This window comes from Salvelinus namaycush, chromosome 7, assembly GCF_016432855.1.
Source record: "Salvelinus namaycush isolate Seneca chromosome 7, SaNama_1.0, whole genome shotgun sequence".
Lineage (NCBI taxonomy): Eukaryota > Metazoa > Chordata > Actinopteri > Salmoniformes > Salmonidae > Salvelinus > Salvelinus namaycush.
This window is the reverse complement of record NC_052313.1, coordinates 50,762,341-50,896,063: the sequence shown is the minus strand read 5'-3', so window position 1 is coordinate 50,896,063 and position 133,723 is coordinate 50,762,341. Positions and strand designations below refer to the sequence as shown.

General features: G+C 44.9%; 4 protein-coding genes across 4 annotated transcripts; all 4 read right to left on the bottom strand.

Annotated features, from left to right (window-relative positions):
* Positions 1 to 12,625: 12,625 nt before the first annotated feature.
* Positions 12,626 to 35,066, bottom strand: LOC120051384 (sorting nexin-4-like). The gene is made up of 14 exons (XM_038998224.1): positions 34,980 to 35,066; positions 34,156 to 34,280; positions 33,875 to 34,013; positions 33,535 to 33,684; positions 33,353 to 33,400; positions 32,544 to 32,599; positions 32,138 to 32,210; positions 31,919 to 31,980; positions 17,997 to 18,062; positions 17,633 to 17,722; positions 17,278 to 17,377; positions 16,406 to 16,551; positions 16,116 to 16,230; positions 12,626 to 15,749 (listed from the first exon to the last, which is right to left on the bottom strand). The coding sequence occupies exons 1-14, from the start codon at positions 35,064 to 35,066 to the stop codon at positions 15,702 to 15,704; spliced, it is 1,305 nt and encodes a 434-aa protein (XP_038854152.1). The 3' UTR covers positions 12,626 to 15,701.
* A 7,544-nt stretch (positions 35,067 to 42,610) lies between these two features.
* Positions 42,611 to 85,225, bottom strand: LOC120051383 (leucine-rich repeat flightless-interacting protein 2-like). Its single transcript, XM_038998223.1, has 11 exons — positions 84,549 to 85,225; positions 67,627 to 67,740; positions 63,235 to 63,285; positions 52,064 to 52,099; positions 51,824 to 51,949; positions 51,305 to 51,568; positions 50,362 to 50,491; positions 45,106 to 45,270; positions 44,885 to 44,964; positions 44,520 to 44,624; positions 42,611 to 44,333 (listed from the first exon to the last, which is right to left on the bottom strand). The coding sequence occupies exons 1-11, from the start codon at positions 84,642 to 84,644 to the stop codon at positions 44,223 to 44,225; spliced, it is 1,278 nt and encodes a 425-aa protein (XP_038854151.1). The 5' UTR covers positions 84,645 to 85,225; the 3' UTR covers positions 42,611 to 44,222.
* A 3,484-nt stretch (positions 85,226 to 88,709) lies between these two features.
* LOC120050815 (melanophilin-like) lies at positions 88,710 to 105,209 on the bottom strand. The gene is made up of 14 exons (XM_038997346.1): positions 105,112 to 105,209; positions 101,955 to 102,176; positions 98,650 to 98,762; positions 96,556 to 96,604; positions 96,293 to 96,347; positions 96,084 to 96,194; positions 95,862 to 95,982; positions 95,466 to 95,662; positions 93,717 to 93,803; positions 91,354 to 91,572; positions 89,304 to 89,465; positions 88,999 to 89,052; positions 88,843 to 88,891; positions 88,710 to 88,756 (listed from the first exon to the last, which is right to left on the bottom strand). Exons 1-14 carry the CDS (start codon positions 105,207 to 105,209, stop codon positions 88,710 to 88,712), a joined length of 1,584 nt encoding a protein of 527 aa, XP_038853274.1.
* A 5,944-nt stretch (positions 105,210 to 111,153) lies between these two features.
* LOC120050510 (E3 ubiquitin-protein ligase TRIM63-like) lies at positions 111,154 to 112,974 on the bottom strand. Its single transcript, XM_038997100.1, has one exon. The coding sequence runs from the start codon at positions 112,789 to 112,791 to the stop codon at positions 111,730 to 111,732; it is 1,062 nt and encodes a 353-aa protein (XP_038853028.1). The 5' UTR covers positions 112,792 to 112,974; the 3' UTR covers positions 111,154 to 111,729.
* Positions 112,975 to 133,723: the final 20,749 nt, after the last annotated feature.

Below are 133,723 nucleotides of genomic sequence, written 5' to 3'. Positions count from 1 at the left end.
ACTCCTCAACACTGATTACACTATGACTGTCCACACATCACCTCACTCCTCAACACTGGATTACAATATGACTGTCAACATCACCTCACTCCTCAACACTGGATTACACTATGACTGTCCACACATCACCTCACTCCTCAACACTGGATTACACTATGACTGTCAACACATCACCTCACTCCTCAACACTGGATTACACTATGACTGTCCACACGTCACCTCGTTCAGTACATGTAAAACACTGTCACTTCAGAAGACATAATCACAGTCATACTATTTGTGTTGTTTCAAGCTGTTTATTTCTGTTTATTTGTGTACCCTTTTCTGGAGAACAGCATGCTAGATGAACAGACAGGAAGTGAGGAGTGCTACAAGTCATAGTTGTTTTAGCAGAGAGATTGGCTGTGTTATTATCTATGCATAGTCCCTTTAATAACTCTACATGTACATATTACCTCAATTACCTCGACTAACCGGTGCCCCCGCACATTGACTCTGTACCGGTACCCCTGTATATAGCCTCCACATTGACTCTGTACCGGTACCCCCTGTATATAGCCTCCACATTGACTCTGTACCGGTACCCCCTGTATATAGCCCACATTGACTCTGTACCGGTACCCCCTGTATATAGCCTCCACATTGACTCTGTACCGGTACCCCTGTATATAGCCTCCACATTGACTCTGTACCGGTACCCCCTGTATATAGCCTCCACATTGACTCTGTACCGGTACCCCCTGTATATAGCCTCCACATTGACTCTGTACCGGTACCCCCTGTATATAGCCTCGCTATTGTTATTTTTTATTATTTGTTACTTTATTCCATACTTTTTATTATGGTATTTTTCTTAAAACGCATTGTTGGTTAAGGCTTGTAAGTAAGCATTTCACAGTAAGGTCTACAACTGTTGTATTCATACGCATGTGACAAATAAAATTGTATTGATTTTGTTTGAATAAAACACACCCTTCCTGCAAGGATTTCTTTCAAGTAAGGGAGGATGGATGCGTATTTAGAGTATTCAAGCAGGGCCCTAGATCAATGGAAAGTTCCCTGACAAGCTGATCCAGCTACCGTGCTATAGGAGACCCATCCGAGGAGGGCCTTGGACATTGGGCAGCATGCTCTCCTCTCTCCTAAACCCCTTTTCCCCTTCCTGCCCCCTCCTCTGCAGTGAACCCAATGTGCTAGATGAGTCTCAAGGACTGGAAGAGGGTAACCTGTCTAGGTACAGTGTCACGTCACAGCCCCCCTGTGTGTTGCGTCTCTCTGCGTCTCTCTGTGTGCAGTTTGGGGGAGGCTCGGCCAGTCGGACGGCCTCCTCTGACTTCTTCGTTTTCCTCACTCATTATCTCATCCAATCAAAACCGCCGTTGGTCTATCACCCTTCCTCTTCGTATAGGTCTAATGTAACGTAGTCTCTTGTTCCCCCTCGTAGCTCCCACACTGATCCACCCACCCATCTCAAGTCATCCGCTGTTGCCTCTTTAACCCTTTAAGTCCCTGGGCGGTGTGAGGATGCTGGGGAGCCAGTGGTAATGTGTCTCAGCAAGCTCAGTCCATCGGTGCCATCATGGTCTTCATACTGTTTCAGGCTTTTCACTGTTCAAATTGGACGTCCTCTCCAGGATACCAATCTGTGGGGCATGGGGTACTGGAGTGGCAATCAATCAATGAAATGATTGCATTTATCTTATCAAGAAGTCTAACGTTACCAGATAGGTTCATGTTCTAGTTCAGTGCACTGGTAATATGGTACGACCTGTCTACATAAGAACACAGATCACTCCAGACCTCATAACCCCCTTTGTGTTTTGGTGTATTCTTGTGCTGTGATTGGGTGTCCTTGATTGGTGGGTGTGTCGGTGTGGTGTGCAGTGGAGTGATTGGGGAGAGATGGGAAGAATGGAAGGAGCAGTGGACAGACACACGTCCTCTTGACTCTCCTATGTGTCTCAGTGAAAGAGAGAGAGAGTTCATTAGGAGAAGCACTACCTCTGTGTTGTACTGATTGGTTTTGTCTGTCTGTCTCTGCATGTCTATCTGTCTGTCTCTGTCTGTCTCTGTGTCTCTGCATGTCTGCATGTCTGTCTCTTTGTCTGTCTGTTTCGCTGTCTCTGCATGTTTGTCTGTCTGTCTCTGTGTCTCTCTGTCTGTCTCTCTGTCTGTCTGTCTGGTTGGGTTGTGTAGGGTGGCCAGTGTGCAGAGTGAACCAGGACAGCAGAACCTCTTGAACCAACCTCCGCTGGGACGCAATAGAGGACTGAGACAGGTGAGAGTAGTCTTAAAGGTGGAACTTAGACTTTTTAAATAAATAGCTCCTTTTAAGTTTATTGAGAAAATATTTGTTTTTTAAATGCATTGTTCTCAATTATTGAATTGGAATTTCAGTTTACTACCCGAATTGACTGACTTCAATTAACCCTGGTTTATACGTTTTTTCCATTTGGTGTGTGTGGCGGGGTGTGGCTGAAGCAATGAGTGATGTATTTAAAGGGCAGCAGTGCATTTTGAACACACAACCCCTCCCCGTTTCCCGGGTCGTTCAGTACAGCACCGTTTCCCTTTCATTGAATGTTCCACTATATTTTTTTGCATACTGAACGCAGCCCTGGTCTTGTCACATGGTCAGGGAAAACGATGTCCCTAATTGTGGATAATGATGAAGAGGCTATCCTTATTGACATTCACAGTGGAAATTATATGTGGATTGGGTTAATTGATATTTCAATGCAGTTGCGACGCCCCCTGCTGTCTCTTCCGAAGAGTGAGGCGCGAGGACCAGGTCGCTCTGGAGCCCGACTCTCCACCACCCGCAGGAGCATCCAGCCCAAGAACAGACCTCTGGGTAACTGTGTGTGTGTCTGTTGTGTGTGTGTGTGTCTGTTGTGTGAGAGAGATTGTGTAACTATAGCAACCTTGCCCTACACTTCAGATCAAGCACACTGCAGTTCACATTCAGACCTTGTGATATTAACTATTAATACTCAGTATTTGCTCATGAACGTATCTCTGATAATCTGACTCCTCCAACTGTGTTGACTTGAACTGACATGTACCGATCCTCCTCATTCACAACCGTTGTCTCTGTTCCAATGTGTCTTTATCCCCTGTCACCTCCGACCCCAATAACTGACTCTGTTCATTCTGTGTTCTGTTTATGCCTTTGTTTCGATTCGAAATAAAGAAACTTTATTGGACTGCGAAGGTGAGACACCTATACTCCCCCCTCTCCTCTTGCAACGTAACAACGCCCTCTCTCTGAAACCTCTCACCTGATACGTTGCTCTGCATGTCTGTCTTGCATCCCCCCTCGCTCCCGCTCCCGCCCCCTCCACTCCTCCCCCCCTGCCCCTGGTAGTGTGTCCGCTAGTCCCCAAGGTGGCGCTGTGATGGACTGTGTATGTGATGACTGTGATGTCTCCTCAGCAACCCACGGGTGGGACCAGAAAAGGGTGGTCACCTTCACGGAGGGCCAGCAGGCTCAGGGAAAGTCCCCCGACCCAGGTGGCGCCAATGCGCACCCAGAGGGCAGGAAGGCCAGCCCGGCCCCTCCAATCACTCCCCCTGCTGCCCCTGGGGCCTCATCCTCGGCCACCGTCAAAGCTGACCTCCACAGCCCTGCCAAGAAACAGGTACGACTGGGGGAGTAAGGATATTTTATGACATTGTTGATTCTCACAGGCTTCTGTAGTTTGTATCATGTTTACTTGGTAAGAAGGTACGCAGAACGGCCATTTTGCATAGCCTGCATTTTGTACGTTCCTAGGGTGTATATTAGGCTTAAAGTGATAATCCACTCCAGACATGAAACTCATGAAACTCCTCTCAATGTGGTGCTCTATAAGTGGGTAAAATAACTACTTGATTATTTAACTTCTATGTGGTTTGTCTGGGAAATGTTATTTTATCATGTTGTATCGCGTCATCACGGTAAGGTTCTCGTCGCTGAGATAAGGAATATCACATTTCATAAAGTTTTTAAAACAACTAGCTGCACTCCATATCGCCAAATCAGCCAATAGATGGTATGGGGATATGGTATGGGGATACTTGAAACTAAATAGTGTAATAGTGTTCAACTCAGTTTCTTCTTCAACTACCATCATCGGGCAATGCCCGTTTCTCCTCTCCCTCCTCGCCCTGGCCTGTGTCTGTTTCTGTGGTGAATAATGAAGGGTATATGACAAGACAACGCCATTGATCACGTCACACCATTAATTTCTATGTGAAGACTCAATACCGCATTGAAGCCAAATGAAGTTGGTTAGAGGCCCAGTACAGTCAAAAATGTGTTTTATATCTATTTCCACACTGAGGTTGGAATAATACTGTGAAATTGTGAAAATGTTGATAATGCCCTTTTACTGTAAGAGCTGTTTGAAAAGACCAGCTGACATGTCTTCCTGTTTCGGTGGGATGGAGTTTTGGCCTGCCTGTTGACATCAATAAGAAAGAGTTCCAAACCTCTGCCAATAATATCTAGTTTTCAGATGTCCCCTCCCCACTCAGACCGCTCCCAGGCAGTCCTAGCAAAATTCTTGCTATAGAAATGTCTCTTTGCAAAGAAGCTATTTTTGTTACCTTTTGACCATTTTAATTGAAAACATTCACAGCAAGGTTCTTCATTTTTACACAGAAATGATTTGATATTGAGATAAAAACGGCTGCAATGGACCTCCTAAGATGGCTTCTCATGGAGACAACATGCTACACCAGGAAGTGATGTTGCTAGTTAACTCAGTGCTGCCCACTCTCATTGATTAACTCCAGTAGAAGGCCGAACAGGGTACTGCATGCTGCCATTAGCAACTCAATTATTCTCAGAACTTCTTCTGTGTGCGATTTTGAAATAATCGGTTAGAGCACATACATCTGGTATATTAGAAACAATTATTGGTACCATGACTGTCTTCTAAACAATTTTTTATTTACATGAAGATTGACCACGAAGATCGCAATTTTCCCATTCATTATAATGGGGGATCCTGTTTTCTGCTAACAGTGCCTGCAGTACTGCGGTCGGCCTTGAACCTCCGTGGCTTCAATGAGAGGGGGCATTTGTTCTGCCCTGGTGGGAAAGCATGGGAAAGGGCCGTAGCCATAGCAATTTAAGACCCTCCACTCCTCGAGGTAGACAATCTGCAGGTGAAACCATATAAATATAATGAATGGGTTGGACATGGTGAGATTGTAGACTTTTTCAGCTAGCTAGCTACTTCACACGCTGACAATGACTTTGGTATTACTGTGTGTAGCTACGTTTGCTAGCTAGCTACCTAGCATAGACTGTAAAAAGCCCAGCGAGAGATCATTGCGTTATGGGTTTTGTAGTCGGCTTGAGGTGCAAGATTTCCACAACAATTTTCACATGTTGCTACCAACCTTATTAAAACGACAAAATTACACATTTATTCACTTAATGTTTTGCTCCCATATTAGTGTTATTTAACCCTGTAAATCATATTCATTTTTAGTTTTGAGAGGATTATTCATTTAAGTCATCACTCATTACAGAAGAGACAGAGAGTGAAGAATGGGAGAGATGGGAATGAATGTGAGTTCTCTATATTTAACAGAGCATGGACTAAGTAAGTCTTTGAAATATCACTCTTCTCCCACTTGTTTCCTGGTTCTAGTTATCGATGGAGAGCAAGGAGAAACGAGAACAGTGGGGCCTCCGCAGCAGCCTCTCTCCTCGGCCCTCCATCTCCCGCGCCTCCACCCCCACCCCACCCTCCTCCTGCTCTCCTCTCCCTCCTCCACCTCTCCCCATCTCTCGCACCTGTTCTCCCCTCCCCCCTCTGCCGATCCTGGGGATCCAACCCCCCGCTCCCCCCACCCACCTCTTCCATCCTGGTCCGTCCTCCCATCAGACCCCCGAGAGCCCCGAGGACGAGGACACGACTGCCCTGCTGGGGAGGAACGCAGACACCCTACTCCACATTTCAGAGGACAATGGGGGCACAGAGAACCCCCTGCTCGCCCCCCTGCTCTCCCCCCGCCGCTCGCCCGCCCTGCCCCCCCGCCACTCCCACGCCCTGCCCCCCCGCCGCTCCCCCCTCCCCATCTCCCCAGTCGACCTGGACCTGGATGAGTCCCACGTCTGAGAAGCGTCCCTGTAACGTTTCAGTAACGTTTTGTTAACATTTCAGTAACAAAACTCGTAACGTAACGTTATAACTAGGGCCAGGAGTTTTTGCCTGACTGAACTTGCGTGACCGCACTAGGAAAAAGTCCTGGCCCTAGTTACAAGGCTCTAAACTACAGACGTAGGCTATAACTAGGGCCCGGAGTTTTGACCCTTTAGGTTATATCACATGGTCCGGCTGGGGAAACTCCTGGTCCTAGTTATGACCCTGGCAGGGTAGCTTCTCTGTGTCGGTCCCCTTCTATATCTTTGGAGTCTGTGTTTAGACATTGAGCTGCCTGATAACTCTGTGTCCTTCTAGCCAACAGAGGTCAGAGGGCACTTGAAAAATGAGGAACCTGTTGGAATACTCTAAAAATAAAAATGCATCCTCCCTTCCTTGATCTGATCTGACATAAAATGACTGGTGAAATCAGTGCAGTAGAATCCTTGCTCTCACCTATCCAATCACGTTAGATTAGTGATTACCTCAAGAAAAGAAGGGAGAAAAGATGCATCTTTAGAGTATTAGAACAGGGCCAAGGACCAATACCTGTTAGTGTTCTCCTCTTGCCCACTCCCCTGCCCCTCTCTCCCCTTCTCTCTCTGCTCTCTTCTGTCCTGTTAGAGCACCAAGATGAAATCCATACTTCACTATGTCTACAGTACCAGTACCCTGGTACCCTCACCTCGGACATTTCAACCCATCTCATAACAAAGTATTCAAATCAAATGCAGAATCAACATGCCTTCTTCACACGTCAGGGTGGATTAATCCACGGTGTCCAACAGGTGATCAAGTGGGACTGTTACTGTTGCTAGGTAGATCACAAGAGAAGGGAGATGTTTCCAGCCATTGGCTGCTACAAACAGACATCTGTTTACCTATAGGTTGACCGTGTCACCTCTCAAGAACTGTTTACAGTGAAGCTGCTGAAGGGTAAACTGTTGACTAGAGAAATTAAATGTATATTAGCTATGATATTATAATATTATGAAATGTATTATATTTAATCCTGAAGACTATTTTAAAGAAATATTTAATATATATAATTGTCAAAGTATTGCAGAGAGGCATAGTATGTTTGTTATTAGGATAATATATTAGTGGCCTCCCAGGTGGGACTGCGGTCTAGGGCACTGCATAGCAGTGCTTGAGGCATCAATACAGACCCGGGTTCAATCCCAGGCTGTGTCACAACCGGCCGTGGGAGTCCCATAGGTGGGCGCACAATTGGCCCAGCGTTGTCTGGGTTAGGGGAGGGTTTGGCCGGGGAGGCTTTACTTGGCTCATGGAGTTCTAGTGACAACCAGTTTTGGCCCAGTGGATGGATGTTGTTTTATGTGTAACCAAATTCATGTTTCGTTTTGAATAGCCTCCAAAGTAATACGGCCCTTCTGTTGTTCTGAAAGCATCATGCATAAAGAATAGGTAACTGCTTATGGGCACCGAAGTATTATTAGTATGTCCCAGTAATGTCATGGAGTTTACAATGCTGCTTTTTATTGTTGCGTTTTCATTGTCTTGAAGAAAGGTTTCTAGTACTCAAAACATTATGCCAACAAGATCCCTGATTCTGAGTTGTAGCAGTTAGGATACCTCCTTGTTCAACGTATGCCTTAAACTAGAGAACTGGGAGGACCCCTCCAGCTCCTTGATAATGGTCTGTTCCCTGACTGAGGTCCCCTTATGTGCCATGGGGCTTGGTAGAGTCCAAACCTGAGATGGGTGTGCTGCAGCCTACTATCTTCTGGTTAATGTTGGTTTTGCACCAGATCAGTGAAAAGAGGATGTAGTTATGAACTAAACTGTAAAAACATTAGGAACAACTTCCTCATAACAGCTTCCTCATATTGAGTTGCATCTCCTTTTCCCCTCAAAACAACTTCCTCATATTGAGTTGCATCTCCTTTTCCCCTCAAAACAGCTTCAATTCGTCGAGTCATGGACTCTGAAAGTTGTGGAAAGCGTTCCACACAGGGATGCTGGCCCATGTTGACTCCAATCCTTCCCACAGTTGTATCAAGTTGGCTGGATGTCCTTTGGGTGGTGGACCATTCTTGATACACATGGGAAACTGTTGGGCGTGAAAAACCCAGAAACGTTGCAGTTCTTGACACAAACCGGTACGCCTGGCACTTACTACCATATCCCCTTGAAAGGCACTTAAATCATTAGTCTTGCCCATTTACCCTCTGAATGGCACACATACACAAGCCATGTCTCAATTGTCTCAAGGATTAAAAATCATTCTTTAACCTGTCTCCTCCCCTTCATCTACACTGACTGAAGTGGATTTATGAGGGATCATAGCTTTCACCTGGATTCACCTGGTCAGTCTATGTCATGGACAGAGCAGGTGTTCCTAATGGTTTGTACACTCAGTTATATGTGAAAGGAAGAACTGGGCTTTTCCTGAATATCTTCTACCATTTCCTCCTGTTTGACGGCATCAGTGCAGAAGCGTTAGTAGTGATATAAATAGGTGCCATAATGCACATATGACCATTGCACTGTGAGTCGGTCTCATAGCTGTGTCTGCTTCTGTGTGTGATCTAAATGTACTGCTGTGTAGTTCCCACAGAGGAGGCTGGTTATCAGATCTATAGTGCCCATATTGTTAGAGGGGTTATCAGATCTATAGTGCCATATCGTTAGAGGGGTTATCAGATCTATAGTGCCCATATCGTTAGAGGGGTTATCAGATCTATAGTGCCCATATCGTTAGAGGGGTTATCAGATCTATAGTGCCATATCGTTAGAGGGGTTATCAGATCTATAGTGCCCATATTGTTAGAGGGGTTATCAGATCTATAGTGCCATATCGTTAGAGGGGTTATCAGATCTATAGTGCCCATATCGTTAGAGGGGTTATCAGATCTATAGTGCCCATATCGTTAGAGGGGATTCTATTTCAATGATAGTATCACTATAGTTCATTCTAGAACCCACGGGGATAGTACAACAGTCTATTATACTGTATAAGCCAATGATACTGTAGGTGACATATTCGGGTGTCCCTGTGGACGTGTGTTGTCTTGTCAGTGCTAACGGTCAGTGTCTGTCCGTGTGTGTAGTGCCAATGCTCTCTGCTGCTGAGCTGTCCTTGTGCAGATGCTTTCTGGGAGGTTGGCATGGAGACTTATTCATCAAACTTGCCATACATTCCAAAGTCATCTGCATTCTGCAGTTTGTCCCATGTAATGCACTGTTGAAGTGCTCTACTTCAAACTGGAACTGTTTTGGATGAGAGATCTATTTAGGATTGCAAAATGTCTGTAACTTTTCCAAAATAACCAGCTTTTCCAGAAATCTTGGTTGGAGGATTCTGGATTTCTTGTTTATTACCATCATAGTGGGTTTATCTCAACCTACTGTCTCCATATACCATCATAGTGGGTTTACCTCAACCTACTGTCTCCATATACCATCATAGTGGTTTTACCTCAACCTGCTGTCTCCATATACCATCATAGTGGGTATACCTCAACCTGCTGTCTCCATATACCATCATAGTGGGTTTACCTCAACCTGCTGTCTCCATATACCATCATAGTGGGTTTACCTCAACCTGCTGTCTCCATATACCATCATAGTGGTTTTACCTCAACCTGCTGTCTCCATATACCATCATAGTGGGTTTATCTCAACCTGCTGTCTCCATATACCATCATAGTGGGTTTACCTCAACCTGCTGTCTCCATATACCATCATAGTGGGTTTACCTCAACCTACTGTCTCCATATACCATCATAGTGGGTTTACCTCAACCTGCTGTCTCCATATACCCTCATAGTGGGTTTACCTCAACCTACTGTCTCCATATACCATCATAGTGGGTTTACCTCAACCTGCTGTCTCCATATACCCTCATAGTGGGTATACCTCAACCTGCTGTCTCCATATACCATCATAGTGGGTTTACCTCAACCTGCTGTCTCCATATAACATCATAGTGGGTTTACCTCAACCTGCTGTCTCCATATACCCTCATAGTGGGTTTACCTCAACCTACTGTCTACATATACCATCATAGTGGGTTTACCTCAACCTGCTGTCTCCATATACCATCATAGTGGGTTTACCTCAACCTGCTGTCTACATATACCATCATAGTGGGTTTATCTCAACCTGCTGTCTCCATATACCATCATAGTGGGTTTATCTCAACCTGCTGTCTCCATATACCATCATAGTGGGTTTAACTCAACCTGCTGTCCAACTAGTATATCAGGAGTTTGAGGAAAGTTACCAGAATTTGGAGACCCTAGTTCTATTGCATTGTCAATTGCAATTTGTAGTACCGGTAAGCACACTGTATTGCTTTAAACATAATCAGAAAATGATCTTTTTAGATGATTGCCAACTCATAGCTAACAGCGTAATATTCTGTGGCCAATTTGTTAATTGATGATGTTCGTCGCAATGAAATATGTTTCTAGTTTGTTTAGTTCTATTTCTTACATGTTATGGAGGATAGCTGGATCTGTGTTGTTCTGGCTCTGGGGATAACCTTTCCATAAACTAGGAAGTTTACCTCAAAGTCCTATCCACACGCTAGGGGCGGCAGGTAGCCTAGTGGTTAGAGCGTTGGACAAGTAACTGAAAAGTTGTAAGATCGAATCCCTGAGCTGACAAGGTAAAAATCTGTCGTTCTGCCCCTGAACAAGGCAGTTAACCCACTGTTCCTAAGCCATCATTGAAAATAGGAATTTGTTCTTAACTGACTTGCCTAGTTAAATAAAGATAAAATGCTGTATGGTGGAGCTGTGACATATTCAGAAGTGTGTGTGTGTGTCAAATGCAGGGCCCCCAGGGGTGATTAGCAGTGGAGGCTGGTGGAAGGAGCTATAGGAAGACAGGCTCATTGTAATGGCTGGAATGGAACCATGTTTGACTCCGTTCCATTGATTCCATTACAATGAGCCTGTCCTCCTATAGCTCCTCCCACCAGACTCCTCAGGTGGAAAGTGGAAGTGACACATTATGGCCTAGATACATATATTATATTTTGATATTTTATTTCTCCAAATATATATTAACATCAACATTTGTTCACGTGAAGATTAGCCTCATATTCAATCATTGTTCCATCGACATATATTTTTTCCTCTGTGTGACTCTGAAATATATCGTATTATATACTTAAGATATTTATTTCAAATTATTGTCTTGTCCTGTGTTCTCAATCTATTCTAAAATATAGCTATATCAAAGTATTTATGAAACATTTAAAGAATAAATGGATATTGTTGTACACAATGTTATTTATTTTCCGTCCCTAGTTTTTTCCTTCTCTTGTAATATCTTGAACTAACTGTCAACTAAATGTAAGTTTAGAGGGCATTTACTGTAGTTCAGATAAAACTACCACACAACCACCCACAGATGGCAGTAGAAAGGATACTCTGAGACAATTTCCTGTTTGGAGTTGATGAAAGGAAGGGCTCTCTTTGGTTAAAGACTTCAACAGTGCCGGTCAGAGGTCAGAAGCTGGAGAAGGTAAGCTCATATACAGTCAGTGAACTAAGCAGACCAGACCCAGCTGCTAATGCATTGGTGCCTATGGGAGAGCCACCCCTTAAGCAGACTGGAACTGTGACCATTTTTTCCACCATATTTGATAAGCTTCCTGCGTTGAGGTACACAGACCATACCTGTCCACTAACTCAACTCTTACTCACGTCTTCTTCAAACATTCTTCAGACATTTGTAACACCATTTTTTCCCTCGATACCACCACACCGACACTCTTTTTTTCCTTGATGCCCCCATTATTAACCAAATAATGATCATTTTGCGAGAAGAAAAAAAAGTTAGACAGGCTCACTGGGCTAAAAATGGACCAACCCATATGGCCCTAAACAAAGAGGTGAACAGCCCAGGGCCCTAAACAAAGAGGTGAACAGTGGGTCAGCCTCAACCTGCTGTCTACATATACCATCATAGTGGGTTTACCTCAACCTGCTGTCTCCATATACCATCATAGTGGGTCAACCTCAACCTGCTGTCTCCATATAACATCATAGTGGGTTTACCTCAACCTACTGTCTCCATATACCATCATAGTGGGTCAACCTCAACCTACTGTCTCCATATACCATCATAGTGGGTTTACCTCAACCTGCTGTCTCCATATACCATCATAGTGGTTTTACCTCAACCTGCTGTCTCCATATACCATCATAGTGGGTTTATCTCAACCTGCTGTCTCCATATACCATCATAGTGGGTTTATCTCAACCTGCTGTCTCCATATACCATCATAATGGGTTTACCTCAACCTGCTGTCTCCATATACCATCATAGTGGGTTTATCTCAACCTGCTGTCTCCATATACCATCATAGTGGGTTTATCTCAACCTGCTGTCTCCATATACCCTCACAACATCATACTGGTCCAACATAAAATGTGTGGTAGCCTGAGGAACCGTAGCTGTAGGAATATGGTAGAAGACAATATTTTTATTAAAACCATAAAGCGGAATATACAATGCAGTATAACTGTTATCTCAGTTCAACTTGGATAAGAATGTACATGAATGATGATCAAATCTGACCTTAAATCACATTATTACTGCGAGTCACAATGTAGAAATAGATGTTTTCTTTGAGAAACCATGATTAAATTAGTGAGTTAATACTTTGGATTCAACCAACAAACACCAGGTTAGTGTTCACTGTTGTTAATATATTTACATAGATGGACACGTCAAAGTATATAATATTCTTATATACATGTACCTTGACATTTTCTGAAATAATATCTTATTCAATATTCACATACCAGACATTATGATATCATGTGCTTTAAGCAGAGAAAAGGCCAGAAGTCCTTTGACAGTTGATTCAGTTTCTTTTCCAGTTCAGTTCAGAGGTAAACCAAGGTAACAGCAGCATACTGATAACTGACGTCATGCTGCTTGCTTAGCGAGTACCGCTTCCTCCTGATCGGCTCACACGGATGCTCCAACCCAGGACATCTGCTTCGCTAGCACACGTGACCGCCGTCCCGAAGCGTCTTACCAGTCGGCGCCATTGAAGCGTTGACAATTCGGCTACACAAGTGGTGACACTTCAGGCTGAGGAGTAAGTTTCCCACGTCCCCCACGTGCTACACTCTCACCATACAACCTTTATCCCCCACGTGCTACACTCTCACCATACAACCTTTATCCTCCACGTGCTACACTCTCACCATACAACCTTTATCCCCCACGTGCTACACTCTCACCATACAACCTTTATCCCCCACGTGCTACACTCTCACCATACAACCTTTATCCCCCACGTGCTACACTCTCACCATACAACCTTTATCCCCCACGTGCTACACTCTCACCATACAACCTTTATCCCCCACGTGCTACACTCTCACCATACAACCTTTATCCCCCACGTGCTACACTCTCACCATACAACCTTTATCCCCCACGTGCTACACTCTCACCATACAACCTTTATCCCCCATGTGCTACACTCTCACCATACAACCTTTATCCCCCATGTGCTACACTCTCACCATACAACCTTTATCCCCCATGTGCTACACTCTCACCATACAACCTTTATCCCCCATGTGCTACACTCTCACCATACAACCTTTATCCCCCAAGTGCTACACTCTCACCATACAACCTTTATCCCCCACGTGCTACACTCTCACCATACAACCTTTATCCCCCATGTGCTACACTCTCACCATACAACCTTTATCCCCCATGTGCTACACTCTCACCATACAACCTTTATCCCCCATGTGCTACACTCTCACCATACAACCTTTATCCCCCATGTGCTACACTCTCACCATACAACCTTTATCCCCCATGTGCTACACTCTCACCATACAACCTTTATCCCCCAAGTGCTACACTCTCACCATACAACCTTTATCCCCCACGTGCTACACTCTCACCATACAACCTTTATCCCCCATGTGCTACACTCTCACCATACAACCTTTATCCCCCATGTGCTACACTCTCACCATACAACCTTTATCCCCCACGTGCTACACTCTCACAATACAACCTTTATCCCCCACGTGCTACACTCTCACCATACAACCTTTATCCTGCTGATACTACACACGTTCTCTTAATAAACAACCTTTATCCTGCTGATACTACACACGTTCTCTTAATAAACAAACCTTTATCCTGCTGATACTACACACGTTCTCTTAATAAACAACCTTTATCCTGCTGATACTACACACGTTCTCTTAATAAACAACCTTTATCCTGCTGATACTACACACGTTCTCTTAATAAACAACCTTTATCCTGCTGATACTACACACGTTCTCTTAATAAACAAACCTTTATCCTGCTGATACTACACACGTTCTCTTAATAAACAACCTTTATCCTGCTGATACTACACACGTTCTCTTAATAAACAAACCTTTATCCTGCTGATACTACACACGTTCTCTTAATAAACAAACCTTTATCCTGCTGATACTACACACGTTCTCTTAATAAACAACCTTTATCCTGCTGATACTACACACGTTCTCTTAATAAACAACCTTTATCCTGCTGATACTACACACGTTCTCTTAATAAACAACCTTTATCCTGCTGATACTACACACGTTCTCTTAATAAACAACCTTTATCCTGCTGATACTACACACGTTCTCTTAATAAACAACCTTTATCCTGCTGATACTACACACGTTCTCTTAATAAACAACCTTTATCCTGCTGATACTACACACGTTCTCTTAATAAACAACCTTTATCCTGCTGATACTACACACGTTCTCTTAATAAACAACCTTTATCCTGCTGATACTACACACGTTCTCTTAATAAACAACCTTTATCCTGCTGATACTACACACGTTCTCTTACTAAACAACCCTTTATCCTGCTGATACTACACACGTTCTCTTAATAAACAACCTTTATCCTGCTGATACTACACACGTTCTCTTCCTAAACAACCCTTTATCCTGCTGATACTACACACGTTCTCTTAATAAACAAACCTTAATCCTGCTGATACTACACACGTTCTCTTAATAAACAACCCTTTATCCTGCTGATACTACACACGTTCTCTTAATAAACAACCTTAATCCTGCTGATACTACACACGTTCTCGTAATAAACAACCTTTATCCTGCTGATACTACACACGTTCTCTTAATAAACAACCTTTATCCTGCTGATACTACACACGTTCTCTTAATAAACAACCTTTATCCTGCTGATACTACACACGTTCTCTTAATAAACAACCTTTATCCTGCTGATACTACACACGTTCTCTTAATAAATCAACACAAGGGGATATGTTTGTGCCTTATATCTCATTATAAAATATAGTCCTGGACTGCATCTCATGTCTTGAAAGGCTTCCTTACCTCCCCACTTTATCTGGAGCGCAGCCAGTATTGGACTGAGTATTGAGACGCAGCCCTGTAACTTTATGCCAGCTGGGGCTTGTTGCCGTGACAACAGTGGTTCTGTTTCCATGTGAAGGTCAAAAGGTGAAGTTGTTGTGCACTCGTACCATAGACGTCGTCGCTGACCCACGGCCCGACCCCCTTACATCTTGTGGAAACATTCCTTAGCATTGGTCCACACTTGAATGCCCTATACAGAGAGGAGAACATAAAACACAGAAATTGAACTAGGTCCTAACAACATTGGCCTTTGACTTTATAACAAGCGGGTTGTGTTCAGTAGGGCACACCGTTGCAACGCGTTTTGAAACAAAAGTCTCTCATTGGACAAGTCCAGGTAGTCCCTCTCTCTTTCAGTCCGTGTTCTTCAGTTTGGTGCCTAATGAACACAACTCTGAGAGTGGTATTTAAAGCAACACGAAAATTACAGTTTCTTATTGGACAAGTCCAGGTAGTCCCTCTGTCTTTGAGTCAGTTTTTGTCCGTTTGATGCCCAATGAAAATAACCCTCATAGATATAGGAGCATTTCCAGACTTCCACCTGAGTGTGACACACCTTCTTACACATGCTGATCTGCATGACGGCGTAGCCAATCAAAGCCTCCCTCAGATCCCTGTCCTTCTGCTCCTTGAAGCGCTGCATGTCCACCCACGCACCCTTCACGTACTCCCTGCACACACACACACACACACACACACACACACACACACACACACACACACACACACACACACACACACACACACACACTATATTACATACTTTATCAATGAGTTGTTTTCAGCATGTGGTCTATCCATCTATCTATCTAGGTATTTCTGCATGGTTTAACATGAGGGACTCACTCGCACTCCACTGTTTTCTCTGTGACCGTCTCCTCTCCCTGGACGATCTGCTCCTCTAGTAGGCTGAGTTTAGCCTCCCTCTGCTCTGGTGTCTCCTGACCAAACAGCTTGTTGGTCATTCCTTTGAAGGAGAACGTCCGTACCATCTGAGGACGGACAGACAGAGAATGGAGGGGCATTACTAGCCTGGTGGTCTTGTCAATTCAAGAAGTACACTGAAATGCCAGATTCTCTCCTATGCTTTTCAATGAGGAAAATGTGGAATTGGAATTTGATTTACTTTCTGAATTGAAATGGAATTCACCACAGGCCTGCTGTTGGTCCAGTCTGTTGATGCTTCGGCCTCTCTGTGTTTGTTGTCATGACAAACATGCATGGCATGCAATAGAAGAGTTGGCTACAGTAGAGTCTGGGACTACAGTAGAGCCTGGGACTACAGTAGAGCCTGGGACTACAGTAGAGTCTGGGACTACAGTAGAGTCTGGGACTACAGTAGAGTCTGGGACTACAGTAGAGTCTGGGACATGTCCTTATATAGAGGGGTTTGAAGAAGACATGAAGTCAAAGATGGGACCAGGCTAGGGCTTTACATGTCCTTATATAGAAGGGTTTGAAAAATACATGTAGTCAAAGATTCTGAGAGGACTTGACAAACAAGACCTCTTGGGCCTTGCCAATGCTCTTGAGACCTATACTGTACTAATATTGGAAAGACAAGAGCTTGCCTCTTACAAGAGATCACCATCTCAGTTGGAGTCCTCTAGTTTTCCTATAACAGGATACAAACAGTAGATAAACTAGACCTTCGCCTAAACCTACGGCTTTCTTCATTGTCCCTGAGGGTATCGATAAAGTTGTATTGAATTGAATACCCCAGTGGCCAGCTCCTCCCGTTGCTGCTTCTTGGAGATGAGGTCTGAGGAGGCCGTCTCCAGCTCATACTGGGTCAGCTCGTGTTTCCTACACACAGCCCTGTAGGAAACAGACAGCAGCAGCTTTACAGGAGGCCCATACAATGTCACAACATCATACAGCATTACTTCCTGGGACACAAGTTGTAGCAGGCCCGTTTAGAGGAGATATTTTTACACTGTCAGAACCTTCTACTTGGTGCATTACCCTCTTTACCTGACTAAGGGGACAGGGTTCTGGAATCCCTTCACAAAATATGATTCATTGGTTGGTTGATTCATTGATTGATTAGCCATAATGTGCAATAGGACCAACCTTAAGGCTTCGGCATAGAAAAGGTATTCCTTCAGTTGGTCTGCGTAGCGCTCCTCTTCCTCCAAGATATCATCTACTGACGCAGCATAGCTGTGGACAAAATGACAGATTGATTGATTTTATTAGCCAGTTAAACAAATATATACTTATTTTCATTGTAGTTCCTAAATTGCTTGATGTGTGCACTCTGCATTAGAATACCAGGCTGATTTTATTTGCCAGTTAAAAAATATATAATTATTTCCATTGTGTTCCCTATTTTCCATTGTGGTTCCTAAATTGCAGGTTGTGTGCAATCTACATTAGAATAGCAGGCTCAGCACAGGTTAGATAAAACAGCTGTTGGCGGATGGAGAGTACTCACGCATCCATATGGTGTCCAGCACTCTGTAGACCGTCTCCCATCTCCTTCTCTAAGGCACTCCACTCACTGTCACACAAACAGTCAGATCAGTCAGACCGTCTCCCATCTCCTTCTCTAAGGCACTCCACTCACTGTCACACAAACAGTCAGATCAGTCAGACCGTCTCCCATCTCCTTCTCTAAGGCACTCCACTCACTGTCACACAAACAGTCAGATCAGTCAGACCGTCTCCCATCTCCTTCTCTAAGGCACTCCACTCACTGTCACACAAACAGTCAGATCAGTTAGACCGTCTCCCATCTCCTTCTCTAAGGCACTCCACTCACTGACACACAAACAGTCAGATCAGTCAGACCGTCTCCCATCTCCTTCTCTAAGGCACTCCACTCACTGACACACAAACAGTCAGATCAGTCAGACCGTCTCCCATCTCCTTCTCTAATGCACTCCACTCACTGACACACAAACAGTCAGATCAGTCAGACCGTCTCCCATCTCCTTCTCTAAGGCGCTCCACTCACTGTCACACAAACAGTCAGACCGTCTCCCATCTCCTTCTCTAAGGCACTCCACTCACTGACACACAAACAGTCAGATCAGTCAGACCGTCTCCCATCTCCTTCTCTAAGGCACTCCACTCACTGACACACAAACAGTCAGATCAGTTAGACCGTCTCCCATCTCCTTCTCTAAGGCACTCCACTCACTGACACACAAACAGTCAGATCAGTTAGACCGTCTCCCATCTCCTTCTCTAAGGCACTCCACTCACTGACACACAAACAGTCAGATCAGTTAGACCGTCTCCCATCTCCTTCTCTAAGGCACTCCACTCACTGACACACAAACAGTCAGATCAGTTAGACCGTCTCCCATCTCCTTCTCTAAGGCACTCCACTCACTGACACACAAACAGTCAGATCAGTTAGACCGTCTCCCATCTCCTTCTCTAAGGCACTCCACTCACTGACACACAAACAGTCAGATCAGTTAGACCGTCTCCCATCTCCTTCTCTAAGGCACTCCACTCACTGACACACAAACAGTCAGATCAGTTAGACCGTCTCCCATCTCCTTCTCTAAGGCACTCCACTCACTGTCACACAAACAGTTAGATCAGTCAGACCGTCTCCCATCTCCTTCTCTAAGGCACTCCACTCACTGTCACACAAACAGTCAGACCGTCTCCCATCTCCTTCTCTAAGGCACTCCACTCACTGACACACAAACAGTCAGATCAGTTAGACCGTCTCCCATCTCCTTCTCTAAGGCACTCCACTCACTGACACACAAACAGTCAGATCAGTTAGACCGTCTCCCATCTCCTTCTCTAAGGCACTCCACTCACTGACACACAAACAGTCAGATCAGTCAGACCGTCTCCCATCTCCTTCTCTAAGGCACTCCACTCACTGACACACAAACAGTCAGATCAGTCAGACCGTCTCCCATCTCCTTCTCTAATGCACTCCACTCACTGACACACAAACAGTCAGATCAGTCAGACCGTCTCCCATCTCCTTCTCTAAGGCGCTCCACTCACTGTCACACAAACAGTCAGACCGTCTCCCATCTCCTTCTCTAAGGCACTCCACTCACTGACACACAAACAGTCAGATCAGTCAGACCGTCTCCCATCTCCTTCTCTAAGGCACTCCACTCACTGACACACAAACAGTCAGATCAGTTAGACCGTCTCCCATCTCCTTCTCTAAGGCACTCCACTCACTGACACACAAACAGTCAGATCAGTTAGACCGTCTCCCATCTCCTTCTCTAAGGCACTCCACTCACTGACACACAAACAGTCAGATCAGTTAGACCGTCTCCCATCTCCTTCTCTAAGGCACTCCACTCACTGACACACAAACAGTCAGATCAGTTAGACCGTCTCCCATCTCCTTCTCTAAGGCACTCCACTCACTGACACACAAACAGTCAGATCAGTTAGACCGTCTCCCATCTCCTTCTCTAAGGCACTCCACTCACTGACACACAAACAGTCAGATCAGTTAGACCGTCTCCCATCTCCTTCTCTAAGGCACTCCACTCACTGACACACAAACAGTCAGATCAGTTAGACCGTCTCCCATCTCCTTCTCTAAGGCACTCCACTCACTGTCACACAAACAGTTAGATCAGTCAGACCGTCTCCCATCTCCTTCTCTAAGGCACTCCACTCACTGTCACACAAACAGTCAGACCGTCTCCCATCTCCTTCTCTAAGGCACTCCACTCACTGACACACAAACAGTCAGATCAGTTAGACCGTCTCCCATCTCCTTCTCTAAGGCACTCCACTCACTGACACACAAACAGTCAGATCAGTTAGACCGTCTCCCATCTCCTTCTCTAAGGCACTCCACTCACTGTCACACAAACAGTCAGACCGTCTCCCATCTCCTTCTCTAAGGCACTCCACTCACTGACACACAAACAGTCAGATCAGTTAGACCGTCTCCCATCTCCTTCTCTAAGGCACTCCACTCACTGTCACACAAACAGTCAGATCAGTTAGACCGTCTCCCATCTCCTTCTCTAAGGCACTCCACTCACTGACACACAAACAGTCAGATCAGTCAGACCGTCTCCCATCTCCTTCTCTAAGGCACTCCACTCACTGACACACAAACAGTCAGATCAGTCAGACCGTCTCCCATCTCCTTCTCTAATGCACTCCACTCACTGACACACAAACAGTCAGATCAGTCAGACCGTCTCCCATCTCCTTCTCTAAGGCGCTCCACTCACTGTCACACAAACAGTCAGACCGTCTCCCATCTCCTTCTCTAAGGCACTCCACTCACTGACACACAAACAGTCAGATCAGTCAGACCGTCTCCCATCTCCTTCTCTAAGGCACTCCACTCACTGACACACAAACAGTCAGATCAGTTAGACCGTCTCCCATCTCCTTCTCTAAGGCACTCCACTCACTGACACACAAACAGTCAGATCAGTTAGACCGTCTCCCATCTCCTTCTCTAAGGCACTCCACTCACTGACACACAAACAGTCAGATCAGTTAGACCGTCTCCCATCTCCTTCTCTAAGGCACTCCACTCACTGACACACAAACAGTCAGATCAGTTAGACCGTCTCCCATCTCCTTCTCTAAGGCACTCCACTCACTGACACACAAACAGTCAGATCAGTTAGACCGTCTCCCATCTCCTTCTCTAAGGCACTCCACTCACTGACACACAAACAGTCAGATCAGTTAGACCGTCTCCCATCTCCTTCTCTAAGGCACTCCACTCACTGACACACAAACAGTCAGATCAGTTAGACCGTCTCCCATCTCCTTCTCTAAGGCACTCCACTCACTGTCACACAAACAGTTAGATCAGTCAGACCGTCTCCCATCTCCTTCTCTAAGGCACTCCACTCACTGTCACACAAACAGTCAGATCAGTCAGACCGTCTCCCATCTCCTTCTCTAAGGCACTCCACTCACTGACACACAAACAGTCAGACCGTCTCCCATCTCCTTCTCTAAGGCACTCCACTCACTGACACACAAACAGTCAGATCAGTCAGACCGTCTCCCATCTCCTTCTCTAAGGCACTCCACTCACTGACACACAAACAGTCAGATCAGTTAGACCGTCTCCCATCTCCTTCTCTAAGGCACTCCACTCACTGACACACAAACAGTCAGATCAGTTAGACCGTCTCCCATCTCCTTCTCTAAGGCACTCCACTCACTGTCACACAAACAGTCAGATCAGTTAGACCGTCTCCCATCTCCTTCTCTAAGGCACTCCACTCACTGTCACACAAACAGTCAGATCAGTCAGACCGTCTCCCATCTCCTTCTCTAAGGCACTCCACTCACTGTCACACAAACAGTCAGATCAGTTAGACCGTCTCCCATCTCCTTCTCTAAGGCACTCCACTCACTGTCACACAAACAGTCAGATCAGTCAGACCGTCTCCCATCTCCTTCTCTAAGGCACTCCACTCACTGACACACAAACAGTCAGATCAGTTAGACCGTCTCCCATCTCCTTCTCTAATGCACTCCACTCACTGACACACAAACAGTCAGATCAGTTAGACCGTCTCCCATCTCCTTCTCTAAGGCACTCCACTCACTGACACACAAACAGTCAGATCAGTTAGACCGTCTCCCATCTCCTTCTCTAAGGCACTCCACTCACTGACACACAAACAGTCAGATCAGTCAGACCGTCTCCCATCTCCTTCTCTAAGGCACTCCACTCACTGACACACAAACAGTCAGACCGTCTCCCATCTCCTTCTCTAAGGCACTCCACTCACTGACACACAAACAGTTAGACCGTCTCCCATCTCCTTCTCTAAGGCACTCCACTCACTGACACACAAACAGTCAGATCAGTTAGACCGTCTCCCATCTCCTTCTCTAATGCACTCCACTCACTGACACACAAACAGTCAGATCAGTTAGACCGTCTCCCATCTCCTTCTCTAAGGCACTCCACTCACTGACACACAAACAGTCAGATCAGTTAGACCGTCTCCCATCTCCTTCTCTAAGGCACTCCACTCACTGACACACAAACAGTCAGACCGTCTCCCATCTCCTTCTCTAAGGCACTCCACTCACTGTCACACAAACAGTCAGACCGTCTCCCATCTCCTTCTCTAAGGCACTCCACTCACTGTCACACAAACAGTCAGACCGTCTCCCATCTCCTTCTCTAAGGCACTCCACTCACTGACACACAAACAGTCAGACCGTCTCCCATCTCCTTCTCTAAGGCACTCCACTCACTGACACACAAACAGTCAGACCGTCTCCCATCTCCTTCTCTAAGGCACTCCACTCACTGACACACAAACAGACAGACCGTCTCCCATCTCCTTCTCTAAGGCACTCCACTCACTGTCACACAAACAGTCAGACCGTCTCCCATCTCCTTCTCTAAGGCACTCCACTCACTGACACACAAACAGTCAGACCGTCTCCCATCTCCTTCTCTAAGGCACTCCACTCACTGTCACACAAACAGTCAGATCAGTCAGACCGTCTCCCATCTCCTTCTCTAAGGCACTCCACTCACTGTCACACAAACAGTCAGATCAGTCAGACCGTCTCCCATCTCCTTCTCTAAGGCACTCCACTCACTGTCACACAAACAGTCAGACCGTCTCCCATCTCCTTCTCTATGGCACTCCACTCACTGTCACACAAACAGTCAGATCAGTCAGACCGTCTCCCATCTCCTTCTCTAAGGCACTCCACTCACTGTCACACAAACAGTCAGATCAGTTAGACCGTCTCCCATCTCCTTCTCTAAGGCACTCCACTCACTGAAACACAAACAGTCAGATCAGTCAGACCGTCTCCCATCTCCTTCTCTAAGGCACTCCACTCACTGACACACAAACAGTCAGATCAGTTAGACCGTCTCCCATCTCCTTCTCTAAGGCACTCCACTCACTGACACACAAACAGTCAGACCGTCTCCCATCTCCTTCTCTAAGGCACTCCACTCACTGTCACACAAACAGTCAGATCAGTCAGACCGTCTCCCATCTCCTTCTCTAATGCACTCCACTCACTGTCACACAAACAGTCAGATCAGTTAGACCGTCTCCCATCTCCTTCTCTAAGGCACTCCACTCACTGTCACACAAACAGTCAGACCGTCTCCCATCTCCTTCTCTAAGGCACTCCACTCACTGACACACAAACAGTCAGACCGTCTCCCATCTCCTTCTCTAAGGCACTCCACTCACTGTCACACAAACAGTCAGATCAGTCAGACCGTCTCCCATCTCCTTCTCTAATGCACTCCACTCACTGCCACACAAACAGTCAGATCAGTCAGACCGTCTCCCATCTCCTTCTCTAAGGCACTCCACTCACTGCCACACAAACAGTCAGATCAGTCAGACCGTCTCCCATCTCCTTCTCTAAGGCACTCCACTCACTGTCACACAAACAGTCAGATCAGTTAGACCGTCTCCCATCTCCTTCTCTAAGGCACTCCACTCACTGTCACACAAACAGTCAGATCAGTCAGACCGTCTCCCATCTCCTTCTCTAATGCACTCCACTCACTGTCACACAAACAGTCAGACCGTCTCCCATCTCCTTCTCTAAGGCACTCCACTCACTGCCACACAAACAGTCAGATCAGTCAGACCGTCTCCCATCTCCTTCTCTAAGGCACTCCACTCACTGTCACACAAACAGTCAGATCAGTCAGACCGTCTCCCATCTCCTTCTCTAATGCACTCCACTCACTGACACACAAACAGTTAGACCGTCTCCCATCTCCTTCTCTAAGGCACTCCACTCACTGACACACAAACAGTCAGATAGTCTCCCATCTCCTTCTCTAAGGCACTCCACTCACTGTCACACAAACAGTCAGATCAGTTAGACCGTCTCCCATCTCCTTCTCTAATGCACTCCACTCACTGCCACACAAACAGTCAGATCAGTCAGACCGTCTCCCATCTCCTTCTCTAAGGCACTCCACTCACTGTCACACAAACAGTCAGATCAGTCAGACCGTCTCCCATCTCCTTCTCTAAGGCACTCCACTCACTGTCACACAAACAGTCAGATCAGTCAGACCGTCTCCCATCTCCTTCTCTAAGGCACTCCACTCACTGCCACACAAACAGTCAGATCAGTCAGACCGTCTCCCATCTCCTTCTCTAAGGCACTCCACTCACTGACACACAAACAGTCAGATCAGTCAGACCGTCTCCCATCTCCTTCTCTAAGGCACTCCACTCACTGTCACACAAACAGTCAGACCGTCTCCCATCTCCTTCTCTAAGGCACTCCACTCACTGTCACACAAACAGTCAGATCAGTCAGACCGTCTCCCATCTCCTTCTCTAAGGCACTCCACTCACTGTCACACAAACAGTCAGACCGTCTCCCATCTGCTTCTCTAAGGCACTCCACTCACTGTCACACAAACAGTCAGACCGTCTCCCATCTCCTTCTCTAAGGCACTCCACTCACTGTCACACAAACAGTCAGATCAGTCAGACCGTCTCCCATCTCCTTCTCTAAGGCACTCCACTCACTGTCACACAAACAGTCAGATCAGTCAGACCGTCTCCCATCTCCTTCTCTAAGGCACTCCACTCACTGTCACACAAACAGTCAGACCGTCTCCCATCTCCTTCTCTAAGGCACTCCACTCACTGCCACACAAACAGTCAGACCGTCTCCCATCTCCTTCTCTAAGGCACTCCACTCACTGTCACACAAACAGTCAGACCGTCTCCCATCTCCTTCTCTAAGGCACTCCACTCACTGCCACACAAACAGTCAGATCAGTCAGACCGTCTCCCATCTCCTTCTCTAAGGCACTCCACTCACTGACACACAAACAGTCAGATCAGTTAGACCGTCTCCCATCTCCTTCTCTAAGGCACTCCACTCACTGACACACAAACAGTCAGATCAGTTAGACCGTCTCCCATCTCCTTCTCTAAGGCACTCCACTCACTGACACACAAACAGTCAGATCAGTTAGACCGTCTCCCATCTCCTTCTCTAAGGCACTCCACTCACTGCCACACAAACAGTCAGACCGTCTCCCATCTCCTTCTCTAAGGCACTCCACTCACTGCCACACAAACAGTCAGATCAGTTAGACCGTCTCCCATCTCTTTCTCTAAGGCACTCCACTCACTGCCACACAAACAGTCAGATCAGTTAGACCGTCTCCCATCTCCTTCTCTAAGGCACTCCACTCACTGCCACACAAACAGTCAGACCGTCTCCCATCTCCTTCTCTAAGGCACTCCACTCACTGACACACAAACAGTCAGATAGTCTCCCATCTCCTTCTCTAAGGCACTCCACTCACTGACACACAAACAGTCAGACCGTCTCCCATCTCCTTCTCTAAGGCACTCCACTCACTGACACACAAACAGTCAGATCAGTCAGACCGTCTCCCATCTCCTTCTCTAATGCACTCCACTCACTGTCACACAAACAGTCAGATCAGTCAGACCGTCTCCCATCTCCTTCTCTAAGGCACTCCACTCACTGTCACACAAACAGTCAGACCGTCTCCCATCTCCTTCTCTAAGGCACTCCACTCACTGCCACACAAACAGTCAGATCAGTCAGACCGTCTCCCATCTCCTTCTCTAATGCACTCCACTCACTGTCACACAAACAGTCAGATCAGTCAGACCGTCTCCCATCTCCTTCTCTAAGGCACTCCACTCACTGTCACACAAACAGTCAGACCGTCTCCCATCTCCTTCTCTAAGGCACTCCACTCACTGCCACACAAACAGTCAGACCGTCTCCCATCTCCTTCTCTAAGGCACTCCACTCACTGACACACAAACAGACAGACCGTCTCCCATCTCCTTCTCTAAGGCACTCCACTCACTGCCACACAAACAGTCAGATCAGTCAGACCGTCTCCCATCTCCTTCTCTAAGGCACTCCACTCACTGTCACACAAACAGTCAGATCAGTTAGACCGTCTCCCATCTCCTTCTCTAAGGCACTCCACTCACTGCCACACAAACAGTCAGATCAGTTAGACCGTCTCCCATCTCCTTCTCTAAGGCACTCCACTCACTGACACACAAACAGTCAGATCAGTTAGACCGTCTCCCATCTCCTTCTCTAAGGCACTCCACTCACTGACACACAAACAGTCAGATCAGTTAGACCGTCTCCCATCTCCTTCTCTAAGGCACTCCACTCACTGACACACAAACAGTCAGATCAGTTAGACCGTCTCCCATCTCCTTCTCTAAGGCACTCCACTCACTGACACACAAACAGTCAGACCGTCTCCCATCTCCTTCTCTAAGGCACTCCACTCACTGACACACAAACAGTCAGATCAGTCAGACCGTCTCCCATCTCCTTCTCTAAGGCACTCCACTCACTGACACACAAACAGTCAGATCAGTCAGACCGTCTCCCATCTCCTTCTCTAAGGCACTCCACTCACTGCCACACAAACAGTCAGACCGTCTCCCATCTCCTTCTCTAAGGCACTCCACTCACTGTCACACAAACAGTCAGATCAGTTAGACCGTCTCCCATCTCCTTCTCTAAGGCACTCCACTCACTGTCACACAAACAGTCAGACCGTCTCCCATCTCCTTCTCTAAGGCACTCCACTCACTGCCACACAAACAGTCAGATCAGTCAGACCGTCTCCCATCTCCTTCTCTAAGGCACTCCACTCACTGTCACACAAACAGTCAGATCAGTTAGACCGTCTCCCATCTCCTTCTCTAAGGCACTCCACTCACTGTCACACAAACAGTCAGATCAGTCAGACCGTCTCCCATCTCCTTCTCTAAGGCACTCCACTCACTGACACACAAACAGTCAGATCAGTTAGACCGTCTCCCATCTCCTTCTCTAAGGCACTCCACTCACTGCCACACAAACAGTCAGACCGTCTCCCATCTCCTTCTCTAAGGCACTCCACTCACTGCCACACAAACAGTCAGATCAGTTAGACCGTCTCCCATCTCTTTCTCTAAGGCACTCCACTCACTGCCACACAAACAGTCAGATCAGTTAGACCGTCTCCCATCTCCTTCTCTAAGGCACTCCACTCACTGCCACACAAACAGTCAGACCGTCTCCCATCTCCTTCTCTAAGGCACTCCACTCACTGACACACAAACAGTCAGATCAGTTAGACCGTCTCCCATCTCCTTCTCTAAGGCACTCCACTCACTGACACACAAACAGTCAGATCAGTTAGACCGTCTCCCATCTCCTTCTCTAAGGCACTCCACTCACTGACACACAAACAGTCAGATCAGTTAGACCGTCTCCCATCTCCTTCTCTAAGGCACTCCACTCACTGCCACACAAACAGTCAGACCGTCTCCCATCTCCTTCTCTAAGGCACTCCACTCACTGCCACACAAACAGTCAGATCAGTTAGACCGTCTCCCATCTCTTTCTCTAAGGCAGCATATCAGTTAGACCGTCTCCCATCTCCTTCTCTAAGGCACTCCACTCACTGCCACACAAACAGTCAGACCGTCTCCCATCTCCTTCTCTAAGGCACTCCACTCACTGACACACAAACAGTCAGATAGTCTCCCATCTCCTTCTCTAAGGCACTCCACTCACTGACACACAAACAGTCAGACCGTCTCCCATCTCCTTCTCTAAGGCACTCCACTCACTGACACACAAACAGTCAGATCAGTCAGACCGTCTCCCATCTCCTTCTCTAATGCACTCCACTCACTGTCACACAAACAGTCAGATCAGTCAGACCGTCTCCCATCTCCTTCTCTAAGGCACTCCACTCACTGTCACACAAACAGTCAGACCGTCTCCCATCTCCTTCTCTAAGGCACTCCACTCACTGCCACACAAACAGTCAGATCAGTCAGACCGTCTCCCATCTCCTTCTCTAATGCACTCCACTCACTGTCACACAAACAGTCAGATCAGTCAGACCGTCTCCCATCTCCTTCTCTAAGGCACTCCACTCACTGTCACACAAACAGTCAGACCGTCTCCCATCTCCTTCTCTAAGGCACTCCACTCACTGCCACACAAACAGTCAGACCGTCTCCCATCTCCTTCTCTAAGGCACTCCACTCACTGACACACAAACAGACAGACCGTCTCCCATCTCCTTCTCTAAGGCACTCCACTCACTGCCACACAAACAGTCAGATCAGTCAGACCGTCTCCCATCTCCTTCTCTAAGGCACTCCACTCACTGTCACACAAACAGTCAGATCAGTTAGACCGTCTCCCATCTCCTTCTCTAAGGCACTCCACTCACTGCCACACAAACAGTCAGATCAGTTAGACCGTCTCCCATCTCCTTCTCTAAGGCACTCCACTCACTGACACACAAACAGTCAGATCAGTTAGACCGTCTCCCATCTCCTTCTCTAAGGCACTCCACTCACTGACACACAAACAGTCAGATCAGTTAGACCGTCTCCCATCTCCTTCTCTAAGGCACTCCACTCACTGACACACAAACAGTCAGATCAGTTAGACCGTCTCCCATCTCCTTCTCTAAGGCACTCCACTCACTGACACACAAACAGTCAGACCGTCTCCCATCTCCTTCTCTAAGGCACTCCACTCACTGACACACAAACAGTCAGATCAGTCAGACCGTCTCCCATCTCCTTCTCTAAGGCACTCCACTCACTGACACACAAACAGTCAGATCAGTCAGACCGTCTCCCATCTCCTTCTCTAAGGCACTCCACTCACTGCCACACAAACAGTCAGACCGTCTCCCATCTCCTTCTCTAAGGCACTCCACTCACTGTCACACAAACAGTCAGATCAGTTAGACCGTCTCCCATCTCCTTCTCTAAGGCACTCCACTCACTGTCACACAAACAGTCAGACCGTCTCCCATCTCCTTCTCTAAGGCACTCCACTCACTGCCACACAAACAGTCAGATCAGTCAGACCGTCTCCCATCTCCTTCTCTAAGGCACTCCACTCACTGTCACACAAACAGTCAGATCAGTTAGACCGTCTCCCATCTCCTTCTCTAAGGCACTCCACTCACTGTCACACAAACAGTCAGATCAGTCAGACCGTCTCCCATCTCCTTCTCTAAGGCACTCCACTCACTGACACACAAACAGTCAGATCAGTTAGACCGTCTCCCATCTCCTTCTCTAAGGCACTCCACTCACTGCCACACAAACAGTCAGACCGTCTCCCATCTCCTTCTCTAAGGCACTCCACTCACTGCCACACAAACAGTCAGATCAGTTAGACCGTCTCCCATCTCTTTCTCTAAGGCACTCCACTCACTGCCACACAAACAGTCAGATCAGTTAGACCGTCTCCCATCTCCTTCTCTAAGGCACTCCACTCACTGCCACACAAACAGTCAGACCGTCTCCCATCTCCTTCTCTAAGGCACTCCACTCACTGACACACAAACAGTCAGATAGTCTCCCATCTCCTTCTCTAAGGCACTCCACTCACTGACACACAAACAGTCAGACCGTCTCCCATCTCCTTCTCTAAGGCACTCCACTCACTGACACACAAACAGTCAGATCAGTCAGACCGTCTCCCATCTCCTTCTCTAATGCACTCCACTCACTGTCACACAAACAGTCAGATCAGTCAGACCGTCTCCCATCTCCTTCTCTAAGGCACTCCACTCACTGTCACACAAACAGTCAGACCGTCTCCCATCTCCTTCTCTAAGGCACTCCACTCACTGCCACACAAACAGTCAGATCAGTCAGACCGTCTCCCATCTCCTTCTCTAATGCACTCCACTCACTGTCACACAAACAGTCAGATCAGTCAGACCGTCTCCCATCTCCTTCTCTAAGGCACTCCACTCACTGTCACACAAACAGTCAGACCGTCTCCCATCTCCTTCTCTAAGGCACTCCACTCACTGCCACACAAACAGTCAGATCAGTCAGACCGTCTCCCATCTCCTTCTCTAAGGCACTCCACTCACTGTCACACAAACAGTCAGATCAGTTAGACCGTCTCCCATCTCCTTCTCTAAGGCACTCCACTCACTGCCACACAAACAGTCAGATCAGTTAGACCGTCTCCCATCTCCTTCTCTAAGGCACTCCACTCACTGACACACAAACAGTCAGATCAGTTAGACCGTCTCCCATCTCCTTCTCTAAGGCACTCCACTCACTGACACACAAACAGTCAGATCAGTTAGACCGTCTCCCATCTCCTTCTCTAAGGCACTCCACTCACTGACACACAAACAGTTAGACCGTCTCCCATCTCCTTCTCTAAGGCACTCCACTCACTGACACACAAACAGTCAGATCAGTTAGACCGTCTCCCATCTCCTTCTCTAAGGCACTCCACTCACTGACACACAAACAGTCAGACCGTCTCCCATCTCCTTCTCTAAGGCACTCCACTCACTGACACACAAACAGTCAGATCAGTCAGACCGTCTCCCATCTCCTTCTCTAAGGCACTCCACTCACTGACACACAAACAGTCAGATCAGTCAGACCGTCTCCCATCTCCTTCTCTAAGGCACTCCACTCACTGACACACAAACAGTCAGACCGTCTCCCATCTCCTTCTCTAAGGCACTCCACTCACTGTCACACAAACAGTCAGATCAGTTAGACCGTCTCCCATCTCCTTCTCTAAGGCACTCCACTCACTGTCACACAAACAGTCAGACCGTCTCCCATCTCCTTCTCTAAGGCACTCCACTCACTGCCACACAAACAGTCAGATCAGTCAGACCGTCTCCCATCTCCTTCTCTAAGGCACTCCACTCACTGTCACACAAACAGTCAGATCAGTTAGACCGTCTCCCATCTCCTTCTCTAAGGCACTCCACTCACTGTCACACAAACAGTCAGATCAGTCAGACCGTCTCCCATCTCCTTCTCTAAGGCACTCCACTCACTGACACACAAACAGTCAGACCGTCTCCCATCTCCTTCTCTAAGGCACTCCACTCACTGACACACAAACAGACAGACTGTCTCCCATCTCCTTCTCTAAGGCACTCCACTCACTGACACACAAACAGTCAGACCGTCTCCCATCTCCTTCTCTAAGGCACTCCACTCACTGACACACAAACAGTTACACCGTCTCCCATCTCCTTCTCTAAGGCACTCCACTCACTGTCACACAAACAGTCAGATCAGTTAGACCGTCTCCCATCTCCTTCTCTAAGGCATTCCACTCACTGACACACAAACAGACAGACTGTCTCCCATCTCCTTCTCTAAGGCACTCCACTCACTGACACACAAACAGTCAGATCAGTCAGAGAATCCCACAACAATATCATATCAGTCTTTCTTCAATATCCAAATACAACATGTTTTATTGTTAGTGTTAAGTGCCTTGCTCAAGGGCACATCGACAGATTTTTCACCTACTCGGCTCGGTTGCTGGCCCAACACTCTTAACCACTGGCTACCTGCTGACTAGTACTCTTACCTGAACACTCTTCCGTAGTTCCCATGGACTTTGTATACGCCGTAGATCCTGTCTGCTACTCTCTGGAGAATGAAACGTGACTTGTTAAATGTATAACAAGAGGTGAGCGCTAAATAAAAGGAGATGTTGTTCCAACGATATAACTTTAGACTAATGAGAGGAGCAGAGTGACTGTGGATCTAAAGCATCTAATAAATCGTATATTATTATATGACTTACTGCTCTGACTCTGAGCAGCTGGGAGGTGAGAGACTGAAGCTCATCGCTGTAGTGTTTCATCTCTGTGAACCGCCTAGATAGAGGAAGACAAATGGCAACCTTAACATACCTTTACACAACTTCACCTTTACACAACTTCAAATGTACACGACTTCAAATGTACACGACTTCAAATGTACACGACTTTACCCGACTTCCACAAATTTAACTTTATACAACTTAACACCATTTCTTCTTTACACAAATTCAACTTTACTCGACTTCAACTTAACACGGCTTCAAATTAACACGACTAACTTTACACCTCTTTAACTTAACTCAACTTTAAGTAAAATGTATGTAATATATGTATAATGCCACTAGGTGTCTGACAACTCTTGGTTTTAAATGGGAAAGATTGATTTACTTGTCAGGGTTCTTCACCCTGAAAGTTGCGCTCAGAGCTTTAATCCTGGAGTCTGCCTAGAAAAAACACACAATTTAATTAGAATGCAATTATAAACCAAACACAACCAATGTGTACCACTGGATGTACCACTGGATGTACCACTGGATGTACCACCGGATGTACCACTGGATGTACCACTAGGTGTACCACTGGATGTACCACTAGGTGTACCACTGGATGTACCACTAGGTGTACCACTGGATGTACCACTAGGTGTACCACTAGGTGTACCACTGGATGTACCACTAGGTGTACCACTGGATGTACCACTAGGTGTACCACTAGGTGTACCACTGGATGTACCACTGGATGTACCACTGGATGTACCACTAGGTGTACCACTGGATGTACCACTAGGTGTACCACTGGATGTACCACTAGGTGTACCACTGGATGTACCACTGGATGTACCACTAGGTGTACCACTGGATGTACCACTAGGTGTACCACTAGGTGTACCACTGGATGTACCACTAGGTGTACCACTGGATGTACCACTAGGTGTACCACTGGATGTACCACTAGGTGTACCACTGGATGTACCACTGGATGTACCACTGGATGGATCAAAATAGATTCAATACGGTTTTTATTTTTTTAGGATCTCCATTAGCGGTTGCTCATCCAGCAGCTACTCTTCCTGGGGTCCAAACAGAACATGATGTAATACAGAACATCAATAGACGGGAACAGCTCAAGGACACAACCCCTTAAATAAGTGGTAGAAACGATAGACATTCATGAAGTAAAAAATGCCTCTGAGGTACCTTGGCTTGGAACCCTGTCTCATACACCACCTCCTTCCACCTGTGTTCCTGGGAGAGGAGGAGAGGAAATGAAAAGTTAAAAAAGTAGAGTACAAATAAATAAATACAAATGTATGTTGAATCTCTCCAACACATTCCAATACAACGTCAACGTGATGGAGTGAGCTGATAGGCTATCGTACCTCAGTCAGGAAGTGGTATAGGATTTTGTCATTGGACAGAACCGAATGGGAGGCCACGCGAAGTAGGAAGTTCTCCAGACCAATCCTGCGCCTCTCTACAAAGTCTGGGTCCATGTTGTCTGCAGACAGCTTGTGCCAAACAAACTCTGCCTGTAGAAATCAGACAAGGGTTATTACACAAAGATATATAATAACATTTATTGAATATTATATATAAAATAAAATAAATAAAAAGTGTTCTATTCTATTAAATTCTGTGGGTATTAAGGCCCAAACACTGCAGTGTGGTGCTTGGGACTACTAGGTATAGATGTGGCCATCAGGTTTGAATTTAGCTCACCCTCTTCTCTGGCAAAGGCGGCACCACGATAAACGGATAGGTGACTAACAAATAGTTCCGGAGAATCTCAAATTCACTGTATCTCCTCCAGAGAGAGTCTGGGGCTGGGTTATGGCCTTCTGTTATTGCATCTATGGGTCTGAAAGAAGAAACATCAACATCTAGATCAGATCAGAAAAATCCAGGTTCAAGAGCGTCATTGTACCGAGAACATGTTTTAATTTGGGAGCAAGGCTATTTTTTGCATATGCTTCATTTTTCAACAGGTCCCACTCTCTCACCGAGTTTCTATGAGGTATACTGTGAATATCTCTTGCATGTTCACTGTATTTTTCCCAGTTCTTTTCTCTGCCTCGGCCACACTGATCTCCATTCTCCGCAGCAGAGTGGATCCTTCCTCCACCATCTGTACAAACAGAGTGCATGGGAGAAATAGGCAGTGATTAGTGAATAGAGAGTTAGAGCAGTGTTTCCCAAACTTGGTCCTGGGGCCCCACGAGGGTGCACGTTTTGGTTTTTGCCCTAGCTCTAACAGCTGATTCAAATAATCAAATATTGATGATGAATTGGTTGGATGGGGGGCAGGACCAAGTTTGAGAAACCCTGCTCTAGAGGACTGAATATGAATAGAACAGAATATCAATAGATTTAGATTGTTCCTATCCTTTGCCAATTATTGGACCTATTTGGAAATGTTCTAGTAATAAACACATACGTGTCTATAGACGTCCATGTGTCATAATACCGTGACGTCATTCGCTGGATGCTGCGAGTGGACCAATAACGTGCCGAACAGCTTCTGGCCACGTAGCACAGATCAGATCTGGTTTTATTTTGGATAGATAGGTCTTTCAATCTTCAAAACACTCATAGTGTGTGCAGTATTGTTACAAACAAGGTTATATTGTAGCCAACAGCAGCGCGTAGTTACAATGTATCGCGTGGCCTGCCTGATGTCCCGACGGCTACATCTGTATGGTCGAACCAGGATGTTCTATTCTGTATGCATCCATCCAGTCCTTTGCCGTGGACAAAGGACAATAGTTCGTTCGCAAAGAGACAATTTACAAACACAGACAAAACCTAGAAATGATTGCGTTACTACCGTGTTATTCTTGTTATTCTCCAACTCTGTGTTAGTAAATTCATCTCCTCCAATCGGCGCTGACTCTTTATTTCCAGCATCCGCCATCCTCCTTTCCAGCTGTGTTATGCAAACAAGATAAATCGATTCTGGGTCACGTGATTTTATATCTTTCAAAATAAGAGTCCTGTCCTGTAAACTGTAGAAGATCAGAATCACCTTTAATCGCCAAATACATTTCTATATAAAGGAATTTGACTTGGTGAAATGGTGCTGCCACAATAAACAGAATATACAGGCAGAAGATAAACCTGATATACAGACAACATACTGTACGTAGAAGCAGAGCTGATAAACAGGATACAGACAACATACTGTACGTAGAAGCAGAGCTGATAAACAGGATACAGACAACATACTGTATGTAGAAGCAGAGCTGATAAACAGGATACAGACAACATACTGTATGTAGAAGCAGAGCTGATAAACAGGATACAGACAACATACTGTACGTAGAAGCAGAGCTGATAAACAGGATACAGACAACATACTGTATGTAGAAGCAGAGCTGATAAACAGGATACAGACAACATACTGTACGTAGAAGCAGAGCTGATAAACAGGATACAGACAACATACTGTATGTAGAAGCAGAGCTAATAAACAGGATACAGACAACATACTGTACGTAGAAGCAGAGCTGATAAACAGGATACAGACAACATACTGTATGTAGAAGCAGAGCTGATAAACAGGAAACAGACAACATACTGTATGTAGAAGCAGAGCTGATAAACAGGATACAGACAACATACTGTACGTAGAAGCAGAGCTGATAAACAGGATACAGACAACATACTGTACGTAGAAGCAGAGCTTACACAAATCCACATGCGGTATGTACACTATCTACACTGTAAGGTAGGACCTACAAACTTCACTATGAAAACTAGTGCAAACATTGAATCGAACTAAACGCACCCCACTTGCTTTTGGCAATAGCTGCTAATCAGAGAAGGGAGACACGATTGCCCTGTTTCCCGCTATTTGTGCATTTTGTATAGCCCTCCCCGCTGCTCTTATTCAAACACATCTGGCCTCAATTTCCGCAATTTCACTAACTATAAAACGTTCTATTTTCGCATACCTAAAAAGCATACTATTTAGAACGCAAATAGTTACGGGTATTCGGTCAGTGGCGAGCAGAAGCAAAGCGGTGTGCCGTAAATAGCTGTTTCTTTGGGAGTGTTTGTCGCTCAGCGGGTCGAGGTCTCAGGGTCTAACTGAGTGACTGAGTATGATCCATATATTTTTCTCCTGGCTTGGACTCCAGGGACCGGGGCACAGCAGGACACCCCTATGCCCTTCATGGCGCACCTTGACCCGGAGAACAACGTCAACTTGAAGTGGGGGTTCAGTGATGTCCAGGACACTATCACGTTCCAGCTGACCGTGAAAACCACTGGCTGGGTGGGATTCGGGTTGAGCCCAAACGGAGGCATGGCTGGAGCAGATATAGTTATTGGCGGAGTCGGACGAGATAGCAACTACTTCAAGGTATTTAAATCCGTAATCATTGCTATTAGACACAACCTTATCAGTGGTGTTTTTCACATGGGAGTAACGTTAGTTATTTTAGGTCTTAGAAGCAGGCTAGACCTACTGTAACAGTTGTAGTAGTAATTATCCTCTAATTGTCTGGAGTTGTAGGTGTGGTGTTCAACACCTCCCAAACCTTTGGAAGATCAAATTACTCTTTAAAGTTACATATGAATGTTTTAGACGGGATGGAAACTCCACAACATGGAAGTATACTAAAACCTAACGATTGATTAAGCTCTAGAGGTTCTGGTTTGTGGTAATGGCTGGGGGGAAACGTGGAATGGTATCAAACATTTCCATGTGTTTGCAGCCATTTATTATGAGCGTCCTCCCCTCAGCAACCTCATTGATGTGAATGTGTTCAAGTTTTAAAGAAGCGATGGAAACTCCACAACAATGAAGTATAATAAAACATTATTACAACTCTTAATTAAGTTCTATAAAGAGTCCAGGTAACATCAGTGTGTGTTCCTCCTTCAGGATTATCATGCCACAGGGAATGGGTTTCCCCTGGTGGATGAGAAACAGACCTACACCCTCCTGTCCCTGATTGAGGCAGATGGTCAAACCACCATGACCTTCTGGAGGTCCATCCAGTCATGTGACCAGGAAGACTTCCACATCACCGTGAGTCAACTGTTTCAGACTCTTAACAAGTAATATGTGCTGAAAGTGTTCAGGATTGAAGGGGACAATCATGTTCCCTTGTCATAGACTTTCTATTCACAAGGTTTGTTTAAAAATATCTATACAACCTAAAGCCTGTTTTGAGAATTGTTCCACTTTTCCCTAAATGGAGCAAAAGTTGGATGTGAGGGTGGGCCAAAGTATCATTCCCCAAGAGGCCAGAAAGTAGCTCACACCCCTGAGAAATGGGATCTGCACCTATGGCCATTCCTGAGGTTCAATGCCGGTTTCTCTGGAGACTCATTTACATCCACCTACTGATTATTTTCACTTAGATTAAATTACCACAAATCAGGGATTTAGAACAATGGCTTAAACACGGAGGCCAGCAAACTTTAAAACTGTCCTAACCCTATATGGTTCCCAGAGGATTCACAAATCTAAGTGAAAATAGCATTGGTGCGGCTGGCTTCCGGGTTAAGAAGCAGCGCGGCTTGGTGGGTCATGTTTCGGAGGACGTATGACTCGACCTTCGCCTCTCCTGAGCCCGTTGTGATGAGACAAGATCATAACTACCCCCTTGGATATCATGAAAAAGGGTTAAAAAAAAAACCGAAAAAGACAATGGGGTGTAACTTTTAATGTCTCAACATTATGTAGTTAGTGTCTCCTGCATTTGAGGCTTTTTCTTCACGTAGTCAACCTGTCATTTTGTTCACCTGTGCTTGTATGTATTGTGACTGGAGGTATTCTATCCCTCTCATAGGCCAGTCCAGTGGGGGGGGGGGGGGGGGACACGCTCAGGGATTTCACCATGAGGCCAATGGTGACTTTAAAACAGTTGGAGATTAATGTTTTTTATTTGATCCCTGTCCCTGCAGGAGGCCTTCTGGTAGACTGTCATTGTAAATAAGAATTTGTTCTTAACGGACTTGCCTCGTTAAATAAAATGGCTGTGATGGATCAACATTGTAGTTAATCCACAATACTGACAGTGAAAAGGAAGCCTGTACAGGAATATTCCAAAACATGCATCCTGTTTGCAACAAGGTACTAAAGTATTACTGCAAAAAAAATGTGATGCAATTAATTTTGTATTCAGGACGAAGTTATGTTTGGGGTAAATCCAACACATTACTGAGTACCACGCTCCATATTTTCAAGCATAGTGCTGGCTGCATCATGTTATGGGTATGCTTGTAATTGTTAAGGACTGGGGAGTTTTTCAGGATAAAGAAAGTGAATGTAGCTTAGCACAGGCAAAATCCTAGATGACGAGCTTGTCTGCTTTCCACCAGACACTGGGAGGTGAATTCACCTTACAGCAGGACAATAACCTAAAACACAAGGACAAATCTACATTGCAGTTGCTTACTAAGAAGCCAGTGATTGTTCCTGAGTGGCAGTTTTGACTTACATCTATGGCAAGACCTGAATGTTTGTCAAGCAATAATCAACAACCAATTTAACAGAAGTTTGAAAAGGATAATAGGCTAATGTTGCACAATCCAGGTGTGAAACTCTTAGACTTACGCAGGACTCTCAGCTGTAATTGATGCCAAAGGTGACTCTGACATGTGTTGAATACTTATCTAATCAAGAGATGCATTTTATTTGATGTGTATGGTGTAGCTCGTTGACAAATCTATTTGAATCCGTTCTGTGTAAAGTTAAGGGGTGTGAATACTTTCTGAAGGCACTCTAGAGCATCACTTGTGTTCATGGTTGTCACACTCACTGCTTAGTTCAGGGACCTCACATCAGACATATGTATGATCTGCTACAGGGCTCTTTGCAGTGAGAATGTGCACCACTGCAACGTGACCACCTGTTGGTGTAAAGTGTGCTTGATTTGACCCTCTGCAGGAATGGAACGCAGATTGACTTCCTGGCTGTGGATGAGAACTATATCTTTGAGATGCAGGGGTTCATCAACCTGGCAACCATTAAGACCATCAAACCAGTAAGCATCCATGTACTTCCTGTATTTCATGGGATTCTTGATCAGGTCAACTGGTATTGTTAGTCATTAGGTCTTTCTAAAAGCAGTATCTCCTTTCTGCAGGGTGATGAGATTGTGGTGGAGTGCACCTATAACACAGCCACTCGCGAGGGAATCACGCAGTTGGGGCTGGCCACCACTGAGATGTGTCTGGCCTTTATCATCTACTACCCAGCCATCAGTGTTGACCACTGCTGGAGCCAGCCAAACATGCATGCATACACGGCCATGATGGGGAAGACCGACTACCAGTAAGAGCCTTCACACTGTCAGTTTCACCCAGTAAATGCATGCTCTTCAATCGATCACTGCCCGCACCTGCCCGCCCGTCCAGCATCACTACTCTGGACGGCTCCGACTTAGAATATGTGGTTAACTACAAATACCTAGGTGTCTGGCTAGACTGAACTCTCCTTCGACTCACATTAAGCATCTCAATCCAAAATGAAATCTAGAATCGGCTTCCTATTTCGCAACAAAGCATCCTTCACACATGCTGCCAAACAAACCCTTGTAAAACTGACCATCCTACCGATCCTCGACTTCGGCGACGTCATTACAAAATAGCCTCCAACTCTACTCAACAAATTGGATGCAGTCTATTGGTGCCGTCCGTTTTGTCACCAAAGCCCCATACACTACCCACCACTGCGACCTGTATGCTCTCGTTGGCTGGCCCTCGCTTCATACTTGCCGCCAAACCCACTGGCTCCAGGTCATCTACAATTCTCTTCTAGGTAAAGCCCCGCCTTATCTCGGCTCACTGGTCACCATAGCAGCACCCACTTGTAGCACGCGCTCCAGCAGGTATATTTCACTGGTCACCCCCAAAGCCAATATCCGCTTTGGCTGCCTTCCCTTCCAGTTCTCTGCTGCCAATGACTGGAACGAACTGCAAAAATCACTGAAGCTGGAGACACATCTCCCTCACTAGCTTTAAGCATCAGCTGTCAGAGCAGCTCACAGATCACTGCATCTGTACATAGCCCATCTGTAAATAGCCCATCCAACTACCTCATCCCCATACTGTATTTATTTATTTATCTTGCTCCTTTGCACCCCAGTATCTCTACTTGCACATTCATCTTCTGCACATCTACCATTCCAGTGTTTAATTGCTATATTGTAATTACTTCGCCACCATAGCCTATTTATTGCCTTAACTCTATCTTACCTCATTTGCACTCACTGTAAATATACTTTTTGTTTTCTTTTATCTACTGTATTATTGGTAACTCTGCTGTATGTGTCGAACTGCTATGCTTTATCTTGGCCAGGTCGCAGTTGCAAATGAGAACTTGTTCTCAACTAGCCTACCTGGTTAAATAAAGGTGGGAAAAAATAATAATCTGTTTCTAATCTGTCTGGTTGGTTCAGTGGATAGTCCAGACTATGTAAACCATAATGTCTGTGCCCCACAGAGGTATTGTGGAGATGTTGAAGACTAAAGCTTGGGACCAGGCGTCCATTGCTGTGCATGAGGCCACAATGAAGAAGGTCCCTCAGATCGGGTTAATCAGCAACGAACATGTAAGCAGCCACTCAATGACAATGTTACAACATCCAAACCTCCTGTTTATTCTGCTCCTCCAGAATAACTACACCATATGAGGGAAGCATCCTCAACATGATGGCTACCCCTTCCGTGAGTTGCAGGAGTGATCCAACTGGACTGGGTCTGTGACGAGTTACCTGGCAACAATGGCTTCTGGTTCAGAAGGCTGAATATCTTCAAAATGAGTCTCCCATGCAATAGTAGAAAGTGTCAACTTGTGTTTATTCATGATGTATAAAATGTAAGAAATCCATTGACGTCTTCCTATGATTTATGTTAAATGTCTTACCATGTCATTTAGGCTATAATAATCATTGTGGAAGTAGACCACGAAGCCTGTCATGCTATTGCACAGAGTTTTTATATTTATTTATGAGTAGACTGGCTGGCTAGGTACTAGAGTTTGGCTTTATGGACCCAATAACACTGCAATATGTACAGTTGAGTGTTTGTGCTGTAGTGTTCAGGCGTCCCACCTTAAGTTTCTTGACCACAGAAGTCCAACCCTTGCTGCCATAGCTCTTTGTTCAAACTCATTTTTGGTTCTATGGCCTTATGAGTTTTGAGAATTTTCTGTGCAGTCTAATTTTGATTGTACTGCTTAAACACGTTCCATCCTTGAAGAATGCCACAAGTGAATTATACAGTCACTGATTTCCTTTTTAAAATATGTAACAGTAGGCGATTTGGCTTTCCTTTACAGTCATTAACTTGTTCCAGCCCTTACATTTATTTTAAGTGATTGTCTTTAGCTTTCCTGCTGTAGTTATCAATTGTAATATGAACTATAATTTATATTTTTATGATGCACAGAATTTTGATGCAGATTTTTATTGACGGCAAAATCTGAGAACCGGAACTCTTAACGCTAGAATCCTTTATTTTAAAATGGTGTCACCATTTGATTCTTGGAGAATATATCTCGGGCCTATAAATGCCTCGAGTTTAGTTCAACTGTCATACCCCACCAGAATCCAAAATATACGCCTTTTCTACGCCAATGTTTGTGCATTGTATCGCCTCAACGGTGACATATCTGGCCTTTTCCTCAGCTTTTTATCAAAATGAGCACTGTTGCAGAGTATCTTTAATGTGGATATTCACATGTTGCTGCTGAGAAGGTAATTACATTAATCTCCAATTGCAGCTGACGCTTCATACAGCATGTGCTGCCTTTCCAGCTGCTTGTCAGCCATCAAGTATTCATGACGTGTAACTTCAAAATACATAAATCATCCCTGTATGCTACGTTTTGTATCATGCAAAATGCATCATACATGGATGAGTTCTGTATTTTGAAAGTTGCATATTTTAACTGGATGGCTGAGAAGCAAAAACATCTCCATGAACAAACAAAACAAATACCTAAGGTCCCGCCGACTGTCTTCTTAAATGGAAGAAAACGAAACTGAGGGACCTACCTGAATTTACCCAACAGAATTAACCCAACAGTTGAATAATTAACGTAGCCGGTCAGGAGAATGAGGTTAAGGATAGGGTTAGCTAAAATGGTAGTTTTCAACAACTGTGGTCCCCGACACGGCCACTCGTTTGAGCTAAACCATTCTAGGCACAGCTTCAGAAACCATCAGTATTATAACACCGGTACTCAGTTCTGGTGAGCTCCTGCCAAAGTCATGCTCCGCACCACAATGGAGAAAGACATGACACGGCAGTGTAAACACTTTCCCCTGTCATGTTCTGAATGTCCAAAGTGAAGAGAAATTCTGCTTGTTTCTCTTCAGCATCCCATAATGTGGCACGACATCAGGCTTTTCCCTCTGCTGGTTGTCATAAATCATGAATGGGTTAGGCATCTTTTACAAAACTATTCACATGTGAACAAATAACGTTTTAGTAGAGAGTTTGCATTAGTTTAATGTGGTGCATGTCAATGCTACCTCAAACATCCTCTACATTTCTCAAGTAAAGCAAGGACCATACAGCCTCACCTTCCCAAAGACATTTCCAATATTGCACAATGTTTACAATTAGCTTCATTCATGGACAAATAACAATAGTTTTAAAGCATGTAAACAGATGTAAGTTCCCCAAAAAGTAGATGTCCGAGCTCAACTAAAGTATAGAGGGTAGGAGGGGAAACGTAATGCACAAAACACAAGTGAACAACAATGCTTTCTTCCCCCTCAATAAGGCATGAAATGCTTGAGACTGAGGAGCAGGATAATAAGGAAACACTTCCCGTTATGTCGGAATATAACTGATGTTTTTATCTGCATGAGATCTGGTTTGTCAGATTGTCGAACATTTACATCAGGTGTTACTGCGACAGCCGATGTGATACGTTCCACAACTGTTGCAGTAGAAGTACATTATTCAACTGATTGTCGTTCCCCAATGACTCGTTTAAATTGCTCAAGGGAGGACATAGTATTTCAGACGTTAAAAGCTGGTGATATTTTTCCTCAAGTACCAGTATAATTTTCATCACGTGGCACAAACAATGAGATGAATAGGATAATCCTGATTATAAACTGGGTGGTTCGAGCCCTGGAAGCTGATTGGCTGACAGCCGTTGTATACCACGGTTATGACAAAACATGTATTTTTACTACTCTAATTACGTTGGTAACCCGTTAATAATAGCAAGGCACCTCGGGGTTTGTGATATATGGCCAACAAATAGCTCTTAGCCGTGGTATGTTGGCCATATACCACACCTCCTCGGGCCTTATTGCTTAGTTAATATTGTGCCATGTGTATTTCCACCCATCTGATGTACTTGACATATACCTACGGAGACACACACATATACAACATAAAAATAAACATCACCTTACACATTAACATCAGACTTTGGCTTGGGGGACAGGAGGGAGCAGAGTGCATTTTCATTTCAAAATATATTGACAATAAAAAAAGATTATACATGAAACACACTCCTTTTTAGTCTTTCTTCCTCTGTGGATGGATAAACTTGCTGGAGCAGACATGGACCCCAAGTAGCACAGAGAGATAGTGCCACGTGTTACAGAGAACAGAGAGAGATTAATGATTGGGAAGAAATGCTTTAGGGGTAATCATGGCACAGGGCGACATAAGAGCTATGAGAGGATAGGTCCTCTTAAGAGCTATTGGAGGAGGATAGGTCCTCTTAAGAGCTATTGGAGGAGGATAGGTCCTCTTTGCTGTCCGTTTGTGCAGAATATTCCCCCTTCACAAGTTAGTTGAGGAGTCCAGCCTCGGTCACAGTCAGTGAGGAGTGTTCCCAGGGTCAGTAACACGTTCCCTCTGTGTCTCTTGGTGAATCACTGGATATACTGTACAGATGGGCACAACACTGAATGAATCTGGGATTACAATATGTGTGGATATGTTTCATTGAAGCTTTTGCTCCAGCAAGTCCTCGCTTGGTTTGAATTTTCTGGGTGTGTGTTAATAGAATGCCTGATAGATCAAAGTTCAAAGATCATAGGGAGGTCAGAGATGCAAATAGCCATGACAACCAATAAGTACATCACTGCTGGGCCAATAGGGCGCTCCGATTAGCCTTCATCTTCTCCAGGCGCTTGGCCAGGTGGCTGTTACTGGCCTCCAGCTCATCAATCCTGTCCAGGGCAGACCTCAGCTAGAGAGAATGGAGAGAAAAAGTTTAGAGTTTGAGAGGGGAGAAGCAACCTAAAGGCAACAACGTATACCTGGCGTAGACTTGATGCAAAAAAATGTGGGGTTGACATACTAGATATGACCCAATGACTTGTGGGTTCTGTGATTCTTTGGTTGTTTTTGTAAACCTGACATTATAGTAGCCTACCTCTCTCTGTAGCTTGCGTTTCTCCACTTTGAGCTCGTCCTCTACTTTCTCTGCGCTCTCAGAGGCCGACTTGTAACGAGTCACCTGACCCTCCAACCGGATGATCTGGCCAAGAGAGAAATTAGGGGGTGAATAAATAGATTGATGGATGAAATGTGATATGCCTCATACTAGACTGAACACATGACTTACGCGACATATTCCATGGAGCTCCTAGTGGAGCAAATGGTCAATAGTCTCCAACCCAGACTGTACAAGATACTGCTTATTATCTCACGTTTACCATGAGGAACGTGATTGGTCAGGTGTTTCATGGATATAGTCATACAGGTCTTCCTCTGTCTAGGAACTAAAACGGTACTTACATTCTGTTCCAGGGCTGTGACTTCCTGTTCTGATTTCACCAGTTTAAACTTGAGGTCACTGATTTGCCGGTTGGCATCCCCTGTAGAAGAAGAAATAAAGATAGAAGGATGTTGTATAGGTTTCATAATGTATACTACACTCACACACTTGACAAAGTACACTAGGGAGACAGCCAGGTAAAAGGCTAGATCTGTCTTAGTAAACGTGAGATGTGACTCACTCTGTAAGTCGAGGATGTGGGGGTCCATGCCGTTCTCAAGTCCGTCCTCCTCAGGACTCAAACCCTCTGTCCCGTTCCTCTGTTTCCCCTCCAGCTGAGACTTCAGCCTCTTCACCTGATCAGCTAAACTCTCCCTCTCATCAACTATTTTCCTCAGTCTGACTTCTGCAATACAACCAGACAGCTGACTTTGAATCAGCAGCATGAAATTCTAACAGTTGGTTAGTAAAAGGGTAGTTTGAGTAGTCGAGGTCAGTAATAGAGTAGTTTTGTACGTCAACATTTACCACACGGTTCAATTAACAGCCTTGTTTTTTAGTTTCTAATCTGTATTATTTTTTTAATAGATACAACACATTGTACTTAATTCCCCAGATTTTTTTATATATATATATACACAGTACCAGTCAAAAGTTTGGACACACCTACTCATTCAAGGGTTTTTCTTTATTTAGACTTTTTTCTACATTGTAGAATAATAGTGAAGACATCACAACTATGAAATAACACATATGGAATCATGTAGTAACCAAAAAAGTGTTAAACAAATCAAACTATATTTTAGATTCTTCAAAGTAGCCACCCTTTGCCTTGATGAGAGCTTTGCACACTCTTGGCATTCTCTCAACCAGCTTCATGAGGAATGCTTTTCCAACAGCCTTGAAGGAGTTCCCACATATGCTGGGCACTTGTTGCTGCTTTTCCTTCACTGCGGTCCAACTCATCCCAAACCATTTCAATTGGGTTGAGGTCGGGTGATTGTGGAGGCTAGGTCATCGGATGCGCACTCCATCACTCTCCTTGGTAAAATAGCCCTTACACAGCCTGGAGGTGTGATGGGTCATTGTCCTGTTGAAAAACAAATGATAGTCCCACTAAGTGCAAACCAGATGGGATTGCATATCACTGCAGAATGCTGTGGTAGCCATGCTGGTTAAGTGTGCCTTTAATTATAAATAATTCACTGACAGTGTCACCGGCAAAGCACCATCACACCCCCTCTTCCATGCTTCATGGTGGGAACCACATATACGGAGATCATCCATTCACCTACTCTGCTTCTCACAAAGACACTGCGGTTGGAACCAAAAAAAAATAAAAATAAATGTTTTCGCAAATTTGGACTCATCAGACCAAAGGACAGATTTCCACCAGTCTAATGTCCATTGCTCGTGTTTCTTGGCCCAAGCAAGTCTCTTCTTATTATTGGTGTCCTGTAGTAGTGGTTTCTTTGCAGCAATTCAACCATGAAGGCCTGATTCACACAGTCTCCTCTGAACAGTTGATGTTGAGATGTGTCTGTTACTTGAAATCTGTGAAGCATCTATTTGGGCTGCAATTTCTGAGGCTGGTAACTCTAATGAACTTATTCTCGGGGTGGCAGGTAGCCTAGTGGTTAGAGTGTTGGACTTGTAACTGAAAGGTTGCAAGATCAAATCCCTGAGCTGACAAGGTAAAAATCTGTCATTCTGCCCCTGAACAGGGCAGTTAACCCACTGTTCCTAGGCTGTCATTGAAATTAAGAATTTGTTCATAACTGACTTGCCTAGTTAAATAAAGGTAACATTTTAAATAATACGTTTTTTATCTGCAGCAGAGGTAACTCTGGGTCTTCCTTTCCTGTGGCGGTCCTCATGAGAGCCAGTTTCATCATAGTGCTTGATGGTTTTTGTGACTGCACTTGAAGAAATGTAAAACGTTCTTGAAATTTTCCGGATTGACTGATCTTCATGTCTTAAAGTAATGATGGACTGTCGTTTCTCTTTGCTTATTTGAGCTGTTCTTGCCATAATATGGACTTGGTCTTTAACTATTTGGCTATCTTCTGTACACCACCCCAACCTTGTCACAACACAACTGATTGGCTCAAACGCATTAAAAAGGAAAGAAATTCCACAAATGAACTTTTAACATGGCACACCTGTTCATTTAAATGCATTACAGGTGACTACCTCATGACGCTGGTTGAGAGAATGCCAAGAGTGTGCAAAGCTGTCATCAATTCAAAGAGTGGCTACTTTGAAGAATCTCAAATATAAACAATATTTTAATTTGTTTAACACTTTTTTACTACATGATTCCATATGTGTTATTTCATAGTTGTGATGTCTTCACTATTATTCTACAATGTAGACAATAGTAAAAAAGAAAAGAAAAACCCTGGAATGAGTAGGTGTGTCCAAACTTTTGACTGGGACTATATAAAATAGACAGTATATACTTAATTCATTGCAATTATAAAACATTTCACCCAACTGATCACAATCTGCAGTTCATTGAAAACCTGAGAATATGGACACAGTTGCTTACCACTGAAATACTGTACAGTATGTTGGAGGGACTGTGAGTATGGATGAAAAGAGTTTAAAACAGCTGACACATACAAATGAGTGGAGATAACATGTCATGGGATTGATATATTCTCCCACGTATTACCTATTTAATCATGTAATTGTTATCTAGTATGTTGCATGTAAAAACCTGACACATGAACAATACAGAATTGTTGTTGTGTAATATAATCCTGTCCCCTGTGCATAAATGGAAGCTTGGTGAGGTTCATGGAACCCAGAAATCAGTGCAATAGTGCAAAATAAAACAAAACCAATCGTTCTTCAACATGGTTCATTTATTCAAGGCACTAAATAAGTCATTAAATAAAACATGTAATTCCTTTGAGTAAAACAAAGAAACCCACAGAGACTGGCTGCAACCCCAGTCAGTAGTCTATTACACATCAAATAATACTTTGAGAGTAGTGATCATCAACTAGTTTACTTTGCAAGGATCTTTGCCTTTGCCCTTTCTATTGCCCTTTACTTCCTTTCTTACGCCTCTCTCCTGTTTCTGGGCTTCTTCCACTGGGGGGCGCTCTCTCTCCTCCTCCACCGCCTCGGGTAATGGCTGTATCTCTTGGCCAAGTGCCGAGGGTCCAGGTGACGAGCTGATGTGCTCTTCTTCTACAGGTAGATATGTTTCCTCCTTTTTCACAAGTAGAACGGCTTCTTCACAACTGTCTATATATCCAGTGGCCCCATCGTTTAACTCATTGTCTCCCCCTGCTGGTGAACTTGTTGAAGCCTCCTTCCATTCTGTCTGTTGCTCCTCCTGAATGGCTTCCTGCTGGAGATTCTCCTCATAGATGTTCTCCTCAATGATGCACCATTCTTCTCTCTCTACACAACTGGGTGATTCTGACCTGATCCTGTCTGGGCTGGGCTCTACCTCCTCTGTCCTGTCCGAGATAACCTCTCCACTAGAGTCGCTGATCCTCTGAGTTATAGCTACATCCAGTGAGTTTTCCGTCAGTACCTGATCACTCTCGGATAGTTTACATATACATTTACAGGTACATCCTTGTTTCTCCCTTGATTCTGCTACATCCATCTTCTGATCACCTTGAACTCCTGGTAAGGTCATTTCTAAGCTGGTCTCTAGCCTCTCTGGTAAATCAGGGATCACCTGTTTGTCTAGTTTAGTCTTCCCCTCTGTTATGATAGGTGTTACCGTTTTGTCAGAGATAGTGGATGGGGGCTCCTTTGCCTGAAGCTCTTTGTTATTTGGTTCATCTTCCTTCATGCCACATAGAGATTCCTGCCAAATCTGATCTGGCTTGCTCTCCACTGAACTCGACTCCAGCTCTTCAGCCCTCTCAGATAATTTCTGTCCGTCAGAGTCTGTGATCTTTGGCACAGTTTCCACAGAGCTTTCTGTACTGAAATGATCATTCTTATGTTGCTGAAGTTCTAGAGAATTCTGTCCATCTTTCTCAAATTCACTTAACGTGTTTATTATGAGCTGATCTGTCTTGATTCCAACCTCGTCAGGACATTCAGAGATAAACAGTTCAATAGAGACTGTAGATGAGACAGCAGATGTTCCAGTAGATGTTACTTGGCCAGTCTCTGCCTGATGCCCTGGTTTATTCTTCATCTTCATCCCTATTGTTTCTGTTTTGTTTAATGATCCCTGAGAGATGTGATTTGGGCTGGTCTTTGCCTCCCCTAGACATACAGAAATCCTCAGAATCATCTTCATCATCTCAGATTCCGTGATCCTTGAGTTTTCTGGAATGACTTGATCTTTAGTCCCAGGATCATACTCCTGGGTGTTCTCTCCTTGCAGGTCACTTTGAGATTCACTTTGGATTTGACTAAGAGTGGCCTCTGTCTCAACACAGAGAGTTGGGCCAGAGATGTCCTGTTCTTCAAAGTTAGTAGACATAGCTGTGAGAAGCTCTGTGTTTTCCCGTCCATTCTCGAGGTTTGTGTTTTCCTCACATTGTCCGTCAGTGCCACCGCTTACTGGTACAGCTTCCTTGTTACTTTCTCCACTGTTTTCCTCATTCTCTGCCTGTTCCAGAGATTCTGGTTCAAATCCTCTTTGATTCACCCCATCTCCATTGTCACCGCTACCATCTGTATTTTCCTTTTGAACCAAAATGTCTCCCTCAAGTTCAGCAGGTTCCACCAGGGTTTCTGTGTCGCAGTATTGGGGTTTCTCTACTTCATATTCAACCTGAGTCTCTTTGTCACCAAAATGCACCAAAATGGCTTCTTCAGGTGCAGCAACATCCACCTGGGTCTCTTGGTTACAGTACTTGGACTGCTCTGCTTCAATGTCTGTTTGTTGCTGCAGGCTGTCATTCAACTTGTCTTGGTTCAACTTGTCAGAAGAGTCTATCTCCAGTAGTGCCCTCTCCTGGTCATGTGAGTAGTTGTCAGCCTCATGTAGAAGTCTGCTTCCCCCTGGTGTCCTCACCTCGCCATGGTCCAACTGCATCTCTGGTGCTTCGCCTGGAAGATCACAGGGAATAGATTGGAGGGCCAAACACAGGTCATTCTTCAGCGTCTGAGATTGCAAGCACGGAAATTCAATGATTGCTGGAGGGGAATTAATTTGGAGCCATTTGTAGAGAATACAATCAAGGCCTTGATCCCGGCTGAATTAGAATGCAGAATCAGCAACTGACTCAACAGGATTAATTAACATTATGATGATAATCCCACGGAGGACAATACTGCAAAACAATGACATCAGAAAAAAGAAAAAGAAAGCCAACCATCCTCGTTTTGTATCCCATCATGCAACACAAACATAACCCTGACATTTCAAACAGTGATTCATCCAAATGACAGAAGACAAATCAAATACAAAACATGACTGCACAATATCATTCAACATGATTTGAGTAGGATGGTGGTAAATAAGCAGAGATCAGATATGAGCAATTGCACCGGTGGGTTATTTTCTTACCAAGCATGCTCTCCCCACCATGAGATGGCTGAGCCAATCGGGAGGTAGAGTCTGCACTGAGAGGCCCGTCAATCATCTGTCCTGCATCCCCATTGGTGGTTACTTCAGGTGACAGCACTATCCCATTTTTCTGATTTGGGAGAGAACGAGCAAAATAAATCTGAATAATCTTTCAGAAAGTCTTTTGCCCATTAGAACTTCCTATTGTTCTAGTGTTTGCTGACATGTGCATGGAGGCCCTCTTTGAAGTCATGATGAGGAAACCTTCACTCAGCAGTACTTCAAGGTGCTGTACCTTCAGAGTGTCTTTGAGGTGGACCACCTGATCCCTGAGCTTATCCCGCTCATCCCGCGCGCCGGCGTCTGAGAATTCCCTCTGCCTCTCTAAGGCCTGAGCCATACCCAAGCAGCAGCAGCAGGGGGAGGAGGAGGAGGAGGAGGAGGAGGAAAAGTGGGTAAAGAAGGGAGAGAAGCATTGAGGGGAAAAAAGAGATACAGTGGAAATGTCTTGGTTAGTTTGGAGCGTTAAACTTGAGTAGCTGACAGAGGAATGGAAGCGTTTTCTGTAGAACTTCCTGGAGCAATAATGCGGCTAACAGTTTGAGGTTCACCCTCTATTCCGCGAGCGTACCCCAATCTTTTTCTCCTTCCATCCGAGGGTCTCCTGCAGGTCGGAGATCTCCCTAACACAGCTGTCCCGTTTGAGACGGAGCTGGCCCACCTCCTGGCCACGGGACGAAAGCAAGATGGAGGAGAAGAAGGGACAGAGGAGAAGGGAGGGACAATCAGCATGCAGAGAGTATGCAGCAGGAAAAGAGACTACAGCAAGTTTAGCAAGAGGCCTAAGTTAGATCTATGTTAGTGTTATGTTCTGAGAGGAAGTACTGTTTTTGTTACCGTATTGTTGTTAGCAGGAAGTCTTTGTGATGACCTGAGTACTCACGGTTAGCAGTTCTTCACTCTGTTTCAGCGTCTCTCTCATCTCGTTAAACTGGCGCTGCAGAACACTGTGGGCGTGTCTCTCCCTCTCAAACTCCTTGGCCTTGTCGTTGTACTCTCGTTTAGACTCGTACAGCTGCTCCTCCAGCTCAATGAGCGAGTCCTTCAGCGTGTCCACCTGGTACATGAGGTTGGACTTCTCGTTGTGTAGCTGGGCGTTGGACACCATGGCCTTACGGTACTTCTCCTCAGACTCCACCAGGGAGTCCTGTTGAGAGACAAAATGGAGGACAGTGGAGGGGTGAGAGGTCAGGGGAGAAACAAAGCAAAACAGTTAAGCAGTTAGTATCTCAACAACAACTACGCAGACGCTGTTCGTCTTCAACCGTGGAATACTTACTGTAATAATCGTGTTTCTGGAGTCAACAAAATAATTCTAAAAACATGGACTGTAGACCATGGAACATCTCTTTCTCAGATATACTGTATGGTCCTACTCATAGAAGTATCTCTATGGTCCTACCTTTATCTCTCGAATGGAGGCCTCTGTCTCTACTGAGATAGAGGTGTCACAGCTGCCTCTGCGAGAGGAGGGCCCGCCCAGCGATGCTAGAGTGGCTGCTGAGAGGGTAGAGGCAGTCCTGGAACCCTGGGAGGAAACAAGACAGGGCCGTCTTGAAGGCTGTTTCACAACAGCCATATTCCCTACTTCATCTTTAATACATTAAAAGCTAGAGTTTCAGATCAGGTGTGTGACCCGTACCTTTTCCGGGAAGTCCCTGTCTGATCTCTCCTCCACCTGTAGAGGGAAAAACAACTTGGTTACTCTCAGGAGCGGAGATACACATATTTACAATGTCACTAATTTAGTTGATTGACACACCATAAATCGAGGCCATGCCCATACTGTATCCGTCTCTGTATATCCACACACTGCATCACAACAAACATCTTTAGAGTCATTAACCCTCTCTGGAACCCCATCTGATTCTGAACCACGGAACCACTGGACACTACAGAGTTAGTCATATCATATCCACTGGACACTACAGAGTTAGTCATATCATATCCACTGGACACTACAGAGTTAGTCATATCATATCCACTGGACACTACAGAGTTAGTCATATCATATCCACTGGACACTACAGAGTTAATCACATCATGTTCACTGGAGACTACATAATTAAATTAGTCATATCCACTAGACCCTACAGAGTTAGTCCTATCCACTGGACACTACAGAGTTAGTCATATCATATCCACTGGACACTACAGAGTTAATCTTATCATATCCACTGGACACTACAGAGTTAATCACATCATGTTCACTGGAGACTACATAATTAAATTAGTCATATCCACTAGACACTACAGAGTTAGTCCTATCCACTGGACACTACAGAGTTTATCATATCCACTGAGACTACAGAGTTAATCTTATCATATCCACTGGAGACTACAGAGTTAATCACATCATATCCACTGGAGACTACAGAGTTAGTCATATCATATCCACTGGAGACTACAGAGTTAGTCATATCATATCCACTGGACACTACAGAGTTAGTCATATCATATTCACTGGACACTACAGTTAATCATATCCACTGGAGACTACAGAGTTAGTCATATCATATCCACTGGAGACTACAGAGTTAGTCCTATCCACTGGACACGACAGAGTTTATCGTATCCACTGGACACTACAGAGTTAATCATATCATATCCACTGGACACTACAGAGTTAGTCATATCATATCCACTGGAGACTACAGAGTTAGTCATATCATATCCACTGGAGACTACAGAGTTAGTCATATCATATCCACTGGACACTACAGAGTTAATCTTATCATATCCACTGGACACTACAGAGTTAATCACATCATATCCACTGGAGACTACAGAGTTAATCATATCATATCCACTGGAGACTACAGAGTTAGTCATATCCACTGGACACTACAGAGTTAGTCATATCATATCCACTGGACACTACAGAGTTAATCTTATCATATCCACTGAGACTACAGAGTTAATCACATCATATCCACTGGAGACTACAGAGTTAATCACATCATATCCACTGGACACTACAGAGTTAATCTTATCATATCCACTGGACACTACAGAGTTAATCTTATCATATCCACTGGACACTACAGAGTTAGTCATATCATATCCACTGGACACTACAGAGTTAGTCATATCATATCCACTGGACACTACAGAGTTAATCATATCATATCCACTGGAGACTACAGAGTTAATCACATCATATCCACTGGACACTACAGAGTTAGTCATATCATATCCACTGGACACTACAGAGTCAGTCATATCATATTCACTGGACACTACAGTTAATCATATCACTGGACACTACAGAGTTAGTCATATCATATCCACTGGACACTACAGAGTTAATCATATCATATCCACTGGACACTACAGAGTTAGTCATATCATATCCACTGGACACTACAGAGTTAGTCATATCATATCCACTGAGACTACAGAGTTAATCTTATCATATCCACTGGACACTACAGAGTTAATCTTATCATATCCACTGGACACTACAGAGTTAATAATATCATATCCACTGGACACTACAGAGTTAATCTTATATCCACTGGACACTACAGAGTTAGTCATATCATATCCACTGAGACTACAGAGTTAATCTTATCATATCCACTGGACACTACAGAGTTAATCATATAATATCCACTGGACACTACAGAGTTAATCTTATCATATCCACTGGACACTACAGAGTTAATCATATAATATCCACTGGACACTACAGAGTTAATCATATCATATCCACTGGACACTACAGAGTTAATCATATCATATCCACTGGAGACTACAGAGTTAATCTTATCATATCCACTGAGACTACAGAGTTAGTCCTATCCACTGGACACTACAGAGTTAATCTTATCATATCCACTGGACACTACAGAGTTAATAATATCATATCCACTGGACACTACAGAGTTAATCTTATCATATCCACTGAGACTACAGAGTTAGTCCTATCCACTGGACACTACAGAGTTAATCTTATCATATCCACTGGACACTACAGAGTTAATAATATAATATCCACTGGACACTACAGAGTTAATCATATCATATCCACTGGACACTACAGAGTTAATCTTATCATATCCACTGAGACTACAGAGTTAGTCCTATCCACTGGACACTACAGAGTTAATCTTATCATATCCACTGGACACTACAGAGTTAATAATATCATATCCACTGGACACTACAGAGTTAATCTTATCATATCCACTGAGACTACAGAGTTAGTCCTATCCACTGGACACTACAGAGTTAATCATATCATATCCACTGGACACTACAGAGTTAATCATATCATATCCACTGGACACTACAGAGTTAATCATATCATATCCACTGGAGACTACAGAGTTAATCTTATCATATCCACTGAGACTACAGAGTTAGTCCTATCCACTGGACACTACAGAGTTAATCTTATCATATCCACTGGACACTACAGAGTTAATAATATCATATCCACTGGACACTACAGAGTTAATCTTATCATATCCACTGAGACTACAGAGTTAGTCCTATCCACTGGACACTACAGAGTTAATCTTATCATATCCACTGGACACTACAGAGTTAATAATATAATATCCACTGGACACTACAGAGTTAATCATATCATATCCACTGGACACTACAGAGTTAATCTTATCATATCCACTGGACACTACAGAGTTAATAATATCATATCCACTGGACACTACAGAGTTAATCTTATCATATCCACTGAGACTACAGAGTTAGTCCTATCCACTGGACACTACAGAGTTAATCTTATCATATCCACTGGACACTACAGAGTTAATAATATAATATCCACTGGACACTACAGAGTTAATCATATCATATCCACTGGACACTACAGAGTTAATCTTATCATATCCACTGGACACTACAGAGTTAATAATATCATATCCACTGGACACTACAGAGTTAATCTTATCATATCCACTGGACACTACAGAGTTAATAATATAATATCCACTGGACACTACAGAGTTAATCTTATCATATCCACTGGACACTACAGAGTTAATCTTATCATATCCACTGGACACTACAGAGTTAATCTTATCATATCCACTGGACACTTCAGTTAATCATATCACTGGACACTACAGAGTTAGTCATATCATATCCACTGAGACTACAGAGTTAATCATATCATATCCACTGGACACTACAGAGTTAATCATATAATATCCACTGGACACTACAGAGTTAATCTTATCATATCCACTGGACACTTCAGTTAATCATATCACTGGACACTACAGAGTTAGTCATATCATATCCACTGGACACTACAGAGTCAGTCATATCATATTCACTGGACACTACAGTTAATCATATCACTGGACACTACAGAGTTAGTCATATCATATCCACTGGACACTACAGAGTCAGTCATATCATATTCACTGGACACTACAGTTAATCATATCACTGGACACTACAGAGTTAGTCATATCATATCCACTGGACACTACAGAGTTAGTCATATCATATTCACTGGACACTACAGTTAATCATATCACTGGACACTACAGAGTTAGTCATATCATATCCACTGGACACTACAGAGTTAATCATATCATATTCACTGGACACTACAGAGTTAGTCATATCATATTCACTGGACACTACAGAGTCAGTCATATCATATTCACTGGACACTACAGTTAATCATATCATTGGACACTACAGAGTTAGTCATATCATATCCACTGGACACTACAGAGTTAGTCATATCATATCCACTCCAGTCCAGGCTGCATGTTAGTTGTCCACTGTCAGTGTCACCCACACACCAATGCGTCCACACAGAGGCCCACCTCACATTGGCCAGGTCGGGACCATATATTCTTTGCTTGTACCAAAGCTGCAGTCTTTGTAATGTCCACCAAGGGGCATAAGGAACCTGAGCACTGTCAGCTGTCTATGAGCATTACCTTGGTGCAGAGGACACACAGGACAGACCATAGAGTTCAGATCTCTGGACAATACACTCTTCATTGGGATGATAATAAGTGGGCAGTCATTTAACAGAATAGAGAACAGAGAAAGGGATGTAAGGACTAGGCCTAAAGAAGGCTGCGGGTTAGAGGGAGTGACCAGTGAAGAGAGCTCACCACTGGGCTGGCACGGGCAGAGCTGGCCCTGGACGAGGCCCGAGAGTTGGAGCCCAGAAAACCACTGTAGTCTGAAGGCTGGCATAAAAAGAAGATGGATAAAATAGGAAAAGAGAAGGAAATGAAAAAGAGAGAGAGAGACGTTAGTCACAGAGTTTGTCAGTCAGCAAGCAGGGACAGACAGAGCTGAAGCAGGGACAGACAGAGCTGAAGCAGGGACAGACAGAGCTGAAGCAGGGACAGACAGAGCGGAAGCAGGGACAGACAGAGCGGAAGCAGGGACAGACAGAGCGGAAGCAGGGACAGACAGAGCGGAAGCAGGGACAGACAGAGCGGAAGCAGGGACAGACAGAGCTGAAGCAGGGACAGACAGAGCGGAAGCAGGGACAGACAGAGCGGAAGCAGGGACAGACAGAGCGGAAGCAGGGACAGACAGAGCGGAAGCAGGGACAGACAGAGCGGAAGCAGGGACAGACAGAGCTGAAGCAGGGACAGACAGAGCGGAAGCAGGGACAGACAGAGCGGAAGCAGGGACAGACAGAGCGGAAGCAGGGACAGACAGAGCGGAAGCAGGGACAGACAGAGCGGAAGCAGGGACAGACAGAGCGGAAGCAGGGGCAGACAGATCGGAAGCAGGGGCAGACAGAGCTGAAGCAGGGACAGACAGAGCGGAAGCAGGGACAGACAGAGCGGAAGCAGGGACAGACAGAGCGGAAGCAGGGACAGACAGAGCGGAAGCAGGGACAGACAGAGCGGAAGCAGGGACAGACAGAGCGGAAGCAGGGACAGACAGAGCGGAGGCAGGGACAGACAGAGCGGAAGCAGGGACAGACAGAGCGGAAGCAGGGACAGACTGAACGGAAGCAGGGACAGACAGAGCTGAAGCAGGGACAGACAGAGCGGAAGCAGGGACAGACAGAGCGGAAGCAGGGACAGACAGAGCGGAAGCAGGGACAGACAGAGCGGAAGCAGGGACAGACAGAGCGGAAGCAGGGACAGACAGAGCGGAAGCAGGGACAGACAGAGCTGAAGCAGGGACAGACAGAGCTGAAGCAGGGACAGACAGAGCGGAAGCAGGGACAGACAGAGCGGAAGCAGGGACAGACAGAGCGGAAGCAGGGACAGACAGAGCGGAAGCAGGGACAGACAGAGCGGAAGCAGGGACAGACAGAGCGGAAGCAGGGACAGACAGAGCGGAAGCAGGGACAGACAGAGCGGAAGCAGGGACAGACAGAGCGGAAGCAGGGACAGACAGAGCGGAAGCAGGGACAGACAGAGCGGAAGCAGGGACAGACAGAGCGGAAGCAGGGACAGACAGAGCGGAAGGAGGGACAGACAGAGCGGAAGCAGGGACAGACAGAGCGGAAGCAGGGACAGACAGAGCGGAAGCAGGGACAGACAGAGCTGAAGCAGGGACAGACAGAGCGGAAGCAGGGACAGACAGAGCGGAAGCAGGGACAGACAGAGCGGAAGCAGGGACAGACAGAGCGGAAGCAGGGACAGACAGAGCGGAAGCAGGGACAGACAGAGCGGAAGGAGGGACAGACAGAGCGGAAGCAGGGACAGACTGAGCGGAAGCAGGGACAGACTGAGCGGAAGCAGGGACAGACAGAGCTGAAGCAGGGACAGACAGAGCGGAAGCAGGGACAGACAGAGCGGAAGCAGGGACAGACAGAGCGGAAGCAGGGACAGACTGAGCGGAAGCAGGGACAGACAGAGCTGAAGCAGGGACAGACAGAGCGGAAGCAGGGACAGACAGAGCGGAAGCAGGGACAGACAGAGCGGAAGCAGGGACAGACAGAGCGGAAGCAGGGACAGACAGAGCTGAAGCAGGGACAGATAGAGCTGAAGCAGGGACAGACAGAGCTGAAGCAGGGACAGACAGAAGGGAAGCAGGGACAGACTGAGCTGAAGCAGGGACAGACTGAGCGGAAGCAGGGACAGACTGAGCGGAAGCAGGGACAGACAGAGCGGAAGCAGGGACAGACAGAGCTGAAGCAGGGACAGACAGAGCTGAAGCAGGGACAGACAGAGCAGAAGCAGGGACAGACTGAGCGGAAGCAGGGACAGACTGAGCGGAAGCAGGGACAGACTGAGCGGAAGCAGGGACAGACAGAGCGGAAGCAGGGACAGACAGAGCGGAAGCAGGGACAGACAGAGCGGAAGCAGGGACAGACAGAGCGGAAGCAGGGACAGACAGAGCTGAAGCAGGGACAGACAGAGCGGAAGCAGGGACAGACAGAGCGGAAGCAGGGACAGACAGAAGGGAAGCAGGGACAGACTGAGCTGAAGCAGGGACAGACTGAGCGGAAGCAGGGACAGACTGAGCGGAGGCAGGGACAGACAGAGCGGAAGCAGGGACAGACAGAGCTGAAGCAGGGACAGACAGAGCTGAAGCAGGGACAGACAGAAGGGAAGCAGGGACAGACTGAGCTGAAGCAGGGACAGACTGAGCGGAAGCAGGGACAGACTGAGCGGAGGCAGGGACAGACAGAGCGGAAGCAGGGACAGACAGAGCTGAAGCAGGGACAGACAGAGCTGAAGCAGGGACAGACAGAGCTGAAGCAGGGACAGACAGAGCGGAAGCAGGGACAGACAGAGCGGAAGCAGGGACAGACAGAGCGGAAGCAGGGACAGACTGAGCGGAAGCAGGGACAGACTGAGCGGAAGCAGGGACAGACTGAGCGGAAGCAGGGACAGACTGAGCGGAAGCAGGGACAGACTGAGCGGAAGCAGGGACAGACAGAGCGGAAGCAGGGACAGACAGAGCTGAAGCAGGGACAGACAGAGCTGAAGCAGGGACAGACAGAGCGGAAGCAGGGACAGACAGAGCGGAAGCAGGGACAGACAGAGCGGAAGCAGGGACAGACTTAGCGGAAGCAGGGACAGACAGAGCTGAAGCAGGGACAGACAGAAGGGAAGCAGGGACAGACTGAGCGGAAGCAGGGACAGACTGAGCGGAAGCAGGGACAGACAGATCGGAAGCAGGGACAGACTGAGCGGAAGCAGGGACAGACTGAGCGGAAGCAGGGACAGACTGAGCGGAAGCAGGGACAGACAGAGCGGAAGCAGGGACAGACAGAGCTGGAGAGACAAGGGAATACATTGATAGACAAGTCAACCAGGCCCTGTTAGACCAAAGACAACCCTCCCACACATCAAAAACCCAGACACATACAATTCCATGCGTACGCTCCACTCTCCACCATTGTAGACATACTGCAAACCCCACGCAACAAAGTCACAATCAAACTGTGACTTGACACAGTGTTTGCAAACGTCATCGACACACAAGACGCACTGTAAGATAATTCAGGATGGTTATTGGTTGAATACAGCTAACTGAAAACATGGATTCCTTCTTCTGGAAGTCTGAAATCCACAGGTGGGAAAGAAACAAGAAACCCCAATAGAAAGAAGTAGTGGGGTGACGACACTGTCATGCAGACTTCTCCTGGGGTGGCCAACCCTCCTACTGGAGAGAATCAGGTGTGTTCAAGCAGGGCTGGAATAAAAGCCTGCACACCCAGCCTGCCGCTAGTATCGCTTCAAGAGGAGGGTGGGTCGACCCCACAATGCAATTCCACGTTGGCACATGGGGCATGCCAAGCAAGGCCCCCTCATCAGGGTAACACAGTGATACATTACATGCATGCTGTCTATTCAAGCCTCCCTTTTGATTTGAAAACCGTCACAACAACCACAATTCCAGACATACTTGAAAACCCCACACAATCTCACTAGGACTTTGCACTGTGTTTCCAAAAGTCATCAACACACAAGACAGGGTGGGAATTAGTGGAATACAACGAGTTAAAGAAGGATTCCTTGTTTGGTGTGTCTGATAAAAACAGAAGACACCACTGACCCTGATAGAAGTAGAGACTGACAACACTGTCATGCAGACAGACTATGGCCAGGGCTGGCCAACTGTCTTCCCAGAAACCTATTGGATGTGTAGGCTTTTGCTCCAGACCTGCTCCAATACAAATGGTTCTACTAATCAGCTACTCATCTGGGTGTTGATTAGCTGAATCATGTTAGAGCAGGGCTGGATCAAAAGCCTGCATACCCAGTAGCTCGTATCTCTCCAGGAGGAGGGTTGACCACCGCTGGACTATGCAGTCCCATGTTGCCACAGGGGGCATGCCAAGCAACCTCCCTCAGGGTAAGAGAGGGGGCGTCAGCGCTTCTTACACCGCGAGAGATGGAGCCACTAAAGCGCCGTGTGCTACTCTGCACAGCCTCGTCACACACAGAGCCCTGTAGATAGGAGAGAGACACACACACACTGCATCAGACTTCACCTCACAAACACACGCATACATACACGCTCTGGATCAGACTTCAACTCACAATCACAATCACACACACACAAACACACTGCATCAGACTTCACCTCACAAACACATACACACTGGATCAGACTACACCTCACGCACGCACGCACACATACACATCCATCTCAGTAATCATGCAGGAAAAGGACCAGTCTTATAGCATGCCACCTTGAAGACACCACTGTACTTCTGCAACTCAGCTTACTGTCTCACGTTCTCCTTAACACATCAAAGTATTTTGGAAATGTAACTTTTAGGGCCAGGACTGTATGTGGGTCTTGATAACATCTAGCCCCTCTGCCAAACCATTCTCACATGCCTTATAATGACACTAGCAATGACACATCACAGATCTATCTATCTACTGTCTAAACAGGTGGTGAAGGGTCAGAGGTCATAGGAAAGAGGAACCAACCCTGTGACTCTGGGTGCGTGGGCCATCAATAAAGAGCATGGAGGGCTGAAGATGGACAGAGAGGGAAACAATCCAACATTCTACTGTAAGTGATAAACAACAGTGATTCTATCTAGTATGTACAACTGGAAAAAGCTCTACGTTTTGAGAATCTCCTATTCTGTCATTCTAAGAAACCAACAGGAGGGTGAGGTTGAGTGGGTAGGGAAGGAGGGAGAAGTTGAGTGGGTAGGGAAGGAGGGGGTGAGTGGGTAGGGAAGAAGGGAGAGGTTGAGTGGGTAGGAAAGGAGGAAAGGAGAGGGTGAGTGGGTAGGGAAGGAGGGAGAGGGTGAGTGAGTGAGTGAGTGGGTAGGGAAGGAGGAAAGGAGAGGGTGAGAAGGTAGGGAAGAAGGAAAGGAGAGGTTGAGTGGGTAGGGAAGGAGGGAGAGATTGAGTGGGTAGGGAAGTAAGGAGGGGAAAAAGGAAATGGGAAAAGGTGGAGCAGCATTGGGAAATGGAAAGAGGGATGAGACGTGAAGGAGAGAGGAATAAATGAGTGGGGACAGACCCGGCCATTTTGAGTGGAATTTTGATGTCTGAGGGAGGGGAGACTGTTGGAGCTGCAGTACAGATCAGATGAGAAGTTTCTCTACAACGCCACAACACACAGAGAGAGAGAGAGAGAGAGAGAGAGACACAGAGATGAGGGGAGAGTGAAAGAGAGAGAGAGAGAGAGAGAGAGAGAGAGAGAGAGAGAGAGAGAGAGAGAGAGAGAGAGAGAGAGAGAGAGAGAGAGAGAGAGAGAGAGAGAGAGAGAGAGAGAGAGAGAGAGAGAGAGAGAGAGAGAGAGAGAGAGAGAGAGAGAGAGACACAGAGATGAGGGGAGAGTGAAAGAGAGAGAAACAAAATAAGAATAGAGAAATGATTCCTCTGGAAAATGAACCCAACAGAGAGAGATAAAATGTGTCAACTCCTTTGACAAGGGACCAAAACAAAAAGGCATGTTGTTATGTCTAGAGGCATTTCAGACATTCATTAGTGACAGTTATTATGACAAGGGAAGTGCGGTGACAATACAGTCGACAACCAGACCGTCCTGTTAAACCACGTTCACTGTCTGGGGTGTGCTGATAACTAGTTGGGTTATGAGCCATTTCAAGCGCATGCATGCCTTCCCGGCCAAAAGTCTACAGTTTCATTACCATAACAACTGTCTGTGTACCAGTGTTAACTTAGTCCTACTAGCCTAGCTTATAACCATGTAGTCTTGCTTGTTTGATAATGCCTCAACTCTCAGTGTGTGAACCTTGTGTGTCTTCAAAACCCCTTTTTAATAGAACACCTTCACCGTCAGTGATTCCATCATCATCACCTCAGATTTAAATAGAGGTGTTTTTCACACGACAGGTGGTGTTCCCACATCAGGCGGGGTCCCATCGCCATATTGGGACGAGGCATGGAGGAGTTCCTTTAAAAAGGTAGAGAGAAAATCGCCCAGACTTTGCAACGGTTAAACCATGTTTCAAAGGCCACATTCCAACTCTGATACCGGAGACATGTACCGGAATGTTACCTCAGTTGTGTGTAGTATCTCTGAGACATCATGACACATGGAGGAAGAGACTTTTACAACCGTCTCATTGCTGACATTCTTGATGTCAAATATGACCGGTGGGAGTTCAATGAGCTGTGTGTTATGTCAGGGCCCTATTCAGCCTGGATAGCTGAAGCGTTACAGATTGCGTGATGGAAATGTAAAGGTGATTTCCCATTGAGCCGACATATGCAGCGCTTACGGTGAATGCAGTCTTCGCTAACGTGGGAACATTGCCTTTACTGCAGCGATACAGATTGAATGGAGCTCTTAGTCTGTCCTATATACAGTAGGCCTTATACTACGAGATGTTAGAGAAGCAGGAAGTAGATATCATAGAACTAGTCATTTAATAGGATCTCTATGGTATATACTAACCCTAAGGCTTCCTCGGCTCCCCACCGACATCCGTTCCTCATCGTCTGAGATCTGGGAGGGAAAGGGACACATAAACACAAACACACAACAATCAATCAATGCACAAGGTGTATCATTGTGCGTTGTTGGGCTGTAGCAGTGGATTGAAGCTGCCCCTAGACACTGACCTAAAAGTTCCCATTTGAATCCTAACCCAGTTCTGCTTTGGATTTGGAGAGGATGAGCTGATCCTAGAGCTGTGTATAGAGGCAGCCTCTACCTCAGAGCGTTCCGGAATCATTACTTATATACACAATAACATACAGGAAAGAAAGCACACGTTTGTCAGACAGGCCGTATAACGGTAGAGAGAGGTGAAGATGGGGGAGTCAGGCCGTATAACGGTAGAGAGGTGAAGATGGGGGAGTCAGGCCGTATAACGGTAGAGAGAGGTGAAGATGGGGGAGTCAGGCCGTATAACGGTAGAGAGGTGAAGATGGGGGAGTCAGGCCGTATAACGGTAGAGAGGTGAAGATGGGGGAGTCAGGCCGTATAACGGTAGAGAGAGGTGAAGATGGGGGAGTCAGGCCGTATAACGGTAGAGAGGTGAAGATGGGGGAGTCAGGCCGTATAACGGTAGAGAGGTGAAGATGGGGGAGTCAGGCCGTATAACGGTAGAGAGGTGAAGATGGGGGAGTCAGGCCGTATAACGGTAGAGAGGTGAAGATGGGGGAGTTAGTCTGTATAACGGTAGAGAGGAGAAGACAGGGGGGGTCAGGCTGGCCGTATAACGGTAGAGAGGAGAAGACAGGAGGAGTCAGGCCGTATAACGGTAGAGAGGAGAAGACAGGGGAGTCAGGCAGGCCGTATAACGGTAGAGAGGTGAAGACAGGGGGAGTCAGGCCGTATAACGGTAGAGAGGAGAAGACAGGGGAGTCAGGCAGGCCGTATAACGGTAGAGAGAAGACAGGGGAGTCAGGCAGGCCGTATAATGGTAGAGAGGAGAAGACGGGGACTCAGGCCGTATAACGGTAGAGAGGAGAAGACAGGGGGAGTCAGTCCGTATAACGGTAGAGAGGAGAAGACAGGGGGAGTCAGTCCGTATAACGGTAGAGAGGAGAAAACAGGGCAGTCAGGCAGGCCGTATAACGGTAGAGGTGAAGACAGGGGGAGTCAGGCAGGCCGTATAATGGTAGAGAGGAGAAGACGGGGACTCAGGCCGTATAACGGTAGAGAGGAGAAGACAGGGGGAGTCAGTCCGTATAACGGTAGAGAGGAGAAGACAGGGGAGTCAGGCAGGCCGTATAACGGTAGAGAGGAGAAGACGCGGACTCAGGCCGTATAACGGTAGAGAGGAGAAGACAGGGGGAGTCAGGCAGGCCGTATAACGGTAGAGGTGAAGACAGGGGGAGTCAGGCAGGCCATATAACGGTAGAGGTGAAGACAGGGGGAGTCAGGCAGGCCATATAACGGTAGAGAGGAGAAGACGGGGACTCAGGCCATATAACGGTAGAGAGGAGAAGACGGGGACTCAGGCCATATAACGGTAGAGAGGAGAAGACAGGGGGAGTCAGTCCGTATAACGGTAGAGAGGAGAAGACAGGGGAGTCAGGCAGGCCGTATAACGGTAGAGAGGAGAAGACGCGGACTCAGGCCGTATAACGGTAGAGAGGAGAAGACAGGGGGACTCAGGCCGTATAACGGTAGAGAGGAGAAGACAGGGGGAGTCAGGCAGGCCGTATAATGGTAGAGAGAAGACAGGGGGAGTCAGGCTGTATAACGGTAGAGAGGAGAAGACAGGGGGAGTCAGGCCGTATAACGGTAGAGAGGAGAAGACAGGGGGAGTCAGGCTGTATAATGGTAGAGAGAAGACAGGGGAGTCAGGCAGGCCGTATAACGGTAGAGAGGAAAAGACAGGGGGAGTCAGGCTGTATAACGGTAGAGAGGAGAAGACAGGGGAGTCAGGCAGGCCGTATAACGGTAGAGAGGTGAAGACAGGGGGAGTCAGGCCGTATAACGGTAGAGAGGAAAAGACAGGGGGAGTCAGGCCGTATAACGGTAGAGAGGAGAAGACGGGGGGAGTCAGGCCGTATAACGGTAGAGAGGAGAAGACAGGAGGAGTCAGGCCGTATAATGGTAGAGAGAAGACAGGGGAGTCAGGCAGGCCGTATAACGGTAGAGAGGAAAAGACAGGGGGAGTCAGGCTGTATAACGGTAGAGAGGAGAAGACAGGGGAGTCAGGCAGGCCGTATAACGGTAGAGAGGAAAAGACGGGGGGAGTCAGGCCGTATAACGGTAGAGAGGAAAAGACGGGGGGAGTCAGGCCGTATAACGGTAGAGAGGAGAAGACAGGGGGAGTCAGGCTGTATAACGGTAGAGAGGAGAAGACAGGGGGAGTCAGGCTGTATAACGGTAGAGAGGAGAAGACAGGGGGAGTCAGGCTGTATAACGGTAGAGAGGAGAAGACAGGGGGAGTCAGGCTGTATAACGGTAGAGAGAAGACAGGGGAGTCAGGCAGGCTGTATAACGGTAGAGAGGAGAAGACAGGGAGAGGATACAGACCGACGTGTGTCTCCGTGAAGGACGGGAGGAGTACCTCTCACTCTCCTCCTGGAAGGCCCGGAAGGAAAGAGGAAAAGAAAGTACCCGGTTAAAGGTTAGAGGTCAGGAGGAAAGGTCAAGGAAGTGGTTCTGGGTCTGCCACCAGATGTGGATTTTATAGACAAAGACCAAACAAAAACACAATCTGCACGAGGCAAAACTGGATTGGTTTTGGGAACGCTGGGGCTGGGGTTATTTCCATTCCCATTCCTGTCAGTTGACCTGGATGTAGAACATCTCTAATTGACTGAAATTGAAATGGAATCAAACCCATATCTGGACATGACACTGCATGCGTTTATTTACAGTACACTACTTATGCATTCCCTGGCCTCTCTACTCTGATGCAGGCACACAGCCACTGGTTAGACAAGCCCAGAGAGAGGTGGGGGTGGGGTGAGGAGGGTCTACTGTAAACTCCTAGGTCATGTGGCATGGATTTAATCCTCCTGGTGGGTTGTCATGGCGATCCCAGTACCGTGAAAAGGGTTTAACCCCTGTCAGATGGCATGGGAGACCCCCGTAGCGGTACAGGATCTAGTGAAGTGAGGATCAACTCTGTCCCTGTCTGGCCTGGTTCACGACAGACCTTTAAAAGCACACATGCTGCCCCTGTGCTGCCTGAGAGCACCTACACATGCCAAGCTTCTAGGTCCAGCTATATCCAGGACAACTATGATATTATCAACAGGATGGGACATAGAAATAGAGAATACTAAACAACACTGTGCAATATATTGTGTTCAACACTGTGCATGCCTCACATTTGCCTCACATTTACTAAACACTTCCTCGATGCAGGCGATGCAGGCAATGCACTGTACACAGTGAAACACTACTACTACCTAGGGTTTGCAGTAAGCTGTTTCAACAGACAGTGTATATTATATTACCAGTGTGCAGTAAGTTGTTTCAACAGACAGTATATATTATATTACCAGTGTGCAGTAAGCTGTTTCAATAGACAGTATATATTATATTACCAGTGTGCAGTAAGCTGTTTCAACAGACAGTATATATTATATTACCAGTGTGCAGTAAGCTGTTTCAATAGACAGTATATATTATATTACCAGTGTGCAGTAAGCTGTTTCAATAGACAGTATATATTATATTACCAGTGTGTAGTAAGCTGTTTCAATAGACAGTATATATTATATTACCAGTGTGCAGTAAGCTGTTTCAATAGACAGTATATATTATATTATCAGAGTCATCATGCAGTCACAGCAGTCTAGCAGAAACTAGCAGGGATCTTATACTGCAGTACACGTCCTACCATCCACTGCTCAATGTGGCCCCATTTGTTGTCCAGACCATAGTATTTCTGGGGGCGGAGAGGAGAGGGCAGGAAGAGGAAACCAGAGGAAGGAAGGCATTAGAAAGGAAAGACAAGGAAATGGAAAGAGATAAAAAGCGACTTGTTTTTTAACAGTGCTGAAATCAAATAATCGTACATGTTAGACAAAAGATACACACAGCGAGTGATTTGATTTAGGTCAAGCGATTTGAAAGATACATTCATTGATCTTTGATCTGACAACGACAGTTAGCATTCAGATGCCAATAGGAGTGAAACGTGAACAGGAAAGAGAGAAGGAGAAAATTTGAAGAAAGGAGGCCTACCTTCTGGCTTTGATACACCTAAAACAAAATGGAGGCCTACCTTCTGGCTTTGATACATCTAAAACAACATGGTGGACAGAAGGAGCAGGACACCACGGAGAAGAGAAGGCAGGACAATAGAAAGACAGTAGGTTAGGACATGTTGTTAGTATGGAAGACAAACAGGTTTTTGGTAAAGTATATTACCACCGTGCAGAGGTGTGTGTGTGTCACCTCTTTCTGCTGTCTCTCCAGTTCCTTCATGCGTATCTCCCGTGCCTCTGCTCTGGCCGCCCGCTTCGCTGCCAGTCTCGCCTCAGCCTGAAGAAGACACAGACAGAGAAAGACAATATGCATTCAACAGGGTGTATGTATAACAGTCAAATCAAAGCAGACCATACAATATTCCATGGTCTCTAATAAGTATCTCTGCAGTGACTACCATTACTGCTAGCGTTAGCGTAAGCAAGCTGAGCAGAAAGTTCAACATAAAACTCAGTAAGCCCATTAGGTAAAGATGACACATTGAGCTGTGCTACTATCAAATAACTAATAATTTACATGGAAACAGTTAATGAAATAATAGTTGATTATTAAGTTTCAAATGAGAGGGAAGCGTTACCATAGCAGCTAAGAGTGAGGGACTGGGAGCTTGGTGTAGAGGCTATGGTTCCTGTCTTTCTGTTAGTGTTTACTATGCAGCTAGCTGGCTAATATAGCTTGAAACAAGCCTTTGAAGTTAAATTAGATCAGAGTGCTTTTAAGTCTGCCCGTCCTCAATAACCTTTAGCATTTGGTTATCAATGCTGCTGTGATCTCGTCACTCATTTCATTGTTTAAGAGAATACCATGATGACCAATAGCCATGCTTAACACACACACACACACACACACACACCACACACCACACACCACACACCACACACCACACACCACACACCACACACACACACACACACACACACACGATTCTGAGCTGATTGCTGTATAGGTTCCAGGTAATCCACTTATTCTAATACACTGTATGATATTATATTTGTAAAAAAAAATAAATATATATTTAACTAAGCAAGTCAGTTAAGAACAAATTCTTATTTACAATGACGGCCTACCGGGGAACAGTGGGTTAACTGCCATGTTCAGGTGCAGAACGACAGATTTTTACCTCGTCAGCTTGGGGATTCGATCCAGCAACCTTTCGGTTACTGGCCCAACACTCTAACCACTAGGCTACCTGCCGCCCCATATTATTATTATTATTCAGTGGTGGGCCGTTAGGGCCTGCAAGGCCTTCTCTGCTGGCCTAAACATCATCAGAATATAATTTTTTTTTAAATATATTTTCCCACAAATATGTATTAAATTATTCCCCAGAGTAAGAGTTATACTCTTCATTTCATAGCTTTCCTCTTGGTTGCACTGCTTCCAGCCCCAGGTTGAGATTTTGAGGGCTGGTCTTTATGTTAGATCTTTTATCCAATCATATTCAGCCATCATGTGTTGCCAGGGGTCTAAAATCTGCCCTCAGGCCTTCAGAATCAACAGTGCGGGCGCTTGTAGCTTATAGTGAATGGAAATGAAAATTTAGTGTCAACCAATCAGCTTTAGAGTTGGCTATTGTACGCCTTCTGGCTGGCTCCAGTGTTACACAGGAGCCAGCTAGCAGGCGTAGTGCGTGCACGTCTTTTGATTGGATTACCAATATTGAGAGGCAGGTCCTATGGAGATCTAGGAAACTGAATTTGATAAACGAATTAATTCGCGTACTACTAAGCTGTTTTTTCAACCCACAATGGCGGAAGGAGGAGAAGATATCGATTTGGTCGAGGATATAATTATAACGCCATTCTCAAGACGAACTTTTCAAGAAAAGTTAGACATTGTAAGGAGAGGTCGCCCGACGCCACAAAGCCTGTCACAGGCGGGAAAGTGCTTAGTTCGCTCGCCACTTTCAAAGTTTCAACTACGAGCGCTGTCAATGGCTCACAGGCTCCTTGGCTCCGAGAAGCACTGCAAACTGTACTGCTGGGAATGCCTATTATTTGCAAGTGATCGATTTGGTGTTTGGAGCCACACTGGCTTTGCAAACTTGAGTTGTCTAACCAAGGCAGCAACGAGACACCAAAGTACGGCTGGGCACTAACAAGCAATGGTGCTTTTGAAAACTTTTGGGGACACCGGAGTGGATCGACAGCTCAAAGAACAAACGCGCAGGGCAACGGAGCTGCACAATGAAAAGGTGAAGGGAAATATTGAAAAGACTCATTGATTGTGTCATGTTTTTGGGTAAACACTGTTTACCCAAAAATGTCAATTTGTCAATTTCAAGGTGACGCAACGCCTGGTTATACTGCGTTTCTGTCTAAATGTATAGTTTCTAGAGTCATGGCATCATAATGAGGTGGATTAATTTGGGTGGGACTGTGTAGTACCTCACTGAAGGCCCAGGCCCCAGGCCCACGGCACGGCACGCCACTGTTATTATTATTATATTATTATTATCATTATATTGTTCTAAACATAGAACAAAAATTATTTGGTACGTATGATCAGTCTTTTCTAGTTCCGCTTCAGTCTTTTCTAGTTCCGCTTCAGTCTTTTCTAGTTCCGCTTCAGTCTTTTCTAGTTCCGCTTCAGTCTTTTCTAGTTTAGCTTCAGTCTTTTCTAGTTCAGCTTCAGTCTTTTCTAGTTCCGCTTCAGTCTTTTCTAGTTCCGCTTCAGTCTTTTCTAGTTCCGCTTCAGTCTTTTCTAGTTCCGCTTCAGTCTTTTCTAGTTCCGCTTCAGTCTTTTCTAGTTCCGCTTCAGTCTTTTCTAGTTCCGCTTCAGTCTTTTCTAGTTCCGCTTCAGTCTTTTCTAGTTTAGCTTCAGTCTTTTCTAGTTCCGCTTTAGTCTTTTCTAGTTCTGCTTTAGTCTTTTCTAGTTCTGCTTTAGTCTTTTCTAGTTCTGCTTTAGTCTTTTCTAGTTCTGCTTCAGTCTTTTCTAGTTCCGCTTCAGTCTTTTCTAGTTCCGCTTCAGTCTTTTCTAGTTCCGCTTCAGTCTTTTCTAGTTCCGCTTCAGTCTTTTCTAGTTTAGCTTCAGTCTTTTCTAGTTCCGCTTCAGTCTTTTCTAGTTCCGCTTCAGTCTTTTCTAGTTCCGCTTCAGTCTTTTCTAGTTCCGCTTCAGTCTTTTCTAGTTCCGCTTCAGTCTTTTCTAGTTCCGCTTCAGTCTTTTCTAGTTTAGCTTCAGTCTTTTCTAGTTTAGCTTCAGTCTTTTCTAGTTCCGCTTCAGTCTTTTCTAGTTTAGCTTCAGTCTTTTCTAGTTCCGCTTTAGTCTTTTCTAGTTCTGCTTTAGTCTTTTCTAGTTCTGCTTTAGTCTTTTCTAGTTCTGCTTTAGTCTTTTCTAGTTCCGCTTCAGTCTTTTCTAGTTCCGCTTCAGTCTTTTCTAGTTCCGCTTCAGTCTTTTCTAGTTCCGCTTCAGTCTTTTCTAGTTCCGCTTCAGTCTTTTCTAGTTTAGCTTCAGTCTTTTCTAGTTTAGCTTCAGTCTTTTCTAGTTTAGCTTCAGTCTTTTCTAGTTTAGCTTCAGTCTTTTCTAGTTCCGCTTCAGTCTTTTCTAGTTCCGCTTTAGTCTTTTCTAGTTCCGCTTTAGTCTTTTCTAGCTTCGCTTCAGTCTTTTCACACACACACACACACACACACACACACACACACACACACACACACACACACACACACACACACACACACACACACACACACACACAGTTTTAATGTCATCAGCTGATATCTGGTCTGGTGACACAGAGCTTCCAGACCAGCTATCAGAGGTCATGATTGCATCGACAAAAATGAATAAGGTCCCGAGTCGTTCAGTGAAAGCTGAGATCAGGGCCCCAAAATAAAATACTAAACAAATCACTGGCTATCTTACCTTCAACTGAGAAACTGCAGACAGAAAATCCATTCAGGACAGGAACCCACTACTTTAAGATTGTCTCTCTATTCCACAACCAAACCATACGAGAACGGCTTTCACTTTCTAGTTCACCACTGAAGTGGCCTTTAGGAAACATATGCGCCTGTTTACAGCTTCTACCACAATCTTCAATCACAAGAATAAAAGTGATTCTGAAAAACACAGGACCAGCAGCAGCCACAAGAGGGGAGTGTTCCCTATGTAGTTTTATTACTGAGAGAGGCTGTGGATGAGCCAGCATTTCTGTCTGGACACTGGTGAGGACACACCCAACCTCACTCTGACCATAACAACACTGCTTCCCCTAGCAACAGCCCAGCCTACAACCAAGCACATCTGATTCCCTTTAAAACATATTCAAATAATCAGATTCCACATTTTGATGTCCATGTCATCTTTAATGCTTGTTTCGTTGTCTATTTGCAGAAGAGATCAAATCCGTAAGATCGTTGAGGATTCAATGGCACCATTCCAGTTCATCCGCTGTCATACTATTAATCTGAATGTGTAGAAGTACTGTGAAGAGGGCAGTGGCATAGGGCCAGGCAGTGCTGGCAATGTGCATCCACTGGATCCCTTGGTTATGGGGGGCCTGCAAACTCTCACTATCAAGTGTTGCATTGGCCTTCTAGGGATCTGCATAGCAGCAGATCCCTAGAAGTTGCATTGGCCTTCTAGGGATCTGCATAGCAGCAGATCCCTAGAAGGCCAATGCAACACTTGATAGTGAGAGTTTGCAGGCCCTAGAATTTGTACACTATAGACCATTGCATAAGTCATTACATTGTTTAACTGAAAGATGGGCCTACATGTCATTTGCACAGCAACACATCCCAGTCATGGTAATTTGTAACTTTTTTAAATGTATTATATTTGAATGTATTGATGACTAGTACATCTATTTGGTTCACATAACAAACCTCAATGAACAGTTCCAATGTTATTTGTGTTTGTTGTGCAAAGACTGCTGGCAAATATGCAAATACAGTTCAATAATATTGTAGAGGAGATTCAGAGGCATCGCTTATTGGGGGTGTGGCTTTCAATTTGTTATTTTTGGCCACCCGGAAGTGTGAATGTCTTTCCAGTTCATCTGGTCTGTTCCCTTTCATTTACTGTTGTGAATTGTGATGGGAGGCCAAGTGATAATTTTGTTCACACAGGCCTGTGAAGATTTAGTCACGGCACTGGAAGAGGGTGTAACTACAGAGATCATCAGGTACTGAAGGGCCCACTTCTGCCTAACTACAACACAGACAAAGGTAAATGGAATACCAGTCTGCTAGTTGAGGCTGGTGCTTTATGTTAGCCTGGAAAGGCCTTGATCCAGTCGGGCCTGTTTCCCCCATTGTGCTCGTTTCACAGCTTGTTGAGAGGACGGCGATAGTGATCAGCACACAGGAAACCGTTTGAGTAGTAACACTGCAAAACTGTTTGTAAATGAACACAGGCCGTTAAAGGCCCAGTGCCGTCAAAAACATGATTCATTTCCTGTGTTTTATATATATTTCCACACGATGAGGTTGGAATAATACTGTAAAATTGTGAAAATTATGATAATGCCCTTTTAGTGTAACAGTGTAAGAGCCTGAAATCGCAGCCTGTTGTGGTGGCATGGAATTTTGGCCTGCCTCAGGCAGTACATTAGTTAATAGACCAATAAGAAAGAGGGTTCCAACCCCCCCTGCCAATAACAGCTAGTTTTAACTAACAGACCACTCCCAGACAGTCCTATAATTGTTATTGCTTGAGAAATTGCTCTTTGCTAAAAAAGCTATTTTTGTATATTTTTGACCATTTTGATTTAAAACAATGACAGGAAGGTACTTAATTGTTACCCAGAAATGATTTAATATTGAGATAAAAATAGCTGCATTGGACCTTTAACATGAATTGAACAGGATGAAATGTAACTGAATTATATCTTTTTTTAACCTTTATTTAACTAGGCAAGTCAGTTAAGAACAAATTCTTATTTACAATGACGGCCTACCCCAGCCAATTGTGCACCGCCCTATGGGACTCCCAATCACAGCCAGATGTGATGCAACCTGGATTTGAACCACGGACTGCAGTGACACCTTTTACACTGAGATGCAGTGCCTTAGACCGCAGCGCCACTCAGGAGCCCACTTGGGAGCAATCTTAATGTTCTCACCCCAAGAGATGTTCTCACTCCAAGAGATATTCTCACGCCAAGAGATGTTCTCACTCCTAGAGATGTTCTCACGCCAAGAGATGTTCTCACGCCAAGAGATGTTCTCACGCCAAGAGATGTTCTCACGCCTAGAGATGTTCTCACGCCAAGAGATGTTCTCACGCCAAGAGATGTTCTCACGCCAAGAGATGTTCTCACGCCAAGAGATGTTCTCACTCCTAGAGATGTTCTCACTCCTAGAGATGTTCTCACTCCTAGAGATGTTCTCACTCCTAGAGATGTTCTCACTCCTAGAGATGTTCTCACTCCTAGAGAGCTAGTGGTGCAAAGCATTCAACAACATCACGTTAACAATCCAAAACGAAACAGAAAATAGAACCTGGATAAGAATGCCAGCCAAGCCAGTAAACAAACCAAACTCAAGAAACAAAGGAAAATGCAATAACCACTAAAGGTATTTATCTTCACTAAAATGTGAAGCAAAGAGCTATTACTAACTAATTACAACCACATGTGACTGCACTGCTGTGTGCCTATTGCCTCAAGCAGTCAAGAACCTGCAGAGAGAGAACTGAGAGACTGAGGCAAGGATTCAATCTGGCTTGGCTGTTGGAGAGAAGTGAAATAGCTTGGATGCTGCCTTGAGCCTGAGACACATGGGTTATTCATTAGTAACAAGCAGCATTCCACGCTGTGAGTCTCAGACTCATAGTCTCACATTGAGCGTCACTGGTACAGTACGGTGGCCTCATTGGGTCACTATTCACTATTCAGGAGATTAGGATACTGGATTATGTCAGGGTAGATTAGGCAGGTAAGCCTGGTGAGACTCAGTCCGGTTTCATGGGCCTTCACTGTGAAGAAATCATATGGCAGCCTGCCCAGCCCAGCCTGCCTTACAGCTTGCCCGGTCTGCCTGTCAACAAAGACCGATGTGGAGGGTGGAGGTCTGGGGCTGCCTGTCAACAGGGACCGATGAGGAGGGTGGTCTGGGGCTGCCTGTCAACAGAGACCAATGAGGAGGGTGGAGGTCTGGGACTGCCTGTCAACAGAGACCGATGAGGAGGGTGGAGGTCTGGGGCTGCCTGTCAACAGAGACCAATGAGGAGGGTGGAGGTCTGGGGCTGCCTGTCAACAGAGACCGATGAGGAGGGTGGTCTGGGGCTGCCTAGGCAAGTGTAGACCATATCAGAGTCAGCATCGTGGATAATTTCAGACACTCAATCACATCCTAGCCTGCCTTAAAGCTATAATATGTCACTTTTTGGGTGACACAACCAAATTCACAGAGAAATGTGAGTTATAGATCTGTCATTTTCATTGAAAGCAATATACAGGGGGTACCGGTACCGAGTCAATGTGCGGGGGTACAAGTTAGTCGAGGTAATTGAGGTAATTTGTACATGTAGGTAGGGGTAAAGTGACTATGCATCGATAATAAACAGCGAGTAGCAGCAGCATAAAAAAAAGGGGGAGGTGGGAGTCAATGCTAATAGTCGGGGAGCCAATTTTCTTGCCGTTCAGCAGTCTGATGGCTTGGGGGAAGAAGCTGTTAAGAAGCCTTTTGGACCTAGACTTGGTGCTCTAGTACCGCTTGCCATGCGGTAGCAGAGAGAACAGTCTATGACTATAGGTTGGCTGGAGTCTTTGGCAATTGTTAGGACCATCCTTTGACACCGCCTGGTATAGAGGTCCTGGATGGCAGGAAGCTTGGTCTGGGCTGTATACACTACCCTCCGTAGTGTTATTTTAACCACTAGGGTTGTGAAACTAAGTGGATCTATGGAAATATCGCCACTAAATCAAATTCAAGTGTAGGGACATGTGACAATAAAGTGAATGACTAAGTTAACAGAATTTATATAATTTCATTGGGGGAAAAGTAATGGAAGATGAACCTGTGAAAATGGTGTCTATGCTTCAAGCCATAACTGTATATCTCTGATCACAAAAAAAGTAACGTTGGATCACGCATTGTAGGCCTATATCCAGGACAGAAATACCAGAAATATAATCCAGGATTTTTACAACTGGCTGCATCCATCCCCTTCGAGACAAAACACTCCCCCTGGTTTCTTTTTCATTTAACCTTTATTTAACTAGGCAAGTCAGTTAAGAACAAATTCTTATGTACAATGACGGCCTACCCCAGATGACACTGGGCCAATTGTGCGCCGCCCTATGGGACTCCCAATCACAGCCGGATGTGATACAGCCTGAATTCGAACCAGGGACTGTAGTGACGCCTCTTGCACTGAGATGCAGTGCCTTAGACTGCTGCGTCACTCGGGAGTCCAGTTCTTAAAGACTGCTGTGATAAAACTAGCCACTGGTCAGTACTATGAGGCCTGGAAGCTTGTCGGCTTGGACAGCAGCAGCTCCCATCCAGAGCGGACCTCATGGAGGCTTGGACAGCAGCAGCTCCCATCCAGAGCGGACCTCATGGAGGCTTGGACAGCAGCAGCTCCCATCCAGAGCAGACCTCATGGAGGCTTGGACAGCAGCAGCTCCCATCCAGAGCAGACCTCATGGAGGCTTGGACAGCAGCAGCTCCCATCCAGAGCAGACCTCATGGAGGCTTGGACAGCAGCAGCTCCCATCCAGAGCAGACCTCATGGAGGCTTGGACAGCAGCAGCTCCCATCCAGAGCAGACCTCATGGAGGCTTGGACAGCAGCAGCTCCCATCCAGAGCAGACCTCATGGAGGCTTGGACAGCAGCAGCTCCCATCCAGAGCAGAACTCATGGAGGCTTGGACAGCAGCAGCTCCCATCCAGAGCAGAACTCATGGAGGCTTGGACAGCAGCAGCTCCCATCCAGAGCAGACCTCATGGAGGCTTGGACAGCAGCAGCTCCCATCCAGAGCAGACCTCATGGAGGCTTGGACAGCAGCAGCTCCCATCCAGAGCAGACCTCATGGAGGCTTGGACAGCAGCAGCTCCCATCCAGAGCAGACCTCATGGAGGCTTAAAAGCAGAACAGCTTTGTAACTCCAGATGTTTTCCTTCACCAGTGTCAAGACCTTCACAGGCATGATGCATCCCCACGGATCTATTCATAGCCAGGCTCTCTGAATGAGAGGAGAGGGAAGGGCCACCTCAACACTTACTGGAAAATAAAGTCTCTTGGAAGTTATTCAGTGCACTCCTCTCATAGGGGCAAATCCCAACTTCCCGTTAAGACGAAATTCTCTGTTCTGCCATTGACCTCAATGAAAGTTAGGCTTCGCCCCATCGTGAACACATAAGTGCAGGAAAATATGATCATTATAAACGGTTGATCACTTGAACCTAAATAGTTTAGTAAAAGCGTAATGCCCTGTACTGTATAGTACATTCTAGTCTCATGCTGTGCTCATGAGGCCTTGTTGGGGGCAGTGTAGAGTGTCCCATTCAGGTGTGTTGTGACAACACCATAATACCATAGAAGTACATTCTAGTCTCATGATGTGTTGAAGCAGTAGTCCTATTTGAGGGTTGAGCACTTAGCTTGGAGTTTTCTGGGGTGTTTTGAGACTAATGTCCGTCCAGAGAACACATGTATCTGTCTGATACATCCCCGTACAGGCCAGTGCCCTGATATATACATAGCAGCATTTTACAGTGATAATCTTCTTAGCAGGAGCCTCATGCAGAGATGTATGCACTTTGAAGAGCAGCACTTCTGCTGTGTGTGTGTGTGTGTGTGTGTGTGTGTGTGTGTGTGTGTGTGTGTGTGTGTGTGTGTGTGTGTGTGTGTGTGTGTGTGTGTGTGTGTCGCCTGTTCATCACGCTTCACTAATTGCCTGCCACCTCGCCCAACGCTACACAGCGACTTAACAGTTCCAATGCAGTCGTTTTTATTTCAATATCAAATCATTTCTGGGTAACAATTAAGTACACTACCGTGATTGTTTTTCAATTAAAATGGTCAAAAGAAACTAAAATAGCTTCTCAGCAAAGAGCAATTTCTTTAGCAAGAATTTTGCTCGGACTGTCTTAGACTGGTCTGGCTGGAGGAAAACTGAAAACTAGCTGTTATTGGCAGAGAGGTTTGGAACTCTCTTTCTTATTGGTCTATTAACTCATTTACCGGTGATGTCACCAGGCAGGCCAAAACTCCATCCCACCAAAACAGGCTGAAATTTCAGGCGGTCCTCTCAAACTCATTGGGAATCCCTTTTGGATTAAATGGGTCAAATAATATTTGATTTGAGACATGATGATGACATAATGATTTAGCCAGAATACAGTAAAAGCTGGTTATTGTTGCCATGCCACTATGCCAGCAGTGATTAAAGCGCAGGTTCACGTTTTTCTTCATGAATGTTGTTCTGGAGGCAGCTCTGCAGAGTACTAGCTGGCACAGCCACAAAGTCATAGAATCTGATTTTAAACCTAACCCTAACCTTAACCAGACTGCTAACCCTAATGCCTAACCTTAAATTAAGACCAAAAAGCACTTCTTTTTTTCAGGAATTTTTACAATATAGCCAATTTTGACTTTCCAGCTGGTCTATCTAAGGGGAAATCGCTAAATTCTGCCTTCAGGACAAGACTCATGACAATAAATGTCAACCTGCGATTAAAGCAGGATGTGGATGATGCTGAGAGGCTTAAGAGATGCAGGTCACTGGCATAGACACAGTCCAATCCCCTGGTGCAGAGGGGCTGCTGAGTGCTTTTACACACAAACACACACATGCACAGATCGCATGCACACATATACACACACATGCACACATATACACAAACACACACACAAAAGTGGATACACACACACATGAACATGTACACACACCAATACACACATATATGTGAAACCCAAGGGAACAGCTGTCAGCTTGCCCAGTAGGTCAGACTTCACCAGCTAGAACATGAAAGTCAGCCAAAAGCCCATCTCTTCCTCCTCACATGCCCCCAACCCAAGCCCACCATGGGCCCCTGTACTGCCCCCCACCCCCACCCCTCCTTTTAATACTGGAGCTGTCTATCTGTTAATTCCTCCTAATTCCACAGGGACACACCCCCAAACATCGTGTTTAATCATTGACTAAGGATTCTGAATCTGGCCTGTCTGTATTTGTCAAACAACACCCTGGCACTAATGATACGACTAGCAGGTACCTGCTGAATATCACTGTCAAACAACACCCTGGCAGTAATGATATGACTAGCAGGTACCTGCTAATGATGTCTGTCTGTCATCTGCAGCTCTCAACGGTTTGTTATCACATGACTGGGGGCTTCAGGCCTCACTGCACTTGGTTTGGTTTGAGAGACACTTGGCGTCTCATTGAGAACCTGAATATCACTGTCAAACACCCTGGTAGTAATGATATGACTAGCAGGTACCTGCTGAATATCACTGTCAAACAACACCCTGGTACTAATGATATGACTAGCAGGTACCTGCTGAATATCACTGTCAAACAACACCCTGGTACTAATGATACGACTAGCAGGTACCTGCTGAATATTACTGTCAAACACCCTGGCACTAATGATATGACTAGCAGGTACCTGCTGAATATCACTGTCAAACAACACCCTGGTACTAATGATATGACTAGCAGGTACCTGCTGAATATCACTGTCAAACAACACCCTGGCACTAATGATACGACTAGCAGGTACCTGCTGAATATCACTGTCAAACAACACCCTGGTAGTAATGATATGACTAGCAGGTACCTGCTGAATATCACTGTCAAACAACACCCTGGTACTAATGATATGACTAGCAGGTACCTGCTGAATATCACTGTCAAACAACACCCTGGTAGTAATGATATGACTAGCAGGTACCTGCTGAATATCACTGTCAAACAACACCCTGGTACTAATGATATGACTAGCAGGTACCTGCTGAATATCACTGTCAAACAACACCCTGGCACTAATGATATGACTAGCAGGTACCTGCTGAATATCACTGTCAAACAAACACCCTGGTAGTAATGATACGACTAGCAGGTACCTGCTGAATATTACTGTCAAACAACACCCTGGCACTAATGATATGACTAGCAGGTACCTGCTGAATATCACTGTCAAACAACACCCTGGTAGTAATGATATGACTAGCAGGTACCTGCTGAATATCACTGTCAAACAACACCCTGGTACTAATGATATGACTAGCAGGTACCTGCTGAATATCACTGTCAAACAACACCCTGGTACTAATGATATGACTAGCAGGTACCTGCTGAATATCACTGTCAAACAACACCCTGGCACTAATGATACGACTAGCAGGTACCTGCTGAATATCACTGTCAAACAACACCCTGGCACTAATGATATGACTAGCAGGTACCTGCTGAATATCACTGTCAAACACCCTGGCACTAATGATATGACTAGCAGGTACCTGCTGAATATCACTGTCAAACAACACCCTGGCACTAATGATACGACTAGCAGGTACCTGCTGAATATCACTGTCAAACAACACCCTGGCACTAATGATACGACTAGCAGGTACCTGCTGAATATCACTGTCAAACAACACCCTGGCACTAATGATACGACTAGCAGGTACCTGCTGAATATCACTGTCAAACAACACCCTGGCACTAATGATACGACTAGCAGGTACCTGCTGAATATCACTGTCAAACAACACCCTGGTACTAATGATATGACTAGCAGGTACCTGCTGAATATCACTGTCAAACAACACCCTGGTACTAATGATACGACTAGCAGGTACCTGCTGAATATCACTGTCAAACAACACCCTGGTACTAATGATATGACTAGCAGGTACCTGCTGAATATCACTGTCAAACAACACCCTGGTAGTAATGATATGACTAGCAGGTACCTGCTGAATATCACTGTCAAACAACACCCTGGCACTAATGATACGACTAGCAGGTACCTGCTGAATATCACTGTCAAACAACACCCTGGTACTAATGATATGACTAGCAGGTACCTGCTGAATATCACTGTCAAACACCCTGGCACTAATGATATGACTAGCAGGTACCTGCTGAATATCACTGTCAAACAACACCCTGGCACTAATGATATGACTAGCAGGTACCTGCTGAATATCACTGTCAAACAACACCCTGGTACTAATGATATGACTAGCAGGTACCTGCTGAATATCACTGTCAAACAACACCCTGGTACTAATGATATGACTAGCAGGTACCTGCTGAATATCACTGTCAAACAACACCCTGGTACTAATGATACGACTAGCAGGTACCTGCTGAATATCACTGTCAAACAACACCCTGGTACTAATGATATGACTAGCAGGTACCTGCTGAATATCACTGTCAAACAACACCCTGGCACTAATGATACGACTAGCAGGTACCTGCTGAATATCACTGTCAAACAACACCCTGGTACTAATGATACGACTAGCAGGTACCTGCTGAATATCACTGTCAAACAACACCCTGGTACTAATGATACGACTAGCAGGTACCTGCTGAATATCACTGTCAAACAACACCCTGGTACTAATGATACGACTAGCAGGTACCTGCTGAATATCACTGTCAAACAACACCCTGGTACTAATGATACGACTAGCAGGTACCTGCTGAATATCACTGTCAAACAACACCCTGGTACTAATGATATGACTAGCAGGTACCTGCTGAATATCACTGTCAAACAACACCCTGGTACTAATGATACGACTAGCAGGTACCTGCTGAATATCACTGTCAAACAACACCCTGGTACTAATGATATGACTAGCAGGTACCTGCTGAATATCACTGTCAAACAACACCCTGGTACTAATGATATGACTAGCAGGTACCTGCTGAATATCACTGTCAAACAACACCCTGGTACTAATGATATGACTAGCAGGTACCTGCTGAATATCACTGTCAAACAACACCCTGGTACTAATGATATGACTAGCAGGTACCTGCTGAATATCACTGTCAAACAACACCCTGGTACTAATGATACGACTAGCAGGTACCTGCTGAATATCACTGTCAAACAACACCCTGGCACTAATGATACGACTAGCAGGTACCTGCTGAATATCACTGTCAAACAACACCCTGGTACTAATGATACGACTAGCAGGTACCTGCTGAATATCACTGTCAAACAACACCCTGGTACTAATGATACGACTAGCAGGTACCTGCTGAATATCACTGTCAAACAACACCCTGGCAGTAATGATATGACTAGCAGGTACCTGCTAATGATGTCTGTCTGTCATCTGCAGCTCTCAACGGTTTGTTATCACATGACTCGGGGCTTCAGGCCTCACTGCACTTGGTTTGGTTTGAGAGACACTTGGCGTCTCATTGAGAACCATTTCCACTGAGCAACAGATTGGAGTATTATGGCGTCTTGTCAGTGCCATAGATTATAGTGTGTAGAGATGGGAGAGAGACAGGACTGGAGTAAGCAGATTTTATATTGCAGTAGTTGCATTAGAACATTCCTGTGTGTGTGTGTGTGTGTGTGTGTGTGTGTGTGTGTGTGTGTGTGTGTGTGTGTGTGTGTGTGTTCAAAACAACCCCATATTCTGCTTAAGAACAGCTGTATAGCTTTGTCAACACTGTTCTGAGGACGAGGCACACAGTGTGTTATTATATTCCAGTATGTCAACATCCCATTTCAGATCATATTCTCATTAGCATGCGGGTGGGAGTGTCTTCTGAAGGGCCTTCACATCATGTTGCCACTCATATGGTGACCAAGCCCTCCTCTGATGTAGGAACTAAACAAAACACTGCCTTCCTGGTTGCTTAGTTCCCACCACACCCATGACAATTAGGGACGTTTATGTGTTCAAGGATCTGACTAGTGGTTCTGACTGATAGAACCTTTCTGTGTTTCTGTACAGACACATATGATTCATATTGCACATTGACTTATTATCTGTATACTTCTTTATTTAGAAGAATGGCAGGGGAGCAGGAGAGAATAACAAGCCCTTTGATATTTAGTGAGGACGTGTAGAACCTTTCAGGGGGAATATGATGGTCCACATAGTGAGGCTTTTACGTCAGTTTACAGACGTGGCTGGTCAGAAAACCTACAGCACACCATTACACTGGTGAGTTGTTTTAATATCATCAAGGACCGGGGTTACATGTTGATAAAATCAACCAGATGAAAATGGAAGAGCTGGACTCTAGTGACATTTTGGAGGCCATTTGCAATGGGCACCGGGCGCGGCAAGTCAATATTTTGTGGTCACTGGTCAACAGACTTCAGTCTATAGTTGGTCCGAAGCCTGTCCTTACAAATACTAGCCGGAGTCTCACTAGAGCCCTGGACTTTTTTATTTTAACCTTCATTTAACTAGACAAGAACAAATTCCCATTTACAATGACAGCCTACCGGGGAACAATGGGTTAACTGCCTTATTCAGGGGGAGAACAACAGATTTTTACCTTGTCAGCTCAGGGATTTGATCCAGTGACCGCCCAACGTTCTAACTACTAGGCTACCTGGCGCCAGATTTCAATATAGTATGATGACAAACTGTCTGTTGGTCTCCCTATGATTGTATCCCCATCAACTTCTGATTGTGTTTCCTCCACCCCAAAAAACATCATCTCACATCACATTTGGTCTCTGTGGCTCAGTAGGTAGAGCATGGTGCTTGCAATGCCAGGGTTGTGGGTTTGATTCCTGCTGGGATTGCCACATGAAAAGTGTTTAAAAGCATCTGCTAAATTTGGATATTATATGATGTGGTTTACTTTATCTCCTGTCATTGGTCTGCACTGATTTGTTTTCACCTATCATGTGACCTCAAATTGTTGTAAAGAGAGGAGACAAGGGGAGAAAGCCAGTTCAGACTCCCCTCAGTATTGAGATGCACCCCTCATTGCAGTATGACCTACATCTATCTTTTTCTCTCTCTCGCTCGCTCTCTCTCTCTCCTGCTTCTTTAATAAGCGTCATGGATAGATGATAGACAGATAGATGAATAGGTGATGATGGATAGATGATATATGATAGGTGATAGATGATATATGGATAGATGATATATGATAGGTGATAGATGATATATGGATAGATGATATATGATAAGTGATAGATGATATATGGATAGATGATATATGATAGGTGATAGATGATATATGGATATATGATAGGTGATAGATGATATATGGATAGATGATAGGTGATAGATGATATATGATAGGTGATAGATGATAGGTGATATATGATAGGTGACAGATGATATATGGATAGATGATGGGTGATATATGATAGGTGATATATGATAGGTGACAGATGATAGATGACAGGTGATAGGTGAATAGGACATGGATCAATAGCTAGGAAATCTGACATTACAGTTGGTACCCATTTCAACGTGCAAGGAGAAAACAAACGTGTCCTTGCCACAAAGGTCATCCCCAATTGTCTTTATCAAGCAATTTACCCCTCAACAATTCCCCCATTCATTGTGTCGCTTTGATCTACTGTCCATCCACATGCCAGTTTATGTAGGCCAAGCAAACAATGTCCGTGTTTCCTTTTACAAATAATGCGTCTTTGTCTGTTAGTCCAGGGAATGCCTTGCATACAGCATCGGAGAGGCAGTACGATACACGTCCATTACACCCAGTGAATAATAATTACCACGCTGTGTTCGTCAGTTGAGAAGGGTGTGGGCTGCAGCAACTGATGCATTTTGAATAGTCCTGGTGTAGCCTAGGCTAAGTGGTTCCCAACCTTTTTCGGTTACTATTCCACCAACTAAATGTTGCTCTGTCCGGAGTACCCCTGAAGTACCCCCTCATGTGCATTTTACCAGTAAGCTTATAGTCTCACGAGTCTTCTTAAGTACCCCCTGTGGATAGGCCAAGTACCCCCAGGGGTCCTACTGCCCCAGGTTGGGAACGTCTGGTCTAGGCTATACTATGTGTGATAGACATGCTCGTGTCTTTATGTTGGCATAATATATATGTATAACATAGGCTTAAATTGAAGGCACTCCGTGGAATAGTTTTGGCGCAGTATGACGAGCACTGCCTCCCAAAATAAGAAGAAAAAACATATCCCAAAACTTACCTCTCGAGCAATTTGACTGAGGGCATCGTCCTCCGCGGTCAGTCTCTCCCTGTTGGGGATTCTTTTTCTTCCACTGCCAGTAATCTGAGTTCCCATGTTTGTGTATTCTGTGATAAAGTCCTTACTGTAGCATACGTGTCAGCCTCGAAGAAATTCAAAAATGGAACACAGGAGCCGAATGATGACGATGAAGGGCACGCTGGAAAAATATAATCACCATCTCCACGTAATGGAAAAATAGCTCACCAATAACACGCGAAAAGAAGTAAACTATTTTCAATCGGGTAGCTACAATGTAACAACAATCCATCATCAATTCGCTTCCCAGGCACGAGACGTGATGCCATTCTGATACATTGTTTCAATGTAACCGCCTTCAAACGTAACAAACTGCATCACGAATATCCTTGATTCCTGTTGCTGATAAACAACTAATATCACACGCGTCACTTTGATGTGTCAAAACACCCTCATAGCATCAGGCTACCTCTTTGGGTGCCTTGGAAAACGAATTGTCATCTAGCTAATCCTAGGTTTCGGTATGGAACACTAAAACAAGAACACACGCGAGCCTGATAAATAATCGTTCTGTAGGTAGACCTAATAGCGATTGAATAATGTCCTCGTTATTTGCTTTAGTAGGACGCGGGAGTCGACGAGATGTCAAAGCAGATGGAGGAAAGTTTTATTGCAGCGCAATCCCGGATGATGACCACAGCGGGATGAATACACGTTCCGGGGCAGAGCCTCGAGCCTGCTGTAGATAGATAGTGGACACAGTATGGACGGGATGGGTGTACTCAAAACAGTCGAATTTTACTGGTCATACAATTGTCAAAGCAGTTCCTTTGTGGTGTTTTCGTTCAGAATGTATCGTATAGCTTGAGAAAGGTTTGATGCCTTAACAAATATTCTGTAGCCTAATGACCCGAATGGAATAACCCTGGAATGCAAGAAGCAGGCCTGTCAGTTGACATGGTCTTTAGACGTCTCCAATAGTCTCGATGCAAACAGATAGGCTATTATCCTACTACTATTTTAGAAGGTAGGTCAGCACTGAGTTCAACCAAATAAATCTCACTTGCCATGTCGAAATTGTGGCATAGGTCTGTAATGGCAATTCTCTGAATAGCAGCGTGTTTATCTTATTCCTTTGTTTCGGTGCATTTCTGATTCAAGCCTAAATTATAATATCAGACAATTTTAATCTGTAACGTTAACTCTGACCTCATGTCTAGTCAGTAAACTAGATGAACGCCTTCTGTTTATGCCGGAGAGCTCAGTGCCAATCCATAGCTACTGCGGGGAAATCACTCTCTCTAGTGGAGAAAGATAAGATAACAGATTTGCCCTGAATTATTGTTTTTTTAGTGTAATTCATGTTATTGCAGTTGAATTTATGTTATTTGGTGTCATTCAAATCAAATCAAATGTATTTGTCACATGCACCGAATACAACAGTTGTAGACCTTACAGTGAAATGCTTACTTACAAGCCTTTAACCAACAATGCAGGTTTAAAGAAAATACCTATAAAAAAGGTAAGAGATAATAATAACAAATGATTAAAGAGCAGCAGTAAATAACACTAGTGGGGCTATATACAGGGGGTACCGGTACAGAGTCATCAATGTGCGGGGGCACTGGGGTTGAGGTAATTGAGGTAATATGTACATGTAGGTAGAGTTATTAAGGTGACTATGCATAGATAATAACAGAGAGTAGCAGCAGCGTTCCGGGGGGGGGGGGGGGGGGGGGGGTTGCATTGCAAATAGTCTGGGTAGCCATTTGATTAGCTGTTCAGGAGTCTTATGGCTTGGGGGTAGAAGCTGTTTAGAAGCCTCTTGGACCTAGACTTGGTACTCTGGTACCGCTTGCCATGCGGTAGCAGAGAGAACAGTCTATGACTGGGGTGGCTGGAGTCTTTGACAATTTTTAGGGCCTTCCTCTGACATTGCCTGGTATAGAGGTTCTGGATGGCAGGAAGCTTGGTCCCTGTGATGTACTGGGCCGTACGCACTACCCTCTGTAGTGCCTTGCGGTCGGAGGCCGAGCAGTTGCCATACCAGGCAGTGATGCAACCAGTCAGGATGCTCTCAATGGTGCAGCTATAGAACCTTTTGAGGATCTGAGGACCCATGCCAAATCTTTTCAGTCTCCTGAGGGGGCATATGTTTTGTCGTGCCCTCTTTACGACTGTCTTGGTGTGCTTGGACCATGTTAGTTTGTTGGTGATGTGGACGCCAAGGAACTTGAAGCTCTCAACCTGCTCCACTACAGCCCGTCGATGAAAATGGGGGCGTGCTTGGTCCTCCTTTTCCTGTAGTCCACAATCATCTCCTTTGTCTTGATCACGTTGAGGGAGAGGTTGTTGTCCTTGCACCACACGGTCAGGTCTCTGACCTCCTCCATATAGGTTGTCTCATCGTTGTCCGTGATCAGGCCTACCACTGCTGTGTCATCAACAAACTTAATGATGGTGTTGGAGTCGTGCCTGGCCGTGCATTCATGAGTGAACAGGGAGTACAGGAGGGGACTGAGCACGCACCCCTGAGGGGCCCCCGTTTTGAGGATCAGCGTGGCGGATGTGTTGTTTCCTACTCTTACCACCTGGGGGCGGCCCGTCAGGAAGTCCAGGATCCAGTTGCAGAGGGAGGTGTTTAGTCCCAGGATCCTTAGCTTAGTGATGAGCTTTAAGGGCACTATGGTGTTGAACACTGAGCTGTAGTCAATGAATATCATTCTCACATAGGTGTTCCTTTTGTCCAGGTGGGAAAGGGCAGTGTGGAGTGCATTGATATGGTATTACAGTTTAATTTATGTTTTTAGTGTCATTGATATGTTATTACAGTCTAATCGGAATCTTAAAAGTACACGTGTTTGTTTAAAAAGTGCTACAATTTATATTGTTAATTATTGCAATACCCTGTGATCATTATGTCAAGTGCGCTCGTTCACCAGAATAACAATTGACATCTTAAACATGGACTTGGTTGAACATCAATGAAAATCCTTGGCAATGCTTTGCCACAGTATGTTGAAGACAATGTTTTTTCCTCATCGACGGTCGAGAATGCTACGCTAACAGGATCTCAAAACTACCATGATTGGCTAAGCAATAATGTTAAATAATATGAATGTGAAAACGCTGTGTCACTAGGTGGCAGCACGTGTCTGCCTGCAATCACTATACCAATATGGGTTGGGCAGAGCGGGCCTTCTTACCTGTAGTGTATGTTAAGATCCTCTCAGAATAGAAACACTCAAACACTCAACAGTTGATGTGATACAATTTATTAGATGCAGAAGCCCAGTGACAGCATAATACACTGCAGCTTTTCAAATGATACAGTATATATATATATATATTCATCCTACTGCAATATTTATAATTGTCTTGAAAATGGTTTCAAACATCTTTTTTTATATGAATTGAGAGAAAACAAAGATCATTATCCAGACTAGATAACTTGTTATTTCATATAATATTTGTCTGGTCAGTGTCAAGGCATCATTTCACTGTTCTTTTTCAGAAAGATATTTACTAAGATATTATGTAACAGACACTCTGTTATTTAAATTTAACACAGTTGGTGATGTAAGATAGTAAGTTGTGGTGCTTGTTTCTCAGAATCCCATGGAACCCAAAAGGTCATTATTAGACGAGGTCATGATAGTGTACAGTAACTAACACTTTACTAGTGTTCACTAATCAAACTCCATTCTAACACAGAAAGTCACTTTTGGCCTATATGGCACAGATTCATTTTTTAAATCAGGAAACTTAGACTGTTTTGCAGCAGGAAGCCCAATTCTGATATTTTTTCCCACAAATTGCCCTTTTAACCAATCACATCGGATCCTCTCATGAGTTTAGACATCAGATACATTGAGACTGAGAGGATCCTTCAGAATGCGTCTGATTCTCAGGCAGTAAACCAGGGTTGTTCTTGCATTGAACATAGCTATGGTATAGCCTGCTTTTACAGCACATAACTGCTGTGCATTGTGGGTGTGGATATACCATTAACATACTGTAACAATGTGGATATGAGAGTGACCTCAGATACACAGTGGATCAGTGACAGATACGGTTTAAGGTATATTTCAGTAACTAAGATAATACATACAGTATCATCGGGCTTATTCGTCATACAGTCCTTTACATGTGATTGTATTTCCTTTGGGATCCTGAGCCGTTGCTGGGTTCTGATGGTGGAAACAAGAGGAGAAGGTCATGAGAACAGTTGGTTAGGACTGAAAGACGACATATTAGGGGCATCACAGGGCCTTACTTGTGGGGAAGTCTTGGTTAAACCTTTTCCTGTTCTGCGAACCTGATATCTGTCAGATAGAAGAGTTGTTTTAGACAACAGCATGCGACAACAATAAGCATCGAAGCAAGCCCAAGAGGGTCTGAAGAGAATTAGTGAAGTGCACAACATAATCACCTTTTTCTTCCCTGAGGCACTTAGAGCAGCAAGCTTGTTCTCCAAATCAGACACCTAAGAGAGAAGGAATGAAAAGACACAGTACAAATTATACCCCCTCTGAAGAAAACCAAGTTATCTGTAAATAATAGATATGTCAACTAAATGAGCGCCAGTGTTTTATTGTTCTTTCTTCATGCATCCCTGTAGGCTACAATGTTTCTTGGAAAGCTACAGTTGGCGGTGTGCTTTTCAGTCCGTACAGCACATCCCTGTTGAGTAGAAAGCCTGCTCAGTAGAACCCGCAGTAGAGCCTCGTCACCTACCTCACTTTCAGTGCTCTGGACCCGATGTGCAGTCAGGGCCACCACGTCCTCCAGGTCAGAGAGCTCCGAGTCTGTGGCCCCTCCGAAGCGGTTCTTGGCACTCTGCTCCAGATGCCTCAGCTTCTTCTCCAGGTCAAAAGACTTCCCTGAGGTCATGTACACCTGGAACAGAGCACAGGACAACCACCACAAATGCACCCTTACAGATGAGCTGCTAACCAAACACCATTAGCAAGCTAACAGTTTCCAGACTAGACTGCTTGGAATACAAAGCGAATCTCTGCTTTAAGACAACACAAGACGTCTCTCCGCATGCTTTAAACAAAAGGCAGGCTTAGCTCCAGACCTACACTTCACACAGCTATTTTGATTGGATTATGATTGCTTGGGAGGAAAAGAGGAGTGTGATTTTTAAGCTTACATTTTCCTCAAGTTCTCTGTAAGACTCAGCTGCTTTCCTTACGTCAGCCACGTCAATTATCATGGGGCTGTCATTAGACGTTATTGAGGGGAAGTACTCGTTCATTGCGCTTTCAGCGGCATTAATGGTTCTTAGAAACTCTTTGGTGATGTCACAGAGGGCCGCCGCGGTGGATCTCTGAAAGCCATGTAAGGGAACAGAAATTAGCCGGTGGATCTCTGAAAGCCATGTAAGGGAACAGAAATTAGCCGGTGGGAAATGACCTACGTCTCCTACATGTAGAGAAGGTGATTTGGAATCCCACCTTCGCGATCAGGTAGCCCTGCCTGAGACTTGCTAGCCCAAATGTCACCCTGAGACCACAAGGATTTTGTCTTGGTCTAATGGTGAAGACATTTACATTGACATTGCGGTCATTTAGCAGAGACTCTTATCCAGAGGGACTGACAGTTGGTGCAACCACAAATCACAGTCATAGTAAGTCCAACTTTTCCTCAGTAAAGCAGCTATCAGCAAAGTGCGAGTGAGAAAAGACAAGTGTGAGTGTTAGTGCTAGAAAGAGTGTTAAGGATTGTTTTAAGATGTTAACTCTGCGTGCGAGAGGTCCCTGGTTGGATCCAATGATGTAAACCTTAGATGACTGATAGGGGGTGTTGTTTTGAAGCCACCGTACAGCCATTTTGGTACTCCCCCTGCGCTTATTAATGTCTACATTGGCTTTTGACAAGTATATTCTATTACAGACACTTTCATGCATACGTTTAAATGACATTATGTGGGGCCTCCCGAGTGGCGCAGCTGTCTAAGGAACTGCATCACAATGCTGGAGGCGTCACTACAGAACCGGGATCAATCCCAGGCTGTGTCGCAGCCGGCCGTGACCGGGAGACCCATGATTGGCTCAGCGTCGTCCGGGATAGGGGAGGGTTTGGCCGACCGGGATGTCATTGTCCCATTGCATTCTAGTGACTCCTTGTGGCGGGCCGGGCGCATGCATGCTGACTCGTGTCGCCAGGTGTACGGTGTGTCCTCTGACACATTGGTGCGGCTGGCTTCCGGGTTAAGCGAGCAGTGTGTCAAGAAGCAGTGCAGCTTGGCAGGGTCGTGTTTCGGAGGACGCATGGCTCTCGACCTTCACCTCTCCCGAGTCCGTAGGGGAGTTGCAACAATGGGACCAGACTAACTACCAATTAGACACGTAGGGGAGTTGCAATGATGGGACAAGACTAACCACCAATTGGGAAGAAACACACATATATATTATGTGAACTGAACATAAAAATACAAAATATATTCCTTAAAATATTTGTTGTTGTTGTTGTTGTTGTACTAATGATACTGTCCCCACTACAACAAAGAAATACATAAATACATGTTCTTTTGTCCTTGAAACATTTTATTGAAATACTGTAGAATGCCGTTAATTCCTATGGAAGAGTTCTCCTATGTAGTTCTCCTATGGAAGAGTACCAATATGGCGGCAGGTGGCTTCAAAGCCTCTCATTGGCCATTACATAGCATCCGCAATCCAGGGTTTATACACATCATTGGTTGGATCCTATCACCTCCGCTACAGCTTTTTGGTGTGTGTCTGAGATGTAACAGGGTAACAGGACTGCCAAAACTCACCTGCTGAGCCTCAGTGGGCCCCTCATCGCTGGAGGAGCTGAGGGGCTCCAGGGGGAGGACTGGGAGGTTACTCTTCACAGCGGCCCTCTTTAATAAAGGGGTCTTCTTCCCCCCTCCTGCTTCCTCGTCGGAGGAGGGAACACTGATGTTCCCCGCCAGCTCGCTGAGCTTCCTCCTCAGCTTCTCCTCCTCTATCTGTGCAGCGGTCGGGGACGTCGCCTGTGGATAGAAACAGGATTGACTTACTAGTGGAACCTGGAGCCTCAACAGTGCATCTCCAGTGAACTCTGTTCTGGGCCGTTTCCTGACTTTATTCCAGGTGGACAGAAACAGGGTTGGGGTCAGTTCCATCTAGATTCCTGTCAGTTTAAGACTTGAATGTTTAGGAGTTGAATGGCTTATGTCTTATGGAGAAATTCAACAAGGAGGAGTTGTAATGAAAATGAGCCCAACTCGAGGTGGGCAACAACAGGTTAAGGCCAGAGTTAGCTAACAAGTTATCCTTTGATGAACCCCTGTGACTCTCTCTAATATGATTATTCCAAGAAAGATAAAGCTCTGTTAGGAGAGCTGTAGGAAGCTCTGTTAGGAGAGCTGTAGGAAGCTCTGTTAGGAGATCAGTAGGAAGCTCTGTTAGGAGAGCTGTAGGAAGCTCTGTTAGGAGATCAGTAGGAAGCTCTGTTAGGAGATCAGTAGGAAGCTCTGTTAGGAGATCAGTAGGAAGCTCTGTTAGGAGATCAGTAGGAAGCTCTGTTAGGAGAACAGTAGGAAGCTCTGTTAGGAGAGCTGTAGGAAGCTCTGTTAGAAGATCAGTAGGAAGCTCTGTTAGGAGAACAGTATGAAGCTCTGTTAGGAGAACAGTATGAAGCTCTGTTAGAAGATCAGTAGGAAGCTCTGTTAGGAGAGCTGTAGGAAGCTCTGTTAGGAGAGCTGTAGGAAGCTCTGTTAGAAGATCAGTAGGAAGCTCTGTTAGGAGAGCTGTAGGAAGCTCTGTTAGGAGAGCTGTAGGAAGCTCTGTTAGAAGATCAGTAGGAAGCTCTGTTAGGAGAACAGTAGGAAGCTCTGTTAGGAGAGCAGTAGGAAGCTCTGTTAGGAGATCAGTAGGAAGCTCTGTTAGGAGCTCTGTTAGGAGAGCAGTAGGAAGCTCTGTTAGGAGATCAGTAGGAAGCTCTGTTAGGAGCTCTGTTAGGAGAGCTGTAGGAAGCTCTGTTAGGAGAGCAGTAGGAAGCTCTGTTAGGAGCTCTGTTAGGAGAGCAGTAGGAAGCTCTGTTAGGAGAGCAGTAGGAAGCTCTGTTAGGAGATCAGTAGGAAGCTCTGTTAGGAGAGCAGTAGGAAGCTATGTTAGGAGATCAGTAGGAAGCTCTGTTAGGAGCTCTGTTAGGAGAGCAGTATGAAGCTCTGTTAGGACATCTGTAGGAAGTTATGTTAGGACATCTGTAGGAAGTTATGTTAGGAGAGCAGTAGGAAGCTCTGTTAGGAGAGCAGTAGGAAGCTCTGTTAGGAGAGCAGTATGAAGCTCTGTTAGGACATCTGTAGGAAGCTATGTTAGGAGATCAGTAGGAAGCTCTGTTAGGAGAGCAGTAGGAAGCTCTTTTAGGAGAGCAGTAGGAAGCTCTGTTAGGAGAGCAGTAGGAAGCTCTGTTAGGAGATCAGTAGGAAGCTCTGTTAGGAGAGCAGTAGGAAGCTCTGTTAGGAGAGCAGTAGGAAGCTCTGTTAGGAGAGCAGTAGGAAGCTCTGTTAGGAGATCAGTAGGAAGCTCTGTTAGGAGCTCTGTTAGGAGAGCAGTAGGAAGCTCTGTTAGGAGAGCAGTAGGAAGCTCTGTTAGGAGCTCTGTTAGGAGAGCAGTAGGAAGCTCTGTTAGGAGCTCTGTTAGGAGAACAGTAGGAAGCTCTGTTAGGAGAGCAGTAGGAAGCTCTGTTAGGAGAGCAGTAGGAAGCTCTGTTAGGAGAGCAGTAGGAAGCTCTGTTAGGAGAGCAGTAGGAAACTCTGTTAGGAGAGCAGTAGGAAGGTCTGTTAGGAGAGCAGTAGGACGCTCTGTTAGGAGAGCAGTAGGACGCTCTGTTAGGAGAGCAGTAGGAAGCTCTGTTAGGAGAGCAGTAGGAAGCTTTGCTAGGAGCTCTGTTAGGAGAGCAGTAGGAAGCTATGTTAGGAGAGCAGTAGGAAGGTCTGTTAGGAGCTCTGTTAGGAGAGCGGTAAGAATCTCTGTTAGGAGCTATGTTAGGAGAGCGGTAGGAAGGTCTTTTAGGAGCTCTGTTAGGAGAGCGGTAAGAATCTCTGTTAGGAGCTATGTTAGGAGAGCAATACAAAGCTCTTTTAGGAGCTCTGTTAGGAAAGCAGTAGTAAGGTTTTTAACCCTTTCTTACCTCATCGTCGGGGGGTAGAGTCATCTTGGACTCCAGCCGGTTCAGGAGACTCTCTATGGCTGACATGCGCTTGTTTAGCGCATTGACCTGTATCACAATGACAGGAGAGGAGTGAGGTGAGACCAAGTGAGGTGAGAACAATACAAAATGACAGGAGAGGAGTGAGGTGAGACCAAGTGAGGTGAGACCAATAGAAAATGACAGGAGAGGAGTGAGGTGAGACCAAGTGAGGTGAGACCAATACAAAACGACAGGAGAGGAGTGAGGTGAGACCAAGTGAGGTGAGACCAATTCAAAATGACAGGAGAGGAGTGAGGTGAGACCAATACAAAATGACAGGAGAGGAGTGAGGTGACACCAATACAAAATGACAGGAGAGGAGTGAGGTGAGGTGAGACCAAGTGAGGTGAGACCAATACAAAATGACAGGAGAGGAGTGAGGTGAGACCAAGTGAGGTGAGACCAAGTGAGGTGAGACCAATACAAAACGACAGGAGAGGAGTGAGGTGAGACCAAGTGAGGTGAGACCAATTCAAAATGACAGGAGAGGAGTGAGGTGACACCAATACAAAATGACAGGAGAGGAGTGAGGTGAGGTGAGACCAAGTGAGGTGAGACCAATACAAAATGACAGGAGAGGAGTGAGGTGAGACCAAGTGAGGTGAGTCCAAGTGAGGTGAGACCAATACAAAATGACAGGAGATGAATGAGGTGAGACCAAGTGAGGTGAGACGAATACATAATGACAGGAGAGGAGTGAGGTGAGACCAAGTGAGGTGAGACCAATACAAAATGACAGGAGTGGAGTGAGGTGAGACCAATTCAAAATGACAGGAGAGGAGTAAGGTGAGACCAAGTGAGGTGAGACCAATACAAAATGACAGGAGAGGAGTGAGGTGAGACCAAGTGAGGTGAGACCAATACAAAATGACAGGAAAGGAGGGAGGTGAGACCAAGTGAGGTGAGACCAATACAAAATGACAGGAAAGGAGTGAGATGAGACCAGGGGAGGTGAGACCAATACAAAATGACAGGAGAGGAGTGAGGTGAGACCAAGTGAGGTGAGACCAATACAAAATGACAGGAAAGGAGGGAGATGAGACCAAGTGAGGTGAGACCAATACAAAATGACAGGAGAGGAGTGAGGTGAGACCAAGTGAGGTGAGACCAATACAAAATGACAGGAGAGGAGTGAGATGAGACCAAGTGAGGTGAGACCAATACAAAATGACAGGAGAGGAGTGAGATGAGACCAAGTGAGGTGAGACCAATACAAAATGACAGGAGCGGTGTGAGGTGAGACCAATTCAAAATGACAGGAGAGGAGTGAGGTGAGACCAATTCAAAATGACAGGAGAGGAGTGAGGTGAGACCAAGTGAGGTGAGACCAATACAAAATGACAGGAGAGGAGTGAGGTGAGACCAAGTGAGGCGAGACTAATTCAAAATGACAGGAGAGGAGTGAGATGAGACCAAGTGAGGTGAGACCAATACAAAATGACAGGAGAGGAGTGAGATGAGACCAAGTGAGGTGAGACCAATACAAAATGACAGGAGAGGAGTGAGATGAGACCAAGTGAGGTGAGACCAATTCAAAATGACAGGAAAGGAGGGAGGTGAGACCAATACAATACATCTGTCTCATGTCAGGGTAGTTTAATAGTGTAGAGAGACGTCATCTGTCTCATCTCTGTTTCAGCTCTATTTCACTCTCTCTTTCTTACAAACACACAGAAACACACACCCTACCGGTGGCTGTGTTGGGACCTGCAGGTTCTCGTGAGAGCCAACTCGGCTGTAGGAAGGGCGTCGGCGATAGGGGGTCTGGTACATGGTGTTGCGCCCTCCCTCTTCCTCTTCTGACGTGTCCACATAGTGCTGGCGGTTCATAGAGGAGCTGATCTTGGACAGGGAGCGGGCACGCACCATCCCATACTGCCCATCATCTGAGGACCATCGCTTTAGCTCAGGTTATATTAGAAAATGTCAGTTTGGCGTGAGATTACTGTTGTTGTAGTATTGTAATGCCATTACATTGCAAACTAACCAGCTCTGATTGAATGTCTGTGTGTGGGAGTGTGTGTGGGAGTGTGTGTGGGAGTGTGTGAGGGAGTGTGTGTGGGAGTGTGTGTGCTTGTTGCTTACCAGGGCGCATGTTGTACCTATCCAGGCTCTTCCTACGGTTCATGCGATGTTGTTGTTGCTGCATGGAGTCCATGTACTCCGTGTCACCCCGGTGACCACCGCTTCGCTCCTCCTGGATCTGCTGTACAGAGGTGACATAACCGTCACAATCTCAAATAACCCCCTATTCCCACAATGCACCACTTTTGGCTAGTAGAAACCAGGAGAGTTTTGTCCGTCTACCTGGTAGGATTGTCGACGAGAGTGAGTGCGAGAGTGGGGTGGAAAATACTCTTCTATATCCACATCCAAGTCCATGGGATGAACAGAGAGCAGGCGCTTGTTCTTTCGCATCTGACAAAACAACAGGATGGAGACATAAAGAGAAGTAGTGAGTCTGGGATATGATATCCAGGTTCTCGAGAACGACATTGAGAGGAGAAACTGTTTACCATTTTGTATCGCTGAGCTTCTGCTTCTGCATAGTCCTCATCATGACCATTGTACCTATCATCTACAGAGGGAGAGAGGGAGAAGAAGGGGTGACTTTTTTTTCTTCTCAAATTGTGTAACCCCGTGTTACGTTTGCATATCATAGTGCTTATGCTGGTGTTGTCAACTCCGCTATGATATGCAAAAGTACCACGGGGTTAAGCAGTTTTCAGGTATGTTGAGATATTTATATATTTTTCCCCATTGCCTTCATCTATTCTACTTACTGCGGATATCGGGCATGCTTTGTGTGTCACTGTCACGACGGGCGCCTGTGAAGACAGAGAGAAGTGATATTCTGTTACTAATAATTATATAGACAGTACCAGTCACCTACTCATTCAAAGATTTTTCTTTATTTTACTATTTTCTACATTGTAGAATAATAGTGAAGACATCAAAACTATTAAATAACACATATGGAATCATGTAGTAACCACAAATCAAAATATATAATATTTTTTGAGATTCTTCAAAGTAGCCACCCTTTGCCTTGATGACAGCTTTGCACATGCTTGGCATTCTCTCAACCAGCTTCATTCATGAGGTAGTCACCTGGAATGCATTTCAATTAACAGATGTTCCTTGTTAAAAGTTAATTTGTGGAATTCCTTTCCTTCCTAATGCGTTTGAGCCAATCAGTTGTGTTGTGACAAGGTAGGGGTGGTATACAGAAGATAGCCCTATTTGGTAAAATACCAAGTCCATATTATGGAAACACAGCTCAAATAAGCAAAGAGAAATGACAGGACATCATTACTTTAGGACATGAAGGTCAGTCAATCCGGAAAATTTCAAGAACTTTGAAAGTTTCTTCAAGTGCAGTCGCAAAAACCATTAAGCACTATGATGAAACTGGCTCTCATGAGGACCGCCACAGGAAAGGAAGACCCAGAGTTACCTTTGCTGCAGAGTTCATAAGAGTTACCAGCCTCAGAAATTTCAACCCAAATAAATGCTTCACAGATTTCAAGTAACAGACACATCTCAACATCCCCTGTACAGAGGAGACTGTGTGAATCTGGCCTTCATGGTCTAATTGCTGCAAAGAAACCACTACTAAACGATAAGAAGAAGAGACTTGCTTGGGCCATGAAACACGAGCAATGAACATTAGATCAGTGGAATTCTGTCCTTTGTTCTGATGAGTCCAAATGTGAGATTTTTGGTTCCAATCTTAGTGTCTTTGTGAGACGCAGAGTAGGTGTATGGATGATCTCCGCATGTGTAGTTTCCACCGTGAAGAATGGAGGAGGTGTGATGGCGTGGGGGTGCTTTGCTGATGACACTGTCAGGGATTTATTTAGAATTCAAGGCACACTTAACCAGCATGGCTACCACAGCATTCTGCAGCAATACGCCATCCCATCTGGTTTGCCCTTAGTGGGACTATTATTTGTTTTTAAACAGGACAATGACCCAAAACACACCTCCAGGCTGTGTAAGGGCTATTTTACCAAGGAGAGTGATGGAGTGCTGCATGAGATGACCTGGTCTCCACAATCACCTGACCTCAACCGAATTTAAATGGTTTGGGATGAGTTGGACCTCAGAGTGAAGGAAAAGCAGCCAACAAGTGCTCAGCATATGTGGGAACTCCTTCAAGACTGTTGGAAAAGCATTCCAGGTGAAGCTGGTTGAGAGAATGCCAAGAGTGTGCAAAGCTGTCATCAAGGCAAGAATCTAAAATATATTTTGATTTGTTTAACACTTTTTTGGTTACTACATGATTCCAGATTATTTCAAAGTTTTGATGTCTTCACTATTCTACAATGTAGAAAATAGTAAAAAATAAAGAAAAACCCTTGAATGAGTAGGTGTGTCAAAACTTTTGAGGTGTGGTTCAAGAGGACTGTTAGAATACAGAACAGACAACAGCCACTCAGTTCTAGAACACTGTTCCCAGTTCTAGAACGCTACATGTGAGCATTAGTGGAGGCTGGTGGCAGGAGCTATAGGAGGACAGGCTCATTGTAATGGCTGGAATGGAATCAATGGAACGGAGTCAAACAGGTGGTTTCCATATGTTTGATGTGTTTGATACCATTCCGTTTACAATGAGCCCGTCCTCCTATAGCTCCTCCCACCAGCTGCCAGTGGTGACCATTTGTCATCATAGCATGGGCATGTCACCCCGATGTCAAGTACAGGCCCTACCATGTGACTCTTCATTACAGCCAGCCATGTGTCACACTACTGATCATTTGGTGACCAAAATGTGACACTTGGACACGTCTCAACAACAACCACAACTGTAACATGTGCTTACATTTAGAAGTATGCACAATGAATCAATAATCAAACAAAAAGAACCCACCCTCTCCGTTGAGTCGCTTGTAAAGAGACTTCATCACCTTGGCACTGCCGAAGCGCTTGAAACGGGTGCGCACGTTGTCATGGTACCATCCCACTGTTCCGATTTTCAGGACCCTGCAAGGTAAGCACAAGTCACTTCAGTCTCAATATGAACCCCATAGAGCTAGGAGAGTCACTCCAGTCTCAATATGAACCCCATAGAGCTAGGAGAGTCACTCCAGTCTCAATATGAACCCCATAGAGCTAGGAGAGTCACTCCAGTCTCAATATGAACCCCATAGAGCGAGGAGAGTCACTCCAGTCTCAATATGAACCCCATAGAGCTAGGAGAGTCACTTCAGTCTCAATATGAACCCCATAGAGCTACCATCCTTCTAAGAGTTGGCCCTCTTCTCTAACTATATATTATTACCATCCTTCTAAGAGTTGGCCCTCTTCTCTTACTATATATTATTACTATCCTTCTAAGAGTTGGCCCTCTTCTCTTACTATATATTGTTACTATCCTTCTAAGAGTTGGCCCTCTTCTCTAACTATATATTATTACTATCCTTCTAAGAGTTGGCCCTCTTCTCTAACTATATATTATTACTATCCTTCTAAGAGTTGGCCCTCTTCTCTTACTATATATTGTTACTATCCTTCTAAGAGTTGGCCCTACTATAACTATATATTATTACTATCCTTCTAAGAGTTGGCCCTACTATAACTATATATTACTACTATCCTTCTAAGAGTTGGCCCTACTATAACTATATATTATTACTATCCTTCTAAGAGTTGGCCCTCTTCTCTAACTATATATTATTACTATCCTTCTAAGAGTTGGCCCTCTTCTCTAACTATATGTTATTACTGTCCTTCTAAGAGTTGGCCCTCTTCTCTAACTATATATTATTACTATCCTTCTAAGAGTTGGCCCTCTTCTCTAACTATATATTATGTGGAAGGACCACCAGAGGGCAGGCTGGGCTGACGGATAATAGCCCAACAAGGCATGGGAGACAAGGTAACCAGAGGCAATTAAGCACAGCTGATGGTACTAATGAGATATTCTCCTTCCCCTATAAGAGAGAGTATGGAACCAGCAGGGAGTGGAAAAATACTATCTGTTATCTTTACAACCGTTCTCACCTCCTGCGATTACGGGCGGTGCTCGTGAGTTTGGAAGTCACAGGGTTGACCTAATCCAAATAAATGCTGCCTGGGCCTGTCCGAAGCGGAATACCTGGGGTACACCGTGGGGAATGGGAAAATACGCCCACAGGCAGAGAAGACCAGGGCAATTCGGGACTGGCCTCGACCCCGGACCAAGCGGGACGTTCGGGCCTTCTTAAGGATAACAGGATATTATCGCCGTTTTATCCCGGGATATGCAACCATTGCCAACCCCCTCACAAACCTCATCAATAAAAACTTGCCAAACCAGGTAGAGTGGAAAGACGAGACGGAAGAGGCCTTTCAATTGCTAAAAGTTGGCCTGTGTTCTGATCCCGTCCTACAGGCTCCGGACTTCTCACAGGAGTTCATTGTGCAGGTCGACGCCTCGGATACGGGGCTCGGGGCCGTACTAGCTCAGGGTAAAGGCGAAGCAGAGAAGCCGATTCTCTTCATAAGTAGGAAGCTCAGCGATCGGGAACAGAGATATGCTACCGTAGAGAAAGAGGCCTTAGCCATTAAGTGGGCCCTCGATTATCTCTGGTACTACCTACTGGGTCGGAGGTTTGCATTAGTTACGGACCATGCGCCCCTCACGTGGATGGCTGGTAAGAGAAACAATAACAACAGAATAGCCAGATGGTTTTTGTCTTTACAACCGTTCTCTTTCCATGTCATCCACACGGCAGGATCGAGGAACGGGAATGCAGACGCGCTGTCCCGACGAGACCAAGACGGTGCGTCTGGCGCCCGACCCTCCGGTTCGGTCCTGAGGGGGAAGGTATGTGGAAGGACCACCAGAGGGCAGGCTGGGCTCACGGATAGTAGCCCAACAAGGCATGGGAGACAAGGTAACCAGAGGCAATTAAGCACAGCTGACGGTACTAATGAGATATTCTCCTTCCCCTATAAGAGAGAGTATGGAACCAGCAGGGAGTGGAAAATACTATCTCTGGAAGATGGCCACCGAGACAGAGGAGCTATCCATGAAGAACCACTAAGACGGTGACAAGCCCGTGACTGTTGTTGTAGTTTAAAGATAATCGTATTGTGTTCCTGTTTGATCTGGAGAAGAAGATGTATGTTTTTTTCCTTGGGAGATTTTTATTGATCATGTTGGAGTGTTTGTGTTAACCGAATGCCCTCCATAGAGAACTGTGTTCAATCAAGAAAACCTACTCCTGACTCGTTTGTTCCACCTTCCCGCTTTAGAGTGACGCCCAATTACTTGGTCCTCTCACAATTATTACTAGCCTTCTAAGAGTTGGCCCTCTTCTCTAACTATATATTATTACTATCCTTCTAAGAGTTGGCCCTCTTATCTAACTATATATTATTACTAGCCTTCTAAGAGTTGGCCCTACTATAACTATATATTATTACTAGCCTTCTAAGAGTTGGCCCTACTATAACTATATATTATTACTATCCTTCTAAGAGTTGGCCCTCTTCTCTAACTATATATTATTACTAGCCTTCTAAGAGTTGGCCCTACTATAACTAAATATTATTACTATCCTTCTAAGAGTTGGCCCTCTTCTTTGACTATATATTATTACTATCCTTCTAAGAGTTGGCCCTCTTCTCTGACTATATATTATTACTATCCTTCTAAGAGTTGGCCCTCTTCTCTAACTATATATTATTACTGTCCTTCTAAGAGTTGGCCCTCTTCTCTAACTATATATTATTACTATCCTTCTAAGAGTTGGCCCTACTATAGATCTATATTATTACTATCCTTCTAAGAGTTGGCCCTACTATAGATCTATATTATTACTATCCTTCTAAGAGTTGGCCCTCTTCTCTAACTATATATTATTACTATTCTTCGACGAGTTGGCCCTCTTCTCTAACTATATATTATTACTATCCTTCTAAGAGTTGGCCCTACTATAACTATATATTATTACTATCCTTCTAAGAGTTGGCCCTCTTCTCTAACTATATATTATTACTGTCCTTCTAAGAGTTGGCCCTCTTCTCTGACTGTCTGAAGCTTCATAATGATACAGACAATCTGGGTTCAAGACCTGGTCAGTCAAACACGACTGCAAATTTTTCCAAACCCATCTGTTATTACTATGTGTTCAGGAGATTCCTTTAATGCTGTGTGTTCAGGAGACCTTGACACCCACGGGCCCCCACCTTGTCATACGACAGGGGTCGCACACCCAGCCGTGATCCTTCTTGTTGTAGCGGCTGCATGCCTTGCAGGTGTACATCTTACAGTCTATGCACTGACGCTTACTGTTGACCAGGAACTTGAAGGGCTGCAGACAGCGGATACAGTGAGAGTCTACCAGGGTGGTCTGAGTACCCAGCAGCTCAATCTTAGTGTCCTCCTTCTCTATCTTAGTCTTTAGGTCCCTAGAGGAGAGGAGACGAAAGGAGGGGAGGGAAGGGAAAGAAGAGGAGGAGAAGGAGAAAGAGAGTGGAGGGGAGGAGGAGAAGAGCGAAGAAGAGGGGAGAGGAGGGGAGGAGGAGAAGAGAAGAGGGGAGGGGAGGGGAGGCCATAGAGAAGTGTGAAATCATTATACGGTAGATTAGTATAAAGCATGAAATCATTATACAGTAGATTAGTATATATCAAATCAAATGTTATTAGTCACATGCGGCGAATACAACAGGTGTAGACCTTATAATGAAATGCTTACTTCCGAGCCCCTAACCAACAATGCAGTTTTAAAAAAAGATGGATAAAAATTAGTAGATTACTATATAGCATTAAATCATTATACAGTAGATTAGTATATAACATTAAATCAGTACACAGTAGATTAGTATATAACATGAAATCATTATACAGTAGATTAGTATATAACATTAAATCAGTATACAGTAGATTACTATATAACATTAAATCAGTATACAGTAGATTAGTATATAACATTAAATCAGTATACAGTAGATTAGTATATAACATTAAATCAGTACACAGTAGATTAGTATATAACATGAAATCATTATACAGTAGATAGCATATATAACATGAAATCATTATACAGTAGATAGCATATATAACATGAAATCATTATACAGTAGATTAGTATATAACATTAAATCAGTATACAGTAGATTACTATATAACATTAAATCAGTATACAGTAGATTAGTATATAACATTAAATCAGTATACAGTAGATTAGTGTATAGCACTAAATCAGTACACAGTCGATTAGTATATAACATTAAATCAGTATGCAGTAGATTAGTATATAACATTAGATCAGTATACAGTAGATTACTATATAACATTAAATCAGTATACAGTAGATTAGTATATAACATTAGATCAGTATACAGTAGATTACTATATAACATTAAATCAGTATACAGTAGATTAGTATATAACATTAAATCAGTATACAGTAGATTAGTATATAACATTAAACCAGTATACAGTAGATTAGTATATAACATTACATCAGTATACAGTATATTAGTGTATAGCATTAAATCAGTATACAGTAGATTAGTATATAACATTAAATCAGTATACAGTAGATAGCATTAGATAGCATATATAGCATTAAATCATTATACAGTTGATTAGTATATAACATTAAATCATTATACAGTAGATTAGTGTATAACATTAAATGATTATACAGTAGATTAGTATAGAACATTAAATCAGTATACAGTAGATAGCATATATAGCATTAAATCATTATACAGTAGATTAGTAAATAACATTAAATCATTATACAGTCGATTAGTATATAGCATTAAATCAGTATACAGTAGATTAGTATATAACATTAAATCAGTATACAGTAGATTAGTATATAACATTAAATCATTATACAATAGATTAGTATATAACATGAAATCATTATACAATAGATTAGTATATAACATTAAATGATTATACAGTAGATTAGTGTATAGCATTAAATCAGTATACAGTAGATTAGTATATAACATTAAATCAGTATACAGTAGATTAGTATATAACATTAAATCAGTATACAGTAGATTAGTATATAACATTAAATCAGTATACAGTAGATTAGTATATAACATTAAATCAGTATACAGTAGATAGCATTAGATAGCATATATAACATTAAATCAGTATACAGTAGATATCATTAGATAGCATATATAACATTAAATCAGTATACAGTAGATTGGTATATAACATTAAATCAGTATACAGTAGATTAGTATATAACATTAGATCAGTATACAGTAGATTAGTATATAACATTAAATCAGTATACAGTAGATAGCATTAGATAGCTAATATAACATTAAATCAGTATACAGTAGATTGGTATATAACATTAAATCAGTATACAGTAGATTAGTATATAACATTAGATCAGTATACAGTAGATTAGTATATAACATTAAATCAGTATACAGTAGATAGCATTAGATAGCATATATAACATTAAATCAGTATACAGTAGATTGGTATATAACATTAAATCAGTATACAGTAGATTAGTATATAACATTAGATCAGTATACAGTAGATTAGTATATAACATTAAATCAGTATACAGTAGATTAGTATATACCATTAAGAAGATAACATTAAGTCCCTGTTAACTCCATGGATTATAATAAATCAGTTTAAGACTGGCTCTGTGGAATCATGCGTGCAGAATCACACGTATAATGTACCATTCTGTTCTGTTTTGGTCAGTTTTAGCAGGGACTACATTACATCATTTATCAAGAACATTTTACACAATGTCCTTCTGACAGTTTGTGAATAAAATAAAGTGATGTCTGACAGGAAGTCTATTTTCCTTTAAGAGTATGACAAGATGAGGAAGACAGACAGAGGAGGCTTTGTGTCCCAGAGAGAATAGGCCTCCTGGCAACTTGTTTTCCCTGGGACACAGTACAGGCAGAACGGGCCTTGTGACTTAGCCATGATCTCTGTGATGAGCTGACTCACAACAGCAGGCCTGTTTCACACTTACATTCCTGAAGCCTGAACACACACACACACACACACACACACACACACACACACACACTGTGGAAAACATATGGCTAATATATAGATCGCTGGGGACCTCAGTGTGATCGACTCGTATGGAATCTATAGTGTTGGCATTCAGATAAAAGACAGACAATAAGTATCCATTGTTGTAGAGTCCTAAATGCTGCCAGCGTAAGACTTCATGATTATATATGTCACATACAGACAAGGAGTTTGTTATGTCAGATATGCTATTGAAAAACGCATCCAAGCCTTCCACCCTTCAACATTGATTCAATTTAATATTTTCTCAATAAACCTCTGAAATATGATATTGAACCTTATTGAAAGGTGACCGACCCCAGTCTCTCTTCTTCTATCTTCCTGAGGGTGAAGTCTCTCTGTATGACCTCCCAGACGTGCTTGGCCTCGTCGTCTGAAAGCGCGGTCAGGTCCATGGTTATGGAGAATATGAACCAGTACTCTATAGCAACACCGAGATGGTCCCTGTAAAGTAACCAAAACTAGTGAGAATATGGACCCTGTAAAGTAACCAAAACTAGTGAGAATATGGTCCCTGTAAAGTAACCAAAACTAGTGAGAATATGGACCCTGTAAAGTAACCAAAACTAGTGAGAATATGGTCCCTGTAAAGTAACCAAAACTAGTGAGAATCCTGAAGGTTTATCACCCATGTACCCAAGCCAACACACCATAAGGATACATTGACACCACTGCTAAATGTCCACTTACTCCACAGGGTGGACCAGATTGGCCTGGTTGACTAGACTGACCACTCATCTTAACATTGTTTTACTGTGAGTGCAGCCAGCGGTCAGTCTAGTCAACCAGAATATATCACCAGATTGATTTAAAAAGCAGCTTCTGAATAGATTTTCTAATTCATGTTTATACATTTTCTTGTACTTACTTTTCTAAAGAAAAATACATTGCATGTCAATTAAATCACGTATGCTACAAAAACGATAATCTTTGATTTAGCATATGAATATGATGAATTACCTTTACGCCCAGCGCAGAGCAGACAGCTGTGAGGTCAGTTGTTAATTCCCTGGAGTTGAGGCAACACATTTGCGAATGGCCTGAAGAAGTCGGTTGTTCATCACATGCTCTGAGTCTCACACAAGAGAGAGGATGAGCGAGCGTCTCACCCCTCCTCCAACTCCAAGGAGTTTTAACAACTAAGTAACAGGTCAAAACAGGCCTGTATTTTCGCCAAGTTTTAATTCAGTCATAGAATACTGATGTAAGAGCCTCGGATGGCAGTAGCCCCCAAAAGATACCAAAATAACATCATATCAGTAAGTATGTTTTCCCCAACAGGTTAAATACGAGTACAGCTATTAGAAAACAAAATATTTTCCTGAAAAATGAATAACGACACTGAAGAGTTCGTCTCGAGCCTAACAACACCCGTGCCAATATATCCTCCAAACACTTCTCGAGCTTTATCACTTAATTAAATGTCTGCATTATTCTACCTGTTTCAATACAGACCACTAACACCTTGTGTTGCTATCATACTCACTAAACTTCTAGGCATGAGTTTCACTCACTCATAATCCTATTTGTACCTCTCACTGCACATTGGTGACTGCACTCTCACTGCACTCCTGGTGTGAAAAGCTATTCTGAACAGTGATAAGTTACAACCATTAAATAGAGCATCAACAACATGAAGGCCTCTATTGTTGACAGTGTGCTGGAGAAAGGTGCCCTTAGCAGCATAAAGATAGCACTGGCTGTCCACACAGAGGGAAGAGGGAACATTAACCCAGTCAGGAAGACTTCATTTCTGGAAACTTGCTTCCTTTCCCCTGTATTTGATGGCAACTTATTGTGGTGGTCAAAGGACAGGATACAGATGTAAGATCTTATGTACAACTTGTAGTATACAACTTGTAGTTCATTTGAAATTTAAAAAACGCTTCTGATGTTTGTAATTTCCACTTTTCAGACAGAAATTTCCGACTTGATTTTCCCTTACGTAAAATGTATCAACGCCTACAAAGATGGCCAATAATTATAATCCACATAATCATTCACATTTCCTGTTGCTGCAGGATTATTTTCCTGCTGTAGCAAACTGGCTCAAATGAAGATCCTACATCTGTAGGTCAAAGTACTATGGTGGAAACAAGGCAGAGCTACTGTAGGTATCAGCAGTGGTGGCTCAGCTACTATCTGGAAACTTCTGATCTGCAAGGGCAGGGTGTGTCAGATCATTTTATTAACAACAGTGGGGAAATCACTGTCCTCCGCTGTTGAAACAAATCAAATAAGTCAACAGCAATTAAAGGATATTTCCACTCAACAACAAAAAATAGCAAAGTGTCTCCTGCCACATCTTCATGAGGATGCAAAACGCCTCATCATCATGATGTGGCAACTAACAGTTTGCTTCACTGCTCACATGCAAAAGATTTTGGGAATAAAATAACAAAATATCGTTTTTCAATGAATTTTTCCTTCACCGGTAATTGATATAAATGTACTGTATGATATGTTATCAGTAAAGGACTCATGCATGCTGGCTAGGTTTTGTCATTGAGACAGTATGCTGTAGCTGTCGTTTCAAGGGCCAAACACAAGCCTTGAAGGTCTGAAAGGTCCTTACACATTATGTGGTCCTCTTTTAGTCCCCGACTCCCTGCAACCATCCGTCTAACTAAAGCATTGGCCCACTTCCTGGCTTAATCAGGCTTAACAGGGGCAGTCTGATTCAAGGCTCTAAAATTAGCAGCCGGCAAGGCACTGGTAGCCTTCCAGGGGATGTCCAGCTCTTATTTAGTAAAACTCTGCATTGCTATGGTTGCTACACTTAGAAGTGCTGATCTATGATCAGGACCCCTCTGTCCATGTCATATTACTCATTATAATCTAAAAAGCCAAACTGATCCTAGATCAGCACTCATACTTTGGCACTACTCTTACTTAGTAAAACACTGCTGCATTGCTGGCTGCTACACTTAGAAAGAGCTGGCCACTGCAGCACAAAGCTGATCGACCTTGCAGCCCAATCAAGCCCAAATGTGGAGGAAGTCAATGCTCTTTAAGGTTACAGTAGAGAGCAGACCTTTAGAAAGGTCTAAGATTAGAAATGAAGGGCAAAGGTTAGCTGATTGGCCAGTGGTACTGTAGTTACTGTACACATGTAAGAGTGAAGGACAAGGTTTACTTGAGCTTTAGTGAATTGACTAGACATTGATGCCCAGTTTGCCAACCTAAGGTGAGCTGTAACAGATTTGCATTTGTAAAACGGGCTGGACATCTGCCCAACCGGCCAATCAGAGGTCTAACTTATATAGAGGTCAGAATTGTAATGTAATCGATGATATGACAGCAATACAACTTTTCCTCTCCTATGTAAAACATGTTGTACACTGCATTAGATTGAGATTGACAGGGCCACATTGTCTGGTGCCTGTCGTGGCCTGCACTGTACATCCACATCCACCGTCTGTAATATGAGGCACTAGGCCATGCACTCTCATATACCAGACACATGACACCTATAGGCTTCATACAGCTATAAGCATTGCACACGTTGGCAGGCTTCCATAGGTCTATTACTGACCACCTGGATCTGGCAGAATGCCAAGAATACACCACCTATCATCTCAAATATACTTATCATCTCAGATCATGTCAATGCTACTTTGACAGGTTATGGTGTACAATTCCAGCTGATCTAAATTCCATACAGTCAGTTCACATTCACACTCTGCCTGGGCTGAGTAGTCTAAAGAGTAAACGCTTGAAGACAGGTGTGTGAAGTTTTCTTTGCAGAGTCAGGAAACGCAGCCGTCGCCTTCGTCATGTCTAGCTTGTTTTACAGTAGACTACCGTCTAATATGGTAGTACAGTATGGGTTGTTTTACAGTAACCTACCGTCTAGTACAGTATGGGTTGTTTTACAGTAACCTACCGTCTAATATGAGAGTAAAGCATGGGTTGTTTTACAGTAACCTACATATGATACGGTATTACAGTATGGGTTGCTTTACAGTAGCCTACCGCCTAATACGGAAGACAGTATGGGTTGTTTTACAGTAGTCTACTGTATAATACGGTAATACAGTATGGGTTGTTTTACAGTAGCTTACCATCTAATACGGTAAAACAGTATGGGTTGTTTTACAGTAGCCTAACATCTAATATGGCAGTACAGTATGGGTTGTTTTACAGTAGCCTAACATCTAATACAGTAGGACAGTATGGGTTGGTTAACAGTAGCCTACCGTCTTATATGGTAGTACAGTTTTTTTGTTTTTTACAGTAGTCTACCGTCTAATACAGTAGGACATTATGGGTTGTTTAACAGTAGCCTACCGTCTAATATGGCAGTACAGTATGGGTTGTTTTACAGTAGCCTACCGTCTAATATGGCAGTACAGTATGGGTTGTTTTACAGTAGCCTACCGTCTAATATGGCAGTACAGTATGGGTTGTTTTACAGTAGCATGCCATCTAATACGGTAGGACAGTATGGGTTGTTTTACAGTAGCTTACCGTCTAATACGGTAGGACAGTATGGGTTGTTTCACAGTAGCCTGCCATCTAATACGGTAGGACAGTATGGGTTGTTTTACAGTAGCTTACCTTTCCTGTGTCTCATTCTAGTACAGAACTAACTGTATATAGTCTCTGGGGACAGACACTTAACATAAACTGCTAGCCAGCGGCAACACACTAAATATTTGGTTTCCCTACATAACAGGGTGTGCCTCCAGGCTCGGTAGCTGCACGGTAGAGTAGAGTGGTGGTGGCGGTGGGGTTTCTGGGCTCTGGCTACATTGGCTGGTACTGTACAGTAACTACAGTGAGTGGTGGTGGGGTTTCTGTGCTCTCTCAGTGAGTGCAGCCTGACAGCCTGTTGACTGTCTTTATCAGTTCTTCACCAGCACCATGTGGTCAGTGAGAGGCTGAGAGCAGTCAGATGGATGGCTCCAGAGCAGAGGGCAGTCAGGTCGTTCCCATAAAGATACAGGCCTACCAACGTCAGAGAAATGAACTCTAGTTCCACTAGAGATGGTGATACAGGCTTTGGTTCCACACAGTTTCACTGCTGTTGAAGTTTATGTAAGCTACTTACATAAAAGGGTCGTTCCATTTGATTTCAATCACTTTTTGACTGCACCCTTTTTGATTTGAACAAAATTTTCTTTACATATTTGCAATTTTCGGACCTGAATGCCAAAGCATTTAGGAGATAGAGGTGCTCAAAGTTGACCCATGTTGCATACTACACCCTGCCATGAGACATCCATGTCTCATCACTGGAAAATATAAACCGTTGAGTTTAATATCATTTAAAAGCTTACAAACAGGGTTGTCAAACAATTTAATAATTTTCTTTAAAAAAAAAGTTTTATAAAAATTATTTTTCCTTTAACATCAAATATCTAAAAACACGTAAACTCAGATTCTGTTGTAGCTTAGATCCTATTTTACGTCATCTGATGTGTTTGCGTTGTTCCAGTCATCGGTGAGACACAGTATAGAATATAGACATGGATGTCTCATGGTAGGGTGGCGTCTGCATAATGGCTCAACTTCAAGCACCTCTATCTCCTAAATGTTTATCTGCTTCAGAAAGTCACTTTCTGACCACTTCTAACATGGGTAAATATGTATGGGAAGTTACATCCATAACTAAAGGGCTGTGGTCAAAAAGTGATTGGAATCAAATGGAACGACCCGTAAGTCTATCCACAGGCTGGGAATTGTACTGTAGAGACATGTGTCGTTGGTATTGAATGGCGAATGGATTAAACATAGCCTATCATTTGAAGTCATCGTTTTATAGACGATCTGCAGAAGAGGATCCACAGTGATAACAGATTACAGTACATTGCTTCGAAACCACAAACATCTCCTATTGACTCAGTGCATTGTCATCGCACTAGTATGCATAACATGTACCACAGGATTCATATGACCAGCTTAACATCAGAAATAACCCCCGGTCAAAGTAGCCTCGACTCGCAGACCGTTTTTGTAAAGTGCTGCTGCTACCCCCTTTTTTTCCATTCATGTCCGATAATGGTATCAGGCTTGACCTCTGACCAGTAGGCATACCAGACAGAGTCAGACAGCAACTGGAATGATCAAGACAAGTGGAGAAGAGGCTAGGTCAGGGAGGGAAACATGAGACCCCCCCACTCCTCTACCCACCCTGCTACACTGATCTATTCCAGACCTTTAAGGCCCTTCACCACCTCTCCCATTCTAGCCCTGTGAAAATAGACCCTCTTTTTCACTAGCAAGAACACTAAGTAAGGCTATAGTCTAAATTCATGAGGCATGTAAATGTGTAGCGCTAAATAAAGCACTGCTCGTCAGTGAGGTGTGTGGGACATTGACAGGACGAGACAAGTATTTCCGCAACACTTTATTTCTTTAAAGTGTCAATTACATTAGAAATATTACAGTTGTGTTAAAAAACAACACCAAGTGAATGAAGTGCATTTTGCAGCAATTCAAGTTTTCAATAGTTTGACAGACAATGATATATTATACACAACATGAATAATGCTTTGCTATATTTTTTGATTTTTTCAATCTAGTCTAGACTTGAGCAATGTACATTATGTGAAAAGCACTCAAGTGTAAACTTAGTTATTTCCATGAGATATCTATTTCAGGAGATATCAAAAAACAGTACCGTATAAACACGTAGAAATACAAAAGTATAAAAAAAGAAAAAGTCTGAACAAAATGTTGCATTTTGTTAGTGAAAAAAACTACTTTTCAGAATTGCACTTTCCACCTTAGCTCTAAATTGTGTATTCACCACAGTGAATATCCTAATTCTAACTAGTTGATAAATAACTAGTTAGTCTTTCTAAAAAGCAGCTTGTTCATCAAACCAATCCTTATCCTCAACTCCTCAACTGCAATAATACAGTACTTCTAATACAGTCTTAGTTCGAGTTTTTACTATTCCTCCTCTTCTTACTCCTCTTCTTCCTCCTCCTCCTCTTCTTCTTCCTCTGTCACCACATCATCATCATCATCCCCCAGTCCAAAGCCCATTTGGTACAAGATGACCTCCACGTCTTCTGTGCACAGTGTAAGGTGCTCCATGTTCTCGAACCCAGGCTCGGGCCTCTCTAAGTTGGAGCCTTTAGCTGCCTCTTTGGCCTGCGCGATCAGCTCCTTCCCACTAATCAGGAACTCGGCTGCATTGCCCTTCTCCATGGTCTGGGACGCCTTCTCCTTTAGGTTGATACTAGCCTGGAGCTGCTCCGTGTACCTCTCCACCAGGGACCTCAGCAACCCCAGCTTCCTCTCCTCCTCCTGGGTGATCTTTTCCAGGAGCTGGCCCTTACGTTCCTCCAGGATGGCATAGAGCAAGTCGAAGCTCTCCCCCAGACGTCTCTTCTGAAGCTGGCTGTTCTCCTCGATGCTCTTGCATGTGTCCTCCATCTGAGCCATCACGGCCTGGACACAGCTGTTACCCGCCGCAAGGAGATCTACGGCGTTCCGCAGCTCGGCCTTCTGGGTATCGTAGATGCTCTGCAGGGGTGACACTTCACAGTCCTTGTGCTGGCCGAACACTTTGCACATGGAGCAGGTGGGCGTCTGGCAGGTCACACAGTAAATATTGATGCGCTCGTCCTCGTGCTCCGTACACATGGGCTCCTTGGTGTCTTTGTCCTTCAGCGGTGGGTCTGCAACGTTACCTCCTACTTCTCTGCCGCCGCTCTCCGGCTGCTGCTTGTAGATATCAATGATGTTCTCCACCAGCAGGTTCCTCTGCAGGCCGTAGACGCCGTGGCGGTCCAGGACGACCTCGAAGCGGCAGGTGGGGCAGCGGAAGATGCCCCCGGAGTAGTGGTAAGGGTTGCGGGAGTCGTAGAGGTCGCTGGCGCAGCCGCGGCACAGGTTGTGTTGGCAGGGCAGGATGACTACGGGCTTCTGGAACATCTCCAGGCAGATGGGGCAGCTCAGCTGGCTCTCCAAGCTCTCCCTGGGGCTGGGCTGGTGCGTCACCTGGCCGGTCTGGATATCCATGTCTGGATAGATGGGTTTCTCTGTTCTCACAAGGTATAAGTCCTTCAAGTTCTGAGTGGGTGGCCTAGGCGCTTCGTCTTAGGTGGTGTTGCTCTTTCTCTGTGTCTGTCTCGCCTTCTATTGCAGTCTGGTATAGTGACTGCTTTCTCCACTTGGTTTATTTTGATCTAACCACTCTCCGGCCACAGCTGACGATTTATACAGCTGGGCTGGCCGTGACACCCGAGCCTCCACGCGCTCTGAGGCACGGGTCCCACCCTTTGCTTGTTTGCAAGGCTCATTTCTGAGATAATTAACCCCTTCTGGCCCCGGCACATGCCATACTTAGCAACACCCCCCGTCCCGCCCTCCCCTCTCTCTCTTTCTGCGGGAGGGGCTAAATCAAATAGACAACTGGCCAACAGGGTCCCGCCAATAACAACATGTCTCGTCACCCACCACACCACAAGACATGACGATGGTCGTTCACATCTGTTTACATCTTTGATTGACCCCTTTTGGCCTCTGCAGAAATAGATCACACGTAATGCATATCCCTTCTCATAGCCAGACATTAGGTATGTTATAAATTAATCTCTCGTGGACAGACTACGTAAACATAAATCAAGCATCTGACCAAATAATGGAAGATTTTAGTTTCTGGGTTAACGGAGATTAGTGATAACATAAACATGTCCACATTCTGGCATTATACAGAGAAATTGTAAACATGCTGATTTCCTTGAAGATGCTCTAGCAGACTGTAAATCTAATCCATGGCTGACAGAAAGAAATGCAGATTTGACAGAGTAAACAGTGTAGAAATAGAATGAACACAAGTTGTAGAATCCACATAGTTTGTAATAGAGCCGGTAGAATGTGCCATATTGCTCTACTATATGTCTACAGAGAAGAGTGACTGAGCTGGTAGTACACACTATAGAAATCGAATGACATGTCCTATCCTCTGCCAGGTTCCCCTCCCCCCTCTTCCTTTACCCTGTACCCCTGCATAGCCTAAAAGACAGATTGTGTGTGTGTGTTGCACAACTCTGGGAAGTTTGGGGGTTGTAAACATGAAGTTATGTGCCCTCATTGACACCCCAGCAGGACACGGTCGACCCAGCCCGGGCGACCACAGCAGCTTGTGCAACACTGTCCACATCACACACCACAACACAGAACATCCATGGTTACTCATTGTGCCCTCTGAAAACCAGCAACAACAAAATAACAGGTGTTGTACACAGGAGGCGTGTACTCATGCACATGGGCTTGGTTGCAGGGGTGGTATCCTAAATATTTCCACCGTGGAGGGGTGTTGTGTCAGGTTGTGACATGTTGGAGGTGTAGGGGGACTTTAGCCACGTGGGTGTAATCATGTCAACATGCTGGATATGGCTTAGAGAAGGAGATGGGGCCTATCGTCTGTAGTTTAGGACAGACACACAGTATACTGACTGTCATCTCTACCTGCACTGGTTCACAGGTACTGTAGTTTAGGACAGTCACACAGTATATTGACTGTCATCTCTACCTGCACTGGTTCACAGGTACTGTAGTTTAGGACAGTCACACAGTATACTGACTGTCATCTCTACCTGCACTGGTTCACAGGTACTGTAGTTTAGGACAGACACAGTATACTGACTGTCATCTCTACCTGCACTGGTTCACAGGTACTGTAGTTTAGGACAGACACAGTATACTGACTGTCATCTCTACCTGCACTGGTTCACAGGTACTGTAGTTTAGGACAGACACAGTATACTGACTGTCATCTCCACCTGCACTGGTTCACAGGTACTGTAGTTTAGGACAGACACAGAGTATACTGACTGTCATCTCTACCTGCACTGGTTCACAGGTACTGTAGTTTAGGACAGACACACAGTATACTGACTGTCATCTCTACCTGCACTGGTTCACAGGTACTGTAGTTTAGGACAGACACACAGTATACTGACTGTCATCTCTACCTGCACTGGTTCACAGGTACTGTAGTTTAGGACAGACACAGAGTATACTGACTGTTATCTCTACCTGCACTGGTTCACAGGTACTGTAGTTTAGGACAGACACAGTATACTGACTGTCATCTCCACCTGCACTGGTTCACAGGTACTGTAGTTTAGGACAGACACACAGTATACTGACTGTCATCTCTACCTGCACTGGTTCACAGGTACTGTAGTTTAGGACAGACACACAGTATACTGACTGTCATCTCTACCTGCACTGGTTCACAGGTACTGTAGTTTAGGACAGTGACACAGTATACTGACTGTCATCTCCACCTGCACTGGTTCACAGGTACTGTAGTTTAGGACAGTCACACAGTATACTGACTGTCATCTCCACCTGCACTGGTTCACAGGTACTGTAGTTTAGGACAGACACAGTATACTGACTGTCATCTCCACCTGCACTGGTTCACAGGTACTGTAGTTTAGTTCACCTGTAGCCCAGATAGCTCACCTGTGGATGCTGTGTCGGTTATCACATCTTCATTATTATCTTGTGTGTAATGATATCATCACTGAATGGTGCTTTCTAGTACACAACATTTGATTTTGAATCATGAATAGAACATCCATCCTTTCATCTGTTCAGCCCAGAAAACACTCAGAAAATATACATTCACAGTTTGAATATATCAACAGCCATGTAACTGACCTCTCCAGCATCCCTAGAGTACCACAACAAACGCATGAGGTAGTGGTGATGCAAGACTTCTCTGAACCTGCCTGTCCCAGTCCTTCCAGTAATGTTGAGAGACAGAGTCATGTGCTGCCTGGTCCTGCAGTGGGTGGTGCTGTGGGACAGGTGGAAGGGAGTGGACAGGGTAGACAGTGCACTTCAGAGAGAGATATACATGTGTGGTTCCAGGAGACCAGTGGCGGGGTGAAGGGTCACACTCCTCAAAATGTCAGCAGGCTCATCCCAGGCCAAGGTCACTGGCACCAGTGAATGATGGAGGGAGGAGCTACGGGAGGGCGGGCTCATTGTAATGGCTGGAATGAAATACATGGAACAGTATCAAACACATCAAAAGTATGGAAAGCACATGTTTGAATCCATTCCATTGATTCCATTCCAGCCAATACAATGAGTCCGTCCTCCTATAGCTCCTCCCACCAGCCTCCACTGACTAGCACTAATAATAAAACCCTAGTCTGGAATCCAAACGTATATGCATGAAACAGAGCAAACTCCAGGCTAGACCGAGAATGTGGTTATGTAATATGCATGTTGTTGTTGTTTGTGTTTATTGATTTTCTGTTTCTTGTTGATCACTTTATCACTGAATTAGATGTTTTTATCTCGGAACCCAGGACCAACTGTTGAATGCGGTGGCCAACTACTCGATTAGTTGACAGTTGCGTTAACAGTGTGTCATGAGAGACTTATGTACACATTGCTAAAAACATTGTGTCAACTCTTCTATGACATCATCAGTGTGTGCCGGGTTACCAAGGTAAATAGTCAGTCATGAAACGAACCACTAGATGGCGAACCTTACCATTTATCTGATGAGACAAGTTGTATCATTGACCGCCTAACACATCTTCTGGCATGATGCGCGAGTGGGTTTGAGAAAGACTGACAACTTTTTTCCACACAGACACACCCTTAAATGTCAGTTGTTTGGAAACTAAATGAATTTGTTTCCCCCCTATGGCACAATAACATATCCAATGAGACTGAGTAAGCTGAGAGAATGTTTGTGTTCTTGTGACAATCAAAGATAAACAATCAAATGTATGTTTCCTCTGTGGTGCCACTCAGATACATATCAGCTGTCCCATCGCCGTGTCAGAGCCCTGCCAAAAAGAATGATCCATTGTGCTGTTGTGTATGGAAACACAATGATGGGGACTGACGTGGGGAGGATAAGTGGCTGAAGGAGACCTAGGACCTACTGGCGGAGGATCTTAATTTGATCACACTTTTGTTTTGAGAATTTTCCTGTACAGCAGGAAATGCAAACCTATAGTGTATTTTGAGGTTTGAAAAAGCTTCTAAAGTTTGTGATTTCCACTTTAAAATGTCAGACTTGAATCGCCCATAATGAAAAATGTATGAGCCCCTACAAAGAATGTCCATTAATGGTAATTCACATATTAATTCACATTTCCTGTTGAGGCAAGATTATTTTCCTGCTGTAGCAAACTGGATCAAATTAAGATCCTAGGCCACAGCCCAGGCACAGGACTGCCAATATGGGCAGGAGCAGGAACTAGGCAGCAGGAAAGGTCAGCCTTAGCCCGCCATCTTGTATAAACACCATTTCTGTCTCTGAGACTGTGTTTAATTCCCTGGAAATCAAGGTCCACTTTGAGACATTGTGCCATTTTGAGGGTCCTACCCTGTTTTGTTCTGTTCAGCTCTGTTCTCAGTTGTTTTCCCACGGTCAATTAATATACATGTCAGAATGTTTCCATTTTGGTTTTATAATGGGGTATAGGGAGAGAGAAGAGGAGAACATCAACGTTGCCCCTCATCAAGAGAAATAGAAGTGATTGAAACGTGGAAACCTGGGCCCGTATCCACAAAGCGTCTCAGAGTGCTGATCTAGGATCAGTTTTGTCTTTTAGATCATAATTAATAATATTATATGGACAGATCCTAGATCCCCACTCCTACCCTGAGACACTTTGTGTATACGGCCCTGACAGTAGACTGCCCTTTCACCAAACTCCTTCTACCAACTGTGTGTTTTATTTTGATTTATTTCACCTTTATTTAACCAGCTAGTTCTCATTTACAACTGCGACCTGGCGTGTGTGTGTGTGTGTTTGTGTGTGTGTTTGTGTGCGTGTGCGTGTGCGTGTGCGTGTGTGTGTGTGTGTTGCGTGGTAGAGGACAATGCAGGGATGTGATCTTACTGTGGCCATTCCCACAGACCATGGCCATGCATTCCCACAGGCCATGGCCATGCATTCCCACAGACCATGGCCATGCATTCCCACAGACCATGGCCATGCATTCCCACAGACCATGGCCATGCATTCCCACAGACCATGGCCATGCATTCCCACAGACCATGGCCATGCATTCCCACAGACCATGGCCATGGATTCCCACAGACCATGGCCATGCATTCCCACAGACCATGGCCATGCATTCCCACAGACCATGGCCATGCATTCCCACAGACCATGGCCATGCATTCCCACAGACCATGGCCATGGATTCCCACAGACCATGGCCATGCATTCCCACAGACCATGGCCATGCATTCCCACAGACCATGGCCATGCATTCCCACAGACCATGGCCATGCATTCCCACAGACCATGGCCATGCATTCCCACAGACCATGGCCATGCATTCCCACAGACCATGGCCATGGATTCCCACAGACCATGGCCATGCATTCCCACAGACCATGGCCATGCATTCCCACAGACCATGGCCATGCATTCCCACAGACCATGGCCATGCATTCCCACAGACCATGGCCATGGAGAGAAGAGGGCTAAAGTCTTATCTCTCTGTTCTCACACCAGTCAGGCTAAAGGTCAGCTTCCTTCTCTAGCCTGACCTTTCTCTCTTGCCTTTGGACAATGTACATGTTATGTTATTTTAACATGGCTGTGTTGTTCATTTATCAAATTGGTATGACATTCATGATGGAGGGTGGATGGAGGGTGTATTTGGCAGTACTAAAATGTTACGTCATTATGAAGATCATTTAAAAATAATTTTTAGATGCTATCTTGATACCCAACAGACGTAGCAACAGAATGTTATTTGTTGTCCCGTTACTTCTTGACAAACGGTTGTTTTATTTCCCAGAGAAGACACAACATACTGTAGAATCTTGTCACAGCAGTTCCTCTTTCAGATGTCTTCAAACAGAAGGGTTTGTTTTCATGGAATATTACACTACAGCTCCCATTTCAGGCGGCTGAAAGTCAGTTGAATCAGAATCTCCCAAATAAATGTGTATATTCATCAGACAGTTAAAAGACAAATAGTTGACTCCCAACCCAACAGGGGTAAAGGAGGTTCCAATTAGTAGTGATCTCTCTACCAACCTTCATGGCTCAGTAATCCCTTCGGGAGGAATACAGTGGTTCTCGTCCCACAATCCTGATGAGTTTCATGTTTGCAGGGCTCACACTTGAATCATGAAAAGCTTCTGGACTATTGAAGATGACTTTCAGTTCTGTCTGCTTGAAAATGTCCTTTGGGCATTACGTAACGCTCATGACACAATGTTAGGTCACAAGTTCACAACCCTCCAAGGTCTTTGAGGGAGCCCCTATCTAACCTTTTGAGCAACATCCTTTATTTACTAGACTAGCTGTCAATATAAACAGTTTTTTTTACCCAGTGGTGGTTTGTTTCCAGGTTAAACACTTCTAGAGTATTGAGGTTGGCTCTAAAAAATACTGAACATGAAGGAGTACTCCCAGTCCAGCCTGGTCTCATAAACTAGACGTAACATAGTAAACACTCAAAATTGTATGATATGTTACGTTTGATATGGTTACATAAGACAGAAGGTTACTTAAGAAGGCTAAAGGCTAAAACAAAAGTAGGGTGGTTGGTCAGGGTGAATAGGTAGGCATATTACGCGAACATCTAAGAGGTTGCGTGTTCAAATCTCATCTCGGTTGAGATTAGCTAATTAGCAACTTTGCAACAACTTACTACTTTTTAGCTACTTCGAAACTACTTAGCATGTTAGCTAACCCTTCCCCTAACCCTAACCTTAACCCTTAACCTAACTCCTAACCCTAACCTTAACCCCTAACCATAACTGCTAGCCTAGCTAATGTTAGCCACCTAGCCTTCTAATGTGACGTGGTGAGGTTGGACCCAGGTGCAAAGAGTCCAGATGAGTAATCAGTGTTTAAGGATAAACATAATATTTCACAGTACACTTGAAAGGGAAAAAGAGCAAACACTAAGTCTCGAAAACTCACTCAGTAAACGACCGCGGACGGTAAACAATTCAAGCTTCTGCAAAGGACAACAGAAAACACAGGGAATTCATAATGAGTAAATTGGACACACCTGAGTGGCGTTAATGTCTCTAGGACGGTCTCTGCCGCCCCCTGGTGACAGGTCGAACCATGAGACCTAATTAATGTTAGCCACAACACATTGGAATTCATAACATATCATAGTTTTTGAAAATTCGCAACATATCATATGAATTGTAAAAGTAGCAGATCATACAAAATGGATGATGGACAGTCACAAATAAATGGAGTGTCCTGGATTTACATTTACTATGATATGTCTACCCCTGAGTCCAGGTTGCCCAGTCCAGTTATTATTCCCATGCCCCTACTCTGCCTGCCTGCCTGCCTGGCTGGGCGGAAGGCGTGAGAATGTGGTAGCCTAGTAGTGGCATTGTTTACTGTGCCAGCCCCAGCGTGTGAGCCCTCACCCCTGCTTGTGAGGCCCTGGCCCACACTGTGCCCGCCTGGAGCCACTGGCGTGCCCTCATTCTCCGGGAATGGAGTTTCCATCCAGGGGCCTCCCTGGCGCCAGAGTGATGCCAGCCCAGATCTCTCAACTTTGACTGAGGACTCAACCATGGTTTTGCCAGAAACTGAGATTTGTATTGTGTTAATTTATTGTGTGTAAGTTTACAGCATCATTCATCCCCATGCCTGTCCTCTTTCCCCCTTCTTTTCATTTTGATTTACAGACAAATATATATAGACCATAATGGCATGTCCATCGCACTCCAGAAACAGCTTTGATCCATTTAGAGATGAAAGGATGTTTGGCTTAAAAGATAGTGCTCACTGGTACTTCCTCCTCTCACATACTGCTGTGTCGCCTGGCCCTAAACTGCTGTCTCTGTTTGAGTCTGTATACCTCAGACAGCTCTATGGAATAGCTTAAAGTATTTTAAGTCAGAGGGCCTCTTTTTTTTTAAAAGATCAGTTCAGCTTGTGGGATCTCCTCCTATAGGCAGCCTGGGGCCTTGAGAACAAAACACCATCTGAAAAGAAACTGCAGGATTTTCCTCTCCAACCTTTAAAAACAGAAGACTATTGTATTGTTGAAGATTTTCCATATTACATGTTTTGGAAAATAGGTAAAGAAACCGTCCGAGTCACACAGAACATGATGTGTGGAGGCAGTTTGACTATAAATTATTTTGTGCCTTAACATCCATCAGGCAGAGTCACACAAGATCCACCGCTGGGCACACAAGAGATTAGACAATCATGCTGTATCCTTGACTAATGGAATTAATGCTCAAACATGTTGAACTGGTAAATCAAAGGGATATTTGCGTATGTCCGCCATGTTGCTTGTTCTCATGGGGCTCCTCTCTTTTCTCAGCGGTGATGGTGAAAGACGGGTGGGTTTTGGGTAATATACTTAAGCAGATAGTACACAGAGCAAAGAAGATCAGCATTGACTGACTGGATGACTGACTGACTGAGTGGCTGGCTGACAGAAAATCTGGTTGCTGACCATTGAGGAAGTCACATTATTTATTTTGGTGGCCACAGTGTTTGGGTTTACGGAGTAAAAATGTCTTCAGTTGAAACTCTTCTCAGAGATTTATAATGATGGATTGGTACAACGTAGTATTTTACAACGTTTGAACGGATGTTGATGTAATCTAAAAGTGTCTCTTACTGGCAACATTTGGGGAGAGGAATTTCAACCCGAGAGCAAAATAGTTCCTTCTGGTTATTTATATATTGTATGTTTTTTATTTAACCAAATTAATGTTAATTTACATGTTCTAAACATATAGACAAAACCTAATTTAGTAAGATTATCTGTGTGTTTGGATAAGCTAAAATGGGCCAGTGTCTCTCCAACTGACCTAACCATATTTTCCCATGAACTTTCTAAAAGGCATTAGCGAATCTCCCTCAGAGGGACAGCTGTAGGATTTGATATATGTTGAAAAGCCGTGAAATGACCCTGCCTGAATGCTAGTGTATAACCTCCATGCTGCTTACTCCTGTCACATCTCTCCCTGATCAGATCAGAAATATACACTGAGACCACAGCAGTTCTCTGATAGAATCTGGAGCATGGCCAATGTGTTGAAACTCAGGTCAAAACACAGGATACATATTACACGGTCTATGGTCAAAACAGGAACCTCATATTTAGATAATTTTTTGTTATTAGTTATTTCTCCACTTTAGCTGAAGTTAGTAGGCTATATTTATTTGATATATTTGACTATGTTATTTCTGTCCTCTAGCCTCCAGTAGGGAGACAGTGGCATTCTGGCTTATTGTTTTGGATCGATGCCTTGTTGTTGCCAAGGGTGACCTCATACTGGTAGTGAAATATATTAGCCTAAGTATCTTCTTTTCATTTCTAAAACGTATCTCCGTCTCTCTGTAGTTCATTTGTGGAGATCAAAGACGGAGACTAGACGTCTGCGCCCTTCCTCTCTCTCTCTCGCTCTTTCTCTCTCTCTCTCCTCGCTCTTTCTCTCTCTCTTTCTCTCTCTCTCTCTTTCTCTCTCTCTTTTTCTCTCTCTCTTTCTCTCTCTCTTTGTCTCTCTCTCTTTCTCTCTCTCTCTCTCGCTCTCTTTCTCTCTCATCATCTTCATGTTTCCTTAACCTCTCCTTTGTCACTTACTTCTGTTGGTATTTTGGATGCTTGCTAAAACCTAAGGCATTCAGAGTATGCTTAATGAATCATTGTTTTCTTACTGCAATGCTTCATTGTTCTTTTGTGAATCAGTCACAATGCTGGTCAGAAGAACATATTCAGGGACACAAAGAGTGAATTGTTTTCTCTTTTTACCTGTCTGAAAGTTGATCTGATGTGATTTTCTTTTCCCTTGTCTGCAGGTGAATATCAGAACACACTTGACCCACTTATCAGAAGCTGACTGGTAATGAGCCAAAAGAGTTCAGTGCTAATTGTCAGGGGTTTAAGCCGTCTTACTTTCTGAAGTAAATCCTAGTAAATCTTTGATGAATCCATCATAGGAATTCCCTTAATTGGAACGTTTTGCAGCTTCTACGGGTCACCGCAGGGTCAAAAAGCAGAGTAATTAGAAGAAGAAAAAAATGATTCTGGATGAAGAGAAAGAAAATGCTTCTTGAGTTGATAACACATGAAAGATTGGCTTGTTTGTGTGGCATGTTTAAGCCTTTCCCAAAATGGTTGTGTATCTTATTTTATTCCAGGCTTGTTTTTGTTTACAGCACAAGGTGTGTGGCATGTTTAATAAGTGTTCCCCAATATTGTTACGTATCTTATTTTAAGTTCTAGGAAATGTCTGTGAAATGTGTCAGAACCAGCGAAGCACTGCCCCAACCTGTCCTCTCTGGCTCCAAATGTGATTGAAAGGAAGACCATTTATTTTTACAACACTGATTGACTGTGGTGGGTTTATGTTTGGGTTGATTTTAGCCTCTGTGTGACAATAGGGTTCCAGTGGCTTCATTAAGGAGATCAAACACAGAAGGATGACTGTGTGAAGGTCCTCTCCCTTCGTCTCCCTTCCTCTCCTTCCTCTCCCTTCGTCTCCCTTCCTCTCCTTCCTCTCCCTTCCTCTCCTTCCTCTCCCTTCCTCTCCTTCCTCTCCCTTCCTCTTTCTTCCTCTCCCTTCCTCTCCCTTCCTCTCCCTTCCTCTCCTTCCTCTCCCTTCCTTTCCTTTCCTCTCCCTTCCTCTCACTTCCTCTCATTCCTCTCCCTTCCTCTCCTTTCCTCTCATTTCATCTCCCTTCCTCTCACTTCCTCTCATTCCTCTCCCTTCCTCTCCTTCCTCTCCCTTCCTTTCCTTCCTCTCATTTCCTCTTCCTTCCTCTCCTTCCTCTCCCTTCCTCTCCCTTCCACTCCCTTCCTCTCCTTCCTCTCCTTCCTCTCCCTTCCTTTCCTTCCTCTCGTTTCCTCTTCCTTCCTCTCCTTCCTCTCCCTTCCTCTCCCTTCCACTCCCTTCCTTTCCTTCCTCTCCTTCCTCTCCTTACTCTCCCTTCCTCTACTTTGTGTCTTGCTGTTAAGAGATATTGTAAGCACAGACCAGGGTTTCCTCTACTTACTCTCTGTCTTGCTAATTGAAAAACACAGTGACATGAACTCAGAGGCTTGATGTTGTAAGCGAATTGCTGTTTACAACATGATCTGAGATGAGATGGTTGATAGCTTGATCTCCTTATTGTATTATGGAAAACGTCATTGTTTACCTGGAAGCCACACACACTAGCTGTATTCTGACAAATGTGATATCTGAAGTAACTAAACACAATATGGCTTTAGTAAGGGCATGTACATGTGTTGTCCATGGAAAAAGAAATATGAGTCACTTCAAACAAGCCACATTCTGGTCTCCACCCTTCACTCCACATTAAAGTCTGTTTGCCTGTATTCTTGTAGTTTAACTACCAACAGGACTGGGTGGATGGAACTGGTCTGATCTGATCTGAACTGTCCTCTAGAGGCATGTTGTATGAGGGTCTGCCAGTCCTGGGCTGCACACTGCAGAGAGCTGTGACTGGACTCTGATGCTGAGACCACCAAGGGCCAACAAGCCAGGGGAGCTGATGTTTCTATTTAGTAGTTGGTCCAGAAACCAAACTGCCTCCTCTGGAAATTCCTTCCTGGAACTTGGATTTTTGATTTAGTGGAACTTTTGGATCCAGAGTATAGCAAATAAGATTAGCTGTGAGTGAATGAACTGACCACAATGTATTTTTCCCATATTTATTGTGCATTTTGTGTCTATTTCCCTTCCTTTATAGAAAGTGTTAAGCAATTAGAGGTTCTATACTTGGCTGTTGAAATGTGTGTCTGTCAGCGAACCACTAATCAACTGCACTGTGTGTGACCAAACCATTACATAAAACATGTAAATATCCTCTACTTATATTTGTTAAATATAGTGTTTTTACAATCTAAAACCATGGACTTTTCCTGTCTTTTTGTTCTACTGATATTGTCTGTAAGGTCTGTAAACATCTTTAAACAGTTGGTTTTATATGTTTGAACACTGTAACGGCCCATAAAGAAATAGACGGAGGGAGTTGATTTGGGAAAGCTTAATAGCTTTCAGCACTGGTAGAAACACAACACTGACCATGCCTGGCTTTGAGAGAAGAGCTCCATACATGAGGCAATGAGAGAATATGTCTGGACAAATGAGGAAATGAAATATTGCTTTTGTAGCAACATAATGAACACATTTCATAATTTCTTCAGACAATCAGACACATTGCCAGCATTTGCACATGTCACGTTCCTGACCTATTTATGTTATGTGTGTTAGTTGGTCAGGACGTGAGGTTGGGTGGGCATTCTATGTTTTCTGTTTCTGTGTTGGTTTTGGGTTGCCTGGTATGGCTCTTAATTAGAGGCAGGTGTTTTGCGTTTTCCTCTAATTAAGAGTCATATTTAGGTAGGGTGTTCTCACTGTTTGTTTGTGGTGGTGATTGTCTCCTGTGTCGTCGATGTATGTACCATACGGGACTGTTTGGCTGTTCGTTCGTTTTGATGTAGTCTGTTCCTGTCCGTGAGTTCTACGTTTAGTTAGTTTAATTCATGTTCAGGTTTCGTCTACGTCGTTTTCTTGTTTTGTAATTTTGTAAGTGTTTGTTTTCGTGTTGCCATCGTTTCAAATAAAGAGATGGCTTATTTCCCTAATGCTGCGTATTGGTCCACTGATCCTTCTCTCCTCTCCTCGTCCGAGGATGAGGAGAACGACAGCCCTTACAGAATCACCCACCACGCTAGGACCAAGCGGCAAGGGAAAACTCAACGGAGTAAGGGACAGGAAAAGAAGGAGCAATGGACATGGGACGATATATTGGACGGAAAGGGTTGCTACACATGGGAGGAGATCCTGGCTGGTAGGGATCGCCTCCCATGGGAACAGCTGGAGGCACTGAGGAGAGCAGAGGCTACCGGAGATTATGAGGGAACGCGTCTGGCACGGAAGCCCAAAAAGCCCGTGAGTAACACCCAAAAATTTCTTGGGGGGGGGGCTAAGAGGTAGTGGGCCAAGGGCAGGTAGGAGACCTGCGCCCACTTCCCAGGCTTACCGTGGAGAGCGGGAGTACGGGCAGGCGCCGTGTTACGCAGTAGAGCGCACGGTGTCTCCTGTACGAGTGCATAGCCCAGTGCGGGTTATTCCACCTCCCCGCACTGGCAGGGCTAGATTGGGTATTGAGCCAGGTGTCATGAGGCCGGCTCAACGCGTCTGGTCTCCAGTGCGTCTCCTCGGGCCGGCATACATGGCACCTGCCTTACGCATGGTTTCCCCGGTTCGCCTACATAGGCCGGTGCGGGTTATTCCACCTCCTCGCACTGGTCGGGCGACCGGGAGCATTCAACCAGGTAAGGTTGGGCAGGCTCAATGCTCAAGAGTGCCAGTACGCCTCCACGGTCCGGTATTTCCGGCGCCACCTCCCCGCCCCAGCCTAGTACCTACAGTGTCTACACTACGCACTAGGCTACCAGTGCGTCTCCTGAGCCCTGTTCCTCCTCCACGCACTCTCCCTGTAGTGCGTGTATCTAGCCCGGTGCCTCCAGTTCCGGCACCACGCACTAAGCCTCCTGTGCGTCTCCAGAGCCCTGTACACACTGTATCTTCTCCCCCTACTAATCCTGATGTGCTTGTCCTCAGCCCGGTGTCACCAGTGCCGGTACCACGCACCAGGTATAGAGTGGGCTTTGAGAGTACAGTGTGCCCTGTCCCTGCTCCCCGCACTAGTATGAAGGTGCGTGTCCTTAGCCCGGTGCCTCCAGTTCCGGCACCACGCACCAGGTCTACAGTGCGCCTTATCCGGCCAGAGCCATCCGTCTCACCAGCGCCATCCGTCTCCCCAGCGCCATCTGAGCCATCCGTCTCCCCAGCGCCGTCTGAGCCATCCGTCTGCCATGAGCCTGCAAAGCCGCCCGTCTGCCATGAGCCTGCAAAGCCGCCCGTCTGCCATGAGCCTGCAGAGCCGTCCGCCAGACAGGAGCCGCTAGAGCCGCCAACCAGACAGGATCTGCCAGAGCCGCCAACCAGACAGGATCTGCCAGAGCCGCCAACCAGACAGGATCTGCCAGAGCCGTCAGCCTGCCATGAGCGTCGAGAGCCGTCAGCCTGCCATGAGCGTCGAGAGCCGTCAGCCTGCCATGAGCGTCGAGAGCCGTCAGCCTGCCATGAGCGTCGAGAGCCGTCAGCCTGCCATGAGCGTCGAGAGCCGTCAGCCTGCCATGAGCGTCGAGAGCCGTCAGCCTGCCATGAGCGTCGAGAGCCGTCAGCCTGCCATGAGCGTCGAGAGCCGTCAGCCTGCCATGAGCGTCGAGAGCCGTCAGCCTGCCATGAGCGTCGAGAGCCGTCAGCCTGCCATGAGCGTCGAGAGCCGTCAGCCTGCCATGAGCGTCGAGAGCCGTCAGCCAGCCATGAGCGTCGAGAGCCGTCAGCCTGCCATGAGCGTCCAGATTCGTCAGTCAGCCAGGAGCTGCCCTTCAGCCAGAAATGGCTATATACCCAGAACTGCCCCTCAGTCCAGAGCTGCCTTTCAGTCCGGAGTTGCCCCTCTATTATGATCTCCCTCTCTATCTTGATCTACCTCTTTATTCTTATCTATCCCTCTGTCTTGATTTATTCCTCTGTCCCGGTGCTGTCCCTGTCATGGATGTTACAAAGAGGATTTTGTGGGATATGGGTGGACATTTTTAGGGGTAGATGGAGGTTGGGATTGACTATGGTGGGGTGGGGACCTCGCCCGGAGCCTGAGCCACCACCGTGGTTAGATGCCCACCCAGACCCTCCCCTAGATTTTGTGCTGGTGCGCCCAGAGTTCGCACCTTATGGGGGGGGTTATGTCACGTTCCTGACCTATTTATGTTATGTGTGTTAGTTGGTCAGGACGTGAGGTTGGGTGGGCATTCTATGTTTTCTGTTTCTGTGTTGGTTGTGTTCGGTTGGTTTGGTTGCCTGGTATGGCTCTTAATTAGAGGCAGGTGTTTGGCGTTCCTCTAAGAGTCATATTTAGGTAGGCGTTGTCACAGTGTTCGTTGTGGGTGATTGTCTTCCGTGTCTGTGTAATTGTTTGCACCATACGGGACTGTTACGGTTTGTTCGGTTTGTGTAGTCTAATTGTCCTATTCGTGCGTTCTTCTTGTTTTATGTGAGTTCGTCGTATAGGTCTGTCTACACCGTTTTGTTTTGTTAGTTTATACAAGCTCGTGTCTTTGTTAAATAAATATGTGTTCAAACTTCGCTGCGCCTTGGTTCCCTCAATACTCCTCCTCTTCCGAAGATGAAGAGGAGGAGGATCGCCGTTACAGCACATGTATTTTGATCCTATTCAAGCCACCTCTCAGCTCTCAAAAGGGGATGTGACCAACAAATGTTATATCCGTAACAGTATATCTCCATATATCCATCATATCTATTAGAGCTATGTAATAATAACACATTACATTTAAGTGCTATCATGACTATTTGTCAAGTAAGCTAACCAATACCCCACTGCATCCTCTATGGGCCAATCAACCTCCTCAATACACCCCCTTGTTCAAGCGTTTCCTCTGGCAGTAAATCCCTGACAGACAGACAGCTATAGGAAACACTCACTAACACTCACTAACCTGGTCATTGAAGTGTCTATGGTAGTTAATACCCCTGGTCGAACCTGGTCATTGAAGTGTCTATGGTAGTTAATACCCCTGGTCTAACCTGGTCATTGAAGTGTCTATGGTATTTAATACCCCTGGTCGAACCTGGCCATTGAAGTGTCTATGGTAGTTATTAATGCCCCTGGTCGAACCTGGTCATTGAAGTGTCTATGGTAGTTAATACCCCTGGTCGAACCTGGTCATTGAAGTGTCTATGGTAGTTAATACCCCTGGTCTAACCTGGTCATTGTAGTGTCTATGGTAGTTAATACCCCTGGTCTAACCTGGTCATTGAAGTGTCTATGGTATTTAATACCCCTGGTCTAACCTGGTCATTGAAGTGTCTATGGTAGTTGTTAATACCCCTGGTCGAACCTGGCCATTGAAGTGTCTATGGTAGTTAATACCCCTGGTCGAACCTGGTCATTGAAGTGTCTATGGTAGTTAATACCCCTGGTCTAACCTGGTCATTGTAGTGTCTATGGTAGTTAATACCCCTGGTCTAACCTGGTCATTGACGTGTCTATGGTAGTTAATACCCTTGGTCGAACCTGGCCATTGAAGTGTCTATGGTATTTAATACCCCTGGTCGAACCTGGTCATTGAAGTGTCTATGGTAGTTAATACCCCTGGTCGAACCTGGTCATTGAAGTGTCTATGGTAGTTAATACCCCTGGTCAAACCTGGCCATTGAAGTGTCTATGGTAGTTATTAATGCCCCTGGTCGAACCTGGTCATTGAAGTGTCTATGGTAGTTAATACCCCTGGTCTAACCTGGTCATTGACGTGTCTATGGTAGTTATTAATACCCCTGGTCTACCTGGTCATTGAAGTGTCTATGGTAGTTAATACCCTGGTCTAACCTGGTCATTGACGTGTCTATTGTAGTTAATACCCCTGGTCTAACCTGGTCATTGAAGTGTCTATGGTAGTTAATACCCCTGGTCTAACCTGGTCATTGAAGTGTCTATGGTAGTTAATACCCCTGGTCTAACCTGGTCATTGAAGTGTCTATGGTAGTTATTAACCCCTGGTCTAACTGGTCATTGAAGTGTCTATGGTAGTAATACCCCTGGTCTAACCTGGTCATTGAAGTGTCTATGGTAGTTAATGCCCCTGGTCTAACCTGGTCATTGAAGTGTCTATGGTAGTTAAAACCCCTGGTCTAACCTGGTCATTGAAGTGTCTATGGTAGTTAATGCCCCTGGTCTAACCTGGTCATTGAAGTGTCTATGGTAGTTAATGCCCCTGGTCTAACCTGGTCATTGAAGTGTCTATGGTAGTTATAATACCCCTGGTCTAACCTGGTCATTGAAGTGTCTATGGTAGTTAATACCCTGGTCTAACCTGGTCATTGACGTGTCTATGGTAGTTAATACCCCTGGTCTAACCTGGTCATTGAAGTGTCTATGGTAGTTTTATTACCCCTGGGCTAACCTGGTCATTGAAGTGTCTATCGTAGTTAATGCCCCTGTCTAACCTGGTCATTGAAGTGTCTATGGTAGTTAATGCCCCTGGTCTAACCTGGTCATTGAAGTGTCTATGGTAGTTATTAATACCCCTGGTCTAACCTGGTCATTGAAGTGTCTATGGTAGTTAATACCCCTGGTCTAACCTGGTCATTGAAGTGTCTATGGTAGTTAATGCCCTGGTCTAACCTGGTCATTGAAGTGTCTATGGTAGTTAATGCCCTGGTCTAACCTGGTCATTGAAGTGTCTATGGTAGTTATTAATACCCCTGGTCTAACCTGGTCATTGAAGTGTCTATGGTAGTTAATACCCCTGGTCTAGCCTGGTCATTGACGTGTCTAGGTAGTTATTAATACCCCTGGTCTAACCTGGTCATTGAAGTGTCTATGGTAGTTAATACCCCTGGTCTAACCTGGTCATTGTAGTGTCTATGGTAGTTAATACCCTGGTCTAACCTGGTCATTGAATGTCTATGGTATTTAATACCCCTGGTCTAACTGGTCATTGAAGTGTCATGGTAGTTGTTAATACCCTGGTCGAACCTGGCCATTGAAGTGTCTATGGTAGTTATTAATGCCCCTGGTCGAACCTGTCATTGAAGTGTCTATGGTAGTTAATACCCCTGGTCGAACCTGGTCATTGAAGTGTCTATGGTATTAATACCCCTGTCTAACCTGGTCATTGTAGTGTCTATGGTAGTTAATACCCCTGGTCAACCTGGTCATTGACGTGTCTATGGTAGTTAATACCCTTGGTCGAACCTGGCCATTGAAGTGTCTATGGTATTATAACCCCTGGTCGAACCTGGCCATTGAAGTGTCTATGGTAGTTTATTAATGCCCCTGGTCGAACCTGGCCATTGAAGTGTCTATGGTAGTTATTAATGCCCCTGGTCGAACCTGGTCATTGAAGTGTCTATGGTAGTAATACCCTGGTCGAACCTGGTCATTGAAGTGTCTATGTAGTTAATACCCTGGTCTAACCTGGTCATTGAAGTGTCTATGGTAGTTAATACCCCTGGTCTAACCTGGTCATTGAAGTGTCTCATGGTAGTTATTAATACCCCTGGTCTAACCTGGTCATTGAAGTGTCTATGGTAGTTAATACCCCTGGTCTAACCTGGTCATTGAAGTGTCTATGGTAGTTATTAATACCCTGGTCTAACCTGGTATTGAAGTGTCTATAGTAGTTAATACCCCTGGTCTAACCTGGTCATTGAAGTGTATATGGTAGTTAATGCCCCTGGTCTAACCTGGTCATTGAAGTGTCTATGGTAGTTAATGCCCCTGGTCGAACTGGTCATTGAAGTGTCTATGGTAGTTAATACCCCTGGTCTAACCTGGTCATTGACGTGTCTATGGTAGTTATTAATACCCTGGTCTAACCTGGTCATTGAAGTGTCTATGGTAGTTAATACCCTGGTCTAACCTGGTCATTGACGTGTCTATGTAGTAATACCCTGGTCTAACCTGGTCATTGAAGTGTCATGGTAGTTAATACCCCTGGTCTAACCTGGTCATTGAAGTGTCTATGGTAGTTAATACCCCTGGTCTAACCTGGTCATTGAAGTGTCTATGGTAGTTATTAATACCCTGGTCTAACCTGGTCATTGAAGTGTCTATGGTAGTTAATACCCCTGGTCTAACCTGGTCATTGAAGTGTCTATGGTAGTTAATGCCCCTGGTCTAACCTGGTCATTGAAGTGTCTATGGTAGTTAAAACCCTGGTCTAACCTGGTCATTGAAGTGTCTATGGTAGTTAAAACCCCTGGTCTAACTGGTCATTGAAGTGTCTATGGTAGTTAAGCCCCTGGTCTAACCTGGTCATTGAAGTGTCTATGGTAGTTAATGCCCCTGGTCTAACTGGTCATTGAAGTGTCTATGGTAGTTTAATGCCCCTGGTCTAACTGGTCATTGAAGTGTCTATGGTAGTTATTAATACCCTGGTCTAACCGGTCATTGAAGTGTCTATGGTAGTTAATACCCTGGTCTAACCTGGTCATTGACGTGTCTATGGTAGTTAATACCCTGGTCTAACCTGGTCATTGAAGTGTCTATGGTAGTTATTATTACCCTGGGCTAACTGGTCATTGAAGTGTCTATCGTAGTTAATGCCCCTAGTCTAACCTGGTCATTGAAGTGTCTATGGTAGTTAATGCCCTGGTCTAACCTGGTCATTGAAGTGTCTATGGTAGTTATTAATACCCCTGGTCTACCTGGTCATTGAAGTGTCTATGGTAGTTAATACCCCTGGTCTAACCTGGTCATTGAAGTGTCTGGTAGTTAATGCCCCTGGTCGAACCTGGTCATTGAAGTGCTATGGTAGTTAATACCCTGGTCGAACCTGGTCATTGAAGTGTCTATGGTAGTTAATACCCCTGGTCAAACCTGGTCATTGAAGTGTCTATGGTAGTTATTAATGCCCTGGTCGAACTGGTCATTGAAGTGTCTATGGTAGTTAATACCCGGTCTAACCTGGTCATTGACGTGTCTATGGTAGTTATTAATACCCCTGGTCTAACCTGGTCATTGAAGTGTCTATGGTAGTTAATACCCTGGTCTAACCTGGTCATTGACGTGTCTATTGTAGTTAATACCCCTGGTCTAACCTGGTCATTGAAGTGTCTATGGTAGTTAATACCCCTGGTCTAACCTGGTCATTGAAGTGTCTATGGTAGTTAATACCCCTGGTCGAACCTGGTCATTGAAGTGTCTATGGTAGTTAATACCCCTGGTCTAACCTGGTCATTGTAGTGTCTATGGTAGTTAATACCCCTGGTCTAACCTGGTCATTGACGTGTCTATGGTAGTTAATACCCCTGGTCTAACCTGGTCATTGACGTGTCTATGGTAGTTAATACCCTTGGTCGAACCTGGCCATTGAAGTGTCTATGGTATTTAATACCCCTGGTCGAACCTGGCATTGAAGTGTCTATGGTAGTTATTAATGCCCCTGGTCGACCTGGCCATTGAAGTGTCTAGTAGTTATTAATGCCCCTGGTCGAACCTGGTCATTGAAGTGTCTATGGTAGTTAATACCCTGGTCGAACCTGGTCATTGAAGTGTCTATGGTAGTTAATACCCCTGGTCTAACCTGGTCATTGAAGTGTCTATGGTAGTTATTAATACCCCTGGTCTAACCTGGTCATTGAAGTGTCTATGGTAGTTAATACCCCTGGTCTAACCTGGTCATTGAAGTGTCTATGGTAGTTATTAATACCCCTGGTCTAACCTGGTCATTGAAGTGTCTATAGTAGTTATACCCCTGGTCTAACCTGGTCATGAAGTGTATATGGTAGTTAATGCCCTGGTCTAACCTGGTCATTGAAGTGTCTATGGTAGTTAATGCCCCTGGTCGAACTGGTCATTGAAGTGTCTATGGTAGTTATTATCCCCTGGTCTAACCTGGTCATTGAAGTGTCTATGTAGTTAATACCCTGGTCTAACCTGGTCATTGACGTGTCTATGGTAGTTATACCCCTGGTCTAACCTGGTCATTGAAGTGTCTATGGTAGTTATTATTACCCCTGGGCTAACCTGGTCATTGAGTGTCTATCGTAGTTAATGCCCCTAGTCTAACCTGGTCATTGAAGTGTCTATGGTAGTTAATGCCCTGGTCTAACCTGGTCATTGAAGTGTCTATGGTAGTTTAATACCCCTGGTCTAACCTGGTCATTGAAGTGTCTATGGTAGTTAATACCCTGGTCTAACCGGTCATTGAAGTGTCTATGTAGTTAATCCCTGGTCTAACCTGGTCATTGAATGGTCTATGGTAGTTAATGCCCCTGGTCTAACCTGGTCATTGAAGTGTCTATGGTAGTTATTAATACCCTGGTCTAACCTGGTCATTGAAGTGTCTATGGTAGTTAATACCCCTGGTCTAGCCTGGTCATTGACGTGTCTATGGTAGTTAT

Coding starts and splice junctions, on each gene's coding strand:
- LOC120051384 (XM_038998224.1), bottom strand. CDS start 35,066: ATGGCGGATGCTGGAAATAAAGAGTCAGCGCCGATTGGAGGAGATGAA. Junction 31,981..32,137: donor AGCTGCTCAGAGTCAGAGCA/GTAAGTCATATA, acceptor TTCATTCTCCAG/AGAGTAGCAGACAGGATCTA. Junction 17,723..17,996: donor GCTGGACACCATATGGATGC/GTGAGTACTCTC, acceptor TTTTGTCCACAG/CTATGCTGCGTCAGTAGATG.
- LOC120051383 (XM_038998223.1), bottom strand. CDS start 84,644: ATGGGAACTCAGATTACTGGCAGTGGAAGAAAAAGAATCCCCAACAGG. Junction 67,741..84,548: donor TCAGTCAAATTGCTCGAGAG/GTAAGTTTTGGG, acceptor TGTCTTCTTCAG/GCTGAGGCGAGACTGGCAGC. Junction 52,100..63,234: donor GGAGCCGAGGAAGCCTTAGG/GTTAGTATATAC, acceptor TTCCCTCTACAG/GTGGAGGAGAGATCAGACAG.
- LOC120050815 (XM_038997346.1), bottom strand. CDS start 105,209: ATGGACCTGACCGCGCTTTCAGACGACGAGGCCAAGCACGTCTGGGAG. Junction 102,177..105,111: donor ATAGAAGAAGAGAGACTGGG/GTCGGTCACCTT, acceptor CCTCTCCTCTAG/GGACCTAAAGACTAAGATAG. Junction 88,892..88,998: donor GTGCCTCAGGGAAGAAAAAG/GTGATTATGTTG, acceptor TCTATCTGACAG/ATATCAGGTTCGCAGAACAG.
- LOC120050510 (XM_038997100.1), bottom strand. CDS start 112,791: ATGGATATCCAGACCGGCCAGGTGACGCACCAGCCCAGCCCCAGGGAG.